Source organism: Aythya marila (genome assembly GCF_965140915.1).
Source record: "Aythya marila genome assembly, chromosome: 21".
Classification (NCBI taxonomy): domain Eukaryota; kingdom Metazoa; phylum Chordata; class Aves; order Anseriformes; family Anatidae; genus Aythya; species Aythya marila.
Window position 1 is genome coordinate 4928808 of NC_139062.1, and position 142458 is coordinate 5071265.

At 43.5% G+C, this 142458-nt stretch overlaps 5 protein-coding genes across 9 annotated transcripts; 2 read left to right on the plus strand and 3 right to left on the minus strand.

Annotated features, from left to right (window-relative positions):
- Positions 1–634: 634 nt before the first annotated feature.
- On the minus strand, positions 635–7127 carry SRM (spermidine synthase). The gene is made up of 8 exons (XM_082776763.1): positions 6821–7127; positions 6505–6625; positions 6145–6237; positions 4797–4950; positions 3884–3967; positions 3375–3520; positions 2338–2460; positions 635–1787 (listed from the first exon to the last, which is right to left on the minus strand). Exons 1-8 carry the CDS (start codon positions 6964–6966, stop codon positions 1770–1772), a joined length of 885 nt encoding a protein of 294 aa, XP_082632889.1. The 5' UTR covers positions 6967–7127; the 3' UTR covers positions 635–1769.
- Positions 7128–9177: 2050 nt separating this feature from the next.
- EXOSC10 (exosome component 10) lies at positions 9178–24055 on the minus strand (the record flags this gene model as incomplete). Of its 2 annotated transcripts, none has more annotated exons than XM_082776994.1 (25): positions 9178–9373; positions 9958–10034; positions 11303–11364; positions 11843–12011; positions 12598–12671; positions 12864–12951; positions 13428–13502; positions 14253–14348; positions 14680–14762; positions 14976–15054; positions 15622–15672; positions 16340–16451; positions 17210–17260; positions 17558–17706; positions 18233–18389; positions 19083–19273; positions 19581–19724; positions 20143–20253; positions 20392–20467; positions 20759–20870; positions 21659–21824; positions 22228–22332; positions 22642–22765; positions 23286–23422; positions 23891–24055. In XM_082776994.1, the coding sequence occupies 25 exons, from the start codon at positions 24053–24055 to the stop codon at positions 9343–9345; spliced, it is 2685 nt and encodes an 894-aa protein (XP_082633120.1). In that variant the 3' UTR covers positions 9178–9342. The 2 variants fall into 2 exon arrangements, with proteins under 2 accessions (XP_082633120.1, XP_082633119.1); XM_082776993.1 differs by having other exon boundaries at positions 14680–14801.
- Positions 24056–24474: 419 nt separating this feature from the next.
- Positions 24475–89483, minus strand: MTOR (mechanistic target of rapamycin kinase). 2 transcript variants are annotated; one of them, XM_082777159.1, is made up of 59 exons: positions 89455–89483; positions 88324–88486; positions 87849–87957; positions 86311–86543; positions 85738–85938; positions 84839–84973; positions 84081–84356; positions 83667–83775; positions 82622–82808; positions 82308–82436; positions 81259–81503; positions 80887–81102; positions 80402–80607; positions 79743–79865; positions 79250–79339; positions 79065–79157; positions 78603–78737; positions 78130–78259; positions 77667–77917; positions 76768–76809; positions 75671–75757; positions 74916–75083; positions 74546–74658; positions 73974–74136; positions 73623–73715; positions 72787–72933; positions 71827–71969; positions 70604–70766; positions 70316–70461; positions 54086–54161; positions 51862–52001; positions 49100–49200; positions 47798–47913; positions 46358–46435; positions 45871–45978; positions 44365–44490; positions 43585–43716; positions 40429–40544; positions 39005–39122; positions 38042–38248; positions 37341–37441; positions 36978–37074; positions 36245–36343; positions 35531–35653; positions 34748–34930; positions 33964–34098; positions 33490–33664; positions 33087–33222; positions 32348–32495; positions 31532–31654; positions 30996–31078; positions 29387–29459; positions 28809–28883; positions 28167–28302; positions 27796–27861; positions 27023–27103; positions 26640–26720; positions 26022–26127; positions 24475–25444 (listed from the first exon to the last, which is right to left on the minus strand). In XM_082777159.1, exons 2-59 carry the CDS (start codon positions 88441–88443, stop codon positions 25429–25431), a joined length of 7608 nt encoding a protein of 2535 aa, XP_082633285.1. In that variant the 5' UTR covers positions 88444–88486; positions 89455–89483; the 3' UTR covers positions 24475–25428. The 2 variants fall into 2 exon arrangements, with proteins under 2 accessions (XP_082633285.1, XP_082633286.1); XM_082777160.1 differs by lacking the exon at positions 76768–76809.
- Positions 62923–69872, plus strand: ANGPTL7 (angiopoietin like 7). Of its 2 annotated transcripts, none has more exons than XM_082776726.1 (5): positions 62923–63697; positions 65416–65519; positions 65859–66053; positions 66901–67099; positions 68337–69872. In XM_082776726.1, exons 1-5 carry the CDS (start codon positions 63319–63321, stop codon positions 68504–68506), a joined length of 1047 nt encoding a protein of 348 aa, XP_082632852.1. In that variant the 5' UTR covers positions 62923–63318; the 3' UTR covers positions 68507–69872. The 2 variants fall into 2 exon arrangements, with proteins under 2 accessions (XP_082632852.1, XP_082632853.1); XM_082776727.1 differs by having other exon boundaries at positions 65419–65519.
- A 363-nt stretch (positions 89484–89846) lies between the features above and the next one.
- UBIAD1 (UbiA prenyltransferase domain containing 1) lies at positions 89847–92840 on the plus strand. Of its 2 annotated transcripts, none has more exons than XM_082776939.1 (3): positions 89847–89953; positions 90216–90767; positions 92018–92840. In XM_082776939.1, exons 1-3 carry the CDS (start codon positions 89893–89895, stop codon positions 92503–92505), a joined length of 1101 nt encoding a protein of 366 aa, XP_082633065.1. In that variant the 5' UTR covers positions 89847–89892; the 3' UTR covers positions 92506–92840. The 2 variants fall into 2 exon arrangements, with proteins under 2 accessions (XP_082633065.1, XP_082633064.1); XM_082776938.1 differs by having other exon boundaries at positions 89856–90103.
- Positions 92841–142458: the final 49618 nt, after the last annotated feature.

Genomic DNA, 142458 nt, shown 5'->3' on the forward strand with positions numbered 1-142458 from the left:
CTGAGACCACAGAAACCCCTTGCTGGAGGCAGTCAGTGGCTGCACCTCCTATGCTGCACAATTATGGCAAAGCTCAGCCTGAACCATTGCAAATCTCTGCTCCTAGTTTTCTCTCGGGCCCAAATCTCCCTCAGTAGGAGCGTAGGGTTTGTTTTTGGCTTCTCCTGATGCCACCTAGCGACTGTTCCCAGCCTGTTCAGCACCTTGAGTTCATTGCATAGTTCAGGCCCTTGGAGCCACTAAGCTAACGCAATTTTTGGAGGAAAAGCTGGTGCAGCTGAGTGGGACCAGCGACTGACAGGAGCTAAGTGATGCTTACAGGGAGATGGGCAGCTACAGAACAGCTTGGAAAGGTGTTTGAGAGGCAACATTTGGACTAGAGAACAATTTGGATAGAAGGTACTGACTTCTGCTGTGCAGAGGGTGACAGAAGCCAGAGCTATTGGGCAGTGAGGTCACAACACAAAACAAGCAATGGCATCATTTTTAATGGAGGTTATTTTTGATGGTATTTGTCATCCCTGGAGACAAGAGAGACACCAACTACTGAGTGCCCCGGATGTCTTCTGACAAGCAGAGCAAACTTGCAGGATCTGTTAGCATCCCCAAAGAAGCACACCGACCCACACTGATGTCACCTTAACCAGAGCCGAGTGTTTAATTGATTGCAAGGGAGTGACAATCGCCCCGTGGTTGTGCTGGGAAGATCCCCACTGCACAGCGGTGGAACCGAGTCTTTAGAACAAAAGTACAGAGGAGGCAGATCCATCTCACAACAGAGTACAATGAAAAACAGCTTACACGTCTGGGGGCAGCATTAGGAATAACGATGCCTCCTAAGGACCAGCTAATACCCAGGCCTGAGGCATCTCAGCACGACTGAGAGAAGAGATTTGTCAGCGCAACCGACTCCCCAGCATCAGTACTTCACAGCAGGCAATGGATCTAAGGTTTGTTTTTTATATATATATATTTATATTTATTTATATAAAGCGCCTATCACGTATTGATAAACACTCTTTGGAACCACTCTGACGGCAGGGGTAAGAACAGGAGTTGGCCTGTTAGTACCTCAGCACTTCTGTTTCCAACCAATTTAGAAAAAAAAAAAAAAAGCCACAAGACTTTGCTGCCAGCCCGGCCGGCTGGCTGGTGTTTAATACTGCTACTCCATCAGGGTTGGAGGGAGACCTACTGTGAATGGCAACAGTTTGCACCGTGACCCCTCCGGCCGTGCTGCAGCACAGCGCAGGCGTCACAGGAGGGCAGGGGGACGTGAAGGCTCAGACCCGTTACCAGTCAAAACGTCTCATCAGCAGGGAGCTCCTGGTAGCAGGGAGCAAGCTAACTTTGCGCACAAAGACCTCGCTCTCTGTGCTTAAGGCCGAGTCGGCGAACCTCCTGGACTTGTTCCAAGCTTCAGAAGATCACCAGACAGAAATACATGTCAGTTATAAATATATCGTGTCAGTTTGGGGAGAGGTGGGGGCAAATTTAGAACGGGTAAAGGGGAGAGAGAAGGGAAGAAGACATGTTACATTTCCAGTACTGCAAACAACAGTTTTGACCTCACGCAATGTCAGCGGACCTTTCCAATAGTCTTATCTAGCTGATGTCCCATCTTTAACGCATCAAAGGGAATGTTGGCTGGCAAGGGGTTAAACAATCCCACACAGTGGAGAGCGAATCTGCAGCCTGCTGGGAAGGTCCCCACCACATCACTGACGATCTCAGGGTCCAACTTGAAGGGAGGAAGCAGCTTCTCAGTCTCACACATCACTCAGGGCCTGGCGACAGCCAAAAACAAAGAGTGTCAGGAGGGACCCGGGGCAGCTCTCACGGTCCTCGACAGAAACATGGCTTTAAAACACACCCACGGCACGCACCCTCATCCCTGGCATTCTCTGCTAGAACCTGCAGTCGTGGTCAGTTAAGAAATCAATGATGCAGAAATAGGCAGCCTGAACTACACCAAACCATCCTTTTTATACTCTCTGGGTTGCACTAGAAACCACAACCAGGTTTTATTTAAGACTTTTGGAGCTTTCCAGTGGGAAACACCAGTTCTGCAGGCTTTTGGACTTGTTTGTGCTAGGAGCAGGAGGGATCTGCCACGAAGACATGGGACACCAACCCCAAGAACAGTTCCAAACTGAACTGCAGCCTTACTAGGCTGACTCATTCGCTGCCATGTCATACAAAATGCCACCCTGCTCCAACTTGCCCACAGAAGCCTTTAGGGCAGCAGGAAATCCTCAGTCCTGTGTACTCCCAACCCTGCCAAAAAAAAGTCACACCTCATCCTTGCTGGAGGAGTAGTAGCACAGCCTCGCTTACCTTCCGTGCAAACTCCGGCAGGATGAAAGCTGCCCGATGAATATCAGAGTTGTAGTATTTCAGATTCCTCTCCTCTACTTGTTGCCTTGACAGCTGCTGCACAGGCTCCCGGAAATTTGTGTTCTGCAATAAAGAAGCCGGGTGGCCCTGTAGTGTTTGGGTAACAAGCAAAGCGCTGCACGATGGACAACCCAGCTCATGGCAGAGAACCAAAAGGACTAGCAGGAGAACAGATGAATTTCTGTTTCAGCATGAGGCCAAAGTTTCTGTGCAGCTCCAGCAAAAGGGCTGGAGTTTACTCCGTGCCTCATGTGACTAGCCCTTGTTCAGCTGTATACAGATGTCTGCATATGAGGTCAGACTGTGCCAGATGAAGCTGTCAGATTGTGCCTGAGCATCCAAGAAGCAAGGCTTTTGCTCGTCAGAGCAGAAGCCACATCTGTGTTAAGTCAAGCACAGCGCATGCTGCCAGTGGCCCAGATAAACCAAATACAGCAGCAGAAGTGCTGCTGGCTCCCCACAGCAACGTGACAGTTGTGTTAGAAGCTAGCTGCAAGGCAGCGGATTGGGAAGAGAGCAGACCTCAGTGGTCAGAAGGTGGAGAGTCACCAGCTCACATGCTGATGCTGACTCTCACTTGGAGGCCTCTGTAACTGCAGAGAAGCACACTGCAAGCTGATTCTTATCAGGCAGGTGCCTGCTTTAAAACAGCCAGCATCAATAGGCCAAAGCCTGAACAGGGTCTGGAAACTGATACTGGCCTCCACCCTTACAAGTTAGTTGTACTGGACATAAAACTATGTTTTTTTTCTAAAGCGACTGGTTACATTACTGGTGAACTCTGCATTTTGTTGAGCACTGAGCAAGCTGCATTGTAGCTCTAGTGCCCTGAGCTGGGGACAAGCAGAAGCCTAGAGGCCCTTGAGCTGGTATCGCTCAGGGCCACAGCACAGGCCCCATAGGGACCAGCCCCTGGGGCAGGCTCTGTGGGTACCTCCAGGGAGCAGAAAGGGGCACTTCACGTGCCTGAAACTCACCGGGTTCTTGCTGCAGAGCATGAAGCCAATCTGCCCGCTGGGATACGTGGGGATGGTGCAATAGGCGTACTCCACAACAGGGAACAGAGACTTGCAGAACTGACGCATCTCCTTAATGAGATCCAGGTGCAGCCACTGGCACTCACCTACGGGGAGAGAGCAAGACAGGGCGTAAGGTGAGGGCTGCCCCTCTTCACTGCACAAGCCCGTGCCAAGTCAACAGCAGCTCCAAGCCCAAACCTGCTTTACTCCACGCAGCTCATGTGGTTTCAAAGGCAAGATAAGACCACTGCGCCAGTTTTACACTAAGCACAGTCCAGCAGTTAATGAGTTGACGTATATGGATCAAAACCACGACCATACCTGGGAGCTAAAATGGATTTAATTCCCTGCGTCACGGCTGAAATGAATTTTACTCCCTGCGTCATGTCCCTCCAGGAAGAGTCCCCTTTGAGCCTCACACTTTGCATGATCTAACACCAGCCTCTGCCCAGGGACAGCACCCTCACCTTGGCAGCAGAGAATGCCATCTTCTCGCAGCGCCGTCTTCATCAGCTGGTAGTAGGATTCTTTGAATAAACTTTCTGCAGGACCTGTGAGAAAGGTGAGTAAAGAGGTATGTCCAGAGAGGGGTGAAGAAGGCAGGCTTCTGAGAGTTTTCTCAATGCCCAGGCTATACAAGGTCTGCACCAGAAAAGGGACACCTCAAATATGACTTTTCAGTTAACACAAGTGCTGGAGGTGATCTGAAAGCAAAGAGTTTTGATCATGGGGTTCAGCCCACACCTAGCACAGCAGAACCATCACGATTTTAGCTTTGCTCAGTAGCAACCCCAGGACCTTTACCAGAGTCCTCGCAGCTGCCTCTTGCTTCAGTGAGCGTTGTTCAAATTGAACTGCTGCTGCAGTCAGTCCCTTAGAGGTGCCTCTCTCTGTGTTGAGAGAAGCAACAGCAGCAAAAATGAAAGGAACTCAGGCACCCTAACTACGGCTGGTCCCTTCTCCCTCAGTTCTCACCTTCAAAAATGCAGCAACCTCACCACAGCCATCTCTGGACTAGGCAGATCCACCAAGAGCTTGCAAGCCAGTGCTTCACTAGAGGGCACACGTACAAAACTTTGTGCCAACACAGCGCTGTATTCCCTGTGGGATCACTGGACTCAAGGATCACCTTGTTGCCAAAAGCAGTAGCTGCTAGAATTGAATTTTGAAGGGAGAAATATGACACTGGGCTTGAAGCCTTATTAATACCATTTTCTGGTCGTCACCCTTCCCTTTCTCTACCAAAAGAATCAAATCAGCGATGGCCTTTCCACTTGAATGGAGCCTGGGGGCAGGCCAGCATTACTTCCAGGAGGTAGCCAAAAGAGAAAAGCAGAAGCAGGGTGGAAAGCAGTCCCCTTGTATGGCCACAGCTCTTACCCATGGGGTCAGACGAGTCCGTGATTATCACATCAAAGGCTTCTTGATTTTGTTTCATGAACTCAAAACCATCTCCCACGTGCAAGGTCAGCTTAGCGCTGGAGTACCCCACTGCCATCCCCGGGAGGTATTTCTTAGATACCTGGATCACATCCTGCAACACAGAGAGCATGAGCGGGTCAGTGGGGACTACAAGGAGCTGCTTCTTGGGCTACTGTGCAGCTGCAACCGAAAGAGCAGTGCTATGAGTCATTTCCTTCCATGCCTTCAGCACAAATCTAACTCACTAGCTACATCATCAAGAGCTGTCAGCATCTTCAGCCAACACACTACACTCAGCCCTTTCCTACGGCCTCAGGGTTCAGTGACACTGTTTGTCTGCCCGTGCCAAACTCAACAAGAGGAACTCGCAGCTTCAAAAGCTCCCCGAGGAACTACGAGAATCTGATTACAGATCTGACTGCTCTGTGCTCGCTCTCCCCGGGGACATCACTGGCAGAGGTGATCTCAGCTGAAGACTTTTTTTTAAGTAAGACCACGGCAGCAGGTTTCTGGATGTGACGTGAGAAACATCCCCACCTCTGCTTTATAGTCATCATCCATGACCTCGTGAAATACGATTCTCTCTTTGAAACCCCTACGAGCCACGTGTGAGACAGCAATGGCCCAAGGCCCAGCAACTGCACCGAACGCTACCAGCTTCTCACAGCTGGCTGAAACAAAAAATATGCCTATATGTTGGGCTGTGCTTGTTGAAAACCAAGCCTGTATGCCTATGTAGTTTGAGAGACAGTGCACAGAGGCTCATATAGCAGCATTTCCCACTCCTAACGCAGCCTCGCTTCATGGAGACAGCGAAACTTTCTAATAAAGGAAAACATCAGAACGAACTGACTGAGGACAAGCAGCCCATCTGCCACGGAAACAAATACCCCCCGCTTATTTCCTGCTTGCAGTGGAAGGAGCCTGCCGAACAAAGAGACTATTCCTCCGGCAGGAGAAGCACCGTTCTGCGGCAGGGGAAGGGGAAAAGCAGCACCTCCACCACGCCAGAGCTCCCCTTCTACACAGCACGAGTCCCCGGATCCCGCTGGCCTGGAAGGGCCTCTACCGTACGTGTGAGAGAGAGAGCACATGAGAGGCAGCCAGCTGCCACGTAGATGACTCGCAAGGCAAAGAGGTGGCGCTGTCAGTGTGGTGCCAGCAGAATCGTTAGCAAGCAGGCTCGTTACTGACAAGGGACAGCAGGTGAAGCAGCAGCAGCTCCGCGGATGCTGAGGAGGACGGGCTGCTTTCTGCTCGGCAGCCTGCGCGAAGCCCCGGGGCGGCTCCGTGCAGCCCAACGCACCTCATCGATCTCGCACTGCACCACGGACTCCACCGTCGGGTGCTTCACCACCTCACGCAGCACGCCCCCGTCGCCGCCACCGATGATGAGCACCTGGGACAAGGAGAGGGGAGAAACCGGGGCGTCAGCGAGCGGAGATGGGGAGCAGCTCTCGCAGCGTGGCCCGGGGCAGGGAGCCCAGCGCCACTCGGGCTCGTCCCACCCTGGTGCTGAGGCGTGCGGCAGCGGGGGGCCACGCAGGCTGTGCCACGGTCGTGCTCCACGCTGAAATTTCGGCAGTGGGGAGGACGGGGGCCGGTCTGCGGGCACAGCTCGCTCACAGACCCCAGGAGGAGCAGAAGGGGCACGGGGAGGACTCACCTTGCGGGGGTCGGGGTGGCTGCAGAGGGGCAGGTTGGCGATCATTTCCTGGTAGGAGAACTCGTCCCGCTCCGTGCACTGGATCACCCCGTCCAGGACCAGGACGTTGCCGTAGGTGGTGCTGGGCAGAGCGGGGCAGCGCGCTCGGAACCGGGGCCGCGCCTCGGGCCCGGAGCCGCGCTGCCCCCCCTCCCAATTCCCCCCCCCAGCCCCCAACCCCCGGCCCCGCCAGGCCCCGCCGCATGGCGCCGGCCTCCCCCTCCCCTCCCCTCCCCTCCCCTCCCCTCCCACCTTCTCCCCTCTCCCCCCCCGCTACCTGCGGAACACGAGGATCTCCTGGTAGCGGGAGCGCTGGTGGTGCAGCAGCTCCTCCACCTGCAGCGACATGGCCTGCCCCGGCCACAGCCGGCACGTCTCGCGGAACCAGCCCTCGCGGATCAGCGCCGCCGCTCCCTGCTCCATCCCGCCGGGAACCGACCCCGAGCCCGGCCCCGAGCCCGGCTCCGGCTCCAGCCCCGGCTCCGGCCCCGCCGCCCCCCCCCCGCCGGGCACCTGCGCTGCCGCCGCCGCCGCCTCCTGAGCGCGGGGCGCGGAGCGGGGCGCAGCGGAGGGGCCCCCACGCGCCGCCCCGGCCCCGGCCGCCAGCGCGCGCCGCCGCCGCCTCCCCATTGGCGAGCCGCGAGCCGGCGGCCGCCCATTGGCTCGGGGAGGCCGTGACGTCAGCAGTCGGAGCAGTGGGCGCAGCGCCAGCAGCGCCGGCAGCGCCAGCACCGCCGCCAGCGGTAGCAGGAGGGGAAGGAGCTGGGGGGGGGGGGGGGGAGGCCGGCGCCCCGCGGCCACGTGGGGCTGCGGCAGCAAGCCCGAGGAGCCGGCGGGGGAGCTGCAGGCCGGGGGAGGCCGAGCTCTAGGGAGGGGGGAGAGGCAAATGCACGAGCAGTTTTTGGGGAAAAGGGGCGCCCTCCTGGTGCTCGCGGGCAGGCAGAGTTACAGAACAGCGAGTGGGATCGGGGAGAAATTCACCATGGGTATACTGAAAAGTCAACCAGGTTTTTCTAATAATCCTGAGCGACAGTAGGCTGATAAAATGAGAGGATAGGACCCCGTGTGACTCCACACGCTCCATAGCTGTACCCAAGTCACTGCCGTTGAAAGCATTTTAATGTTTTTAATGCTTCTATGGCAGCACCCCACTACCCACAGTTTCAGCCATATTCTATTTTCCATTTAAGATCATCCTTGAAACGTTACCTGGCACAGAACTGCGAATAGAAAACTTCAAGAAACCAAGTACTTTTAATATCTCTGCAGCCAATGGGGCTTTCAGGAAGTTTTACTCATTCTTCAATTACCAAAGTATCAGAAGGCATAAAGCTGACAAGGGGAACTGTCAAATCCCTGCAAATGCACTTAAATAAATTGCTATTCAACTGCCTCTTTTCAGAGACATTCTCCAGTATTCAGCCATTCAGCCAGATTTTATGAGCAGAAAGGGACTTTGTCTCGACATTACCATGCTGCTCAGCTGGCACTCTTCACCCTAAGATACGCAAGGAGAATAAACCTCCTCTGTTCCTTCCACCCCCTACTCACCAGAGATATTGGAAATGATTGAAAATAAACAAACAAAAAACCAAACCTCCTGACACGTCTTTTAAAATGCAGCCCTCAGGTTAGGAATGCAGAAGCAAGTTTTTACCACTACCCACTCAGTCCTTGCACCTAGCCTAACATAACAGAGAAATAATGGTAACTGCCAAAACACGTGAGCATGCAATGGAAAATCTTCAGGCAGAAATGGAAATCATGGAGCAGAGATAAGGCCTTTGGGAAGGGCAGCAAGCTCCATTCATCACAGCAGTGAACAGCAATCCAGGATGCAGCTCTGCCACTGATCTAATACAACTTCAAGCGAAGTTGTATCAGCCCTAACCTTTGGTTCATCCAACTCCAAAATGGCAACATTGTTTACCTTGTCTACCTCTTTCACAGGAGCATCACTGGCTTTCAGTTGTCTTCAATTGTTTAGAGTGAACTCTGCCATCCTTGAATCACTTTATAGTCTGAGACTCTTTCTACAAAGACATTAGGGTAACTCGCTCTGGGTATTTAAAACTATGAGAACATTACTACAGCCGCAGTGAGATTCAGTTGCAGTACAGAACCCTACTGGCTTTCCCCAAGCCAGTATTGTACAGTGTCATTACTTTTTCTACCTAAAGGCATTGCTTTCTGTCTACACCATTATGGTGAAAAAGTAACTACCATGTCTGATCCAAAAAGCAGCTGAGCACTTTCCCTCTTCTTAAAATCTTTGCTTAAAAATACAAATACTGACAGGAAAATATACTCTTTTTGATATTACCTTGTCTTGTAAAAGATGAGCTATGCTGTTCAATTTGTAAGCAGAGTCTAACATAAAAGAGCCTGGCTTTATTTCTTCCTCTGGACTGCTGGGGTTTGAGTCACATCTACTGAATCTCTCCATTATTTTTGTGCTGGCTTTAGAGATGCCAAGGGATTCCTCCATACTCCACTGACACGCTGGTTCTGAACTTCAAACAATTGACAAGTTTAGCCTAACTGTATTTGAGGACACAGGATAAACTTTCAAAATTAGAAACAACGCAACATTGTGAGTATAATTAGAAAAAACAATGTGAAGATAATAAAAGCCAAACCAGTTGAGATGTTTATCCTTTAGGAAAAAAAGGATTTTAATGGGCTAAAAAGATTTCTGTACAAAAACTGCTCAGTGACCAATATTTGCCTTTCCATGGTGACAGTACTTATGACTATTGTTTTGTTCAGCAGCAACTCCCACAGGTCTCGTAACAAGGACTATCTCTTCGGCCAGTGGTGTCTGGAACCCCTACAAAAGAGAGTTACAGAAGACTTAACTCTTGCTTTACATTCACTCAAGATTAAAAAATCTACAATAACTTTCAATGATTCTTTTGAGAAAGGGTCATGGTGCAGAATCTTTCTGCTTCTAAGGCTGCCCTTACATAGCATTGCTCTTTTTTGGCTAAATAATTCACAAGAATCAAGCCCGGGAAGCTAGACAGTAAGTATATTCAGAACGAGAACATTCATATTTGGCAGTACTGTTATTTGTCTTCCCAAGCTAGACACATGTTCTCCCCACCTCTGCCTATCTTTGTGGCCAAAGAAAGCGACTCCCACATCTATTAACACAAACTTTTAGATCAGTATTTCAAACCTTCCACCCAGAATTGTCCTTTATTTGCATTAATCCTGACTAAGCCTTTTCTTTTTTCCTTTAAACTGACGTCAAGCTGCGAAAATAACATAAGTAAGTGTTATGCAACCGCTTCCCATAAAATGTGCTTAAGCTCCCACAGCAGCAAAGGACAATAGCTACGTTTTGCCCATGGCTCTGGAGCACAGGAGTAAAAATGCTCCACGCGTGATGAGAGGAGGCTGATGACACACCTGTCAGCCTTCCCTGCCAGGTAGGACATGCTTCGGTTTCCAGCTGACTGTTGGAGTTTGTTAGCTCCAGCAAATTTCTGTGTGGAAAAAAAACAAACAACACAGTGAGGTAGCTGCCAAATACAGTATAATCAACGTGATACGTGTCCTGTTAGGTCCCTCCTACTTCAAGGAACACTGCTTGTTTACACTCTGAGCTTTGTTTTAGGACTTCATGCACTTGCACTGAATGCACCTGAATAAATGCTGTTTTGCTGGTTTAACCATGACACGTGAGCCACAGTATCCGTTTACCCATCTATACAGAGCAATCCATACAGGTCTAAAACCTCCCAAATTCACTGTTCAGTTGGTCCTCCCCATCCCCCTTCTCTGAAACAAGTTTAAACTGACACAGCAAAGAGACTGCAGGAAACTGTATTTTACACACTATCAGGCATAAACCTGTTTTGCTTCTAAAAAATGTTTTTAATGAATGTCTAAGAGCCTTCCTGGTACTATTTGCCTTTCGATTAAATACACAAGGCAGAAGGTACAGGAAAGAGGCTGAAATGCAAGAAATGAGCTTCAGAACGTAACGAACACCTGAGCACCCAATGAGTTGACAGATGGGCACCTATTGCTTCATGCTTGAATGCCCACTGACATCACGCATCAGCACCCAAATGCTCCATATGTGAGTGCTACACAGGATATAGTAACCCAGGTCTGCCAGAGTGACCTGTGGAGGGAGGAGGGGACAAGAACTGCCCTGGGCTGGTCACAGACAAGTAGATTTGTTTCCCTAAGTTCGTAGTTGTCTGTTCTTCTCTTCAATCTCCCAATCAGAAGGTTGTGTTGTTAATTACCAATTAATTAATTTACAAAAAAAAAAAAAAAAAACCAAAAAAACTAAAGCAACAACAACAACAACCACCACCAAACAAAAAACAAACAAACAAACAAACAAAAAACACTTGGTGGAGAATGTAGGCAACACCTGGACCTGCCAAGGCCTGGGGTGACTGGAGTGACTTTGAGATTTTGGAGAGTGCCTTCAATTTGGTATTGTGAATTTGTGGAGGAGTGCTGTGGTCTAAGCAGTGTGCCTGTCATGCTGGGGGTACAGCTGTGAACAATGTATAAAAGGGAGAAATAATGGAAGAGGGGCCCTAAGAAAGCTCTTCCTGAATGGGAACAGGCTATAACACAAGAATTTGTAATTGGAAGCTGCACCTCAGTACAAAGTGCTGTTAGAGAGCATTCTGCAGATCCTGAGAAAGTCCGCTACCTTTCCCAATGACTCCCCACCTGGGTACACAATATCATCAACATTTCCGTTCCTTCTTTCATGACATGTCTGTACCTTGCCTGTGTAAGCTTGTTTAGCAGGATCAAACTGTGCCGACTGCTTCGATTTGCTGCTTCCTATGGGAAAGAGGAGAGGAAGTATCACTAAACATTTCCAGAAAGAACAGTACAATCCACAGTCTTTCTCTGACAAGGAGATCTCACTGCAGTCTCCCATGCTAAAATCCAGAACAGATTCTGAAGGGTGTAAGAAGCCTCTGAATGAACGCTTATTACAAAGGAGTCAAATCTCCTTTGCCTCCTAATTCCTTGGGTCCAATTAAACCAATGACTTTTCTCTACAGAGCAGAGAAGCAAGCAGTGAATCCACAATCCCCTCAGCCAACTGTTTCAGGATTTTTGTTTCCAAACCAGAAAAAGAATGCTAAACTGTTGTTTCCCCAGGTAAATTTCTTTCAGTATTTCCCCACTGTAAGGTAAGTGAATTGGAAGTTTGTACTGCCTTGGCATCTGTGTTCACATACAGCCTTCTCAGGGCTCAGCTTGCAACATTTTCCACAGCCTGCAGCACTCTAGCAAGAGATCCAGATCTTACCCGCAAACACTTTGAAGTTGGACTTGCTGTAATCAAAGGGGGTAAACTGCTTCGGTGCTTCCAGCTCCTCTGGTTGCTGGGAGGCTTTTGGCCTTTTCTTCTCTTGTTTTGGCAATTCTGTTCCCGTTTCACTGATGACCCTCTCCCTCTTCTTATTAGCCTGTTCCTGCTGTGAAAGCAACCCATGGAATAAAAACAAGGACAAGTTCAGGAGAATGAAACATCTCTGTGAAGGCATGAACACCAGCATGCAAATGAACTGTCAGTGGACCCGGGCTCCAGTGACAACTGGGGACTGTCTATGGCAGTAAAAGTGCAGGAAGAAAGCAGTGTTCTTCTCTGGGCCTGAACTGTTCCCCCACTGTCCTCAGAGCAGGGGCTTTTCAGGCAAAAAGCCAAGTTGTCATTTCACAGGATACTAGAGGCTGAGATCTGGTGTCAATGCACAGGCGGATCTTGAGGAACCTGGGCAAGGAAGGAGCAGTGAGGTGCAGCAGTGGAACGCATTCCCTTCTGAAGACACAGAGGGATGCAAAGATTTGCACAGCACAGCTGCTAGGGGCCTGCTGCTATACATAGGGCAGAACCACAGACAGCCTGCCAATCAAGGCAGTCATTCGGGTCACCTGAAATCAGCTGCTTTCAACTCAGGGAATATTTCAGAGTAACAGGGAGCTTGGGGTTTCATTCTGAACTACGTTAAGAAGATAAAAAAAAAAAGGCAAAGGCTGTAAGTATGGAATTCAGTGACATACCATAGCTTGCTGACGAACAGACACAATGTTTTCTGTAGCCTCTTTATATGCCTTCTGTGCCTGGTCACGATCAGCTAGGGAAACAGACAAGCATTACTGTAAAAAGCAGGAGTAAATTAGGCACGAGATTAGAGAAATCTCTGTCAAGCAATCTCATCCATTTGAAAATCCATCTCCTAAGGTATTCTTATGACTGAGAAACAACCTAAATGTATCAGGAAAAAGCATGCTAGCCAAAACATTGAGGAGCAAAAGAATGGCTTTACCTGACTGCTGGGCTGCTTTCTTCTTTATTTCTTCCTTGGGCTCCTTCTGTACTTGTGTCTGACTCATCAACTTCCATCGATTGCTGATCTATGATGAAAAAAATTACCTGGGATCATTTTCTTTGAAGTTTTATGGCAAAAGGGAGTTTATAAACCTGCTACCACATGCTGGTCTTCATTAAGAAGTACAAAAGATCAAATTGGATTGTAAAAGAGATTAAGATCTGCTGCACCATGTAAAGTAAAACCATGTGCTTTAAAGGTTCTTGAGCTACAAACAAGCCCAATGAGAACAAAGGCAGATACAGACTTCAGTAGTAGTTTGTAGCTTTGACAGACAGGGACTGCAGAGTGGAAGGTCTCCAATTCTAGGTTCTTTGAAGAATACAAATGCTATAGAAACAATGAACCACTGATTCAGAAACACGGGAAGTTTCTCAAAACTTATATTCTTTTTTCTAAGAAGAACCCAAGAAAAAAAATTGCTAATGTTCCCAAAGTAAAATAGTCTACTTATTTGTTTCTTTTGTAGTACTTGGCAGGAAATTTTAAAATTAGGCTTACTTCATAAATTTTTGATGACGGATCAAACTTTGCAGACTGTGAGACATAGGCAGGATTCTGTTCTGAAGGTAAGTACTGTAGAAAGGAAAAAAACATTTTTCTTTAAATACAGCATGTGACATTAGTGCTCATAGGCTCATTGCTACAATGCTACTTAAATATCACAGAATCACAGAATTTTCTAGGTTGGAAGAGACCTCAAGGTCATCAAGTCCAACCTCTGACCTAACGCTAACAGTCCCCACTAAACCATTTCCCTAAGCTCTACAAACCATTTGAAACATTTTCTTTCTGTAGTTACCACAGCTATAGCTGAAGAAACATTAAAGGAAAAATAACCAATCAACATAAAAAACCCCACACCATGAACCCAAAAAAATCAAACCAACCAACCCCAAACACACATCAGAAAACAGTTGTTTTGATACTACTTCCTAGTAATCTGCCACTCCCAATCTCTAGCAAAGTATTCTATTGTTCTTGTTTCATTTATTAGAGGAGTAAAATCAGCTCACTAACTTCAGGCACAGAGATGAAAATGTGATGCAAATTAAAGAAACCTCAACCTCGATTAAAAAAAATGAGAGGTCTGTTTACGACTTAGGAAGACATATCTAAGAGGCAATTCAACATGTTTTGAAAACAAAACCACATGTGTATGCTTCCAAAGGGCAATCTCTCAATTCCAGTAAGAAAGCAGCAACTGATGCTATATCAAGATCTTTCATGTAACCTGGAAAAACAGCTCAGAGCATCCTCCACACAGGGTGGTTTATCAGTACCATTATAAATACATACTGGGTTTTACCCAATTTTGAATTTTACCATTCTAAATGGATTTTCAAAGGACTCCATTATACGTTGAGCTTTCTTCTGTGCAGTTGTTAAAACTTTCTCATTTCCATCATCTTCATCACATTCCTACAAAAAAAAAAAAAAAAGGAGAGAGAGAGAAGAAACATTAACATTAATAATTTTTAGCTTTGGCTACTGCCATTACAGGCATGTTATTTCTCACTTTATCTGAAACTCCAGTGATGGCAGTAATCCTCTGCAGAGGTTTAATTAATTTGCTGACCTCCTTACCTAATTATCTTGGTTATGCCATATGCTTGACAGGAAGGCAGTACCTGCCAGTGCCTATGCATATCTTACCTTACTATTTCTTGCAACACTACTACACAGTTTTACCAGATTATTAAGAATGTTTTCCTATACTTAAAACACTGACAGTATCACAGACATTGCTTACACTGAATATGCTGACAGTGGCAGTAGCAACGAGGCATGTTGACTCTGGCTGGCCACCCTGAATATTCATTGTTCTCTCACTGTCTGAAAAGAGAGAATCGTGTTCCAAGACTGGTGCAGACTCTACATTGAAAAAAAACCAAAAAACAAAAAACATTTTTTTATTAGATACTTGTATATTATACTGCTCTTTGTGTAACAACATTCACTGAAAGTATCCTCAGTGCTGCTTTTTTCCCCATATCAAAGCCATATCATGTCATTATTATCACAGTTTTTAGGTTAAGTCCTAATTACCCAATGCAGAGTTGCTCTGAAAATCATCCATAGGAATACGGGAACTGTCATGTGGTCCAAATAAGGTATTCTCCAGCTTCTGCAGAAAGATTCACATTGCAAACACCATTAGTACACTATTCTATGAATCTATGTGTTTTCAGATACTGAAGAGATACTTAAAATTCAAAGAAAAGGGAGAAATTCAGAGACTGAGTATTTTTAGTATAACTCACCTGCCAGAGCACATTACAAATGGCATCAAAAGCATATCTGTGGAAATACCCACAGGCTAGCGGAGATGCTTTACTTCATAAGCAGGAGGAGAATAAATGAGGCAGCCTTAGAAACTCATCTGAGACTTCCCTTCTTAAAGATCTATCAATATAGGCTGACACACATGCAACTGCCCAGCATCTAGAGTGTTTGCTGATGAAGCCTTAAGTGCTGTTGTTGTGGTGGTTTGTAAAATACCAATTTACAGTTGGTAATGTTACGAGTCTAGCACAGAAAAATAAACATTAAGCTAAAGTAGAGAGACCTGTTAAAACAGATTAGAACAAAGAATTTACCAGAAGTTAAAATTTTGCTATGTTTTTTTTTTTTTTTTTTTTAATTCGAGTTTAATGCTTGAGACATCAGGTAACAAATATTATGCAAACATTACCTCCGGGTTGGACAGAGGTGCCCTCTTCTTGACTGTCAAAGCAATCTCCGACTAGAACGGGAGAGAAACATCATCAGTTAACTGCACCTGATCTATTTCTTCTAGGTTAGCCTCCTCACAATATATCTATTACAAGCTAAAATTAATTTATTTCTTCTTTTCCTGCATATGGATATATTTAAATGCCTCACACAGAAAGCACATGTTCATGCTCACAAATGGTTCTGTTTTATCAAAGGAAGAAGACCGTACTGATATCTATATGCTGATGACGGGGTTTATTTAATGAATTCAAGTGTTCTTTTTTTTGTTGTTGTTGTTGTTGTTTTGTTTTTTGCTTTGCCACAGTGGAAAAAGATTTATGAACCCATTTACATGGCCTACTAATTCTACAAGGTCCATTTCTTCCTCACACAAGTAAATGTGCAGTGTAAGGATATGGCACTGTACAGGCAACTGCATGCTGTTCAAGTAGTGCCTGTTCTTGTCCCGCTCTAGCTTTCCAAGGAACTACATAATGTCTAAGCCAGTACACATCAGACAATAGATGGGCAAGAAAAAACTGCCATATATCTTCCTGCTCCACTACAGAACACTACACTCAATGTTCAAGCAAACTTCAGCAGACAACTCAGCACCACAGGTCACCATTTAGCTGTAGTACCTGGGTTATGGAAAGGAAGTGATGACTCTCTTGTGTGATACAAGCTACTCCTACCTTGAGAAGCGGCATCTCTCGGGCCTGCTGAATGAGAAGATGCAATTCATTAATCTGCTGGCGAACTAGTGGTGGGACTGGATTACAGCAAGCAATGATGCCCTGGGGTTCTCTAAAGAGAGATGAGAAAAATTCAGTGTGCTGTATTTATGGCTGATGTTAAGCATTTGCATTCAAAGGATGCACAACCAGATATAACCACAGGCCTGACTGCGACAGGACAAGACAAGTTAGATTAATCTGTCAGAATTCATTCTCCAAGATGATTTTTTTTTTTCTACTCAGTTTGTGCAGGTAAGAAGAAACTGTTAATGCAGATCTCCACTCACTCATCTTTTTTGTGGTCTGTCTGCCCTCATCTGCATTTTGTTCCTTGTTCAGCGTTCCTCTACGGAAGCTGGCAGTGGACTTGCATTTAAGGATGCATTTTTATCATTCTCAAGCATGGAACATTAGATGATGAGTGCCAAGTGTTTGAGGAAAACGTTGCATAAAAATAGGCATTGAAAGGGATCTGCCTCCACTCAGCTCCCTTTAAGAACTGACAAAAACAGATGTTATAGGGGAACTCTTACTTGCTCTGTAATACTGTAGGAATCTCAGGGCGGGGTGGGGAAATGTGTGACATAAAGCAATGCAAAGGAATGTGATTTTATTCCACTAATAAAACACAGAGATGTATATCCCAGAACTCTAGAGGCTTCTGAAGAAGTACTGCAATTTATTTGTCTTGCAAACTGAAGAGCTACAGAGAAAAGCAGTATTGTCAGCTGGAAGAAAGGGACCAACTGCAGAAGTAATTACACACTAGGAAAAACCTTGCTGGGTATTAAAATCAAGTGAGACTCTTCAAGGATGAGCAAAACTTACTTGGGCAGTTCCTCTGCTATCTTCAATAACATATGATTTGGTAACACGTATCTACAACACAAAGAGGCAGTGTGAATGTAAGTGAAGAATTACCTTCAAAATACACAAGCCTACCTCATTTCACAACATCTGAAGAGATGAAATCATTTAAGAAGATATTAAGCAGGGCTGATCTAGATACCCAGAAGAATTTAGTGCTATCATAACAGGACTTGTGTACCAAATGTAAAAAGTTGCCTGATTCAGTACACTAATTTCCATTACGTAAGAGAATTGTCCCCTCTTGGGGGCAGTTGCACAATTCAATAGACTCATTTAAGCCAGTATTTGTAATAAATAACTTCCTACCCTGTACTCTCATCCTCCTGACGTGCCGTCTTGTCTCTCCATGCAAACAGCAACCTAAATGCTGCTAGCTGCTGTGTGTTGAGATGCTTTTTCTGCCTCCTGTAGAGTTCAAGATAGGATTCATCTGAAAAGAGGGGCTTGATGTATTTCTGGATGGGAAAAAAAAGAAACGCTCATGATCTGTTACCAAACCAGTGCTTTCTAGTTGCCTTGCTTCATCAGGACAAAATCTCATGCAGATGTAAGGGAACGGAGTAAACTCAAGTATAACATATCCCGGAGTCGGTAGTTTCCACACATGCAATGTAATTGCCTCATAATGCAACTCCACCAAGGCTTTGAAGTTTTAGGAATGTCCAGCAGAGCTGGAAATGTAACATCTCCCTAGGGAAAGGTACACCTGAAAGCATCAGGAGGCCAAGGTGTGCCAGCATTCAAAAAACAGCAAGAGGGAATCTGAACCCAAGGATTTTGGCTAGCAAAACAAGTGACAGCATATAACAGTGTGAATTTATACAGCTGATTTCAGACATGCAGATATGGGGTGGGGGGGAGGCCAGGCACACGACACAACTGAAAATGAGTCTATGCAACAGATGCCGAAACAGGCGAAGGACTTGATGCCCTAGTAAGCCCGTATTCTGATCCAGGTAATCCAACAAGCTGAAGCTTTACCTTCAGGCAGATGTCTCTGCTGCGTTGCCACACAATCTGGAGCTGAGTGGGCTGCTCGTTCCCTCTCTCCCACAGTGCCTCCCTCACTTTATCGTAAATGTAGAGTAAGTAGTGAGTGTCATCACGGGCATACTGAATCATTTCTTCTGGCAAAGGGCTAGAAAAAGAGCCAAAATTACACCAATGTATTTCAGTTGCCCCAAACAATCAGCTTCTTCCCTTTGCAGAGCCCATTAGGGCAAACTGCATCTGAAGCATGCTAAGAACTAATATGGAAATTCTTCTGTTTCCTTCCTGAAGGATTTGCTGGGCAACAGCAGCAACATGCTGTGCACTCTCCTACTCAGATGACATCTTGTTCAGATGCTGGATACTGTGTAGCTAAGTCAGATGTCAGAACTACCTGCTGCAGTATTTGTCACAACTTCTCTCTTTCTGCAGAGCCTACATAAACTAAATCTGGGACCTGTGTCCCACAGTCAGGCTCACTGCTCTAACTGAATGCTGCACCATCTACTATGGGTGACCGATCATTTTTGGGGGACTCTTGAGAAGCCAAATACTGACCTTCTCCATAACACTGCAGTGATTCAGTGCTGTTCCTAAGAAGCTTGATTCCAGAAGCTTTTTATCAACCAATACTCCCTCACCTACCCCAAATAATTAAATTTCTAAAGAAACATAGGAAAATGTAATGCTCAAAAGAACTTCAAGCACTGCCGGGTATGTGCTGTGCTTGTTGACTTTGAGATTAACCTCCAGCTGTGGGCTTGCGACTAGAAATACACTTCTGCCCCAAAATACAAACAAGGATAAGTAGCTCCAGCACATCTAAGGGCTCAGTTCTTACCGTATCCTCCAGTCAGCCAACTGGTACTGCTTGTCAGCATCCACATTGCAATACAGCTTCAGCAAGTGGTCCAAGGAGTGCTTGCCAAGATTGAGAAGACGAGCAGCTTGGTGAGTATCAAACATGTTCACCAAGTACAGGCCAAAGTCTTTTTGCAGCCATTCCACATCTGAATCAGCACCATGAAGGACCTTGAAGACCAACAGAAATTGGGAATGATATGAAAAACATTTCTTCCCTATGCTGTCAGTGCTGTGGTTTCATATTCATGTGCCTTGGACCAGATTTCTTTTTTCTCTGACCTTCAGCATTAAGTGCAGGACAACTAAATGAGTGCACTCAGTAAGTAATTTCCCTCTTGCATCAAGGAAACAGGCACATGAACAAATTATAATGAAAGCCAAGAGACCAAGACAGAGCATACACTGTGCTTTCAATGATAAAGTTCAAAAAATCAAAAAAAAAACATGAGGAATTCTGGTGAATTTGGCAGCTGACCTTCACAATTGCAGGGTCTGTGAAAGTCTCATTGAGAATGTTCATGTCACTGCGCAACTCCAGTGTGTCAATAATGAAGTCTTCTGTTCGGGTGGAAATCTGCATCAGGCACGTCAAGCCCAGGAAGCTCCTGTAGGAATGGTGCTGAAAAATATGAAGAGAGCTATTACTTCTACCACAGAAGTAATACTACAAAAAAATACAGCACCCCAAATGAAGGAAGAAACATTAACAGAGGAATTCTCAAAGCAAAAGACAATCAGATGAACAAGTTTTCTCTTTGCAGGCTCTAGCATGACAAAAAGCAGCATGGGCAGAATTTAAAAAGGATTAAATCCAGTACGAAATGTGCAACCATTACTGCCATTAAAATATTGCCACTGTTTGATTCAGCCTCCTAGACAATATCTGATAGATTAGGGCCACGAAGCAAATACATGTAAAAGTATGCTAACAGCAGGATAGAGAGAAGACTAAAAACCAGTAAGAATGTAATCATCTCTTAGGCTCTAACAGCATACATGTAACTTTTAAACAAACAAAAAAAACCCAAGTTTCTTACCTCTAAGTCCAGGGCAAATTCTTTACAGTTCATAAGCTTTTCATTTAGTTCTACCAGCTCATCCAGTGTGGTGATAAAATGACAGGGTGTTTCCTTGATGGGCCTGTACATCTGGCAGAGCAAATTATTAAGAATGCTATGTTCTCTGTCAATTCCCACCCCTGACCTCCACCATCAATTCTGAAATTTGTCAAGCACGGCCAGCTGCAAACTTACTGCATCTGCTAGTAAATTAACGTGGGCACCAACCTGGGGCTCTGGTTTCTTGAGAACTCCATCTGGTGGAGAAAAATGCTCCAGTTCGTACTGGTAAGGGTGAGCAAACCTGTGGAAATTAGGAAAACAGGCACGGACTAAACTTCAGTCATCTTTCTGAAGCCAGTGCACAGAGACTTTGAGAGCTCTGGTAGTTTCCACATCAAGTAGAAATTTTGTCTCTTGTTAAGGACAGGTTTAAAATAACTGCAGTTGACTAAAGCAAATCACACGCAATGCAGCGTACAGACACAGACACATGCAGAGCTGTCACACATAAATATCATCAGCACAAGGGGACCATAGAAGTGCATGTTCATCAATGCACTCCAAGCACCTTGCTGTCTGTTTAATTTCTTACATGTCTTGCTCAGTTTGCTGCGTCCTCTGCTGGTGTATGAAGTCTGCCAAAGCAGCTGGTACATCCAAGTCTTCAGGGCGCTCCTTTCGTTCCCGTCCACTTTTTGTGAGGGCTGAACAACCGATATGGAACAACTGGACCGGGTCCCACACACAACATTCTCTGCCTACTACTACTCTCTTCCCTCCACCCATCATAGGATCCCATTAAAATCAGGAGCTATCAAAAACTTCGTAATTTAGACCTGCAGCTTTTGCTGCCAACAGAATTTCTGTCTGCACCTGCAATGATAATTTAGTTACTAGGTTTTATCAGGCTGTCATTAAGTGAGATGCAAGGTGGTTCTGCTGAGAGCTTGGAAGGAGATTGAAAAATCTTCAGAAAAATCTTTCAATCGCTCCCATGCACTAAAGCACAACCCACATCAGTGCAGACCACGGATGAGTCACTGTCAGCAGAGTGACAAGTTGTCGAGACAGGATATTTCACTGGCAGCTTTGATAAAGCAGCCAAACCGAATCTAGGTCTAACCCTACACCTGCTGCTCTTAAGTAATTAGAGAGAGTTATCTGTAAAGCCAGCCAGACATAATAGACTAGTCAACACAACTCCTGGTGCCAGAGGAACTCTCACCATGGACATTCAATGGTGGCAAAAAGAAGCAGCAGAATACCTGTTTAGAACAGGTTAAATACTTTATACCAACAAAAATGTGTTATATGTTGACCGACCCTTACACTGCATGTATGTAAACAACAGAGCCACGAAGCTTACTTCATCTAAATGGTCAACATCTGCTGTTACTCATTTTTACAGTCAACGATTCCTCTCCTGTATTATGAATACAGATTTGTGTCAAATGTTCCCAACAGATTACCAAACAAAAGGGAAGCATCTTACCTTCAGGCAAAGGTTTTAAAGCATTTGGCTTGATAAAAAGTTTAGGTACAAAGGGAGTGTTGGAATTGTCAATCTTTTCCCGAAACTTAAGCTGTGGTCGAGAAATGTTCTTGGCATGAAGCAATCGGAAGGTTTCAGACTTGGTCCTTTTGTGGGATTCTCCTGCCTATTAAAAAGAAAGCAAACCACAAGTAAAATTAACATGACTTAATAAACGTCTAGAATCAATTTTATTCAGATTGACCTAATTTTCAGAGGAATAAAATTACACCCCAAACTCAAAAGCGGGCCACTCTTCTGCAGTAAGAGTTCTGAACAGAATGACAGTTCTCTGAATCAGGTCTCTGAATTCCTTGAGTAAAGGTAAAGCTGTTGCGTGCATTAAGCTAAGTTGGCAACTGAAAGCACAGAGATTCTACAATCAAGTTTTACACAAAGAAAAGGAGTAAGAATGCATGAAAAAAAATCTGAGGAAACATTTAACTACTACACTCCACTAGAAAACCTGTAGCACCAATGCTAGGACAAAAAGCTATGACAGCACAGCAAACTGAGTGCGGAGGCCTCACCTTGCGGTTCCAGCTGGAAACAATAGTCTGTGGAAGCTGCAACCCAGCAGGGAGGACTGGCTGCTGGTTTTTGTTCACTCCTGCTGCTTCATCCAGTAAAATACCCTAAATTCCAGAAAAAGAAAATTTACAGACCCATTCTCAGCTTATGAGGTTATTATGTCAGGCTGTATTTAGTCTCCTCACAGGTCACAGATTATCTTCACTACCTCTGGGCCATGACTTGTCTGCTTTAGCTGCTGTGAACACTGGTCTAGTACACAGAAAAGCTTTTTAAATAAAATGAAAAAAATCATCAGATTACGGAAACACTAAACCTAATTGTAGAAGTGCTACCTCTGAAATTTATGTCATGAAAAAACCTGCGACAGCTGAATAGCTTACACAAACAGTATAGAGGAATAATTTGCTCACCACTCTTTCAAGAATGACGTCATTGGAGTCAACCAGCATATCAAATTTATCTTCCAGCTCTGTTACTTTGCTGTGATCTTTCATGTGGCTGCGGCAGCCATGGTATTGCATCACCCTGCTCATACTTGCAAGAGAACAGCACAGGTATTAGCAATTTAAATGAACACTAAACCATCCAATTCGTTTCAACTTTCTACACCTTAAAAGTTTGAAAACTGAACAAATGCAGTACCTGTATATGATGTTGAGTGAGCAGTGGATACAAAAAACACCCGTACAATACTGTTATAATAAATTTATTTGGAATCGTACGACTTTCTGAACAGATTGCCTAGTACATTTTATCAGCCTCTGCTCACTCCATTAGGTTCTTTACCTAAACCATTATGAAAAGTATTCTGTAAACTTGTTACTTAAACTGTGAACTGATAGAAGAGTAGCTAAAATTTGGTGACATAAAAGGAGGACGGTTGGACTAGATGTTCTTGTAGGTCCTTTCCAACCTTGTGTTTCTATGACTCTTATGATTCTATGAAAATCTCCCTTTATCTCCAACTAGCCTGGAGTTTCCAAATGGAGATGCTATGTGCTGTTCTGGATCGGAGGCTACTGTCAGTGGCACTGAGACTCAAACACAGCCTTACCAGTGGAGGAGGCGATGGCCCTGTGTTTCGCAGTAGGCACGGAAGCCAGGGAAGCTTCGGTAGAAGTCATATTCGTCACCAGGCCGGGGGAGCCCATTGGAGGCCTTTGTTGCTGCCACCACTGTGCCCAGCGCGTACTGTGCAGAAACACCGTTACCAGAGAACACCGTTATCAGCACCTCCCCAGATTATTCCCTTTACTGGGGGCTACCTGACAGAAACGCACCACACCGAGCCCGCCCGAGGCACGACTGCCCCTCAGACCTGTTACCCTCGGGGTTTTTCACGCCACTAAGTTCACGGCATCTTGCTAGAATTCCTTTAAAGTGACAAAATCTAACGGCAACGGGCTCCCAAGGCTCATTTTGGTACTTAAGGCCGGGCATAACGCTCGTTGGAGCCGCCGGCACGCAGACGGCTGCTGCGGTACGTTAACGGCACCGACCGCGGGCAGCCCCGCAGCCCCTGAGGGCAGGACTACACCCCCCAGCATGCCCCGCGGCCCCCTCACTCGCAAACCGCCCGGCAGCCACGGCCCGCGCCGCGCAAGGCACGCCGGGACTTGTAGTCCACCGCACCCGCCCCGCTTCCCCCCCGCCCCACACCTTAACGAAGGCGTCGGCGTCGTCGAAGCCGGGCAGCGGCGCCTCCCCGCGCTTCGCCTCCGGCTCCGGCTCCCCGGCCCGCTCCGCCGGGCCGCCGCTCCCCTCCCGGGCCGCCGCGCTCCCGGCCGCCGCCCCGCCGCTCCCCCCGCTAACGGCGGCCGCCATCTTGCCCCCGCAGACACGCGACGCTCGGGAGCTCTCGCGAGAACGCCGGCGGGCGGGGAGGAGGCGGGAGTAGGGGGGTGCGCATGCGCAGTGGGGAGGCGGCGCCTAGGCTCCGCTGTGGCGCCCCCTGGCGGGAAGAAGAGGAGGGGGCGGGCACTGAGGGGCCCTCAGCGCCCCTCAGGGGGAAGGGGGCGACCGCCGGAGGCTTTCCAGTCCCGTTTCTTCCCACAGCTGACGGCCACCACTCTTTAATTTTGCCTCCAGCTGCCGGAAAAAGTGAAATTTATCCAAACCCCTGACCTGCTGCAGAAACTGTCGTTCCAGGAAGCATTTTCGTTCAGGAAAATCTTCCTCTGCTTTCCCGTCTTTGCCTAAAAGTTTCTTACGAATAAACAAGAAGAGTCAAATGTTTCTAGGTTTTGGTGTAATTTATTGGCACAAAAATATTCAAATACAACATGGCATCTAAACATGGCTACTCTGTTGTATTTTGTGCATTGTTTTTAATATGTTTTATTCATAAATCATAACTTTCTCTTCACCCTCACATTTAATAACCATTTTCTGTTTCAAGTTATGACCAGCTCTCCCCCCTTCTGCCTCCTATGCCGATTATTAATTTGCCCTAGTTATTTCCTGATACTGATTTTTAATCCGGACACTGTGCGAAGCTCCCAAGTGGTATTTCATTTATACCCTGCACCCAGTTTGCCACTGAGCAGTCTGCACAGAGGCACCCGATTTTGCTCAGCTCAAGGTCTTAAATTCTTATGTCTGCACCAAAATCCAGTTCTAGTCTGAGACAGGACTCCTGCACTAATGTAATAAGCAGATAAACAGTTTCCAATTTGGGGATAAGAATCGAGTTTGAAAACAAGGTAACAGGATGAAACAAATTCTGCTTCTCTTCCCTCTCCACTTATCCAGCACAGCCCCAGAACAAAATGAAACCTCCTGCAAAACTGCACTGAGCTCACTGCAGTCACATCAATACGACTGATAAGGGCAGTAATTAATCTCCAACTGACTTAGTTACATTGCAAAGTGAGTCAAAACCCGTATATAGTTATATTCAATGGATCACCAGTTCCCCAAAGACCAAGTGGAGCCATAGACATCTGTGGTACAATCAGTCTTCACTGTCCTGGAAACCCAAATCAAGTGTTGTGTTTCAGACAGCTTGTGTTTTTCCAACAGCAGCTATAAATTGGCTTAGACCAACTTTTAATATACAATAACTCTTTACATTTACATTTCAAAATATTTGACAAAGGCTGTATATCAGTCCAACGTTCAGTTTGTGTCTGTAGAAGAGCAAATTGGAGTGCAAAAGCCTCCAGAATAAAAGGCTGTGGATACTTTGGAATCTTCTGTTACCAGAAAGGACACCTAAAGAAAACAAAGATATTGTAGTAATGCTGAGTTGCACACAGTTTCACAACACTGAGAAGGACTGAGATTGCCAAGGTACCTTTTTAAAGACATATTATAGGAAAAGTTGACAAGCAATCCCCACGCTTCTTTCTAAACTAATGCTTAAAAAAAAAACCTAAAAAGGTCTGTTTCCTTAAGCACAGTCCAATATTAACTCTCTCTCAAATGATTTAGTTAAGTATCTGTCATTTTACGCTTTCTTCAGAACATGTGGTTCTTTGCTGTAATCAGCATCAGTGACCAACACAAGCCTTATTTCAAACACTTAAAATACTCAGGCTGATTGCAGTTAAATGTCCTAAAATCCCCATCACTACTCATAAAAAAAAAAAAAAAAATTACTTTCTTATGGTGGACTGTCTATGGGATATCTGTCATAAGCTTGCAAATTTTGCTAGAGCAGATGCAACATGTCAGAAGGCTCCAACACATCACTAAGTACACAAGAAGTGGTATTTTTGTTGGCTGTTCTCTACTCTTGTTATTCATTCCAGAGAAGGTTTTTACAAGGTTAGCTAAATGACAAACTCACCATCCAATGTAGCACTGGCACAGATTCTCATGAGAAGTAGCTTGCTTAATGAGTAATTCTACTTGTGTGGGTACATCAAGGGTTTCATCATGAGAGAAGTCTCGACCTGTGAAATTAAGGTATGAAAAAACATAAATGGAAGTCACAGGTCCTAAATATAAACGGCTTCTGGGTGTCAAGTTAAGGACTGATGGGACTATTACTTCCCTTCCCTTAGTGTATTTAAAATACAAATATTTCCAAAGATGGAGAACATCTAAAGGCAGAGTCCTGTTTTTGACATTGTGGTTTCTTCCTTCCATCTTATTCAGATAACAGATTAAAAAGTGTTTTCTAACAACAGGTGACTTTCCTGTAGCTGGAATCCTAGTCCCCAATCACTTCAAGTGCATTAATTGGCAGGTGGAGAGTATTTTCACATAAAACTTTGAAAGCCTAAAATTTTTACAACTGAATGCTGCCAACTATAAAGCAGGACAGTAGACTTCCATCAACAATCTATGTTTAAAATATGAATACTAAATATGACTATAACACAAAATATGAACACTAAAAGTAGCACAGATCCATCTCATCAGATTTTACGTGCATCTCACATAAACATAAAAACATGCTCACCAGTGAGTTTATCTCGAACCCTGTTGATAATTTGAATTGCTTTCTTATTTAGAGCTTCTGGCTTCACTAGACCGTCTCCTACTACAAGACAGAAGTTTAAAAAAAAAAAAAAAAAAAGAATTAGGACAATCTAAACAATAAAAACATTCTTCTACTGTTACATCTGCCATTCCCAAATACCATTCTGAGAGCTAACAAACCCAAATACCAGTACATTTTCTGTCACCTTTTTTGGAATTGAGAACACAGGTAATTACATTCCTCACCTATGCTGACAAGAAACTGTGTGTGTCCTGTCTCTGGTGACCATATCAGGATCAAGGTGAAATTTCAATATTTAAGAACAATTTCTGCATCAGTGTGAAAACATCAAAGAAACTTACTGAAGGAATGGATGGATTCAGGCACTGTGGTCCCAGTTTTCTTATGGGCTGTCTCACCCAGTTCCACACTGTCCAACATTTCTTTTGATAAATACATGAAAACAAAAACACAAACTTAAAACTGAAAGGCAGGTAAAATAACATATTTTTGGATACATTAATAAAATGGTTTTATCAGCTCCTTTGAATAGTATACTTGATTGTGACAAACTACATTACACATATCTATTGCTAACAGAAATGTATCACAGGAGCAAACATTGTTTTTCCCCTGCTAGTATACTGAAAGACCTGATCCAACCTTTAGGAACATTGCACGAAAGTGTACTTGAAAGATACTTTGAAGTGATACACAATTAACCTGAAACTACGTTAAAAATGTTTATCCATACAACACTCCATATGAAATGTTGCCACTATTTAGTCCAAAAGCAAACTGGTAAGATTCAATGTAATGAATCTTCAACACTCAGATGACTACTTGCCAAGTTTTGTACACTAAAATTGATTAGATAAGTAAATAACTATCAGATGTCAATTATTTCTTGGATTACATCAGTTTATATGTTCCAGAAGGGTGTTAATTTAACTGTAAAAGGGGATCTCCTCTTTGAGTCAAAGTACTGAACTTGCCACTTCCAGTCCAAAAGCTAATGACAATAAGCTCTTTGTCTACTTTTGAGAAGAAAGAAGACTTCAAATATCTTCCCAGCCTTGTACACTGTCAAAAAGTGCTCCAAACATTTATGATATATAACATCGTTTTTACTCACCTACTGACTGACTAGCTGAGTAGGAGTCTGTTCTTGTTCGTGAGCGCTTATTGCCCTTTGTATTTGCTGCAAAAAAAAAAAAAAAAAAAAAAGAGTTGAAAAGTATCAACTGGAATTTGAGTGTTTTGCAGCAAATTTGTGTGTTGCTAAGTTCTGCATCTGTTTAATGGCAGAAGGGTTTTAACCACAATGCTAAGTTTACACTACAATCCCTAAAAGCATATGCAGTAAATAGCACTTGCAAACCAACAATTTAATCAGACTGTCCTCGAACTGACACTGGGTTTTAGGCCTCTGGATTTCTTGTATGAATAAAACTTGAATCAGAGTGATGAGTCTCCTGCTGTCAGTGGTTTATCAGAATAACTTACTGTCCATCAGCCTCCAGTTCAATAACGGATCATACACAAAGGCTTCAAGCACAGCCATGACACTGTCCTTATGTTCACGCAGGACTTCCATCACTGTGTGACAGGTGATTCTGTAATTGCCATCAAGGCCTGTCACCTTCAGAAAAGAAAGAAGTGAATCAACCACGCTGCTTTGTTTGCTATACCACTCCAACCCTATTCTTCAGGGAGCAGGGAACAACTTTTGCTTTGAATTGAAATTCTCTGCTGCCATTCCCTGTTCATTAGGAGAACATGATACATGTTCATTATACTCTGTGCTCCCTTCTGCCATCAAGATGATCGCTGTAAAGTACCATGCTATTGGCTGCATTTGGTTGACACAAATAGCTATTTGAAATAAGGAAACTGAGGAAGGCCTGAGAAACTGAAGTGGTTTTTTTTTTCCCCATCAATGAAAAAGCTGCTTTCCACAGTAACGTATTGTAAAGTCCACAAGAGATATTTTAACTTACAGACAATGCAGCTGAAATATTAACATCTCTCCTTTGTGCAGGATTGCAGAGGTTCAACCCATAACAGTAAATACAGAAGAAAAAAAATATAAATCAGTGCCATTTTCCCTAGGAATAATTCCCTTCATATTAAAGAGGGGATGTATACCTCCATAGCATTTGTCAGCATTCTTGTTAACCTAAAGGGAATCTTCTCAGGGAACTTCTCTCTTGTCATTGCAACCTAAACACGCGATAGAGAATTAATAAATTAGCAGCGAACATATTTAAGAATTAATAAAAGCTTTTTTTCTTGCTTTAACCCTAAAGGTTGTATTACAAACAGAAAATAAGTCCCAGCGTTGTTCTGAGTTTGAACGCATTCTTTAGAGAAGCTGGATAATGAACTAGGTAACATGGAAAGCTTAAACATGTGCCCCTGTTGCTACTGTTAAGCAACAGACTGCCTTGCATCAGCTTAAATTGCTCCAAAAAATTTTATGGAAAATGATGCTAGCACTTCCTTACTTGTTCTGGAGTGGTTAGCTAATCACCAAGACATGCCTCTCAGACAGAGCATCCACTATTTTTATTTTGCCAGTAGGTAAAGTGAAGCCCATAAAAGAGCCAAACAGCTTGCCCAGGACCACTCTCCAAGGCCAGTTTGTCCTGGGTAACAGATTTATTTCTGTTCCGCCAGAAAATGTGAAATACTACTAAAATTTATGTTGAAATACAAAGGTTTACCTCAAAACAGTCCCCGAAGTCGATATGCAGGATCTTTCCACTCAGCCTATCTAACATCAGATTGGAAGGGTGTCTTTGATAAAGGAGTAGGAGAAAAAGCAGAATGACAGATCATTAAGAAAAAAAAACAGAGTAAATCACAGCTCCAGTCTGAAATGATATTTATCTTCATGAATGAGAACAGCCAGTGACAGCTTTCTTGTCTGAGATCTTCAATCTCAGGGTGAACAGAAGAGCTTCCTGACAGTGCGTCTATCACATTATTTTTGTAATTACTTCTCAGGAGTTAGAGACTGTCTCACCATAGAAGATAAACAACCCACTGGACCAGAGCCATCAGTACAACTCTTGGATATGAACATCTATTTTTCAGTTAGGATAAGTTCTACTTGTTTTATGCTTTTTCATTGTTTTTCAGTATAGAAATATGTAATGAATTATGCTAGAGGTGAAGTAATGCAAACTGGATACCACTAGAAGAGAAGAGAATCAGTCTTGACTAAGAGAAACAAAGATGCTGTTATTCATGTCGACTTATGCCAATTTTGTTTTAATCCAATTTTCAAAGGTTTAAAATTTCATCATCTAAGTCCTTAAGTTCAAAATTTCATCATAAGTGTTTAAGTTCAGGAATAAAACTTATTCATGAAAACATTTGAGGATTTAGCTGTTTTTGCACTACAGACCTTAATTCTAAACTCCATTGCCCTAAAAAATATTTTGGAAATTATGAGTCCCCCTTTTGACAGTAAATCACATGTTAAATCCAATATTTGTTCATTTTATTTTTTCCATTTGACAAATTGTTTAAGGTACGTACTTCCATCCAGTAAACATCTGCACTGCAGATCAGAAAAAAAAACATCATCTTAAATAATACTCAAAGCCAACATCAACTCTCATTTGTTTTCAGTCTAGAGCAGCCTTTGAGGAGTATTTATTGGGGAATTAATGTGTCTATGACAGCTGCTGTGAGCACACACAGCACTGGAGGTTCCTGCTTCACAGAATATATACCCATCAAGCAAAACAGGCTGCAAAATAAGTAGTGTATTGAACCCATTTGGAGGGGACCTCTGCCACTAAATACTTCTTGAATTTCTTTTTGCTACTTCAGAGAATAAGAACAGATGCTTGATCATAGCACGTCTTTCCTCCTCAGAAATCTGAGAGTATATATGCAGTCATAACAGCTATCACAAAAAAAAGCAATGTCATATGCATGAAGCACAGATAAGCACAAAGATTGGTGGCAAGAGTCAACACTACTTCCATTTTATAGGAAGGATGGAGAAAGATTTCCCATTCTATAACTGACAGATAAGGCCAAAACTAGAACTTGTGGCTCCTGACATAGTCCTGCACGTATTCTTCTCGGAACAGGAAAAAAACAAAACTCTTATCTGTACTCAAGACACAAAAACCCTACTGCACATTCTGTAGTGTTGGAAATAATGTCAGCACAATTAAGTCTTGAAAGATGGTGTCATTACAACTCAGCAATATCCACACTGAAAGATGTTATCATAAGAACAGATCCAAGGAACAAATTGAGAAGCCTACGCAGCCTTTGCTTTTATTTAAAAGAAGCCTTTGCAATTATACTCACCTGTCCCCGAGGCCCAAAATGTACCCAACCATTGACATCACAGCTAGTGAACGAGTGTAGTTTGTTCTTCTGTCAAACCACACCTACAAGTGGAGACAAAATAGAAAAAGCCAGTCATGCACGTTGTGTTTCAGCTTGTATTTTAAACTCATACATTAACCACTGCATTTTGCACAAAGCTAAACTGTGATATATTTAGGTTTCAATACACTTTGTAACTTGATGGGGTTCAAACGTACTGTGGCCTTGAATTAGATGTCTAAGCCATTACGATAATATATCCCAAGGCTCCTGCTTATTTCTCCCCATACACAGCATATGAAACTTCATTCTCCAGTCTTGTGCTTTCGACCGCACTCTGGCAGTCATTGTGATCTGAGCCCTATAAGGCTTCTTGTCAGGGGACACACATTCTGCAGTGATTCATCTGTAGTTTGTGATGTGTAAATACACCCACCTCTCCCACATTCTGCAGAGAAGGTAATTTCTTATAATGCTGATTGCCAAACACAAGCCAATACATGTGCTGAACTAACCTCTGAGCTTGGACTTTTCAACCACAGCAGTTTGGCTAGGTCGTCTCCAGCTGTGTTATTGACAGCATGTTCAAAGACTTCTACTTTCTGCATCAACGTCAGGTGGTCATAATCTGGAGCCATCTGTAATTAAGAAGTGACATTCAGTAACTGAAAAAAATTTTTATAATACACGAATAATTTCAAGATAAACTCGATAAAAACTTGATAAAAAGTTATTTGTAGACTGACCAGTATGTTTTCAAAAAACATAGTATGACTACCCAACAGTGAAGAATTCATTTGAAATGGGACAATGAGCGATTTAGCATCCACAAAATAGTCCATAACCATACTTAATTAAAATACCAGTGAGGTAAATGTTTTGAAAAACATTTTCCAAATGTGTCTTCTGGGCTGGCACACACTTTCCTTTTTGGCAAGCAATTTCAACCTTTCTAGTAATGTTCTGTTTCTCCAGTCTGTCTAATTTTGGCCCTGTTCCTTAGTCACAATGTTTGCAAATGCCAGCACCACGGCACCTCCTATAAAGGCATATCATATTCATGCAAAACTCCAAACACATTTTAGTCACCAGATGGTAACAACTTGTGGTCACTGCTAAAACAGGAAAGGAGAAACGGTTGCATTTATGGCCAATGTCACTTTTTGTGTAGCATTTTAGAACTCTTACCTGATATTCTTGCATTTATTACTGGTACCAACAACAAATCAGAATACAGGTAAAACATGAAAAACATGTGCACCATTATTATGCACTTAGACACCGGGGTCCTAAAAGGATGTACCAAAAAATCTGCTAGCTTCGCCCCTTACCCTCAGCATGATGCGATGTTCAATGTTGAGCAGGATCTTTTTCTTCTCTCTGTAGTCTCGGATGAGGGCATGCAGCGTGTCACAGTGGGGAACCCAACCTATCAAGCCTGAATTTGTTGACAGTGGAATAACAGCATATCTCTGGATGCTATAGGAAAAAATGGAGAATCAGAGCTCAAACTGTTGTACGTTACCAGTTGCTACATTTCTACATGATGTTATTTTTTTCCAAACAGACCTGGAACATCCATTTGGAAGGCTTATATGATTTTCTCTGAAAGACTGCTTTCAGAAGGTACATATTATGTCACCCACAATGACCTATAATTTGCACATGAGGTTTGATATGTTTATGGTCGAAAGACAGTGTACAGAACTGCAACCAGTGACTATTCACCAAGCTATTTAGTGACTATAATAAAAAAAATCCTTGTCAAAAAGACTGCTCTCAGGATCCCTAAGGCAGACCTCAAGCTATCTTGAAATAGGGGTTCTCTTAAAGACAACAACAATTCACAAGATGCAACTTGAATTAAAGAAAACAAACTCCCTCAAGATACATTTCTTCCAAATTTGACTTCTACAAATGTGCACTCTCTTGTGTGCTCAAATCACCTTAGTTACAAGGTTTTCCATTTCATCACAAACCATCTGGTTGTGCCAAAGGTTCCTTGGGAACTGTACGTTTGCTGGATGTCACTTGTGCATAAGCACGTTCAGTGATCATCCTAACACATACCTGAGGTTTTTACGAAGAGAAGTTGGGTCATTTGCTAGCAGAGTGTTGACCAACCCGAAAAGCTGCATCACTCTTTCATCTTGGCGAAGGTCTTCATGACCTTTCAGAAGGAATACAAACTCATGCCCATTGCTTCCTGCAGAAGAATTAATAGGCAAAAGTTTATTGTTGCTGAACAAACATAGAAGAGTAAACAGAAGTGCACCCAACAACTGAGAAATTTGGCAGTCAGACTGACCAGACTACTAAGAAACGCATCAATGGAAAAGTTGGAGAAGTTTTACTTGATATATATATATATATATGCATATATACACACACATATACATACACACACAGTACAACCTAGAAGCAACAACTGTTCAAATACCAGAATAATAAGGAAAAAACTGCTACCTCTTACCCATTAACGTTAGTTTCCTGGGCCGCTGCTTGGAAGTGATGACCTGCAGTGAGGGTGCAATGGACTGGATGCGGATGATGGGCTGGTTGGGGTCATATGTTCCTGGCACTGCCAATTCCAGATCCCGGCACATTAAGAGTTTTGGAGACACATACTGTAGTTCCAAAGAAGTGAGCTACCAAAAACAAATGAAATATAATCCCCCTAAGCATTTCAGTTAAAACTCATTTAAACATCTGAAGAGTTCATGCTGGCAAAGGGCCTAGAACAGTTCAGAGTCAGCTGTCAATACTTCTGTTGCTTGCAGGAAGTGCTCTGTAAGCTGCAAGTTTGTTGCTTATGCAGCTTCTGGGCAAAACACATGCAGTTGTTCCCAGAATACTCAATGTTTTGAATAACCAGGAAACACGAAACAGATCTGTATTGACAACTTGCACTGTGAGACCCACAACTGAACTAAACCTCTCCGCTCACCTGAGGCAGCTGCTTTGAGATACGCCTGAACACATGGTAATAGAGATCCCAAGCCTGGGTTAGGTCCTTGACATTTCCTGATTTCATGTACTTCCTGCACCATTCCTGAGCTTCCATTAGATCTCTGCCATAGGCCTAGAGAGGAGGTGGAAAACAAGAAAAACATTTCTACAGACTACAGTGGAACAGGTGGAGACCAGTTAATACCAACACAGAGCATCACAGTCTTTTTTCAAACTGCATTACAAATACTTGACCCCGCATCTTTATAGCATGTTGGAATTAAAGATCCCGAGATTCCCAGATCTAAGACAGGTGATGAGTTTACGAGGCAAAGTTACTTACAAATGCACTTCACAATAGGAGGCAACTGAATAGAATCACCCTTTAACAGCAGACTCACAAGCTCAAATGAATTCCTTTTGCCTAGTTGAGAGAGGTCAAGTCTACCATCCATGTTAGAGGTTATCACAAAGCAAAGCAGACTGCAGTTAAAAGAGTCAACTGCAAAGCAGTTATATTTTCCAAACCTCAGACACCCAGCTGACCTAAGACTCCAAATATATTTGACTACATATCTGCGTTGCTATTCCCATGTAATACAATAGTCACCCAAAATCATACAGATCCAGAAACAAGCAAAAGTAATGAAATCTGCAGCTAACATAATCAGGCTCAACAGCCTTCCTCTTTCTATTAGATTGCAGTGGTTCTTGGAATTCTTCTGGGGCAGATGGTTGTCCCACCTAATTCTGAGGGCAAACAGAAGTTTATTTGCTGATACCTGATTGAAGGATGTCTCTTTTAAAGTCTGAGGCCCACGCTCCATCATTGCATGAAGTGGTTCCAGCACCTCAAACATTCCCTTGACATTCCTTTCTCCAAAGTATAGGCGAGATGCTTCTTCCAACCCTTCATGCCACATCTCATGCCATAGGATAGCTACTCGGATTAGCTCTTCACTCACCTGTTTTGAGACAGAAGAAAAGATTAAATAGTCAAAAAAATCACTATGAATGCATGCTAACTTAATGAAAAACTACTTTATTTTCTAGTGATTATGAAATAATCGTTGTTGTCAGCTAGAGGGAGCTACAAATACTCCCACAATTCTGCTGTTCCTCTCTGTCCAAGAAGTTGATCAGGCTTTTCTCACTGTATTTGTTGCCTTTGAAATTTTGTATATATTTGTATAACACGGCCTGGAAGCATTACTTTTCACTTATTCATATAAAGTTTTAGCAATTGAATTAAATCACTCTTTCCATGCTATGCTTGTTTTGTTTCCACTTTTCATTAACTAAAAATATCTTTCTGTGAAACAATGATTCTTCATCTATTCCATCTCTATTTGTCAGGAGACAGAAGATCTCAGTGTCTGAATGTTAAGGTTCTTTTTATATTAAATTATTCTCGTTAATTTATACTAATACTATAAGTACTTCCAAATTAAGAAAAAAAAAACAACAAAACAAAGCCTCTACTTGAACAAAATGAACACTGAACAATCATTTCTGGGTTGTTGTATCTGAAACACAATACATCTCACTGTACACTAAGCACTCACCATCATCGCCTGCTGTACCAGAGTGTTACTGTGCTCACACATGTTTTTCAAGATCTTATTTGCAGCATTGTGGCGAGCGGTGGTTGTGGATTTAGAGGCCACAGTCAAAGGATAGATCAAAGCCTACAAGAGATACAAACCAATAGCATTTTAGAACCATACAGAAGAGATTCATAAATGGAAAGATTAGCAAAACATTAATAGCAGTCTTAGGGGCAGACAAGAGAAAGTAATCTTGCTTCTTGAGAGAGATGGTAGGAACTTGCTATTTGACATCTTCCAACCTGAAAAGCTCAGAAGACTAATTTTCTGAATAGCAGAATGACTTTAAGAGCCTGTATTAAACAGGAAGAACAAAAGACTGCCTTTAGCATTTTGTGATTTTCCACACCGTGGGAAGAATTCAGATAAATCATCTCTGGAGCAGCCTCTTAATAGTCACTTAATTAGATTAGATTTAAGAAGGTGATCTGCGCTATCCAATTTTCTATTAGAAGGAGAGAAGATGCCCTGCTGCATGGCACATCTACCTATTATTTCCATTTTTATTTGAAGAGGGATGAGGTGAAATAGTCCCTCAGAACTGCAACAGCCCCAATTCTCACCTGCTGTGACTTCCACTGCAGGTATCTAGACTCAATGAAATAGAACATACAGAAAAAGCCTTCATTGGCTACAAGTCTAATGAAATTCATCCTCTAAGCCAAAGCTTACCTGAGGATGGTACCGCCCAATATCTGTGAGGAGCTGGTGAATGAGACGTCCTACTAGTGGTCGAGGTGTGTCAATTCTTGCAATGAGCTGAGGGATAACCTAGTGGTAAAAATAAGCAAAAACAAACATCCCTGTCAAATCCTGTGTTCAGTTCACAGGCTGTTCTGCCGTCTGTCAGAGACCTCACAGTCTTTAAAGGAGACAGAGGCCCATCATTCATTTTTGAGATAGAGAATAACACAGCAAAATTCCAACCAGCATCCGAAATGCAGAACGGCTCAGTGAGATGACAAGGATCATGCAAAACTATTATAGGACCTTGATACAGAAGTAAGATGTGTCTTGGAAGGGCAATGTTCAAATAAGAAATTAAGTTGTTTTTACAAGACTCATTCTAGAAATCCATCCTGAAATAGACTCACTGTCTGGATTACAGAGCAGCAGTGTTGTTTTATACTTGATCACCACTGAACGCATATCATTTTTAATTTTAGAATCTTCACTCCCATTCATATGCACTAGTCTACATATAAATACAAAAATGAGTGCAAGAATGTTTCTCCCATGTCTATTCAAGATGTTTGTTAAATCATTTACAAATTGTACTGCAAATACACAGCTCTCAGGACTCACCTACAGAATTGTTTAGCAAAGAATCACGATGCCTAACATGTAACAGATCCCCAAGCTCCTGCTAAAACTATGATTTGCCTTAGTGCTTTGTGTTTCTTACCTGCAGCCACGTATCTATTTGTATTGCCTTGACTCCTTCAACCAAAGCCTCATTCACATCAGGCCAGTGGCCATAATCAAACCACAGAGTAAGGACCCTGAAAAGAAGAAACACATTCATTAGGAATGAAACAACAAAAATAACCAAACATTCCAGTCAAATAACTTCAGACCCATTTCCAAGAAACTCCTCTTCCAGGAACCAAGCACTGGCAGGAGGACAAAGGCTCATCTACCTAACGTATATTTGCTTGGATTAAGCGTTCACTTAGTTTAGCCACAACAAAAACAGCAGAAACAGGTTTTACCTATTCCTAAACCATGTGCCTTTATCAGCTAGATTTCACTCACTTTTATTACATACCTGAGAGTGTCTTGTAGGTTGTTTCCTCGAGACAGAGATATGGATCGGAAGAAACCCTGGACAGCTGGGACTGTGTACATCAAGAGGGTCTTAGATAAATCCTTTTGGAATGAAAATTGCTGCATTAGTTCTACACAGGAATACCAATCCACAGGAATCCTAAAAGTGGAAACAAATCTAATCCACGTTATAGTTGACTTCTGCTTATACCCCTCACAGGCCATGTTGCTCCTGAAGTTTATTTTTGCTTGACAAAGTATATTTACGTTGATCTGCATTTATGTAGATCTTGCAGCATGGGAGGGAACATACTGTGAAATGTTTTTATACTTCAGTTTGTTGGCAAAACTATGACCAGCAAAGAAGTCTAAAAGCTACAACTCTGCTATAACTTGTAAGTAAAAGTCTGTCACAAAGGGCTCAGACAGTAGAACTTGTTAACGCACATTGCATCGCCTAGGATAGCCTTCCATGCCTTTGCTCTTTGTTCACATAAAATTTATAGTCATTTGTACTTTTAGTCCTCTTCCCCTATGACTGAGTTAACCTGAGCTTCCTCACTTTTGCTGTAGCTATGAGCATATATACACAGACAATGTCCTCAAACCAGACCTACACAGTAGCTTGCTCCCCACCATAAACCTTTCTCATTTCTGAGCAATAAGTACCAATCTCTTAAGTTAAGCAGGGAAGATGAATACCTCAGTGACTTTCTTCTGCACTGGAGATGGGATGGGACTGTTCTCTGTGCTCTCTGCATCACTCTCACTGTTGCTGCCCTCGGTGTTGGCGCTGGTGATGCTGGCTCCACTGGCATGACGTAGTTTCTTTTTCTCATCTCTGGCCTGGTTCTGATGTTTATAGTGAAGCACTGCTTCAAAGTTCATCACTGCCCAGGCATGCCAGGCCTGCCAAGAGGAGAGAAGAACTTCAACAAAAATCATAAGGATGATGAAACCCTTTCTACAACCTGTACTTTCTAATTATTAGAGATAATAATCCAACCTTTCTGAGTCCACAGACGAGCAGTAAGTAATGCCCTGCAGACAACACGGTGTTCTGCTTTCTCTAATCACTTGTAGTTTTAATTGCCTTATTATCCTAACATCACGGTGAGTTCTTGGCTAAGAGCTTCATGTTGGACATTACAGCATCAAAGGAGCAGAAATTAAATCAGATTACATTCCCATGCTCCTTAATTTTTCAAAGCTTAAAACAAGTAATAATATGCTAGGACTAGGGGAGGTGTAATGGGAGGAGATGCAGGAGATGGCTGCCCCAAAGATCTGGCATCAAATGTTAATTCACAACCTTGAAGTCAAAGGCTCTTTGGAGAATTAGTGACAAGGGTCCTTTCCTAGTTCAAGTACACTGAGTGATATATACAAGATTAATGTTTTTCATTTAGATTATCCTTTCTCCTACATGGTTAACTGACAGGAGAGAAAGTCCCAAAAGGAGGGGTAGAAACTGAACTGTGGCCTAGTTGTATCAGCCAGATAAAATTCAAAAAAAGGATCTCATAATTGCTTTCTTGTTTTTCATATCCTACCCAGAGTAACAAGGCAGATGGTTACAGGCTATCTTCCTTTCTTATGTTATTGGATGTGATCAGATTCACTGATCTCCCTGCAATTGTGCCTGGAACCTTTTTCCTTACTGACCTTGTACCAGTTGCGATCATGCTCTGTTGCAGCACTGTAGTATTGTAAGACTTTGGGGATGGTACTCTCATTAATGCCTTGCAGGTTCAGCTGCCACTCACCCAGTTTCAGGAAACACCTGGTTAAGCAAAAGGATTATTGACTCAGACAGAACCTAGAATGAAAACAAAGTCCGCTGGTTTAAGAGGCAGACTTCTTATCCAAAGTTGGAAAGGTATTCGTTTGGTAAACCCACTCAGTGGGCCTCTTCTACACACAGTGAGCATATGCATGAACACGTAAGGTTCAAAAACACCTACATCCTGCTTGTAAGCGTGCAGCTAAGTAGGTATTGGTTTCACTTTTAGGAAGCAAGGAAAGGATCAAACTTGGGTCCCCAGTTATAAAATTCATTTCAGAACTAACTAGCAAAAGCATCAAAAGACTTCATTAGTGATGATAAAAGGCACACAGCATATGTGCTGACTAGCTATACTTATCACCATATGAACTAGAATTCTAGAGAGAACACCCACCACCCAGCGAGTGGAAACAGACTGAATGCTCTTCCCCCAAGCCAGAACCCCGTTAAGTCATCCCCTCCTGGAGGAAAGAAAAACAACATATTTTCACTGCAGCAGGGTGTGGCTGTGAAGGTCTGTGCAAGGTTTACTACTTTGCTCCTTCAGACTAAATATCACAGTTACATGGCTGTCCTTTCTAAATTTTGAGTTTTCCAGCAAGCCTTGTGCAAGAAAAATAACTCATTACTAACGTGTCTTCCAGGATAGTTAGTCTGAAAAAGCTAAGATGATGCTATTATCAGGTTTCCATTCTCATAAAATTAAATGAAGTGCATGCGTCCCTTAAAAATAATAATAAAAAAAATACAATCTGTTCAGTAGTGAATGCTATGCAATTTCTTCTTTAAATTGAAAAGAACTGATCTGTTAACCTGAGGCTCATGGAGGAAAACAGAGTTTATGAGATGTATTTTTAATACAACAATATTTTAAGAGACAATCACATGCTGAGCACCGAATGCCCAAAGCACTGCTGTTGTACTAAGGGCACACACTGCCAAGCAGAGATCTGCCAGGCATGTGGGAAGCATTTCTTTCCTACTGACTGGATCTCCTGAAAAAAGAAAGAGGAGAGCTATGCCTTCTGTCAGTGAGCCACAGTGCTGGAAAAACACAAACAGCTGCCAGGGACAAATACAAGCTCGTTTATACTGATGTATCATCATAACACTTACAGAAATTATGAGGTAAATAATGATGTGTACCAAAGGGGTTTCTACTATCTAAATGATAAATCCCCCATTCCTCTTAATTAAAGAGCGGGCCCTGTCTGAAACATATCATCTGCATGGACCCTACAACCTCAGGAAGAACATCAGTGTCACCATACAGCTAAAGGGTCTCCAGGGACCAGGTGCTGACCGTGCCATGAGCTTGTGGAGTTCCTGCTTGTGCTGCTGGTCCTCAGTCGCAATAGCATGCTGTGCCTGCTGCTGCATTGTCTGTACGAAGAGCTGCATGTGCTGGAACGCATCAATCTGTAATCGGAGGATGGTTGTGGTAAGGACCATTGGGGTTAAAGAAAAATTCGCAAGAGAAAGACAAGGAGGAAATAAGACTTCACTGAATGCAAAAAATACAGCTTTGTTTTCTTTCAAAGCCTTTTATCCATTTATATAACTCTAGAATCAATTTGTACCAGGTCTGTTGTGCCTAATAAATGAGTTCCTGGGAAGCCTATCTGTAATATGCTATGGCTTGGAGAAGACAATTTGAGAAACACTGCCTAAAGGGAAATTTGCAGCTTCCTGATCTTCCCTCCTAAACCCCGAGCTTTGGCTAGATTTACAGGACACGCCACAGCACCTAAGCTATGAGTTATTTCAACAAATGAAAAATCTAGATTCCTTCTGAAGTTGTCTAGGAAGTACAAATGTATGTTGCTCCCTTGCCAGCAGACTACATTGGGCAGTAGTGCTAAAGCAACTTCCACTATTAAATTCTAGGGGGACATGCTTTGAAATTCCTTGGGAAGAATTATGGGGTAAAGAAACTGACGATTTAAGAAAAAAAAGTGTGTATGCTTCACTGGAAGCAATCAGAGTAAAGCTCTTGCAATCTGCAAGGTCATTTCAGGTCAGAAACTACAGAATGTGCTGTGAAGAGTCCAATTTACTTCTGTTCCACCTACAGGAATGAGATACTTCAGAGTGAGACAAGAATCACCTGAGCTGAAATGCCTTATCTGTCCAGTTCAAATGTCAGCATGCACAAATCAGTTGTCATGAAAAAGGGATTTGCCCAAGGCAAAATTAAAGTATCACATTATTAAGGGTGGGAGCATTCCACAACTAATAACCTAGATACTTAATTAGAAATGGGAGGGAAGAATAACCTTAAATATGGTAATGCTGTTGTGCCAGACATTCATCAAAAAAAAAGACAAAAAGACATTGCCAAATATTTGCGTGTCCCCTCTCGTACCTGGACACACCCAATGGTCTGCTTGTGGAGTCAAAACACAGGGTAAAATTATTCAGTTTCCATTAATATTGAAAATTAATCACCAGAAACTGACACGCAGAGCACTTCAGACTGAAAGCAGTATGTTTTCGCTAACAATTGAATTCCTAAACCTGCATGCAGCTTTGCTATACTGTATGTCTGCAGAGAGAAGGTGCTAGCAAAAGTCCTTTTTAGAACAAAATGCAGTGGGGTTTACTTCTCCACCTTTTTATCTGTTGTTTAAGAAAAGATTACTGTGCAGCTTTCCAGGTGCTATATAGCAGGTTTCCATCCAGATCCCAGCTTGTCTCCTGCTGGATCTGCCAAATGCCAAAGTGATGGTAAGGAAAATATTTTAGGTCAACCAATCAAACTTAAACTCCTCAGCTAGAGGAAATGGTCATTTCATACCGTGCCAGCCAACCTCACTGGGTTGTTGCTTAGGATACCAAAACAAGTGAACACACTCTCCTAAACCTCTGGCCTATGCACATCACTACATCTGACCATGTATTGTTTAGTTACCTCAAAATAGTGCAGAAGCATACACCCAGCCACGTAATGCTCCTGGTACCAGCACAGAATTCCTGAGACACTTTCAGTGTTTGGTACATACAGATGCTGGAGTCTGACTGCAGACTTCACTGTACCCTAACTTAGCTCCTTCTGCCACAGAGCCACACCTTCAGCTATGAATTACAAAACTAAGCATATACTTTCCAAGTGCCACAGAAGTCTGAATCATTGAGTCAGCCCTTCCAGCAGACGCGTGCTCTCAGAAAGTACTGGGACATATATGCAGGTCTAAGATTAGTGCTATTTTGGGGAAAGTACTTCTCCCTCAGCACTGTAAACTCCCACTTATAATGTATTAAAGTCCCTATTTACACAGCTTATGTGCTGCAGGAAAATAGGAAATCATTCAACAAGCAAGAGGCTGTGATTGCAGCCACGTTTGTTTCTCCTTCTTGTATTTCCTGCTTTTCTATTTTTTCCCATCTTCATGGGCTCCACAAAATCTTATACCAGTTTATTTTAAATATATTCTCTTCCCTCCCCTAATCTTTGTGCATTTTTTTTCCTATTTCTTTATCACAGATCAAAAAGAAAAGCCCACTTTTAGTCAGAGAGGCAGGCAGAGATGACCCATATACTCCTGAATGAAGAAAGCAAGAGACCATTACACTGTTTTACAAAGCCAACAGAACAGGGCCTCATCAGCATCTCCTTCTGTTTTTTAAATTCAAATAAAGAATAGTTAGGTCATGGCAATCGTCCCATAGAAGTGGCTCTGCTCCAGTGCTGGCAATCCCAAAGGCAGAAAAAGTTTTTTTTTTAAAAAAAAGATGTGGCAGAACATGAGAATAAATGGAAGCTTTAATGTATCTTTAAAAAAAAAGATAAGTTACCCAGACTGAAGCTTATTGGATTTGAGTATGTAAATTCTCTCTGTGTTGCAATGTCAAAAACATTCACCCTAGGCTCTTCAGAGCCAAACTGTTCCCCTGACAAAACCTTATGTACTTTTCAGCTGTCTTTCAGTTAGAAGTTTTCAATCATGTCCTTAATAAAAGTCAGTTCTACTCAACAGCTAGAGTACAAATTGTTCGTGAAATTCTTCTAACACTGGAAATAAAAAACCTCCTTCCCCGTTTCAGTGTGTAACCCTGACCATATGTACAGCGTGGAGACCTGGCAATCAGAACAGTGGACTAAAAGTCAAGTACTGAGCCTACACAATAAAACCCTGGTGAGGACAGAAGAGCTACTACTGACCATTAATCTTAGCTGTATGCCATTAGTAGCTGATACTGGTTTAGCAAAGATAATCTTCCCATGGAGGAAATAAGTTGGGCCAGGCCTTCTCTGTCACTACGCAGATTTGAAATAAAATTTCAAAAGCTTGTCTACTGAATAACATTAAGGAAAGGGAGCAGTTACTCTTTTTTAGGTGAAGAAAATAACACCTTCAGCCTTGCCTTTGTTCTGTGTTGATTATGAAGATCTAACGTGTATGGGCACTGCACAAAACCTAAGCAATTAAATGTAGAGGGTACTATGTTCTTTTTGTACCTTACGGGCACTCTTCCACATGTGCTTCATGTATGCATAAGTCACTTGGGGATGCACTGTTGGCAGTGGGTGATCCAGCTGTCGAGATGGATCTACACCCAAGAGCAAGACGAGTGTCTTATGGGCCAAAGCCTAGAGAAAGTTACAAAGAGGAAAAAACAGGTTAGAACATGCTCATTCTTACTTCCATCTCACATTCACCCCAGACCTGCCTGCCACTAAGAGAAAAAAGAAAAAAAGTCAAACCCTCAGTATAAAATACAGACAAAGCAGGCTTTTTACCACTTCCTGGACTCATAAGAATGCCACATTATAAATCGTATACCTTTGCTGGACCGCAGCATTAGATTATCATTTCAGAAGCCAGTAGTGTGCGAAGTCTGTTTCAAATATTTTTGGTACTAAATAGTACAGTTACAATACAATTTCAACAGTCACATTTCATGATATTATCATTATTTTCTAGATTTGACAAAGAGTGCTTTATTGGAGAGCGCTATTGCTAATAATTACCAGTGCTGCATAACAACTTTCAGTAATAGCAGGTAACAAAAAACTGGCTCAAAAGTGCTCTCAGGTATAATACTAGTCTCACAAGAACAACCCTGGCTACAAGCATTAACTCCGTGCTAGTTACAATTTTAGCATTTCAACGTTTTCTGACCAGTCTGTTCCACAGGAGAGCTCATCCCATTTAGGCAATGAAAGAAGCTGGGAGGTTGAAGTGGCATGACACAGTCAGCTGTCTAAAAACCTGTTGTAGAGGTTGATAATGCTCACCAGTCTCCCACTCTTGCCACACAAGCTGGCATACTTGAGCCAAGTTCTCATGTCCTCGTGAGGGTTAACAACAAGTGACCGGACCATTAATATTCTCTGCCAGTCCTCCACAATCCGTTGACAGCCCTGGGAGAAAAAGGAAGAAAACTCATTAGTGTTGTATCTGCAATCTGCTCCACAGAGAATTAAGCCTAATTCAGAATCTGAAGGGATGTTTCCAAAGATGGAGAGACTCTGGTACCCATAAATCACAGCAGGCCGACATAAAGAACTATCTGGCTTTTTCCTTAGTACTGCAGTGTTGAAGCTGGTTAAGTCTCTGACCTGCTCTGAAGTTGGTGCTGATCCACAGACGACTTAGATTTAATTTTGAGGCAAATAAGAGAATTCCCAACTGCAGCAAGCACCTTAGGATCAAAGCATCTGTTTCTTTTCCTTTTGGATTTTTCCCCAAAACTGAGGGCTGGGAAGTTGGACAAAGCTTGTTCCCTGACACCCAAATAAACAACTCATACAATAGGCATTTGAAAATTATTAAAAAGAAGCTAGAAAACGCACAAGAACTGTACGTACTGCTTTCAGGACCATAAACAGCTGTATTCAGACATTACACTTCCTGTCACAGTTTCTCCACCCCAGCGGAATGCTCCCAAGCTTTTCCAGACAGGAGTGCAGATGGGAGACTAAAACCTTTGTCACAGTTTCCCAAACAGCTAAAAAACATGCAGCAGCAACAGGCTTTCATAATGAGGCACATATAGCAGTGGCAGCAGAGAACTCTGCATGAGGAAGAATTCTTTTCTCCACGCATTCTACCAAAATTTGGTGTATTTAGAGCATTTTACCCCAACTATGCTTTTTTTTTTTTTTTTTTTTAAATAATAATAAAAAAAATGCAGTGCAAAATATCTGGCTGTTTTTAGTTGTTCAGAGGTGCTCTGGAATTTTGTTGCAAGAAGGCAGTAACAAAGGCACAAACTTTCTTCAAACACAGGAAAATTAGCATTGGTAAACTTGATTTAAAAGAAGACAATGCTAATAAATTAGAAATATTCTCATAAGAGGCCAAAAAGGAACAGTACAATCTTTACCACACATGTGAATTCTTTGACCAGTTTACCAGCATTGTGAGAGAATTCCCTTTTCCTTAAAATGCAGATAAGTCAGGTAAAAAGCTCTAGTTTTATCAAAACCAGTATTTTGGAGTGAGATCCGACATTGAGATAAGCAGCTTTAGAGAAGCTAGTAACCTGTCTATTCTGTACACATCCATCTCCAGGCTGAAATCACCCTTTTAAGGTGTCACATCAGCGGACACCTCAGGCAGCCTAACCTAAAAGTCAACAGGGACAGACATAGAGGAGATGAAAAGCACGTAGTCATGTAAGCACATATGCTGTTGGGATAGAAAGAGAAAGAGGTGCTGAGCCATCGAACTGACTTTAAAGGAAACTGTTCCTGCTTGACATATCAGCTTCTCCATCCTTGATCTTTACACAGACGTACCTGCAGCCTTTCCCACCATATCTGGCGGATGATCTCACGGCGTTCTGGTACAAGTTTATACTGGATAACCTCTTCCAGCTCTGACAGCATCTGGCAGGATACCATAGCCTGAGGGAAACAATCACATTCCATCCCAATCACTATAGACGAATCTATAATTAACGAACAGTATTTTGGCATCAAAATCTTAAGTACATAAGCTCCCAACAGGTAAAGGACAGGCTGCTATATACTGACATGCAGATGATCCACTGATTCAAAATTTGTAAATGTCAATTATTTCTTTTGAGGGGTGGAGCTCATTTCACTATTTAATTTGTCTGTAAGTTGTTCTTGTGAAACTGTACTAATTATATGACAAAAGCCATTTAACTTGTGGGCCTACAAAGGTCTTATATTTGATACAAACACTACTCAGAAATTTTACCTAATTTCTCGAAATATTATGAAGCAGTAATGATGGAAATGAAGGCTAATAGATGCTTACCCCATAGGCTCGACTGTAGCTCTCTCCTGCCATGGCAGTCAGCTCAGCATCTAGTAGATCTCTGGCCTTGTCAATGCACTGAAATGAAAAAAGATTTTTGAGGGAAGGTGGGGGTGTTTTATCTAGAGCCAACTGTTCAAACTGCTATTCATCTGTTCCATCCATGAACAGAGCTGGCATTGTTCCTAATCTCTAACAAGAATCAGCAAAGGATATTACCAGTAGAAAGAATTGATAGGAAAGCTGTGTCCAAGGGTGGGTAATATAGGAGAAGGGGCCTTCATGTATCACTTGAACAGTCTGTGAAATTTGTCCTTCTACCAAATCAAAGTTTGCAGTACTTCTAATCCTACTGCCACTGTAGAGATCACCATCAATAACATGTATGGAGGAAAAGAATTCTACATTTTAGGGCAAGAGAGTCAGTTACAAAAAGACACGAGAAACGTCTCTTTCTTAAAATATCATGACAGAAAATGGTTTTCACTGTTTTACATAAGCCAACAGGTTTTTATGAATTTTACAGGACCTGCAAATTCCATTTCTCTCCCTGCCACTAAGCCATGCTCTTCAAGCATGAAATAAGTCCTCCTCTGGTTCCAGTCATTACATAATCTTTTATCTATAGTTTCTTCTGTTCAAAGTGTTAAAAGGTTAATCACATACTCTACCCCTTTGAATACCTGGCTAATTTTACTGTGCACATCACTCCAAATCTACGTATGGGTTTTGACAGAGCAGACTGAACTACTTACTCCTTTATCTAAGTTGGCAAGTCTGCACAGAATTCTGAGAAATGCTACTTGAGCTCCCTTGGAAAGTAAACAACATGCTTCACATCTACAGAGGGGAAAAAGTCCCTCTGCAAATCTCCTCTATAGCAAGTATGCATAACAATTACAGCTCTGTTTAACGGACTCATTCCTTGTCTTGATTCCTCATCTTGATTTAAGATTTATCACTGCTACCAGAAAAATCAGAGCAGAAGTTCAGGTACATGATGTATATGAGCACTTCACTAAAAAAACTGCAACAGACACAAGTGCACAGAATACTCGTAGAGAATCTTATGCATGTCTTACTTCAGTAATGCCTTCTATAAAGCAGGATCTCGCAGAATGGAATCACTGCTAAGATAATCCTTTTTCACTGTCTGGCTAAAAAACAGACAAAAGTAAATAAGCCTGAGAATGACTAAGACTCTGTGCTCTACAGCTCTGGACCTCTTCTATTTCCACAGATATTCACCACTGTGTTTCTAGAAATACAAAACTAGTTCCATTGCCAAGGTCTAATACATCAGTAGAAGAAAAGATTATTGGGCAATTCATATGTTACAGCCAACTGCTTTAGAACAGCATGTCTTTTCACGCAGCCACATAATCTAAATGTAGTTCATCCTAAACTAGGTTTTGGGAAGCCTACAAGGAAGATAGTTACCTGCTGAGCCAGTGAGAAAAGGTCCTGATGAAGAGCCAGCACAGCCCTGTAGAAGGCACCATCGTGGGTGTCCCTTGGGATCATGCAGGTATATTCTTCCATGCTATCCCACTGACCTGCAGAGACACAGATATCCTCAGCAACACAGCAGCTCTCTCTGTGAGATAAGAGCAGAATTATGCTACAGTGCTTAGACATCAGCGACTAGGCTTGAATTCAGTATGGTAGTTAAGTACTTCTATTGGTTCCCTCTACATACAGTACTTGGACAGGAGATTGATACCTGTTTGAATCAATTCTCTTTAATCTTTACAATTAATCAATTTCTACTTCAAGACAGATGTCAGAAGGCTCTCAGTTAACATTGCATGATTAGGTATCCTAATCACAGGGGTTTTAACATTCTCTGAGTCCCTTTGCCACTGCCAAACATTGGCCTAGAGGAACCATCCACCACTTCCAGCAAACCACTTTTGATCTGCGTAGTCAAGGTGATTGTTTAATGGGCTCTGCATTAATGTAATGCAAGCCTGTTTATGGGACACTTATCACTATGTCTTGGTATGCAGCTTGTCCAAAGTTTTGAACAAAGCATGTTTTGATTTCTCTCTCTCTGTATACATACACATGTACACAGTTATATACAAGCACAACCAGATAATTTTTCTTCTAGGCAGGTTGTTATTCTCATCAAGAAGTTTCTTGCATTCATTGTGATTAAAAAGTTGAAATGCTGACATTTCCAGAACATCTGAATGGGTTAGTGTCCTACAAAGCAGAAGACTAACTTTTCTCAGCAATGGATGGCAGACAGCAAGAGGTTTACAAGCTTATCTAGTAAATACCTAGCTATCAGCATCACTGATATGTGGACCAGTTATAGATATATTGCACTTATGATTGTCCACTCAGTCAACACAACACATCAAAATGCTCAATAGCCAGTTCTAATTTGTAAATAAGGGTCTGCCAGAAATCATAGAATTCTATTAGCCTCACTTCAGGCCTGAGCTACGTTCAGTATAAAACTAAGCAAAAAGGACCAGTTAAGCAACTGATTATCTACTCAGACCCATGAGGCAGTCTCTGTTACGTGACACTGTACAGGAAGACCTTATGTATGTGCAGGTTTTCCAAAGGGCTTCAGTGTTGAATGACACCTGCTTCATATCCTGATGTAAATAATTGTGTTGATTCATCTGTTTCTTATAATTTGTAGTTCCAATTGTTAAAACTATTTGTGCTTCTACACTGTTGGCTGTCATACACTATCACACACACACAGCTGGAAGGATACATCACCTAGACCCCAAGCAGCAGCAGCAGCCATCCTCGCCATCTTAGCTTGAGTTTCATCATTAACCTGTGTCCACTTTTCACAGCATTGCTGGTGGAGCTGGCCCCTAAGAAGAATCCACAATTTCTAATCAGTGAAAAGCCTCTTCTAAGAATTATGTCTTGTTAAACAATCAGTTTCCACATACTGGAAGACAACCAGCCCCAATTCTTTTTATGCAGAGTGGAGAACAGGATTTGCCTTTTCTCTTGGCCAACTGAGACACACTAGTCTGATAATAAACACCCTACCATCCAGAAATAATTTAAGAACTCACTAGGCTTAGAAAACAAATCCAGACAATAGTTTGCATTTGCTCCTCAGCAGTTAGTAATGCCTATTTTATGAACTGATCTGTCAAATCCAGCCCATAAATCCAGTGGAAAAAATATTCCAAGAGGGAAAAAAAACAAAAAACAACACAAAAGTCACCAAACAAGGGATTTTTTTTTTTTTTTCAAGAATCATTACAAGGAATATATGATCTGAGTAGCTTGTGAATGGCTCACAATATCAAACACTTTAGATAAACTCACTGAGTTTGAAAACTGAAATTAAAGAATCAGTGTTGCTGCAACATAGTATAAGGACTTGTCATGGCAACATCTCAGAGGGGACTCTGAATCTTTCATCTCCAGCAGAGAGGAAAGATCAGGATTTTTTTATATTGTGTCTTTTAAACCAACTGTGAATGCTCTGTTAATCAAACCAATTACTGTGGGTGATGCAGTTCCAGAATTTCTCAGGCTGGATACTCTTTGTAGCAGTGAAATAGCTGCCAACTTGCCTTCTTTATGGTCATCCTCTCCCCTCCCCAAAAGGGAGATCAGTTAGTCAAACAGACCCAATGGGCTGCCACAGGCAAGATAGTCATCCTGACAGCTTAACAGCCCAGGAGAAAAACAAACAAACAAACAAAAAAAACCACGCCAAACCTAGCAAAAGCAGTAAATTAAGATGCTAATAAAGTCATGTGGATCTTGCAGACATAACTACATGAGAAGACAAATGGTTAAGAAAATTTTGTCTTTATTTTCAAAACGTCACTGCACAGAGTACTGAAATAATGGTGCTCTGCAGTATCTATTAAATCTCGTACTATGCCAAGCAGACTCTAACAGAACAAAGTAATCATGTTGAACACTTCTGAAGAGTATCAGAAACCAAACCACAGAATCCTCAGTCTTGGGATGATGTCTCTGTAGTCAGTTGTAAGGTAGCAGACAGCACTTTGCAATGGCACTTCTGCATTGTGAAGGAAAACATACACAAAAATACTATCTGCATACAGATGCAACACAGATCCATAATGACAAACTCACAGATCTTTGTAAGATTGTCTCCAAGAACATGTTTAAGTTAATGTCTAGTTTCCACAGAAGAACAGAAGTACTTTGTAATATATTTGTGACTAACTTGTGAGGAAGGAGAAGGCTCAGAAAGGGTACATCACGCAAATATTTGTTCTGCAGGAGGAAAGAATCCCTGCTAGAAACTGCCTACTTCCTAGAAAAAGGTGACTGTAAAACTGCCCAGTAAAATACTTTTTTTCCTACTGAAAAAAACACACACCCAATATGCCTCACCGTCATCTAGAAACAAAAACAGTAGAAAAATGGTGTCAGAATTAGGTTTCTCAAACAGCTCCATTTCTCTAACAGTGAAGTGACTTTAGTGAAGAGGAATCTCCTTACTGTGTGCCATCCCACGGGTTCACGTCAGGACCCATCAGCAGAGAGCTCTAGTGACACGAAGAGTTCAGTACAAAAGGCGGCTCCTGAACCAAATCAGTTATGCCCCTGGGTAGAACAGCACACTGCAGTGCACAGGATGTGTCTTTTCCAATTAGCTTCTTTGAATTGAGGGTAGCGGGGAGAAAAACAGAAGCCCCTACTTAACTAGTAGGCTGTAAGTCACTACCAGCTCATCTTCTCATGAAAACTTACTCTAATCAGTTACATGTTGACAACACACATTTACACAGGGTTTGAAAACCCAAATATCCACACAGAGGGAATGCTTAATTGGCACTAAAAGAGAAGAGCAATAATAAAAAAAAAATGCAGTCGTCTGCAAAAGAGGTGGTAAGAGGGTTTTAAAGTGGGAGCAGTTGTTCAGCATAATCTTACCCCCAATGATTACTGGGAAGCAGAACTTCAATAGCAGTTGTGCAGAAGACTGTGTTCTGGATAGGCATAAGGTCTGACCACAAGTAAATGCAGAAATCTCTTCTATTTTAATAATAGAGTTTACAAAGTAGGGCCACGACAAGCTCCTTTTATGGTTGTTTTTGACAAATGCTGCCCAGTTAACATTTCCTGAGAGGTCTTTTCTATTTAATAACTTCTTTCTCTTAAAAATTGAGTTGATCTGCTGATCAGGCTGCACATTCCCTTTAAGAGAGACCTTAGCTTATCAGACAGTCCATCCCCAAACACTAAGAGATAGTACTTCCATTTCTGACTACCAGGAAAAGGGCAAGAAATTGCTGGAAATGCTCGAACTATTAGGTAAGCAGTATTAAGAAGGAATTCAGGCCAAAAAAATCACCCAAGTGATGGTAACCACAGAAGAGTTAGGCAAGATTTTTAAGAAGTACAGTAACTTGAATTTCTGAAACTAGAAGGAAATATAAAACAGCAAGAGGAGAGGCTGCAGATGATCTTAATAAAGGATAGACTACCCAGTATAACTATCCTCTTCTCAATCTCCAGGCATTCCCCCTTACCATTCTCCAAGTGCTTCCAAGCAACGCATCCGTCCTAGCATCAGCTCAGGATCATCTTTGTTTGTGTCCATCTTCTTGTCGTAGGCCACCAGAGCATCTTCCCATTCATGAAGCTTTTCATACCAGGTGGCTTGAATTTCCTGGGGGACAGAGAAGAAAAAAAAATCAGAATAAATAGCAGCATTTGCATTCACCATTCTGTATTAACTACTGCTACTTTTCCCGGAAAATCCTGTCTCTGTGGTGATCATTTAGCCCTTCGTTCATTCTAAATATCCCCATGGACTTCTCTGATACAGAGAAAACACAGATTCCAAGTATCGCCCAGCCTGCACAGAAAGGTTTACCAGAGAGATGAATCCAACATCATCCACCACTTTTCCCTGACACTGAAATACTAGCTTAGTAGCTGGGCTGTGCCAGAGGCTTTTCTTTTTGGAGCACGGGACTAAGGGGGAAAAAGCGGGAAATAGGAAAAATGGTAAATTTATAAAATATTCCATTTGCTATTGTTGCACATGCTTGTATTCAAGTAAGAAGAACAGTCCTGTGTTGAGGAACGGAGTGATGAACTGGGGAAAAGAAAACACACAAACCACACAGTGCATCTGGCTACTGCTAGTCCATTTTCCAAGACTGCAGGCAGGCAGGCAGGATGTTGGGGTCTAACGATAACCCTTACAAGTGAAGGCTATAGTTAATAACATAGACTTAAAAAAAACAAGTGGTAATCCTTATCAGCTGCACAAACCTTTCTCTTGTTTCTAGATTTTGTTTCTAATTTTCAAGAAATAAAACAACTTGATTTTTTGATATTTTTTCCATCCTGATCTCTGCCAATATTTTTTCTGCTCAGCCCTTGGCAGCTCATGTCTTAACACATGCTGCAGTGTGGATTCTTTTCCCAGCCCTGCGGGCAAAATCAATATAAACCACACTCTGCATGCCAGGTCTTCTACTTGGGATGTTTATATACCAGCCCTTTAACTTCTCAGCTCAGTCATAATATTTTAAGTTCCTGAAAGTAGAGCTTGCAGACCCTCTTAATTTCTTTTCATTGCTTATTCTGAGAAACTCTGCATTTTGAACTACATTACTGCTAAAAGTGAGGTCAGAATTAGGTAACAATCTCCTCTGCTCAATCCGCCCCAGGAATCACAAGAAGCTGTAAAGATGGTCTGAAGTCCATTCTTCTACCAGAACGCATCTCTTTTTCCAGTCTAGGTTGAAACTTCACATTACCCTAACACCAGAGGACTTCAGTCTGACTGAGTTCCACCATTCTGTGCTTATACCTGTTCTCACTTGCTAGTGGTTCCTAATGAAAAAAGCTAGTCTGCCATGCTCCCAGTGCTGCCTTCTCTTCCCAAATGCCTTAAGAAACTGCAAGAATTATTAGTGCAAAATAATGTTTTTAACAGAGTAGAATTGTCAGGAGAATATGGATACTTGAAACCCTGAATGCAAATGAAATTATTATTAATGAGAAAAGAAAGGAAAAAAGGTAAGTCACAAAGAGAAAGACACAGATGCAGAAGGGTGTTGTTTTCTTTCTGTGAACAGTCAAAGCTGTAAGGGACTAGCCAACATACTACTCTGAAAAATACCATCTGTGAACTCTCTGATAGGTTCACATACCTCCTAGATGAGGGAGAAAAGAGGCATAATTTAAAGTTAAATTCCTACCTGGAAGGTGTTGATGCAGTTTCTCAAAATCTCTCAAGCATTTAAAGCTTAGAACAGGAACTTACTCCTTTCTTTCCCAAGGCGTAGGAAAAACAGACTTCACATAAAATGACTTATTTGGTCAAGTTGCTGGTTTCCCACACCTGCATTGTCAGCTATAGCTGTGAAATTCTTCCCCAGATCAGGTTCTTGCACAAGCAATAAGCTATTATTAAACTAATTTTAAGCACAGCATTTGATGATCTGGGTCTTATTTTCCTCCAGCTGCACATCTGCTGAACTGCAGGGCCTAGCTCTGGGTGCGGACTTCCCCAGCTACCTTCCCTTTATACAGTGCTTGCTAAGTGCACCGCGCACCTCCCGATAGGCAGCAAGGGACCTACACTCTGAATGATGCAATATTACAAGATGGGCTATAACCTCAACGTGATTAATTTAAAAACAAAAACCACAGAATGTGTCCGGCCCCCTCTCCCCCTCAAAAAAGCCCCAAAGAAAACATTAGGTATGATGAACAGAATTATCCAGCAGGACTCACCAGCTCCCCAAAGTGCTTCATGGCGTATTCCAGTACCCCAGCAGCTGCTTCTGGCTGTTGCAGTTTATTGTTAATGCTGCAGAGGTGGAAAGAGAAAGATCATTTAACACAGCTGGCAGCGCTCAGGCGCTGGTATGAGCTTCTCCTTGATAATACTCTGTGTCAGTTAAAAATACCGATGAAACGCTACTTTATCTTTCAAACTTTTAAGTAAATAAATCATTTACCACGTTAGAGACACCCTGACTATTTGCAAAACAATAGGTGCACATATATTCCTTACATATATTTTCAGGACTCGTTACACAAAACAGTGACTGTGTATGATTATCAATTCTAAATAGTCTGCACGGGAAGGAGAACAATTCCCATTAGTTTGTGAGGCAAAATTTATCAGAGAAGTGTAAGACAAGAAGTCATGCAGGAGAACATCAGGCTGAACGTGAGACTTCTGGGATTTCTGACATGAACAATAATTCAGAGTACATGCCTATCACCAGAAAACATACCTGAATGGAAATCTTTCTTAGCTTTTCTTTACCATTACAACTAGCTTCTTGGGTGCACTGTCAAGAAAGTCTATACCAAACACACTACATGCTGGAAATAAAACTGGATCACAGAGCATTTCCTGACTACTGATTCAAAAGATTTCCATTTGGATTCTCTGCAAAAAAAAGAACTTTGATACGAAGTCATTCCTCTAGTACTCATAATTCCTTTTGGAAGTATATGTGTAGGATGATGATCCACTTCACAAAGAGGCAAGCATATGGCCCAGAAACTCATAGTTGTGCACAACTGATTTCACAGAAGGGCATATATCTGTTGGTACTCAATGTGCAGATGTTGCCAAATCAGTGTGCATGCAAGCATACCTACAAAGAAAGACTTCCATCTTTAAAGAATCACCAGCCACTATGATGGAAAGGATTCTTCTGCCCTTTTCCTTGTTTTAATTCCCTGGCTATCACTTTTCCTCTTTCCACCACTAAACTTAAGGATTCAAACAGGGTTTAACACAGTGAGCAGAAAGGGACTTGAGCAAATCTTCTGCACCTGCTTCTCATATTCTATTTCTTCATTTTAATTTCCTCAGAATCTCATGTTCTTAAGCTGGAACTTCCTCCTGAGACTTTTTCTTAATCTTATCCACCTCTGTGCCTACAAGACCTTCCTGCAATCAAACACCAGCTGCATTTACTAAAGACCTTACAGCACAGATCCCTCCCCTTCTCTTAAACTGACCACCAACTTCTTTACAAATCAGTCAAGATTTTAATGCTCCAGGAAAAAAGCTACATCACTAGAGCAGCTGAAAAATGTCCCCAAGAAAATGAAAAGATTCAATCCAACGTTCTTTCACGTAATACCTCTGCACTGGTGCACACCCATACTGGTATTCTTCTTTTTCTAATTTTCAAGATCATGCCAGAAACAGCAACCATCACGCCAGCTCTCACCAACGATCATACCGTCCTATGGAGTTACACACATTGCCCTTCTGTCCCTACAGTCAGAAGCGGCTCTGTCTCCACATCAGTGCTTGGTTATTAGTGCTTTAGTTCGATGCCTCTTTAAAGAAGAAAATAACTTTTTAATCGAGCTCCTGCTATTTTATAAAGCTTATTTATGAACAGTCTCTGGCTCATTGCTCTCCTCTTTCCCTTTTGGCATCGGAGAACAAGTGCAAACTGTTCAAAGTGATGTCCCAACAGCTGAGCATGATACAAAATACATTATAGTCCAACATTAAAAGAAAGTTTTCAAGTGCTACTTTTCTGCTGTCCCTGCAGTCTCCTTTCCCAACAACCAAAGGGCCGGACTTGTTGACACGCTATGGGTATCTGGAAAGGTCAAGTAAAATTTCCTTTTTCAAATCAGGCTTAGTCAGGATAAGACCATAACCCAGTCTCATTTCTAGAAGATAGGCACCCAAAAATGGGAAGCACTTGGAGTACATCCCTGCCTTTTTTAAAGCACAACAGTCAAAGAACATGCTACTCCTTGCTTCCCAGGGGAAAGCTAGACAGCAGAGCCTCGTAAAAGTGATAAATGGCTGTCACATTTCATATCCTGATAATTTAGAGAGCCATTGGCAGGAATATCACTTCCAGTATGTCAGACAGTTAATTACTTCCAACTTATCTTTCCTGTCAACGCATCCTGACAAATTGGCCGTTATCTTTTATTCTACAACAATTAGTACCGCACTTTTGCTAATGCTCCCTGGTGCACTCAATTACTCTTTTTTTTGTTTTGTACTTGGCTGTCCAAAGTAGAATGAAATGTTTCATACTCAAAGCTTTGTCTTGTTAAGTTTAAGGAAAGGGATGGGAAAGAAGAGAAGAGGAAGGAGAAAGATTTGGCTTTAAAAGAATACACAGCAGGAGATATAACACTGCGTTGTGATTATTAACCATAAATTACTCTTGTAATAAATGATCTAACCCACGCGGTGAGTAAAGATAAGTAATTTTATAGACCAGTATAAACCACTGCCTGGGAAAGCTGTCAGATATTTAGTGTACTGTTATAGCACATTAAGAGAGTGCTTACACAAAATAGAGGGAATAGAAAACATGGACTGCTTTGGCAAAAACAGACCTGCACACAGAATGTCAACTGTCACGGAGAACACAAAAATCCCTCCAAAGCAAGATTCATGCAAATTGGCTTCCATCGACATGGCTGAATATTCATAGACTTTCTTCACAGCAATAAAACCTTGGTAAGCACAGTATCTTTTTGCTTTTCAGTCTTATACACAAAAGAATATGCAATGGTTTGTGGATTAATTAAGTTCTGACCTTGTGGTTTTGTGGCTTTTCTGTTTGCTTTAACAGAGCTTGGATTTCTGCTTTTTCTCATCTGCGGGATGCAGTGTGCTCTGATCATTGGACACATATTGACAGGTCCCCAAAATCACTGCTGCAGCAGCTGGTAAATGTGTTTTTTAACAGACCCACAACTCTCTGCATACAATTACTGATAGTGGGCCAGCGGACTGTACTTCTCTTGGAAAAGCATTTCCACGTGGAGCTCTGCTAATGCATTCAAAATATGTTCAGAAATCATGCCATTCTGTGCTTCCCTCCCTCCCTTTCTTCTCCCCACTGTTACAGCATTGCCCCTCTCCCTGCAGATACAATGAGGCTTGTGCTCAGGCAAAATCACCCTAAATTCTACAACATTTTAAAACCATTACAAAGTTGTTTTCTAGATATTGTGCTAGGGACTGGACACTACAGAAAAGCATCCCTGCACATAAAAAAAAGCCCCAAAGGACTAATACTCCAGCCAGGCAGAGTTTCCAGGGGAGTTTAGCCACAGTGCTGCTGCTGGAAGGCAGGGGGATATAGTTCTTCTTGTACCTGGAAAAAGTTCCTACAGTCTTTTTGGATTAAAGGACAAGGTGGAAGCATTGTAGAAACAATGGTGCTGGCTAATCCAGCAGAGAGTAACTGAAGTGTTTGTTTACTGGGTGGTGTCCTTGCAGTTGTTCCTAATTCTGGATAATACAAAGTTTAATACTCAGGCGAAGATCAGTTCTTCAATAAGGGAAGAACAAATTAATCAGTTCATTTTTGTTTAGAAGCTAGAAGAAAAAAAAACAAAAAAACAACTACCGACACCACACACTACCCACCAACATGATAGCTCAGCAGCAGGACGTAAAAGAAGATGACAATTCCCTTTCTTAGAAGTCTTTAGGTACAGGCCTGATAGGTCATATGTTACATATGTCAACTTTCAGGAAAGGCTTAAGCTCCTCCGGCTTCTTCCCTTCAGCCAGTTCACAGCCCACCTCACTACCCAATCGTCCAGACCACACTTCTTCAGTTTAGCTGCGAGGATGCTGTGGGAGATCGTGTCAAAGGCTTTACTGATATAAAAATCTTGGGACAAAAGTCTTGAGCTACTTTAATAGCAGTGAAAGGTTATATGACCCTATTGTTTGACTATTAAGACATCAAATAAAAACATAAGTTTTCAGCATTCACTTCTAAGCTAGAATCACAAAAATAAGAACGTTATTTAAGAGAAACACACTCCTATTGCTTGTATATTTTAAAGGCTGTTTAAACAGAAACCAGACATGAACTGGGAACAAAAAACAATTTTACCAGCTTCAGCAGGAAAAACACTCAAATGATGGATTTTCTCCTTGACGAAATGCAGGCATGATGTCTAATGTTTACTAGAAATATTCTCTTTTGTACAATCCTGAGTGCTTTCCAGTCATCCATTATCTCTGAGGGTCTCTAACAGCATTCTGTCACTCAAAATATATTGAATCTTCAAGAGACTGAACACTTACACATCTTCCCTAAACGTTTTTTTTTTTTTTTTTTTATATTAAAATCTCTTCAAGAGGTCCCAAGCCTATCTGTCAGACAACACACACATCTTCTATTTCAAAAAAGCATCCCAAAACTTATTAGAAGAACTTGATTTTTGCAATAAAGCAGTTTGTATGCAATGTCTGGACAAGTAGCCAAACTTCTTTTTCAGTCTCCCCAACTCCGTTTAAAATTAAACCTCTATCTCTCAGATTTTACCCCCCTAAATTAAGCCTGTTTTTCCTTTTGAAACGTTGAGGGCTTGCTTCCGGGATTAGAAGTGGAAGGCATTGATACAGTGCAGATACTTTGGGGAACAGATAATCCTCTGGCACAAGAAATTGGCTTTATAGGCTCTTTTCCCCAATTCTACAGTTTATTTGTGTTCAGGCATCCCTGAATTCTTGATTCAACAAACTTCAGAAAACAACCAAATGCTCTGTGTCATGTCCTGTACCCCCCACCAATCCAAAAAACAACATTGCCATCATGCCACTAAAAATTATTCCAATGCCAGGAATGAATAGATTTGAGAAAACACTGCCAGCAATGAGCTGCTCAGTTGTAGTGACTTGCAGACCAGGCTAGCCCCCCACCTCACCTTTTCAACAAGAGTGCACCACGTGCTCAGAGGCATTACAATTGGCCACGTTCTCAATCTTGATACAAATACTTGCAAAGCAAAGAAGGGCATTCACCAGCTTTGAAAGGAAAAGCAGTGATAATTGTTACAAGACAATTCTTACCAGCCCTGCTACAAAGGCTGCAAGAAGTTTTGTATCGCCTGCTCTTTGTTAACCAGAGTCAGTGAAGAGAGGGAAGGCAAAAAATAGCCAAGGAAGATATTTAGCTAAAAGAGGTGAAATGGAAACAGAGTTTTTGTGTGTTGGTTATGCAAGAAAGGATCTATTAGATCAACATGAAATAACACAAGTCATTGTAGGAAGTACATAGCTCGTTTCTTATCAAGTCCTTTCTTGTTTTACTGGTTCCAAAGTAACTTCAGGTGTTTATAACTAGCTGCAGTAGACTACAATTTTATTTGACTTTACTAGGGATTTAGTCATTAATGCAAAGCTTTAGCAAAGTGAAAGTATCTCTAAAGAGAGAGGTAAACAGTTTCACGCTTCCTGGCTGTCTGGAAGGGAAAAGCAGAGTTTCGGAGAGCTTGGCAAAGCATGGACTTCTGAGGTCTGCCAGCAGAGAGCTGCTGAGGGTCTTTGCCATCTCAGCAAGCACCAGGAATGCTAGATTCGAAGCGTTTGCCGGATACATATTAAGGGTTTTGCAATGACTAGCTACCAAATAAATACCCATGGGGCACAGCTTTTCTTCTTCTTTCTCTTGGCTTCACATACACCTGCCAGAACAACTTCCCAGAGAAGGCAGTCATTTACACCCACCTCTAATTTAATCTGGCCCTCCGGGGCCAGATATCTAGTTCTAATTAAGTAATACTAAACACTTCTCTAATTAGGTAACGTCAACCAACATCATAGGCATAGGATACACGCTAACTGTGATGATGTTTAGATTTAATTCTCCCAACCACTTCAAACCAACACCCTTAATGAAGTTAAAAAGGACCTGCCTAATACTCTTGACCTTGAGAGCTCATCTTTTTAGCTATCATGTAGCAGAGTATCGCTACCTACAAAATATAATGGAAGAAAAATAAGGCAATGAATTTCTGACTAGACTTCTCTACTAGATTTCTCTATTAGTGCCAGGGGAAAGACAAAAGTAGGACGAAGACCTACTCAGCAACCAGGGAACTAGTTTCTCCCTAGATATGCCCACAGCTATGCCACTTTCCAAAATACAACTTGAATTCAGGATTCATTTATTTATTTTTTAATACACCAGTACACACCAGTGGAATCAACTCCTATAGATCGTCAACTTCTACAGCTGATCTTATATGGCAATGACTTGCATGAATAGGTACTGCTGCCTAATAGACTGCTACTCTGTTCTCCACACAACAGGGAGAGATTCAAATACTCAAAGAAGTCAAATTCCATTAAGGCTAAAGTCTCTGCCAAGAGAGATGTCTGTCCAAGTCTCTCCTAATGCTTCCTCGAAAGTAATGACAGATGTGAAGATTTATGCTCTTTTCCAGTCCTGCATAATGTTCTCTGTAAGGTGTAACAGCACACAAAATGATAGAGCAAATAAGTATATCTTTTTTAAAACAGGCAAATCAAAGTATGCAGGAGAAAGATATCTTGCAGTAGGATACACTATTCAGGGGCTAAATCTGCATTAAAACCCTGTCTGACTCATTTTCAATTAAATAGTTTAGAGTGGGGATTCAGAAGCCTTTCTGCACCACTTTGTAACATCTGGATGCAACAAGGAGCTTGCCCGAATGCTTGGTACTTCCAAAACTCAAATCAAGAGGGAATGCAAGGACAGGGGCTACCCTTTTCTAGATTTGCCCCTCATGATGTGAGCATGCGTGTGGGGAAATTCGGACTGCACAAAACAAAGAAGAGTTTTGGTAAGCTAGAGAAGCAGCAGAGAGGATCGGAGTACTATGTAATATGATGGGGATGTTAGCAGGGTGACTATTTGGGGTGGGGTAGCCAAAGTCTGGCTTGTCCTGCTCTTTGTTCCAGCTTCCACAAAAACATGTTTCTCATCACAGGCAGCCTGAGAAGAATTTGCCCCTGGGAATGACAGAAGCTCCAGCTGGAAGAGGGCTCAGACAGGATTAGAGGCAGAACAAAAAGGTCATGCTTTCGTCCGTGCACAGTGGCACTTTCTGGTCTGAAGGAGTAAAGCAATTTTGCTATGGAAGGCTTCTGGAATGCCCACGACAAGAATGTGACTAAAGCCAACTGTTTGCTCTAAGTAGATGTGTTCTCAATACTTTAATGAAATTCTACTTACATATATCTCTGATGATACCTCAGGTCACCGACAGCACACGGTAGCCCCACCAGCTGATACTACAGACTACAAGGGTTTCTGCCTGAAGTACAGCACACAGGCAGTCACCCACAACAAACCTCAAGACACCCATGCTGCCTTAGAGATCTCTAATTCTGATCCCCTCCAGAAGATCCTCTCTTCTTCCTCTTAGAAAGGAGTCAATGTTACACAACAGTTGTATTTGTGTTCCACCCCTCCAGTACTTTGATGCTTTTATCCTCCCAAATCTTTGCACCCAGGGGAAGGGGGAACAGGCTCATTTCTGTTCCACAGAAAAGCCATTTGCCAGCTGTGGTGCAACTCAGAGGCGAAACAAAAAAAAAAAAATCTAGCAACAAGTATAACAAAGCTACAAAGGAAGAGGAACTGCATCAACTGGATGATGCTTCCCATTTCTCTAAAAACGAGAATGGGAGATCAGCAATGCTTAATTAAGCAATCTTAATTAAGCAGAAATCCTGCAGCCGCTTTGGACAAGCAAAAAAAATCTAGATGGCAAAATACATCTGCTGTGTTTATTCTCTTTTTCTTTGTAAAAGGAGCAAGATTAGCTTTACTTTGTTTTCGTGGACACCAAGAAGCTTTCACAGCATTTACCCCTTCACTGCATCTTATCTGCCAGTTGTCACAATCATAAGCTTTGCGAGGAGATACAAGAACCCACATGCACTGCAATTGCAGAACAGCCCAGCTGCAGACAAACAACACATCCACAAGGATCTAAAACAAAAGCTGTAGACCTTTTGCAAAAGGCTGCACCCATTGAAGAAGTTCTTCTACTTCAGACAGCTATACTCAACTTTTTAACTGTTCGAGGATATAAAAGCAGAGATGGGAACTCTCTGTATCTCTGTCAGCTGATGTTTGACCTATACTCTGAATGTCTAAAGATTCAGTAATTCTTTAGACTTTACGTAGCCGTGGGCATTTTAATTACCCACAGATGATCTTCCTCTCTTAAAATTGTGTTAATAAACTAACCTCCATTACACAGGAGTTAGACTGATGGGTTCCTGTAAAAAAAAAAAAAAGAAAAAAGAAAAAAAAAAACACATCTCCTGTCAATTTGAATCACTGTCTTTCACATTAATGTCCTCTTGCTTGTCCACTATGGGTAAACCGAAGCATGGGTTTTGATTTACCTATTTTGCAGACTTCTGTGCACTCCACCCTTAGATATCCCCTCTCTGGTAAGACCAGCACTGAATTCTACAACACAAGTACTTCAGAGACAGTGTCCAGAGAGAGGAGGATTAGATGCTAAACCGGTGAATTTGTTAAAATATTCCCCAAATTAAGAAATATTGCAGGAATATTGCATAGAGTTATTACCCCACGCACAATTTCTGGGCAATATGTTAGTAGGACTTGTTGCAGCTAGGGGTACCTGCTAGGGAGCTGCCTTCCTTGAACTTTTTAAAACTCACGTTGTTTGGACAGACTTTTCATGTCCTGGACCTCTAAGGCTCTTATGTTAGTGTAGTGCCAGAGTTAGTCACCAAGAGGGCTACAATCCAATAGGCAATAATTACTGGAAACTTTCCTCATTTCCTGTCCCTCTTCCACACCCCTTTGGGACAGAGCTGAGTGAAGTCTTGCCGGCTCTCCCCAACCTTTCTGGGCTGAAACCTGTTCCAATTTCACTCTGTAAACACCTGATATGAACAGATGAACTGGGAGGGGCCAGAAAGTTCCACATAGCTCCAGGGGGGTGGAAGTAAACAGAAAAATACTATTTAAGATGCTCTGAGACAAACTTCTGAAGTGCACAGACTCTGACAGGAGGGGTCTGAAAAAAGGCTGCTTCTTCAGGCTCCACCTTCAGAGACTCACTTCATTGGAAGAAAGCTAGGTACCAGCCTGCTGTGGCACTTGCTGAAACTTTCATACCTACCCCAGCTGCATTCAGACGACTCGCAGTCAGCTGGAAGTTTTCTGTTACTGTAAGCAAAAATGCCAGGAAGATCGACTGCTCAGCTGGCGTGGCTCTGCATTATCACCGTGTCTGTGGCGACCTATCCAGCACTGCTGCAAAAGCCTCCCAAAAGGAGGACGATCAATGGGAATGCACAGTCCAAGATGACAGGCTGCTGTGATGAGATTAAAGAGCTCAAGTTGCAAGTAGCCAACCTGAGCAGAATGCTGCAGGAGCTGAGCAAGAAGCAGGAAGGTGACTGGGTGAATGTGGTCATGCAAGTGATGGAGCTGGAAGGAAGCACCAAGCAGATGGAGTCCCGCCTCGTTGATGCTGAGAGCAAATACTCTGAAATGAACAACCAGATAGATATCATGCAACTCCAGGCAGCTCAGACGGTCACACAAACTTCAGCTGGTAAGGAGGGAGACTCCAAGCTCCCAAGATGCAACTCTTAATGCAAAAAATTAAATAATAATTAGTTCTTAATGCTAGCATGTCCCACTAATGTGATTATCAAGTATGCGTTCTGAATATTTCTGCTTAAAGTACTTCCATAGGCAGGTAATCCTGAGGAAAAGCAATTCAACTTCATGTCAGATGTCCAAAGATCCAGCTATATTTTATTACCTGTATGTCTGTTATCAGGGAGTGGAAAAACTGAGCATAGTGTGCTAACACAGTGATGAACTTGGTCTAATACCTCATTTTCTGAGCACTGAAGTACCACTCCAAGAAAGGGAGCTGCCTTTGTCAGGGAATGGCTCTGGCAGTAATATCCTTTCAGCTCACAGTGCTGATAAGGGGACCAGAAGAGGGTAAAACGATTAGAAATGATCTCTAAGTATCATTGTAGATTTGTAATTGTGTCTTTATGATTATCTCTGAGCCAGAGTAAAAGAGTGATCCATTATTTGAATAATTCTCAAAAATCCGATGGTAGAGATGATGCAAGCTGGGTACAAGCCTAGCCAAAACACATTTAAATTGTTCAAAAATTCTCTCTTCCCTGGGGGAAGATTTTATTGCACACAGTGATTGCACAGGCCTGTAATAAATGTGGAATGCAGGTGCATTCTGTAGCTCACATACCTGTAAAGAAATTTCTAGGTTTTATTGGCTTTTCTTTTAAAAGGAAATTAATTTCAACAAGCTTAAAACTTCCTTAAAAAGATTGCTGTTGTCTGGGATGACTGGATTTGCAAAAAAAAAAAAATAAAAAAATATTAATTTGGATTATTTTTTTTTAATGCAAAGAAAAAAAATTCTAAACCTATTCACTATATTCTGCTTGCAAGAAGTTCCATTTGGTTAGTTTTGACACACCACTCGATGTTTACAGTAGGTCTTAAAGATTTTACCATGAATGAATCTCATTGGAGCTGTAGTAAAGGTATGGAAAAAATAACAGAAGAAATTGGCCCAGAAGGTATTTAAACAGACATGTCTCACTCCACCAAGTAAGAGATGTTTAGTCTGTACTAAATTGAAAACTGTCAGAACGGATAAAGCCCTGCTTCACCTAGTTTATCTTCCTCAGAATACCTGTGCACATCACCAGCTTCAAGTCAGCTCCTGCACAGGAAGGAAAGGAGGCTTGCAGAGACTGACTGCAACGTAAAAGCCACTGCCTCAGTCACAGGCTCTGGTACAAAAACTGCTAAGTTAATATGCCTCACCCACAAACTCAGCTAACCTGTCCAAGCACACAATCAAAACAGGCACCTGGCAGCAGGCCTATCCATTCTACCGGATAAGTCTTTATTTTTTGGGGTTGGTTGGGCAGGGGGAGGACTGACAGACAACAGGACAGCAAATAAATACCTTCTTACCTTCCAAGACACATGCACATGCAATGTGAAAAGAAAACTAAGATCTCTCTTTGGATAGGAGAGGTAAAATAAAAAATAGTACACACACACCAAAAAAACACATCACTTGAGGTCCCAGTGCTCTTGCCTCTTGTTCTAATGGTTGCATCGATCAAAAGTAAACCATTTCAGGAAGACAGACTTGCAGGAAGTCTTTTTCTCTTAATTACTCCTTGTACTAAAACTAAGCATTACAGAAACCATACATATAGGAGGGGGGTTATTCTTGCTGTTCAGATTCTTACTTTCTGGTTCCGATTCAAGTAGATGCTGTCTATGACTGCTCGTCACTTTATCAGAGGAACTACCGAATCTCTGGGGTTTACAAGCTACCTCCTGATGAATTTCTGGGGAGTCCAGAGCTGGAGGTAAGGAGGTCAAGTCCACAGTGTATATTGCACGTCTTTTGAAATATAATCAAAAAAAAAATACTTATCTACTACAGAAAGGAAGAGAGCATGAGTTATGATGCCCTGCACTTTGAACCATCATTTTTATGTAGGCAAATTTGGAAGGGATGTAGTTTTGAGTAGGAAAAATGGAAAAAGTTCAGATAGCAGAATTTTTTCTTCTTGTTAAAAAGCTTTTAAACAAAACAGGAAGTTCTTCAACCTGTGAAATCTAGAACAGCACTGTTTCTTGTCTTGTTTCAGAAGAAATTAAGCTTCCTAAGCCTACTGGTAAGCACTACATTTTCCCTGTTCTAGGTGTTTTGTGACATGGAGACAGATGGAGGTGGCTGGACTATCATCCAAAGACGTAAAGTCGGTTTGACATCTTTCAATAGGGACTGGAAACAATACAAGGAAGGATTTGGCAATATTCGGGGAGATTTTTGGCTAGGAAATGAAAACATCTACCGACTTTCAAGACGGCCCACTGTTCTGCGAGTGGAGTTGGAGGTAATTAATTTGCTCTCGGTCTCAGCAGCCCAATTGTTTCTTTTCTTTCTTTATGAAGTGATTCTTCTGTAGCAAATACCATCTCCTATCTCTATAGAAGGTCCAAGGAATTTACATGCTTTAATTATAGGAGAAGGAGGTAGGAGGGACCTAGAGACAGATTCAAGGACAAGGCAAAATTATGTTCTCCAGCAAGCAAAGTCATTAGTACAGCCTTCAGTCTCCATACAGACTTCAGGAATGTATGAGCTCTAGAGAATCCTGCAGAATCTACTGCAGACAGAAATCTACCTGCTGACCACCTCAGATTTAAAGATTCACTTAGGTATTTGATAAAGATTTAAAGGCTGAGTCTTCTCCTTTTGCAGCACTTCTTTTCAGTCTGTGTACAAGATGGATTGCATTGTATTACCCCCCAAAATTTCTACAGTCTAATAATGGCTTGGTTTTGACTTAGACTAGCTTATGGCTGGCACAGTATCTTTGAGGGATGGGCCATGTACAAGGGAAAAGATGAGCTGAAAATCTAGAAGTTGCTCTTTCATAGAGAACAAAGTGACTTGAGGCAGCACACTATCAAACAAGGGTGTTAAATGTACGAGGTGCACACTAGGTTTCCATACATCTTATTTATTATCAGTGCAGAGAAGACTTGGAAATATGAGGCTTGTCTCAGGGAAGTTTCTTTGTCTTAGCAGAGAAGTTTCAGCAGTGCGTTCCTGAGACAGAAAAGGTGCATAAAAAACCTAGGACTGAGAAACGACATGCAATGTGTGCTGTATATCACTAGACTGTGGAATATTTTCAAACCTATTCTAAGGCTTATTTCCTCACTGTTCTGTGACAGGACTGGGAAGGTAACATACGCTATGCGCAGTACAAGCAATTCACCCTGAGCAATGAATTAAACAGCTACCGTCTGTTTGTGGGGAACTACACCGGCAACACAGGGCGTGACTCCCTCAGGTACCACAACAACACAGCCTTCAGCACAAAGGACAAGGATAACGACAAGTGCGTGGATGACTGTGCCCAGTTCCGTAAAGGTAAAGCACCCAAATGCCTTCCTGGCCTCAGCGAGCTCTCTGGGTAATTTGCTGAGCGCACAAAACTCTTGCAAAATAACTAGCACCTAGATGGCAAAATCAAGGGAAAGGTATTCCAGAACTGGTCACATGCTTGTCAGTTACATGTGAGATCTGGCTGTTAAATCTCATTTAGGAAATTAGGAGGAATTTAGGAGGAAATTCTTCACTCAGGGGGTGGTGAGGCACTGGACCAGGTTGCCCAGAGAAGCTGTGGATGCCCCATCCCTGAAGGTGTTCAAAACCACATTAGATGAGGCCCTGGGCAGCCTGATCTAGTGGGTGGCATCCCTGCCCATGGTATGGGGGTTGGAACTAGGTGATCTTTAAGGTCCTTTCCAACCTAAGCTATTCTATGATTCTGTGATATGATCCTATGATTTAAGCACAGCCAGCCTGTATGTTATAAACATCAGTGCTCTTTGAATGATTTAGTGCCCGCTCTCACATCCACATACTGTTAGCCAGCCTATTACTGCCTTATTTGCCGGACTATCTCAGATGTTGGTGCAATTTAATGATGTAGGAAATTGTTTCAGTATATCTAAAAGGGTTTTTGTTTTTAAATATTTTAATGAAGTTTCAAGTATTAGGGACTTGTAAATACTCTCCTGGGGAGCTATGCCCATCTCAAGGTTCAACCTGAATTCTAATCTCTATTCCTACTCTATTAAAAACCTCTCAGGAAGTTACACTCTTCATTCGATCTGTTATCTTCATCTTTGTGACAGACCTCATATAACTTTCTCCGTTGCATCTTACACTTTAAAATTTTCTGTTCCACCCCTGCCTGACACACAAATAAAACTGTTGATATCTATCCCAAAATAAAGCAGCTTAGTGGCAGTCCAGAAATCTTCTAGTGGCCTTAACGTGACCATACTAAGAAGCCAAATTTATTTCCTATGCTAACTCTCAGAGTCAGAGACAGAAACATGGCAAGGAAATATTTTAAGAGGAACGATCAACTAAATGAAAAGCTAATGAACTAATTTAACTGTTTGACTGTAAAGCCTCTATGTACTCAGTATTTATGTTAAGTTTTCCATTTACCTGTATTAGGGCCACAGACTGAGAATTAAATATGCATTCTGGACACTTTCCTTAGCAAACAGCAATAATTCATGTTATTAATAGAAAACATACCTGTTCTAAATAAATGGCTCACCCGGAATCTGTTAATTTGTTTTCTGAAAAGGTGGATATTGGTACAACTGCTGCACGGATTCCAATCTGAATGGGGTTTACTACCGCAAAGGAGAACACACCAAAAACATGGACGGTATCACCTGGTACGGGTGGCATGGATCAACCTATTCCCTAAAAAGGGTTGAGATGAAGATCCGACCAGAAGATTTCAAGCCATAGAAGAAAGCAATATTTGATCATACAAGCTAAGTGATGCCACTACCAAGAAGGTGGGCAGCTGTCAACACAAAACCCACCATATAATTGTCCACTTCATCTGCGCAACAACTACAAACTATGTACACACACAGTCACTGAGGAACACTAAACACCAGACAGTCACTAGTGTTATCAGGGCTCAAACTTATCTCATCCTCTTAAGACCCTCCAAAGGGATAAATACTGTGTTATAATAGTTTAGGACAAAATGTAAAATACCTCCCGCACTTACAGCACCTTCAGAAAACTTACTGGTGTTCTCACTAGCACTGCAGCTAGTGGATTGCATTAACCAGCTACACAAGGACTGCAAAAAGAAAGCCTCCTTGTTCCCATTCCATCAGTGTCTAGAATAAACATTGCTGAGTAACTCCTTTCAAGAGGGACTGAAATCACAAAAATGGCAGTGGTTTCTAGAAAAAGGAATCACCAATAAGAATTGTCCTCGATGCACCTTTCTTTAGCATATGGTAAATGGCTTACATTCCCACAGAGGAAAAAAATTAAGCTAAAAAACTTTGGATAAACTAATATTGCACAGGTTCTCTCCTGATGTGTTACTGCCATCTCCAGCTGCTGTCTCAAATAAGTCCTCACAGAGGGCTGCATTCAGCAGGTAGAACTGCGGAGGAAGGACTTTTCTCTACAATACTTATTCCTGTTCAGAGACCGCCTAAAGCCTGACAACTGAAATGCTGCTTCCTGGGCTGCCATCAAATTACGTTCATGTTAGAACATAGGTGTGCTATATGTCAGTTAGGAAAAGGAGAACAGTAAGCTAGCCAAGAAAATCCCAAACCCAACCAACAAACTCAACTCAAACTTAACACTTAAAACCAATGTTTCCAAAAAGCAAAACACTACTACACACCAGAAGTTATTAAATCATATGCTAATATACCAGCCTGAGAAATAATAAAATCTGTTCTGTATATTACCCAATTAAAAGTTAAGAGATTTCACGTTGTAAATCAGTATGTTGTTTCTCCCTTATGTAACACAGTGCTGCAAATAACATTTAAAAAACAAAGACTCCTCCCATAGCTATACTGTTGATTGAATACGTTGGAAAAGATAGTTATGGTTAATATTTTTATTAACCTTACAGAGGACTTGAGTCTAATTTAAATTGTTCAGTCTTGTGTGAAATGGGAGATAGTGTCTCGGGAACTGCTTTATGTACGTTTGACTATTAATACTGTAAATTTCAACTGCATGGAACTATAGTTGGAACTACTTTAACCGTGGTCTATAAAGTGGATTTTAAAAACTTCTAAACGCTTTAATTTCTAATAAAAAATTGTCTTTCATTTTTAACTCTTACTTACTTCAAGTCTTTGCTCCTTAATTTGCCTTTTGATACAGAGGTAACAGCTGCACAAATGACTGATACCAGTAAAGGGAACACACTGAATTCTGTATTTTTCCTCAGAAATGTAACGGGGGACTAAGGATGAAAGAATATAGAAGGGGAGAAAACAAAACAAAAAACAAGAAAGCACAGCTCCAAAAAATTAGAACCTGAAGGGTGAGGGGTGGAAATCAGAAAACTCCCCCATCCTTTCCACTTCCTGTGGCTTCTATTGGAATTTCAATCACATAGTAAAAGGGCAGAACTTAGCAGCTAGGAGCATGCAAGCAAAGTTGGTAAGCCTACAACAGAGTCTTGTGGCAGAAAATGAAATCCTAAGAATTATCTAGATTCATCCTGATGGTATCCTAAACTGGGTACTGATATGAAAACAGAAACCTCATCAGTTGTGGTCCTACCTGATAAGAGACTCTAGAATGGCTGGGGTGGGACCCTTTTGAAATTCCAGCTCCTTGTAGTGAAGGGCCTTGGCATATGCTCGACATTTTGCTGCTCTTTCACCCAGGAGGACAATGCCATTATCATCTCTCAGAGGCAATGGACCCTGGGTAAAATCACAAATATCAAAAGCAAACTGAGTACGAGAGAGAGGGAAGTATACATGAATTCTTCACACCCTTTCCATATACTAGATAGCAGCCAGCTAGCCAGAATTAGAAAAAAGAGTTGCCTGACAGCATCTCTACCTTGTCGCTGTGCTCCATGAATTCTGCCAAGTTCAGCAACGTCTGAGTAACCTCTGCGATGTCCTGAGAAGTCAGGGCCAGTTCAATGCTTCGGATCAACTCATCCTGCTGGTCTTCATTCAATTCAGACCAGCATGAAACAAAAGCAGCATTGAAAAGATCTCTGAAAAGAAAAACAAAAAGAGCAAGAGGTAGGGATGAGAAAGTATATTTGACAGGGGACTTGCCCATTTACTCAGAGAAAACTACCTACGAAATACATACATCTCTCTACCTGCGATACACAGTGGTTAGCTTTTACAAAAGCTAACTTCTGCACCAAATACTGCATTTTAAGAATACATAATAGGATGAGACACTACCATAGTACAATGTTGTACTATAATATGCTAGCAAATGTTTTACATTAGGACAGACTCTCCAGAGCAGCACTGAACAGGATGATTGGTCATTTCTCTGGACACACACACAGACACACACTTTCAGTGCTCACTAGAGGACTGCAATAGCTGGAGACTGTATTTGTGGCAAAGCTTGAGAAGAGACAAGGCAGGGTGATGAAAAAAACCAGAAAGTTAGAGCCCTTGTCACTGCTAACACTCTGAAAAAATACTGTGAAATGGGTTTGAGATGCATTTGTAAATATGCATTGAGGACACTAGCATTACTTCTGCCTCCCTAGGAAGTGCTGACCTTTCATCACGTTGTCTCCTCTTCTATTTTGTAAGTGATAAAGCTTACATTAAGACAAAATTAAACCAGGGATGAACAGCAGTAGTCAGATTCTTATGCACTTAGATGACAAGGCTATGCCATCATGCAGAGATACACAAGCAACTCCTTACAGCAACATTAAGTTTCGCCAGATACTGGTTGCAAAAGAAATAAAGCCCAGCAGCTTATTCCCTTCAGAAGAATTTTTATCCACCCACAGCAGATCCTTGAAGCTATTTCATACTCTGCTGTTTTTCCAACTTCGCTTTTATGTGCCTTATGTTATTTCTCAACTAATATGAAGAATTCCACTGAAAGATTTTGTGCATATCATGGAGCTGCCAATTGTGAAGGCTGGAAATAAAATCAAGTTGCCAACTATTTGATTTGTCCCAAAGCAGGATCTATCCCTATTATGGAACCTAACAGCTTTTAAGTAACTTTCTCCTTACGATCTCTGGCTTCCATCTGTAATTTCAAGTGATCTGAAAAACACGTAAATACTCTACCGAGCCATGGGATTATACGCCTGAGCCAGGGCCCAGCATGAGCGCAAGGACGGTGAGGAGGAATCTTTGAGCAGCTCCAAACTCAGTCTTCTTAACCACTCTAACCAGTCATCTTTGGAGACTCTTCTTGCTGCTCCCCAGGCCTGAAGTATAAAGCAAGACAATTTAACTTCAAATGAAGCACAATCCAAAAGCAGAAGAAATCCATCACCAGGCAGAATTACTTCTTCATAGCTCCAAATCACATTTCTGAAATTCCCTTTTCAATTCCCTGAAATCCATTTACCTTGTCCAAATCATTTGCAGTTGTTCAGTCTAATTTCTAAGAAATCTTCCCTAAATGTATTCCTGTCATGACAAATATTTAACATGAATAATTCTTTCCCTACAAAAATACATCAAGAGATGAAACCACTGTTGAAAGATCAGCTTAAAAATACTTAATGCATTTCGAATTACATTTCTAAATCCAGCATTTTCAAACTAATTCATCCTGCTATTGCACTGAGTGCTGCATACATTTACTGTTGAAAGTAGCTTAGCTAATATTTAGCTATATTAAGATCTACGCTGGCTTGAAGAGAATATAAGAGAAGATATGAGAAGTGGTTTAATAAAAAGAGGCAGGGGCTCTGAAATAATGTGTCTAGAAGCTATAGATGATTCTTTGTAATCAAGGAAGTCTTGTTCATACTTCCCATATAGAGAAAGTGTCAGGATTACTTCATGGTTGTTAATAGCCTGGCAATTCAACTGCTCCTATCTTTTACGTTGCTTAGAACCTTCTGATTTTAAAGAGAGTCTCAGACACTACTTTGACCTTAGTTCTTGTCCAGAACTAGCAACAGAAAAGAGATGTAAACAAACGTTGTTTAGATGCACTGGACAAACTCCTCAGTTGAGACACAATAGGTCCTCCCTTCAGTGGCAAACTCCTGCTGTGCAGAGCTGAACTTCTACCTTCTGCAAGTTGATGGTGCTAACGTGTAATTTCTTCATTGGACCTGTTTCCACTGGACCACTGGCCAAGGTTTCTCCCTGGTTGCTTCTTAACATCCGGTGCTGATAAATCAGTGGATCCTCCTCTTCATCAGCTAGAGTATAACCCTACAATAAAATGGTTTACAACCAAAATCACACCCACACACATAAAAGCAATTTTCTACAAGCCAAATGGATGATAAAGTCAGTGCACTATCTAATCTTACAGCTCAAGTTGTGATGCAAACAACTGTGATTCATAATGATTATCACAGCTTATAAACCAGTGAACTCAAATGATAATCCCTTTCCATTTAAGATAACTTAATAAGTATTAGCTCCTAGTATTAAAGGACAGAAAATAAGCACTCTTTCCTATTTATCTTGCTCCTAGGTCTGGGACAGCAGCATGCTGCTTGTCCTATACTACTCAAATTACAAAGCAACTACTGGGTTTTTGAAACATGAGCCCTATTACAGAAAAGGGGACATTGTTACCTTAGTATTAAATCCTGGCACTTGTGGAAACAGTTCAGGAAATCCACATTTAAAAACAACCAAGAGAAAAAGTAATGACACTGGTTGCAAACACAAGTTCATACCTAGAACTTGTAGTGATTTTTCTATAGGAAGTAATCGATACCAGCTGACATCAATTTTCCCATTGTAATCTCAAGTATGGCTCTGTAAGGATATTTTAACACATACAGCAACAACTATTGTTCATCTTATGAGTAACTTGAAGCGAAGCCTCTCTTCACTACAGCTACATCAGTTTCAACATGAAAACATTCCCGAAGTATCCTTATGCTCACCTTTACAATCCTGCAGATAAGAACGTCATAGCGTTGATGGTTGATTCTGTGTCGCACCAGAACTTTGTTCACCATCGGGATAAAAATCTGGTACTGTACAGGGGAATGCATCAAAATCTGGGTTACTCAGTCTCACCAAGAACAGTAAAAGTCTACCTTTCACTGATCTTATAAGAAACCAATTCTGAAGGTCTGATTCAGTAACTCCTGATTCCAGAACCAACTAAGAGCAGGAAAGCGTGTTTTCTTTAAAAATCCAGAATGAGTGTACTACAAACAATCAACTTTAAGTTCTTGATCTTTGAGACAATTCCTGCCTCTATAAACTTGCAAGCCTTAGAAGAATATTACCTTCTTTCCCAACTGAAATACCAAAGAGGAGAGTGTGTCCATTGCAGTTGTTCGTAGCTCTGGGCTCTGATCTAGTGTTCGCACAATGGGATGAATAATCCGTGAAGCATAATCAGTAAAATCCAGGGACTCTGTCAAGCGGTCCACTGTTTCTAGAGCAGCTCTAAGGTCAGAGCAGAAAGAAGGGAAGACTTCTAATCTCTCACAGTACAAGAGAAACAGAATGTTAAAATATTAGTGATTCATGCTCAGACTTCCTAGCCATCAACAGTAATAGCAAAAACATGTCACCAAAATCATTAATGCAGCTATCACTTGCAGGACAGCTTGCAAGTTGCAGAGACTAAAATTCTGGCAGGTGAGAAACAGAAAAATACTGTCTATACCCAAGTAAAGTAATAACAGTGCTGTGATGTCCAACTGAGAATAACCTTCCGTAATGAGTTAACACAGAGAAAACCTGTGGAAGAAACTAGGCAGTAATTCATTTACACATGGCCAGGACAACTACTGAGGAACCTGAATATCACAGGTAAAAAAAAAAAAAAGTCTGCAGAGCCACTAACACTTACTTGCGAGCCACTACTGGGACGTCTGGGGCATCAAATAGCTTTACAATGGGAGGTAGTAACAAATGAAGGTAGTCATCCAGGTTAGCTCCAAAGAGCTGGATTGCATTCAGTAGCTGGAGGGAAAAATGACCCAATGTGACCCAGAGTCAGGAAAGATGCATTCTAAGTAAATCAGTATCCAGTGAAAAGTTGCTTTGACCCTGCACTTTAAACACATTATCGTCTGTGTCATTTCACCCTAAGCTGAACTGCATCTCTAACCTGCTTGCAACACACCAGCTGTAGAAGCCTTTCTGGAATAAGGCACATAGCCTGCACCTGCCTTAGCAATACCCCAAATCAACCCAGCTGGCTGCAGCTTCCCACTTACCTTGACAGAGACAATACGACTCTGACTATTGTCATGCATGAAGACCCGTAACATGTGAGGAATGAGCTGAGGCAGATAGAGTTTGAACTCGCCTCCTAGAGCCACCACAATTTGCTCGATAAGTAGGATAATTGTGCTCTGTATGGAGTTGTTCATGACCCAGAAGTCCTACAGAAGAAAAAGAAAGAAAGAAAGAAACAAAGTGGTTCTCTTTCAGCTGAGCTGTACCAGTTGCAAGAAAAGCAGCTTGTGGAAGACAGTATCTAGTTAAATTCAGGCTTGCAGGGAGGAACTATACTTCTCTTGTAGTTATATAAGTGGGTGGTTCTCGTTTGTTTTAAAAACATTTGGTGCCTCTCCAGTATGTTTAGAGCTGTTAAAAACAACCTCTAGGCAATAGATTTTTCCTGACCTCTAAGTGTTTGCAAACAGTACATGAAAATGAAATGAAATGCCATCTATTTATGAACTCCAAACACCTCTTGTTAAAACTATGTATTATAAAGTATTAAATACAAAAAACCCAAGAACTCTAAAGAATTCAGGCACTTGCAAATACCAGGAGCTGCTCTTATTGCCGTTACTCAAAATAATATACATTATTTTTCCAAATAGATGTTATTTCAAAATGCAATTATTGCTTCAAATAAACAGAATTTGTGCTTAACTTATGAAGGAATTGATGCATTTGACAATGACAGAAGCTCTATCCGCATTTTCTGATAGTGAAACATTGGCTTAAAAATTGTACTCACTCTCATGAGGGTGACAATTTCATCCATATAGGGCCGAATATGACTTCTCACAAAGGACACTAACATCCCTAGCTGCTGGAACAGGAACTGGAAGGAAAAAATGGGCAGTAATCAATGTAGCTATTTAAACATCAGAGAAACTCTGGGTGAACTGTGTTTCACAAGCAAATTGCAAGCTCAGTTAATGAACAAACAGCATGCAAAGCTTCTATATGCTCCAAATCTGGGGCTAAATTCTTAGCAGCTTCATCTCAGGGGTAATTTTATTATTATTTATTTTAAACTTGTATTAAAAAATGATGGGCTCAAAGCCTTATACAGTCAAGCACACAAACATTTAGGTAAGCAAATTTAGAATGTGTCAGAATAGACTTGCAAGCACAAACTCCAAGACTTCTGCTACTACAGAGCTTTGTAATTCATCTTTGAAGAATGCTTCCAAAAATTTAGCCCATAGCCTTTTCCCCCTGCCTGTAAGCAAAATTGGAACAAATTTTAAGATACTCCTTCTGCACTCTTCCTCATCCCCACCAAGATGTATTGGTGCAAAGTTACTGGGAAAGAGAGTTTGGTCCTTGACATATTGCCAGATATATCACAATTTTTTCTGAAGGATGATTGATACCATTAGAGAATTTTGACTGAGACAATTTTATCCATATATACTATGACAGCTTTGCAATTCCTTTTCCCCTAACACAGTCTTTCATTCACTCATGGCAATGAATTTATTTTGGAAATTTATATGAAATAATGTGGGTAAAATCTCCTTGTCCATAAAATACACGTATATAGTCTTTTTCCTAGGAAAATAGGAATACGTAAATTATTATAATATTAAATTTCATTTATTCATGCAGTATTTGAAGACTACAGTGACAAGATACAGTGAAAGTGGAGCTCAGAGAAAGATTACAGGGTTTTGTGAAAACTGAGTAAGAAATAAGATCAGCTTCTTTAGTGAGAGCAGTACACCTATATTTACCAAAAATGAACTCTGAGCTCCTGTACTGTGCCTTTTGTTGGTGTTGAGAGAGGGTGCTTAAATACAGGACAAGGACCTGCCTCCTTTAGGCTTTAGTGTCACGTGTACCCACCTCAGCTCTTCTCCCCAGTACACTTTCACCATCTTCTTTTACCTGAAAATTTTTAAACAGAGTGTGCACAACTGCATAGCTTTCAAGCAAATCAGATTAGTCAGGTCTAGGAGTTTCAACCCCAGGCACGAGAGGTTTTTCTTCCAATTTGAGTAGTAGTTCAGTCTGGGAGAAAACAGTGGCTCTATAGCAGGGTTGGGATTCTGCAAGGGAACACCCATCCCATGTACACAACACAGTAGCAATAACCAGTACAAACTGCCCTTTCCACCCCAGAGATTGTTTTCAGCAGCCTGAGAAAAAGGCTCAGCAAACAGCAGCCATCTCTGGTTAGATGCAGATTAGGCCCATTCTCATCTTCACACAATTCTCATTTCCTTCTAAAACTGTAACTTAAGTGGGAAGGAAGAGAAAATGCTGCTGTGGAATCAACGCCCACACTGCTCTGAATGTTAGCAGACTGTAGCAAATTCAATTTTCTTCCTCACAGATGAGTCAAAGTACATGGTGGCATCAGAAACTTAAAGAATCTACCTCTGCTATATAATAACTATTTGCAACAGTACATTAATGCAGAGATCGCTGAAAGCTTTGGGAGCTGCATTAGCTGTTTTCCTGAAAAAGACTAGCTTAATGAAAAAAACAGGATCAGGTTTTGTTCATCTAAGGTTTATGCTCAGAAGCAACTATTTTAATAAGCAGCAGAAAAATTGTTTCCACTGGATATTCTACCAAACGCTCGTAGGAAAGAAAAAGCAGAGCTGTACCTCACTTCTGCAGCATGCTTGACAGCAACACATAGCACAGCAATGCCCAAAGCCAGTTGCATTTGCTTTTAAATGTATTCTTGTTTTAGGGCAGGGGAACAGGAGGGAAGGAGCGATCCCCAGTACACTCACCTCTCGGATGGCACCATCACAAACCCTTATTACATTAAGGAACGTTGGCATGACCTGGGGCAGGAACTGCACACACTTCAGCCCAAGGGATTTGAAAATAAAGGTGATGGCCTGAACTACCATAGTGTGGTGCTGGGACAAGGACTGATCTCGGAAAATTCTCATCAGTGCCACCATGGAGACAGCTGGATAGAATTCATCCAGAGGGAGGTTTCCCATGTTCACCAGCATCTCACTGGTACTGTAGTCCGCTAGGAGAAAGAAGTTAGTGTCACAAGCTACGTATTAAATTCTCTCCAATACCATTTCAGGAACATCCAAGTACAAAGTGAAATATAGCTAATCTGCTCAGAAGAAAAAGACAAACAGGTAATACATAAATTAAAAATAAAGACCTGTTTGTAGATCACAAAGGTATTCATTTGAAAGAGAAGTGAAAATAGATGCTTCTCCAGATGCTTACAAGAATCCTGGCTGGATTTGGACTCTGAGAGGCTGACAGCTGAAGCATCACGTGACTGATCAATCATGCCAATGTTCACTTTGTGTTTGTAGGGGTCCAAAGCACCCAGCAGCCCTAACACACGAATAGCCTGACAAAAGAGAAATGGAAAGAAAATTAATCAGAAATGCATCACTAATGCAAAAGTCAACACAGGAATCCAGGTATTTGGAAAGGTGCTGAGGATTAAAGAGAAAAGACCTGGATATAAAAGGATTGCCTGGAGAAAGCACCTGTCCTTTCCATTCAACTGCTGGAGGCCATTTCACTGACACACATTTTTACCCTTTCAGTTTTGCTTATTTTACTTTTATCAGCCACAACAATAATCTTTCACCTTTTTTTCTTTAAATATAGATATTCAGAGGGATTTATTTGAAAGCTCTCTTGAAAGAGCTGCTAGAAACAGTCGTGAGACAGCTTTGTGTTCATACCTCTCTACGGGTGCCCTGGTTCTGCTCAGTCTTCAGGAAGTTCAGAAGCACCTCCAGTAAAGTTGGGTACTTCCTGTATGGTTCCACCACATAACCAGTGCTAGCCACAAGCTGTCCCAGTGTCCAAAGAGCCACCTGGAATGATCAAACGCAGAGACGAATAAATTCACTACTCAAAACTAGTATGTCATGCTGCAATCCAGTCTGTAGTTTGAAAGCCTCTATAGCAAGTGTTTTTAATAAGTCATAGTAAGGAAAGTGATAATCAACAATTTATTAGACCAGGTGATTGATTTAATTGCCCTTACTCAGAGTTACAATTCAAATAGGCACCAAGAGCGAGTTTGAGTGTTCCAAAAATACCGCTTCGCCTTTTTTTTCTTCTTTTCCTTCAAAAAGTTAATTTTGCAGCACTTCTCAGAAGAAGCACTGCAGTCCCTTATCAAATTGTCAAAAACTTACCTGTCTTTTAGCCAGCAAGGAGGAGTCCTGTAGCATATCCATAATTATAATGAAGAGTTCATCTACCCACTTCCTCATCTCCAGCCCGCTGACCTATTGAAAATGACAAAAAAATTATTCATCTAGCACTGCCAGAAGCTTGACAACTGGCAAGCATGGTCAAGAGGTACCTGCAGTATCCCTACCTGTGCAAGTTCCCCAATGGTAGCTAGGACGTTGTTAATCACCCCTGGATTTGGATCTGGATCAGGATCTTTCAGTTTCACTATCAGTGCCTGGTAGGTGACAGAGGAACAGATTATAATATGTTGAGAAGACTTCTTGCTGTACATACAGTACCCAAAATGTTCTTTCCTTTTGTTTATGCCCAAAATCCCTCAGGGGCTGACCTTGCATCATGGCGATTACTTCAACAGTAAATGAAAACTTGGTTTTACATATGCTATGCAAATCCAGAATCAAGTTAGGCTGCACTGTCTATATGTTAGGCTACACATGCATTACTGTAGGCGACATCCACACCAATCTGATTTTCTATTGCTACAATGAAGCAGAACAGCAGCTTCTGACAAAGGCTGTGGGTCATGCATTCACTGGCTATATCATCTCACTCCAAAGCCATGAGAAAATGTGTGTCTGTGAGAGAGGGAGACAGAGAAGGATAGAGCCTCACTCTACCTTAAGGATAGGCTCCATATATGGACGAATGAGGCGTGGAGCGTTAGAAACCAGGTGACCCAGCATCCTGGCACTCTGCTCTTTAATCCTACCAACACCACTGTGTTCCAGCTCTGTTAGAATCTGTAAAAAAAAAAAAGACAACAGAAGCATAAGAAAGGGAAGATAAAAGGTAGGTAAAAACTCTTTGGATTTCCTTTTCTCCTGTCCAATGACAACAGAAGGAAAAAGCAATCTCAGCACTTGTAAATGGTGTTCTACATTTACACTCTGTCCAGTCAGTTATGTCTAAATGGAGCTAAAGTTAATCAACATTAACTGGAATTTATGGCTTCAGTACTGATCTACCTGGATGAAACAATACCATCCATTCACCTAAAAGCAGCACAGAACATTCTTCCTCAATACAGACTGAAAGCACTCCAGAAAGACTAATGTGGGTGAAACAGTGACTACTATCCTCTCCTCCTTAATACATCCCTAGAGCTTCAGTACATCTATCAAGAAGAAAGACTTACTGAAACCTGCTAAGCTGGGTGATGAATATATCCACCCACTCCCCCCGCATTCACTACAGTTGGGTAGCCCAGTTCTTTAACACCATTTTAATCTCAATTACCAAATACTCCATTCTCACTGCAGCCATCCCTCTCCATTACCTGGATTAACATCTTGCGCAGGAAAGGCATGACAAAAGCAGGGTTCATGCTGCTCAGGCGACCCACAGTACAGATGGCCAGCTCTCGGATTTCAAATACTTGATCATTCAGGGCCACAAAAAGAGCTTGCAAATTTTCCGCCTGGGCAAGGTGAGCATCAAATCGCTCATCCAGAGAAGCCAACACACAGAAGCGTATATCAGGGTCTGCAAGAACATATTTGTTTTTCTTTAAATGCCATAAACTGTTCTTATTATTGCCCTTATTCACAACTGGCCTCAAACACTCTTCACAGCTTCAGAAATACGACAAGAGCTTCTCCAGCATAAGATACTACCTCAGTGTTTTACCCATGAGAAACACGCTAGTTTCTTAAGTTAATGTCAAATATGGTCAAGCCATACCACCACCATTATATCTTCACCTGCTCATGTGCAAAATGAATTTACAGTAGGAGAATCCATTTCACTGAACCCCAAACTAACCTGGGTCTGTTATTCCAACCACAAGCAGTTTGCTGAGAACATCAGCCACAACCTGCACTGCTGTCTGACTGACCACATGGGCATGGCCACTGATCAAGTGGATGGAAGGCGTGAGCAAGCGAGAGCAAGTGCGGGCTGCTTCCATCCGGATCTCCTTGTGCTCGCTGTTCAGGAAGTGGTCTGCACAGTGCCGCACAAACTGAGTCAGCGAATGACCTAGAAAGAAGATGGGAATTTAATACAGGTTTACCCCTTGAATACTGGCCTTATTGGGAATAGGATTTTGAAGAGAATATTCTGAGTTATCCTGCTATTTGTGCTCCAGTGCAGTAATGTTTATTTCCCATACCCCCTGCTCCTCTGCTTTCTTACCTTCAAACTCAAAGCTGCCCAGTGTACGCAGGGCAAGGGTGATACTACCCACATCACTGGCTTCTGGGATATTGGTGAGGCTGGGGGAGGCCAGCTGGTGAGCCAGGCCCTTTGGCATGCCTGGATGTCGCAGAGGCTTGTGCATTAGAACAAGGGAGAGCATTTTCAGCAGCCCATCCTGGATATCCTTCTTTAGCTGGGGGATCTGACGACTCAAGTCATACAGCACGGCTGTTAGAGCAGGGCTGAAGGTAAGATGCAGACAAAGTCGTTAGAACAGAAACAGTAAGAGGTGCATATTTCACCTTTTTCTTTATGCCTTCTCTATCAGAAGATACTTGTGGGCATTCGCACATCGCAGCAACACCTACCAGCAGAGCACAGGGGTCCTTGTATGAACTCAGGCATATGAACAGAGTTCTTGTATGAACTTGGTGAGCAAACCACTTGGACCGCAGCATATGTTACTACAAATTTAAGTGATTCCTTGTACTTGTGCTCTTTAGACACAAAACCAACTAAATTCAATTCCAGGTGGTAACATTAAGCATCCACGTAGCACGGAGTTACTTAGATTTCTCCATACCCTCCCATATTGACATATTCACGACCTAGGAGATTTCCAATAGGAACTATGAGGCTGAACTCTGAAGGTGACAGAAGCTAGGTACAAATATTCAGCATTCTCCTTCCCCGTCAATACGATACAGCAGGGATCTGCAGGCCTTCAGAGGTTTTCTAAATTTTTGCGGGTTGTTGCCAAATGTGTTTGAACATAGGAAGTAACAGAGATTGCTTTTGAATTCATTAGTTTTTTTTTGTTTTTTTTTTTTTTAAGACTACTTTATGCAGACACCAATGCTTTTAAGAAATTCAAAGGACATATGATGCTTAAAACATATTATTCTTCTGAAAGAGCAATCAATACAGACTACTTAAAAGCAATAAACTTCATTCTCAATCTGAACACTTTTAAGATCTCCTTCTGCATAGCCAACAATGCCATCCAGTGGCTGACAGAAAGACATGCACTTGTGCCTTGTATTTACCTCAGGCCCACAGCCAGCATAGGTTCCAGAAGCTCTTTGATGTCCTGCTGGATACTTGGTCCCATGGCTCGTGCCAGCATACTAATACAGGTGAAGACTGTAGCATCAACCTGAACAGACTTCTGCCTCCTGAAAAGGGACCACACAGAAGTTAAGAGAAGTTGCTATTTTTTATACACTTTCTCATCCTACTTGCGTTGTCCATCTTAACAAAAATACCTTTGATTTTAACATGGCAATCTCACTCCACATGATAAAAATTATACAAAACTGGTGTTTCAGTTTCTTCTCAAACCTAACCTTCAAATACTTACTTGTGGGCAAAGTCCTTTGGTGGAAGAGCTGCCTTTATGATTTCAAGGACTTTTGGCAGGTAAGCTTGAAACTCAGATCGCACAGCTACAGAAAGTAAACCCAAGGCCTGGAAGGCTGCTGTACGCTCCTTCTCCTTCTTCACACAGCTGAGAACATGGTTCATAGTGTCAGGAAGATACTGATCAGCTGCCACCAAGAGAGAGCAAAACAGATATTGGAGGTCCCTTAGGTTTATGTAGTTGCATCAAATTCGCAATTAAGCCTTTACAAGTATAAAACCAGGGGAGAGCCACTGCAATGTAAAATTTGCTGACACCAGCAGTGGCAAACACACTGCTATATGATAGCATTTCTAAAGTCCAGAAGGCTTTTTTTTTTTTGTTTTAAATAAATTTCAACAAAATGAAAGAGTTACAAGAGAACATTGCAGCAGGTGACCCATGACACCTCCTACAGATTCTATACAGGAACAAGAAGCAAGCATCTTGTTATTCTAAATTTCCAATCAATCATTATAACAAAGACAACAGAAACTTTCTCCAACCTACTTGGATCAGTTTAATGACATGCCTCCAACTCAGATGTTCTTCTAAACTTGCTTGATAAATCAACTGAACTGCAGTAAAGCAGCAGCTATTTCCCATTTTACCTTGAGATTTCCTGGCAGATGTAACAGAAAGAGGAAAACAACTCTGCTGATAATATTAGGGCTATACGGATTGCAATCAAGAGAGCAGAATGCAACCATAAGTTTGAACTGAGAAAAGACAAAAATGAGGTTCTACTTCTTAGGGTACTGATTACAGAATTCAGAAAATAACTTTCAATCCATTCACTAAATCAGAGGAACATTTTGGCCTTAAAAAAACAAACAAAACAACACCTGCCCTTCCACCACTTGCATGGAGGAATTTATCTGCTCATCTTCCAAGCACAATGTTTCTACTGCTGCATCGCCTGCACAAACTCATCTGGACAAAAGAGAGCTGGCTAACTTCCAGTCCAATTTCAGCAACCCTAACATCCAGCCATCTGTCTCCTCACCTGTGAATGCCGAAGGACGGAAAGCTGCCAACCGTGGTAGCAGATTGAGAACTGTCATCTGGATCAAAGAATTTTTGCTGGTTCTGCACTTGAGAACCCACTGGCACACCTGAAAGGACACAGATTGAGCTCTGAAGGATGGCTGTTGGTAGTAATGCATGACCATTTATTACCTGGGTGCCCGAAGGCATTCCACTGACATTTGGCTTCAGAACCTATCAGGAAGACAGATAATCAAGACTGCTTCCAAAGAAATTAAACCATTGCTCTAACAGACAGTGACGCAACCAGAATATCAGGTTTGATACCTCAGTTCAGTATTAGGCAGCATTGACCTCTGTATCCTTATTAGGCAGGCAATTATATGACAAGAACCAGTGTTGTGAATTTTGGTAGACAAGAATGAACACTTACCTGATCAAACTTCTCTTCCATTAGATCCCTGCAGCATCGACTTTCTACCAAGGTAGACTTTGCTGGCACAGGTGAGGTTGCGAAGCCCATGATTCCTTGGTGGGCACTGTACCCCAGCAGACCAGCCAAAGCGTTTGACTGAGAGGGCTGAAGAGACTGGAAGCTAGTGAAGGGAGTGATGTGGCGAGGTTTGGTACTAAAGCCCATCAGGTCTTTGCAGTACTTGTCATGCACAAGCTGCTGCTGAGTGATCTCCTCCATCTCCTCTCTAAGGCGCTAGACAAAGTAGAAAAGCATGTTTGGTAGCCGGTTAAAAGATGCCCAATCTAGTGCTACCTACGTTTCCTGAGCAGCATCCTTTACCACTGAATGGTAGTTGGAAAATGAAGCAGCATCCTTTACCACTGAATGGCTGGAAAACAGCAACTAAGCAAAATTCAGCAAAAATATTTCGGTATCTGATATGAAACAAGAGAAACTGCATTCTGTATAATTCTTTTACATTTTAATTAATTCAATTAATAACACTTTCCATCAGAGCTTGACACCTATGCAGCCAAAACATGCTGCTGTTATTTCCCCAACACCCCTCAATTTAAAATAATCAATACTCTGAGTCCACGTTCAGATAACTTTTCAGCCCAACAACCCCATTTCAAACACAGAGGATTATTTCCACAGATTACTGAGCTGCTATTATTGTTAATCAATAAATTGGCAGCCAAAAGCCGTAACCCTCCTCTTGTTCATTTGCTCACCTCTCCCTCCATACTGCTGATTCTCACTAGCTCATTGAGGATCAATAAGGCACCATGGATTCGGTCATCACGGTTCATTCCTTTCTCCTTGGCCAAAGTCTCATCAAAACCCTTCTCAGCCTCTTCGTATGTATGCTTGGGGAAAGAAAAAAAAAAAAAAGAAAAAGCTCAATGACCATAACCGAAGCAAAGCCTGTGAAAATGGAGTAATATTGCCAGTCAAGAGTTACTGACATCCTGTAATTTTCCAATAGCCACAAACCTCAACTGAACAAGAGGAGAATATAATACCACAAAATTAAGAATCACATGGAAGTTGTGGACTCTGCAACAGAGTATGTTTAACAGCATTAATCAAACAGCCAGCCAAGCCATGGTACAAATTTCATCAATATCTGTGTTGCTTACTTGACCATGAGGAATCAAAGTTCACAACATCTGCCTGCACTTTTCAAACCTTAATTGATATTATGAAGCTTGAATCCATGTGGCAATGGCAGCAAAGCTGAAGATCAGGCAGGAGAATCTTTGCCTAATACAGTCAGTTTTACTAGCGTAGAAAAAACTTATCTGCTAGTAAGAGAAGATGACAATACATGGAAGACTGTGCGCCTGTAAAACTAGGTCAGACTCGAGAGCATAAGATGAGCTGCAGATAAAGCAATGGGCTCTTGATAAAATTAATTTTCCTGCTTGCTTTTAGAGTGGGCTAAGGGAACTACTCCTTTTGTAATCCATTATGTTTCCAACCTTTTCCAGGGGAGGCAGTTTTCTGCTGATAAAGCAGATGTTTTGACACAAGTGAAGCAGGTTCTTAGCTTAACTTTCATAGAAACTGGCACTTGATCATTTCCATTGCATTATGAAGAAGCTGTTTCACAATAAAGTTATTTTCTTACTCTGTACCACTGAGGCTTCTGCATCTCTTTTGGTTCCCGTTGAGTGGTGAGAATAAGGCAGGCTCTTAAGGCAGAAACAGCTCCCTCTCGAATGGCCTGTTTGGGATCCCACACAGCCACAAAAATATTGTCAAAGAATGGCTGCACTTGCTGGAAGAAGAAGGTAGGCACGCTGATTGCCAGCTCACGCAGGACAAGAACCTGGAGGTGGGGAGAGAAACAGTAACAATCTGTGAGGATGAACATCCACGGACAAAACTCATTTTCTAGAACGTAGCAACGTTTATTTCAACTGTTAATGTCTGTGAGCCTGAGCTGTATCCAGCTCTGTACTTTTACAGTTCATAGGGCAATGGTGTCTCATGTAGTCAATGGGCATTTCTAAGGTAGCAGCGATGAAGAAGCACTGTATCTGCTACGAGAACGTCACAGATCCTTTGACCTGGACTGGCAGCCACTCTGTTTCCCAATCAGAGCTTTTCCCCAGCTTTCCAAGCTCACTTCCTACCACTGTTAAGCAAGCTTAACCATCCCGTTCCACAACAGGTGACGACAACAAAAAGGATGACTTACAGCTGCATGTCTTCGACCTTCATTCCTGTCAGCCCCCAGCCACTCCAGAGCTCGCTTCACCTCAAACTCCACGTACTCGGCTGTGAAGGTGTCACCAGCCATCGCGAGCCGCCCGATAGCCTTGGAGGCCATCTCCATTACAACAGGGTCATTGGATGGTAAAAGGTTCCTCAGGTAGTTTGCAAACCTGCCAATACGGGTGGCGTTACCTCCTTCAACACCGATAAGGCTTGCTGTAGAGAAAGGGACAAGTGCTGTAGGTTGTCCACAAGAATCAGTGGAGCAGACAGTAGGTAATCCCTGATTGAGAGTTAGTATTCTCTATCCATTCCTTAAAGATTCCCGTTAACTCTTCCTAAACTGCAAATCCACAGGAAAAAAAAAATAAATCAAGTAATAAGAGAAGGTCACCGTTCTTTCGAGACTGAACTTGTTAAGCGGACAGGAAAATGCTTCAAGTAGCTTCATAGATTTTCCCCATTTTCAGTTTAAGAAAAAAAAAAGTCCACCCTGGGACCACAGACCCATTCCCAAATGAAAGGCATCCATCCACATGCAACTACCATGGCTGGTCCACCTCAGTAGAGAAGTCAAAGACTGAATGGACCGAGGAAATTGCTCTCCTCCATCAACCCTGGAGGTGGTCTCTCCAGGCCAGGGTGGAGGCACGCTGGCAGGGGGCAGTGCGGCAGAAGCTTGCACTGCCAGTGCCTGGGTTGTACCTGCTCTGTAGATAAAGAGGCCATCAGTGTCCAGGGTTGTCAAGCCGGCACCTTTCAACAGCACTAAATTCACAGAAACAATTTTAAAGTGATACTGTCAGCTTAAAAGCAGATGTCAACAAAGATTTCTCTACCTAAGGGGCTTCCGCTGTCTTCAAACATGTTGGGATTGGATGATTATGTCTGTGAACCTAACCCATAGGCAACTCCTATTTGGTTGTTAAAGTAACTGCCACAAAACAAGCTACTTGCTCAGAAAACAGGTATTTATCCAAGCTAATTTCCATAAGAGTCAAAACACAGGCAGCTCTGCCACATCACAGCAAAAGCACAACCAGAGCAATTGACAGAGCAGCTGATCAGAGTCAAAGCAAAGCCTTGTGAGCCCCTCCCAGGGATGGGAGCTGCTGTTGTTGAAGCAGGTAAATTTAAACAACAAGAATCCATCTACTCAGGCATGAAAGAGTTCAGAAAGTCAGCCCACTGTGATGCATATAAAATTAAGTGCACAAACTGTTCTCAGTTGAGCTCGAGAACAGAATTTTCACGTGATCAGCACTCGCATTTGATGCTTGACTCCCAGAAGAGCTCGGTGCCCATTAAGCACCAGGTTTTCATCCACTCTCAGCACTCAGCAGCTCCCATGCTGACACTTACAGACAGATTTCAGAGCCCAGCAACAAGCACGCACCCAGCTTACTGAGCAGTCAGACGTAACACCCTGCTTACGAAAGTTCATTGCTTTGGAAAATCTGTCCCAAGAGAGGAGGCACATGAAGAGAAAACTCACCAAAGGCATACAGTACTTTTACTTACCAATAGCCAAAATGCCGCCCTTCCTTTCATTTGCATCAGAGCTAGAGACCAGCTCAAATATGTGATGGTTCAGCTGATCATAAAACCTGGTAGACTCCTCCTGGCTCATCTGTAGAAGAAAAAATCCACATCAGCTCAAAGCATTCTGTCCCTCCTTGCCAGCCCCAAAACCTCCATAAAGACAATGCTTCCTAGGTTACTTAAATGGTTGATTTAATTTCCTTGTATACATCACAAACACAAATGAGTTTCTCTTCTTTGTGCCCTAGAGCCACTGAGTTTATTTATTCTGGTGCTTGACCACCCAGTCCGTGTCACCAGCTCTTCTAAATGCGGGGGCACAGGAGAGCTCTGTGCTACTCCCCACCTCCTTTTTAAGGCCAGTTTCCGTATTCCAAAATGTCCATTCCCAAAGCACCCAGCCAGTGCCCTATACTCATCTGACAGATGATGAGAAATTATTTGCAGCACTCACTTCGCGGAGCTCCATGGTGACATAATGCTGCAGGTCCTTGGCAGCTTTCGCCCTCGTCTCTTCACTGCGACTCTTCAAGCCATTGGCAAATTGTTGGAGAATGGATACAGTGCCCGACATGATGGTGTTACGCTGGGGCTCGGGGCATCAAGTCCTGTAAATTCTTCACAGACACATTTTGTGTTACTGCTTTTAGTTACCGAAATCTCTGGACTTCTTAACTCCAAAATATATAACCCATTGCATGAAGGATGCTGTTCCAGAAAAGCATGAAATAGTACAAGTAACGACTAGCTTCCTGAGGCACTACAGCCCTGTGATAAGACCTTATCATTGCATAAGGCTGTGACACTCCACCCCAGCCCTTTTGCTTCTTAGTTCCTTAAACACCACAAGATGCTGCAGTGGGTAAGGTGCCCGACCCACAGCGCTCTAACTCCAAGCCAAGGGTCACGCAACAGCTGAACACAAACCAGGGCAAAATTAAGTTTTGCATAGTAAGTAGGCACAACCACTCCCACGAGGATGCCGTTACCCTACCTGACTCCTGCACCACCATTTCCACCCAAGCTCCTCCACAACAACCCCGCTGCTCTGCCCGCACAGGGAGGCCCCAGCCACGGCCTGACAAGCGCTGCATTCCCCAGGAGATATTTAGAGAGGGGCAGCCTACTTATAGCAACACCAGTCACTGCGCCGGGATGCTCGCTGTCGCACCGCTCACCCCAACTTCCTCACGAGTGCTTCTTCAGGCAAAAAAACATTTGAAAGCTTTGAGCCCCCCGGTTTGCAGCTTACACAAACGCCAGCTTGACAGCAGGGCCCCAAAACCTCACCCCCTTCCCCAGATCCCCCCGGGGCGGCCATAAAACCCCTCAGGGCGATGCGGCCTCGGGGCTGGGAGCTCGGAGAGGCTCCTGAGGGGAGGCAGCGAGCGGCCGCCGCCCCCCCCGGGGGGCTCCGTCCCTCACTGAGGGCCGAGCCGGAGGGGGTCGGCAGCGGGAACGGGGAGGCTGAGGGGGAGGCTGGGGGGCCGCTGGGCGCTGACAGGGCGCGGGGAGCCGGCGCGGCGGGCGCTGAGGGGACGGGGAAGGGGAAGCGCCTGAGGGGAGGCTCCGCAGCCGCACTCACCGCCTCCGCCCCGGCCGCCGCCACCGCCGCCGCTCCGGGCCCCTGCGTCCTCCCCTCCCCCGCAGCCGTCGGCCCGCCGGGTCGCTGCCGGCCAATGGGCTCGCGGGAAGGGTTTGATAGGCACCGCCTCTGTCCAATAGAAGCGGAGAAAAGGGAAGAGACGCCCGCCCCTCAGCCCCGCCGCTCCGCCCGAGGAACCGCAAGGAGAGCCCGTCAGCTCCCGGCCAATCGCGAGACCGGCTGGCTGTAACTGGCGGCGCGTGCGGCCAATAGAAAGGCCGGCCGCGAGGGGCTGGTGAGGCGGAGGCCCGCCCTCCCCGCGCGCCGGCTGGCGGGTGCCCTCCGCTGCCGCCCCTGCGCTTTGTGCGCACGCGCCGAGCCTGAGGCGCGCTGCGGGGCCGCGCCCGCTGTGCGCCGCTCAAATGCGTCCGGGCGCCCATGACGGGCCCAAGGGCAGCCGGGGCGGCGCCCGGCGGAGAGGCCTTCGCCTACCGTAACGGCACGTGGGGCGCGGCGGGGACGGGCTCCTCGTCAGCGGAGCCTTGGGGGCGTTTCACGGGCCCAGCGCGGGGACGGGAGCCTGAGGCGGAACCCCCCGCGCGGGGCCGTGGCGGTGACGGGGCAGCGGCGGCCGTTGGGGCGCGAGCGGGTCAGGGCTCCCCGACCCCCCTCAGGCGCCTCCCGACCCCCTCAGAGCCCCACAGCGCCGTCCCCTTTCCCCTCCTGTTCTCCTCCCCTCACAGCCCTTCTCCTCCTTCCAGGTGCCGCAGCTGTGAGGCGAGGCGTCGAGGAGAGCATGGGGCCGGTGCAGCCGGAGGTCAGCATCAGCGCCGAGAGCCCCCGGGGCGGTGAGAGGAACGAGGCCAACGCCGTGCTGGCGGGGGCAGAGCGCGGCCCTCCCGGTACCTGGAGGCAGAAGTGCAAGGCCTACGTGCTGGCACTGAGGCCCTGGAGCTTCAGTGCTTCCCTCACGCCTGTGGCCCTCGGTAGCGCACTGGCGTACCGGGCTGAGGGAGCGCTGGATCCGCGGCTGCTCCTGGGAAGTGCCGTGACTGTCCTGGCCGTGCACGGAGCTGGCAACTTGGTGAACACCTACTATGACTTCTCCAAAGGCATCGATCACAAGAAGAGCGATGACAGGACTTTGGTGGACCAGATTTTGGAGCCGCAGGATGTAGTCCGGTTCGGGGTCTTTCTTTACACCGTGGGCTGTATCTGTGCTGCGGGGCTCTATGCTGTCTCAACGCTGAAGCTGGAGCACCTGGCCCTGATTTACTTTGGAGGACTTTCCAGTTCCTTCCTTTACACTGGAGGTAAGTGCTGAATCCTGTTTGTGTTGAGCCTGAATGTGAATGTGTTGTGGTTTATCCTGGATGGCAGCTAAACACCACACAGCCGTTTGCTCACCCTCCCTCTCTGGGATGGGGGAGAGGAATGGGAAAGTGAAGCCTGTGAGGTGAGGTAAAGACAGTTTATTAAGACAAGAAAATAATAATAACAATAATAATAACAATAATGATGATAATAGTACTACTACTAATAATGTGTACAAAGCAAGTGATGCACAATGCAATTGCTCACCACCTGCTGACCGATGCCCAGCCTAACCCTGAGCAGCCTAGCCCCCCCAACCCCAGCTAGCCATCCCTATATGTTGTTTAGCACAACATCAGATGGGATGGAATACCCCCTTTGGCTAGTTTGGGTCAGCTGCTCTGGGTCTGTCCCCTCCCAGCTCTTGCTGCACCCCCAGCCTGCCCATTGGCAGGACAGAATAAGAAGATGAAACGTCCTTGGCTTGGTGTAAGCACTGCTCTGCAACAATTAAAACATCGGGGTGTTATCAGCACTCTTCTCATCCTAAGCCAAAACATAGCATTCTACCAGCTACTAGGAGGAAAACTAACTCTGTCCTAACTGAAACCAGGACAGAATGAGCTGACCTGTCAGAGGGCTTCTGGAAGACCCAAATGGTCTAGTTAACTGCCATTAAAAGTATTTGATTTTATTTCTTAGATCACTGGTCCATTAACTGCTGTTCTTTCCCACTGACTGCTGTGGGAATGGACGCACCAAGTTCTTCAGTTGGACTGTAGCAATGAGGCATTATTATTTACGTATGGCTTTAGGTGTTCTTCAGAACTGTCACTGAAACTTCTTGTGATGCATTTTTCTCATTCCTGAGCTGTATAGCTCACTGCAGATGTTCTTTTCCACTGGTGGAATATTTTGATTTGGAATGTTGATATTCTTTAGATGGAGTTTCATTGAGAATGTAGAACAGCATGTGTTTCTTTTGAGTAAGAAGACCCTGTTCTTAGTGTTTTCCTGGGTTGGGTAGGTACAAACATGAGAGTCTGGGGAAATTAACAAGTTACATTTCCTTTATTCTTCTTGGCTTTAAAAAAAAAAAAAAAAAAAGGAAAGATGCTCCTCAGCCATAGCTACATATGTGCTGGTTGATTTGCAGTATTTCTGTGGGAAGGGCTGATCTGTTGTAATCCATTCTCTTCTGCCACTTGAGTTGTTTGATGCTTCATTTTATGCTTGTGTTTTGCCACAGGAATTGGATTTAAATATGTTGCACTTGGAGACGTGGTGATCCTGATCACCTTTGGGCCCCTGGCTGTCATGTTTGCCCATGCTGTGCAGGTTGGTTATCTGTCTGTCTCGCCACTGCTCTACGCTGTCCCACTAGCGCTCAGCACTGAGGCCATCCTGCACAGCAACAACACCCGAGATATGGAATCTGACCGGCAGGCGGGTATTGTCACCTTGGCTATCCTCATCGGCCCTACGTTCTCCTATATTCTCTACACCATGCTGCTCTTCTTACCCTACCTGATTTTCTGTGTGTTGGCCACACGCTACACCATCAGCATGGCCTTGCCACTACTCACCATCCCGATGGCATTCTCACTGGAGAGGCAATTTCGGAGTCGAAGCTTCAACAAAATTCCTCAGCGGACAGCCAAGCTCAATCTCCTTTTGGGGCTTTTCTATGTTTTTGGTATCACACTAGCACCGCCTGGTGCCCTGCCCAAACTGTAACAGAGCTGTGGAGTCAGGCCTCACAATGCAGTATTAATGCCAATTAACAGGGGATGATGCGGGTAGCTGACCTCTTACGGACAGTGGGAAGAACAGACTGTTTTGAGCTGTTGATTGTACGTGACTTCCATCACTTCTGGTCTTGGTTAGCTTGTACAGAAGACTTTAGAGAAGCCCCCTGTCAGTTCCTTGGAAAGGGGGAACTGCACGGCTCTGCTTAAGGAGTAGCAATGTGACCTGAGGACAAAAAAGAGTTTGAAGAAGGCCACCCTTCTGCCACTGGATGTTGAGTGTTTTGGTTTTTTTTCCTGTTAATGAAGTAAGATTGAGTCTCATGTAAACTGTCCTTTCCTTTCGCAAGTGTGGTGATTGCCGTTATCACTCCGTACCATGGTCAAGGAGTCCAGTGGCTCCTGCGTGGTAAACAGAAAACACTGCCAAATGTTTGTTTAGCATCATAACGATGTAGGTGCTATTACTTCACTCCCGTGTGAGCGTAATTCATCTTCATCAGTTGTATGTTTTAATTTTTGCTGTTTTTCTTTTCCTAGCCAAATTTTGAGGTTTTTCTTTCCAAGCCCCTTGAAAAGTACTAGATACTGATTCATTCACTGTTGTCTCTGCTTGGTTCTTATAGCCTAGAAAATTCAAAATTACTCATTTCTGTGGTGTGTTGGTGCTAAAATGGAGCACAACTAGTCCACTGCACAAGCTTTAAGCCAAAACCAGTGAATTTATATTCTGCCATAAAAGCTAAACCTGTAAATGCAAACCATGCAACTGAATAGCCCTCAGTGTGCAGAAAAACAGTTTCCAGTTCTGTATTTGCTTAGAATTAACTGAAAGGACAACCTTCTGTTCAAGGGGAGCTGAGGGACAGGGTGCCAAAATTCTGATTGGACAGGGATTAATGGAGTGGGAGAACAGATTAAAAAAATGTATCTTTTTGATGGCCATTCTCTCCTTAGTCAGAGACCTGTAGTATTATAATCAAATGTCCTAATGCAAGACCTAGAAGAAGCCCCTGTGGTAGCAAAGGAGAAAGATACAGGGTTTGTGAAACTTACTTCATTGGCTCTGCATACAAATTAGAACTGGGAACAGGAAGAAGTCATCTTCGGTAGCAGACTTTTTCTAAGGGAGTCCAGTTTTTGCATGACTGAATCACATTTAAATATTAAGATCTTTGAAGTGAGGTTTCCCACCTCTTTTCCTCCACCTGCACCTCACAGTGTTTTATTTTCTTCTGCAGCTGTCACCCATTGATACTTATTTGGCCATTTGGAGAACTGATTATTTCAATAAATATGGAGCAGTACAAAAAAACAAACCATGCCAAACACAACTGGGAAAAATCCAGTGGTTATCAGTGCAAAGATAAATTTGTTCCATTCTGTGTTACTTAGTGGCAACTGAATTCTGTGTTGAAGGAGAAGTCTTTATTTCCTGTATGTAGGGTTTTTGGTGAGATGTGTATTTACAGGAGTTGTGAAGAGCTTCCCAGGAGCTGATACTGGTGTTGCACTAGCGCTGTTAGTGCCTGGAGCACAGCTTTGCTTTTGAACCAAGTAGGGGCGTGCTAACCACCCTATCAAGGGCTGTTAAACATGAGCAATAAACTTAGCATCCTCCATCTGTCCTAGGTAAGTTACACATCTGAGAGTACTGAGTATTGTGGGAGGGCAGTGTGCTGCTAGTGGTGAAGCTGAGTTAATGATGCCAAGTTACATAGTATTGATGGTTAAATGACTTTTTATGGCTTTGTGCTATCCAGCTGTTGATCTCCTCCTTTATAGCTGAGCTGTAGACAATGAGGAGCATTCCTTGCCCACAAGTTTTTACAAGCTACCGGTTTGTTTTTTAATAAAATTGGGCAAGTGATCTTTCTAATCTGACTAGGCCCAAGATGAGAAAAGATGGGCTTCAGCAACTGTCTGCTGCTTCCTACAGCAAAACACTTATTCAGATTAGAAACATGAGAAAAAGCAAAATTTCAGCTCAGGTAGATGTAAGCAGATATCCAGAAGCTTTCGGAAACTTCTTTGAATACAGACATACACAACACTGTATCTACTCTTGTTTTTTTTTTTTTTTCTTTTGTACCTACATAATAAAGAAGAGCCTGGCTCTGAGACCCACTTCACATTTTGCAAAGTAAAAGCATTTCTAGAGATGTGGACTGAGCCTGTGAATCTGTTAATCTTAAACTCATAGATAGATGGGTTTATTAAATTAATCTCAGCATGGCTTTGTTGTTACCCTTTGTAGCAGCTGTGTGCTTTATTTTATGATAGTTTGTTTTTATATAGCTATCAGTTTAACAGAAAAGTTATTTTTTTCCTATGCAAGTAGAGTATTTGAGCTAAATTTGTTAAATTAACTAAGACATGGGTCATATGTCCAATAACTGTGATTGAACTGGTGGAGAGAAAGATCTAGAAAATGATTGTTGCTGGAGTAATGTGTGCAATTGTAGTTGTGTCTAGGCTGTGCAGGGTGTCTGCTGCTGGAGGACCAGTGCTTCTTGTTACAGAGATGAAGGAAGAGCTCACTATTGTGTGCGTGTTTATAGAACACTTTTCAGGGAGGGGAGTTTCAGAGCAATTTAGTAGTAAGAAGGAGACTAAAATCAGTCTAAAATGCTTTTGCTTCCTAGCATGTGCTGGTTGCCTACAATTCCCTGTCTGTGAAGGTGTCATTCCAGGTTCTTGGGGATACTGATAATGCATCACACTTTCTTCACCATGCCTTTGAGGAAGTCATTTCACTTTGTGTACCAGAAAACAACTAATTTTTGCCTACCTCACAGGGATGCTGAGCCGACATCACTGTCATAGCTTTGAAAGCAAAAAGTGCTTTATCTCTGCTTTCCAAAAGTATTATATGCTAGTATTAGGAAGAGGTTTGGGTATGAACTAACCTAACAGGTGACTTAACTGATGTAAGTAGACCAAAATAATCTCCACACAGACATTGAGTAGTAAGAGAGGCTCCTTTACTGGTTTCTTTTGTGATCAGGATGCTGGCTCTCTTTCCAAATCTTTCTCCTCCCTGTCCCATGCTACCTTCCTTGAATATAAACCTTTTAAACTTCTTACAGGTCTCTCTTGATGAGCTGTGTTGTGATGTGATGCGTCTACACTGGTAGATGAGCAGATCTGGGGCCCACCTGTAAATGTGTCCTAAAGCACCTTCTGGCCTTTCTTCTTATCCAATAGAACGTCTGAATGTTACTGTTAACTATGCTGTGTTAAATTATGTTATATTATTCTGGTTTTGCACATATATTAGTGAATTCTCCTGGAACGAGGAGGGTCTTTGTCTGCAGTGGTTGTAGTTTAAGTACATGAAAGCTCATACCCTTTTTGTGTGGAAGAATCCTTTTATGAATCACAGTCCTGTCCTTTCATATCATCGGGTACAAAGTTCAGTAGCAGTGATCACTGTACATTAATGGCAGACATCAGAGTAGTGGAAATGTTTTCATCAACGAGCAGAATTTCATTTGATGCAGTTCTCTGTACCACATACTGTTCAGCATTTGTAAGGCGGTTTCAGCTGAACTTTTAATCTTTTTAATAAAGATGGACTTTTTCATCCTCACCTGTGTGAGCTGCCATTCTTCCAGTGCCATGGTCTCTGCTCTTGGCTCGCGGTGGTTTTATTTGCTCTCTAGGACTGTGGCTGCATAATGCCTCCCCTTGTGTGTCACAAAGCCTAAAGCACGGTTTGAAATTTTACTGCCTTGGTTACTGGTGCAATTGGCTATACAAATTCATGCCCAATTAGCTTAAGGAGGCTGTTATTTGTCTTACGTGCTTTCTGGCTTTCTTCATATGTGGTTAAAGTAGTTTGACCAGTATAGAGAGACCTGAGGGTGTAACTGAAACCACTTATATTCTCTTAAAGTCCATTTTCAGGTCAGTGAAGGGCTATGCCCAAGGACTATATTGACTGCGGCAGCGTTTCCTCTTCACCACATTCTGGGGCTTGATGTTCAGTCCTGTTTGGGAGGAAATGTTATTCCCTTGGAGTCATTACAAGGTGGAAACCTTTTCTTTGTGCTGTGTATCTTCATTTAACAGGCTGCTGGCTTGATAGCCCCTCCTTCACCGTGCTGTTTGTTTCACTTGCTATCCTTGAAATAGCACTGATGGACTCGGCACTAAAGACCTGTCAGGCTAACCCTCACAGGAGGAGGCTTGGCATTTTTTTTAATGAGACCCTTTATTTTTAAGGCAGGTGAGACATGCTACGTTCTGCTGATACCTGAAGAATTCTCAGAACTGCAGCAATTCCCTCCTTTCTCCCACCCTATTTTGATTCAAACTTGCCTTTAAACTTGGAACAAAGTCTGTGCTGCACAGAGCTGTGGCCTGAGCCAGCTTCTTAGGAAGCAGATACAATTTACCCTCATTTAGATTTGCACCCTAGTATGTACTGCATATGTGCTTATTCCACTGATTTCATCAGATCTAGAAAAATATTTTAAGTTAAAGTTGATTTCAGCAATTTCATTAAACTTGATTTTTGAGAGACTGTATATAGGAGTATCAGTAAATTCATTTTTATGATAAAGTCTCTCAACAGCTCCCCTTTTTTCCCCTCAGATTATAGATGTTACACTTCTGAACAAAATGTCCTTTGTACAGTAAATGTTCTGTGTGTAAGGCTAACAACAAATGGAAAATGATAAAGAATTATATACATGCTTGGAGGGAGAGGAATACACAACATCACAAACTGTTCTGGTTCCACCACAGCCTTGGGAGGCAGACAGCAAATTTGGCTGCTGCTGTTGAAGTTGTGTGTGTACAGATCTTTTGTGGAGGTGGGGCAGGGACACTGTGAGAGGTGCAGGAGCTGCAGTGATGAGCTGAGCTCAGGGTAGATTTAAAGCTTTAATCCCAAAGTTTTTCCATCTCAGAATTGGAACACTGTCTTCTTTTTAATGCTGAAACAAATGTGTTAGTCAGAAGAGACAGTGAGGCATGGGGAATATTTCTCAGCCTTTCTGAGGTGCAGAGTGTGCTCAAGGTGATAGCATCTGAAGATAATTTCAGAGAATAAAGTGCAGAACAGCATGGCATCCACACACACATAGGGTGAACCCAGGAATCTTTTCAAAGCAATATGATAAAGCTATTCTGAATGTCGAAACCAGTCTGCTGAGCGTCCTTTAGCAGGTTAGCCTGTTGGGTGATAGATTAGCTGCTGCTGGACTTGTTCTGCACTTGCTTGTAACACACACTGTTTTGTTCTGGTAGCAAGCAGAAAGGACCAGAAAGTGGCTTTGTCTTTATTCTCTGGTCTGTGGTGTAAGTGTGCAGTCTCTTTGTGGTGCTGTCGCAGATCTGGCCCAAGGTGGTGTTTGTTTGTTCTTTTCCCCTCTGCTAAGAGCTGTTCTGACAGTCTGTGCTTTTCTTCTAGTGCATTTGCAAACAAATCCCCGACGAACTAGTAGATGGTCAGCTTAAACTCCCTTTAAAGAAACTGGACCTCTAGCAGGAAATGTTTAGATACTGGAAATTCATGCAAAATTGAGCAGCTTTTTGTGCAGGGCTGCCCAGGAGGAGGCTGTGATTCCGGCTGTCCGCAGGTGGCAGCAGCGCTCTGCCCGTACCGCTGCGGCATCCTGCGGTGCCTGGGCCCGGGGCTGAGCTGCTCTGCCAGGGGGGCTGCTGCTCTACAAAATTGATCTAGAATCGAGGTCCACTTTTACCGAGTTGCAAAATGTTTCCCGCAGCAGCCCGTACTGTTATTGGAAAAGAAGCATGGTGATTTTAAGGATTGCACAGGCTCAGGTCAGCACTCCTCTTTATTTGGGAGGATTTATTTGCAGCCATGGCAGCTAGGAGTTGCTTATTTTCCCACTTTCAGATAGTGGATCAAAAATCTGCAGGACTATAGAGAAGGGAGACTTTCCAAATACATACTTAAAACTACCTCATTTTTTTGTCTCCACAGGAATTCAGTTTAGCTCTATTTGTAAAAAAATTTTAGTGTTGGTCTGGTGTTAGTGTTGGTACCTCAGTGGGTCTCCTCTGGTCTCCTCTCCATTTTGAAGGTAAATGGCTGCAGATGAATTTCTAATGTGCAGATTATGGCTTGACAGATGCTTCTGACCCAGGCAGGTAACGGCAGAAACAGGCATTTGAAGAAAGCCAGTCAGCTCTATCTTACACTTTTAAACCCTTTGCTGATGGCTTAACGAGCTTATTGTGGTCAGATGCTGAGAGCATCTTTCAAAAGAGTGGGGCCAAGCTGTGCATCACGGTTAATACAAAAATAACCATCAGTGTGGGGGAAAAGTGCAGCGTCTGCACACTTCGTGGGCACTGAGATGCACTTCTGTTCAGGCAATTACTTTTAACGCTCACATCTTGAATCGTTGTTGGAAAATCTTAATAATTCTATAGTGCTATTAAAGGCTTGGGTTATATTCTCCCCATTTCTTAGGTGAGTAGACTGAGTCTGCTGCTTAATCAAGGCCATGCACTTGGAGAAGAGTACATAACAGTTCTCCTTTCTAGTCTGTTACCTTAATAACTTGGCCCTTCCCCTCACATATTGGCTTGTCTTGTAGGTCTGTGGTACATTATTTTGTATTTAAATCACCTTTGGTTGCCTTATATTTAGAATTTTGCTCCTGCTGAATTACATATTTAAGGAATGAAATGCTGCTCTGGCTTTTTTAAGCTATTTTTCTAAGTATCTAGCCAAGTTAAAATCTATAGCTCCCAGAACTGCTAAAAAATTCATAAGGTTTAATAAAACTCAGCATGGCTGTCTTATTGCAGCTGTATGTTTAAAGGAAACATAGGCCCACACTGCGCGGAGTAATGCCCATGCTTTACTGCCTGAAATAAGTTTTTTGCACTTCTGTATAACTCAGAGTACAACCCAAAATGAACATGTTTATCAATTTTTCTTTTACACCTTCTTCTGGTAACACTTAATACTGTCAGTGCTCACCCTATCCATGCAGTTGTCTCATAGATCCCGGGGAAGTCCACCGTTGAATCCAGATGTTTTAGTGGCCACGTGGATTTGTCTGAAGGAAATATTTGAAGGACATAGTATTCCTTTGGGGTCAACCAAGAGGGTGCTCTCTCACTGAAAGCAGAGAATGGGCTTCTGGAATCTTTTGGATGGTGGGTGTGACTTGCTTCAGAGTTTGAGTCTGTTTGGTCTGCAGGCACAGCGTGGGTGACCGAGTGCATCTATCCTTTTGGAAGGAATCTTGCCCCAGACTTCATGCTTGCGCTGTCTTGGAAGAGAAGTTTGTGCACTGCAGTTCACAGCCTCGGCACGTGAAAACCCAAATGTTTTTAATTTTTAAAATCAGAACAAGTTCAAATAAAACCATAACACCTGCCTGTCCTCTGTTGACTTCTTGTAAGGCTGCCAAAGCCAGAGAGGTTTGATGAATTAAAAATCTATGGCATCATTATGCTGCTTTCTCATGAAAACAACAAGGAGGAGAAGCTGCTCATTAATCAGATGGCTCTGTCAATAATGAATCAAGGTGAACGTGCTGGCCGAGTGATGTGTCACATAGGCAGTTTGTCAGGGAGCGAGGAAAGCAGTGAAGACCTCACAAAAACACTGGCATGCTGCTCCAAGAGCTTGAAAGCGATGAGAACTCAGCAGTGGAAGAAGAGGTTAGAATCTGCTTCATGCGATCTTACTCTTTGTTGTTGCCTTTCAGGAGTCTTGTCCTAGACCAGACTAGCACTTGGCAGCTCTGCTCTTCTGGCAGTAATATTAGGTGCTCCTTTAGGTGGGAGATCCTGGTATCTGCTCTTCTTTTATTATTATGTTTTGGCAAAACGCGTGCAGTATTTACCCAAGGGAAGGCCAGAAGGTTGATCATCTCCTCTTAGAGCAGATCCTGGATTTTACAGAGGGGGATTTGTGCAACAGGCAAAATGATCCTGAAGTCCACTGCACTTGGGCTTACTGCGTAGGTGCTTCTCAACCCAGCAGTAATCCAGCTGCATGCTGACCTGGGAATCTCCCTGCTTCTGTTGAGTTCTCCTAGCCCCAGTTTCCTTTATCTGTTCCTGTTGGGAAATCATGAGGTGGACTCAGTCAAAAGCAATGGTACTGAATGTTTCAAAAGAAAATGACACCAATGTGAAAGAACCACATTTGTTTGTCCATCCTATCCTGAAAGCTGTGGAGCCATAGGCCCATTTTAATAAAACTTGGCAGAGGTTTCAGAAGTACTAAATTCTGTCAAGCTTTGAGAAAATACACAGCTGTGCTGAGTAGGGTGACCCTAAAAGTGCCTTCATACACTGAAAAGCTGAGGTAGACCCAGCCCCTAGCAGACATCTCGGAGTTTATACACAGCTTTGAGACACAAATCCACAGAACACTTCAGTGGTTCTACTGCCCACATAGGTAGCTGGTTTAACAGAGTCCAAATCTGACTAGTGCAGAAACGATATTTTCATGAGGCTGAAAAAAAAAAATCAATGAAAGCAGTTTATTTGACTTAAAATCTTCCCCTGCAGGATCTGATTTTGCTATGTTTTGCAAGTTTGTAAGAACAAGGAAAGCAATGAGTTTTTTATATTAGCCTAAGAGAATCAGGTATTCAAAGCTATGGAGAAGTCGATTTTTGTCTTACTGCAGGTCCTGGCTAGGCTAAAGCTTTTGCACGTCGTGGAAAATAGAAGAGAGAGATGGTGATTATTCCTATTAATCCCTATTGGACAGGTCACCTGCTTCGTGCAGAGATGTGGAAATTTGCAAATAAGGGACTGGTAAAGGAAGTTAATGGCTGTAACTGGTGCAACGTGCATGTCCAGCACTGGGAGTGATGGAGGTCAAGCACTGGTCCGTGGGTGAAGCAGGCACAAAGCCTGTGTGTTCAGCTACCTGGGCTGACAAGTCGAAGATGTTTGCAGAACCAGAGTTCAGTCCTCCTGTCACGGGTGGAACGTGCAGCCTTCTGGTGCTCCCCCTGTTTGAGGGAACCTAGTGCTGGGTCAGTAGCCAGTTCCTTCACTGGGAAACGCTGCCTAGCCCAGCAGTGTTAACAAGGAAGGCTAGAGTCTCCTTTCTTCCTCTTCTTTTAGGGGAGGATGGGAAGTTCTTCCAGGCAGTGCTTCAATCAGTGCAGGAAGCAGTGCTTTGTCACTGATTTAGCACAAAGAATGGAGAAGATACATGTTTTAAGCTGTCCCAGCAAGCCAAAAAAGGCAGCCCCTCCCTGAATCGACTGATTTACTGGTAGTAAAGGGATAAACAGAATGCCTGTTCCTTATCGTGGGCAAATTCAGCCCATTTGCATCCTGCACAGTCTCTGTTTGCAAATAAGGCTGTGAAGCATCACTGCGCTGGGGGAAAAAGCAGTTTCTGAAACTTTGACCCAATGAAAAGATGGTTTAATAAACCATCTTCCCAGTCCTGTTAGCCATTGTCCCAGGGGCTGATGAAATGATTTCGGATAGATTATTAATTACCCTCTGTGTGGCATAAGGCTGCTGTATGGCACAGCTGAGTCGTATTTTATCCTGTGGGGAATAGCTCCACTGCGGTGTAAACCTTAGCTCCAGTCAATATAAATAAAAGAGAGGATGGGAATAACATGCTAAAGATTCATTTGCTTTTTTATGTTCTGGAGTGCAATAAAGCTTTGAGAGTATATTTGGTGCTGTGCCATGCCGTTCTTCATCTGGTCTTCCTTCTTTAAATTAATTCTTAAGTAAAAGTTAATTAGCCACCCAGAAACACAAAGCTTCCTCCGCAGTGATGTGCTGTAAGCTTTCTATAAAGTTTCTTGCTGCATTATTCCCCCGTAGTGTCCCTGATTTCTCAGACCTTTGCAGTTGAGGGTTCCAGGCAAAGGTGGAACAACATTTGCACATGGACAGTGGGAGGAGAATTAAGGGGAAAGATCAAGAAGGGACTCGAGAGGACAGATATATTTATGATACTCAGAAGCTGAAATCCTCTCTTACTTCTTTGTGCCAGAAAATTTATTATATTCTTTTCTTTCCCTTTTTTTAACTGGCTCACAAAGCAGGAATCACATGCTGTTCTGTAAGCAGTAAGGGGTCAGCGTTCACACAGAACTTCCCTGCCTCTGTTCTTTCAGCAGTGATAGCCTGAATTCTAAAATCTGTATCCCTAATAATTTTCAAGGTCACTGGATCCCAGGATTTTAACTTGTTCAAATTCAAGAGAAAGGATGAGCAGGGGAAGCTGAACGTACACTATCCCAGGCTTTGTAGCTCTTTTGTCAATATCCTTGCATAAAAAGTGCACAAATCCTGCTGATCTCTCTCTTATATGCAGGGAATTTTAGTATTTTATGCAGTGCTGTTTCATCCAGAGATATTCACCATTTTTACAAAGACAATGATGTGACTCTTATGACTGAGGAGCCTGGGATGGTGACTTGCTCCAGTGTGTAAATTTTGCATGTGCCTTCTGTGATTAGAAATTCTTTGTATTTGTCTACTGGCATTCTCCTTGTCTTGTTCAGAAAGATGTCCTAGGAAACCATAAAAAAGAAATTGGTCTGTACCCAGTTTATTTGTGTTTAGGACTCTAGTTTTGAACAATGCTCGTGGCCAGAAACAGCCAAGTCCTAAATTCCTTTCTCCCTTTCTGCAGCTTCTGATATGTGGATACATGCATGAGATGCACCTGGAGACTGAAGAGGGCTGGAGGCAGTGGCATCAAGGTGTTTGTGCTTTCTGTGAGTCAGGAAGGAATGAATGCATAAATGTGTATGAAAGTGATGCAGATTCCCATTGAGAGTTAATTCATCTCTAGATGGTGAAGAAAAGCATCTAATTTTGAAGCTCTGTCTGTCTCCTGAGGATTGAGACGTAACAAAACCAATATCAATCTCTCCAGCAAGCTAACCCACAGGAGAAGCAAGCTGATTGTTTTGTAGAGATCTGTATGCTTCTGTGTGTGGGAGGGAGTGTTGTTTCATTCCAGCTCGTGTAAAAAGCATCTTATGAAGAAAAAGTTAAAAGGAAGAAATGTTTTCAGCATTTACTTCAGTGAGGCTTTGTACTTTCTAGGGAAAACTGAATTTGATGTACATCCTTCTTCTTACAATCAAAACCTGAGCATCCTACACATCACTCTCCTGCTAACTGTTTGTGGGGGGAAGTTGAAATTCTTTTGAGGCCCTGTGTGGGGGGAAACTGACTCCAGTGACAGGAGGGCTATTCACAACACTAATGCTTGCATTTGTAAAATGCTGATGGTCAGACAGTCTGTGGCTTGTTCGTGTCCTTGCTGTGAAACAAGTCCAAAGAGACCACGGTGTTCCAGCAGGCACTACTTCAGCTTTACCGGGGTGACACTCGGGCAGGAAAGGACATTTGAGTGCTGGGAGCTCTGCACATGATACTGTCTGTAAAAGGTGCAGACAGCTGCATTATTCTGTGTCCTTTGGGTAATAAATCAGCCTGGAGACCTTGATCACTTCAGGGACCAGCTAGAGGAGGAGTCATTTACAACAACAAAGCTGATGTGGGTGGACATAGAAGTAAAGGCATAAAGATGAAGGCAGTGCCTTGAGGAGCTCTAATGGCCTTATAATGCGTTTTCAGAGCCCGTTCCTGGCTGCAGTTCTACAGGTGGCAGCTGAATCAGAGATGGAAATGAAATAGTTTCATTATCAAGTCCTTATACTTCAATTTGCTATAAATTGTTCCAGTCACTGCTAAGTGAGTGACAGTGAAGAGAGTCCCATGGCTTGGTGCCTAGCTCATGAATATCATTTCAATCACTGCTCACTGTAGACATCCTGGATGGGCAGAATAGCAGGTATATGTGGTTGTGAGGCGGGAGGGAAATGAGCTGGAAGAGCTGTATAGGCAAGCAAGACTGGAAATGGAATAAGGCTCTGCCAGATCTTTGCATAGTCCTAGATCTGCAAGGTCCTTGCTGGGATGTGTCAAGAGTCCTGCTGGTCATGAAGGAGCCAGCTAGCAAGCAAGCCATTGTACTCAGCCCTGCCCCCAATGCCCCATTAGCTCACTGCATCACCTAATGTTGGTCTCCGTGCTTTGTCCTGGAGCAGGGCTCAGGCTGATGCTGCAGCTTATCTTATTGTCTCACCAACTGGGATTCTGTGCTCGCTAAAGTTCAAGGTTGGGCTATAAAAATCTGTTCCAGTCTGAAGTCTGCCATAAAACTGGTTGCTCACGAATGGATGTATTTACCAGGCTGCAGGGGGAAATGAGCTCAGCCATTGATAAAGGAGAAAGTATGGGTTCCTGACAGATTTTTTCTTTGTCTTATTTTCAGCATAACCTTAAAAAGTGTCTGTATTTTTCTCATGCAGGCTGTTAGCACACTTGTTAGAAATTCTTTTTACCTACTGCAGTGCAATCCTTTGTGGTCCGCAGTGAACTGGCAAAAAAAAAAGCAGAATGTCATCCATGAGACAGCACTGGTGTGTGAGAGGATTCAGACAGATCCCTGGCTGCTCAAAAGGTGCAGTTAAAAACTTGCAAAATCGTCTGTGTGCAATAAGTCTTACCCATATGAACAAGCCAGTGGGTTTGTCTGATTTATCCCCAGGAGCCATGAGGGTTGGATGTTCTTTTCACAATGTTCCTTGTGCTGCCACAGCCAATTTAGAGACCTGAAAGGTGACAGCATTTTGTCTGATTGTCCATGATTTTTATTCCTCTTTCAGCACCAGTCTTTGTCTAGTGTCTCATTTAGAAATGAGCAGTTCCTTGAGGATGCTTTCTCTTCCAGAGACACATTCCTTCTCCTTGTTAATTGGTAGAGTCCCTGCACCAAACATTTGGTGGTTGCTGATAGCAGCAGTGCTACCAAGGAGACATCAGATAGAGTACGGACTGTGAAGTTCATGGGCCTCTGTGAACTGACCTTCACAAACCATTGTTGATTTGGGCTTCTTTTTTAAAAAAAGAATATATATATATATGTTTATTTTTATTTAAAACTAGATGTAAGCCCAGCAATGTTTTCTGTTTATTTCCTCCTGAGATGGGAACAGCGTGTTCGACTTGTCCTTTGTGCTTTGATCCCATTTATGAAGATGTTTTACAAGAGCTTGGTTCCCCTGTATTTCCAAGCTCCTCTGTGCCATAGACAAACACTTCACGGTCCTTGAGAGATAATTTTGTGATGTAACACAGTTTCTCTGTAAAGAACAGAGCACCTCCACATCCCCATGCTTTTCTGCTAAATGCTATTGCCTGTCAGCACCATAACCTCAAAAATCCCTGACAACACAGCAGAAATACTACCTAGACAAGTTATCTTCTGAGCTCCTCATTGTGGACTGCCGGATCTGGGCTGGAGATGTATTTTTCTGGCTCTGTTTAGGCAGGAGCAGGCTCTCATGCAAGCTAGCTCCCTTTGGAGAATGGACTTTGTCATTCCTTGTGTTTGCAGGTGTTGTGGGCTGTTGTTCCACAGCAGGAGAGGCGTATGCCACTGGCTGTTCCAGTGAGAAACCCAAGACAGAAGCCAATCTGTCAGCACCTGACTTGCCTGTATCTGCAGCAACCTCACTTTTCCCCTCCTGTGATGATTTCCAGATTGTTGCCTTCCTCTTGCAGGCAGTGTTGGAGCCTGCGCTGGGTCATGTCGTATCAGACTAATTGGGCACCTTCTGTCCCAGCAGAGTAAACTGAGATCATAACCTTAAAGGGATTAGGAATCCAATTATCTGGAGAAACAGCCACCAGATTGAAATATCCCTTCTAACCTCTTAGTGCTTAATATTCCAGACCTGTTCCATCTCCCTGCGCTGGAAGTTTCAAAAGTCACCTAATAAAAAAGATTTGAATTTGCCTTAAATAGCTTCCATAAAGATTATTATTATCTACTGATAATTCCATCTCTGAGCCTGTCTTGAATACTTTCTGGATCTGGATGAGCCAAAGAGAGCTAGGTGATGGCTCTAAAAGACTGCACTTACTTATTTACAGGCCCTGTAGCGCAAGGGCAAGGCAGATGGCTTGTGCAATTAAGCTGTGCTTTTCAAATACCTGGGAGGAGACTTTACTCGTCCTGCCCCACCATTTCCAGTTTGATTTATGGAACTCACCACTGCGTGACAGAACTGAGAGCTATCCACGAGAACAACACCGAAGACAGGGTTGCAGATGCAGATAAAAGACAGATGCTTCGTTATATTGACAGTGTTGGGAATTTAAACCTTTGCAAGGTTTAAAATGATCATTGGGTCAAGGAGAGGTTTACCTACACTATTTAGCAAAGCAAAAGCATTCAGTACTCAGCCAATCTGCGACAGCCAGAGTGAATGGCTCTTTCTGCAATGGATGAGAGAGGGAGGTGATTTGGGTCTGTGAGCCACCTTCTGCCTGTGTGTGCCAGAAGAACAGATGATGTCGGAAAGGGGGATTCGGAACCGTGTATTGTCTGCAGCAATCCACTTGTTTCTGTTTCCAGAGAGTGCGTGGCTCTCTGGGTTCCCCATTTCTTGGGTGAGCTACAGATGAACAGGTAAATTTACACAGTTTGTAATCCCACGAGCCGTATGATATGGAACAAGTAAGAGAATATGTGAGAGATGGAAGATGCAGGCTAGTGAATGGGAGTGCAAGATGTGATCCAGAAGAATGTCAGTTTTACACTGAGGCCCAGTGAGGCTTGTGTGAGCTGAAAGCACATCTGCTTCCTAACAGCACTGCCATTTGCCAGGCTACTGTTTAAGGATCTGTAGATTTCTGCAGAAAAATCTGTGTGTGCCAGACTTCCACTCCCGGTCCAGGAGATGGTAGTGAAGGGAGTCAGGAAAGCTCGAGAGTGCACAACTGCAGCATGCTGTGGGAATGTTTCCTTCTGCTTTGGTCTGACAGTGGGACGGATATGGTGAGAGCCCCACAAACAGGTGAAGCACTGTGAGACACTGAGATTATTCCTTTCTGTACCACCACTTGTTCTTGTACTCCATTTGCAGCCTCACAGAACCTGTTATAGATCTGAAATGATTTTTTTGTTGATAATATTTACTGCTTTTCATTTTGGCCTTAGACATTTTTCCAAATTTTTCACTTTCTTTTCTTTACCTGTTGAGTGAGACGACGTGTCTTCCCCACTGCTGCAGGACTGCCAGGCAGCACCCGTTCTACAGTCACTGGAGACAAGCAGCAAAGCTGGAAGAATTCCGGGGCAGGAATGAGGAGAATGTGGATTAAATCATGGAGGGTCCTTGCAGGCACTACTGCTTGCACTATTTTCAAACGGAGCACCTCTGGGAAACAAGCACCCTATGGACTGTCGTTTTCTGTAAGTCTTTAGGGATCAACGTGGAGGTGTGCTCCATCATTTGGAAAATGTTAGAGCAACAGGCAGTGTACAACAGGCTGTTCCTTAACCTGCCCACTGCCTGTTCTCTGTAGGATACTGGTCTGTAGTGGGAATTTTCCCACCAAAGGAGTTAGGAACACATATAATTTGTTCTCGTCTGGGTTTGGGGCACAGAGGTTGCTACACCCATTGTTTTTTATTAGTTGAATCTGTGTTGAAGTCTACAAATAAATGCTGGGACCCAGGTGGAACAGATGAGATGTGACTAAGTTCCTGGATGATCGATAATGAGCAGGGACTGGAAAATCAATTGTGTTAATTCCTGGCTTGTCACTGGGATGGAGAATTAATGAGAAAATCCGTCTAACTTAATGGTATTTACACATTATGCAGAATGTGATAAAATTGTCCTCAGGTGCTGCTTGGCATCACAATTATGGGATTACTGTAGATCCAGAGGCAGGAAGAGAAATCCACACGCACAAAAACTCCCTTCGCAAACAACAAACAAGCGATGACTGACTAGCTAGGAGGGCTGGAGAAAAAAAAACAGGCAGGCATCATCCTCTTCTTCTTGTATTGTACACTTCGGGATTGATTGCAGGGGCTGTGACGTTGGTGGGTGATGATTCACATCAGATGTGGTGCTGTGCTGCTGGTAAACACCATGCTCTGGGGGAATCCTTCCCTCCAGCATCTTAAAGCTCTTTGTAGACAGCAGGGAGGCTGCTCACCTGGAAGTGCAATTGGTTCTGTTAGAGTTTGTCCCAGACAAGCAGCAGTAGGATGGCACTGAGGGGGAAGCAGCAGTGCTGTGTTCCCTGTGCTGACCTGCCAAAGTCTGGTAGGAAAGCAGGAGATGGTTGGCCGACTCCTGCCGAAATGCGTGAAGCTGTCAGTAGCTCCTGTGCAGCAGAGCACACGTACCTGTTTGAATGAGTGGCGAACACTGGGCTTGATCACGAGTGACAGAAAAGCAAATCCATCTCCCCAGCTGCCTCCTGCCCGCCAGGAGTTAATCCAGCCGAGACAGCACCGGTATAATGGATGGTGTCTTACTGTGTAAGTCATCCATAAACCTCGTGTGCTCAGAACACCTGCATCCCTCATGCTTTTCTTGTCAGCCCCCAGCTCCTTGCTGTTGTGCTTCCCATGCCCTCCATCCTCCAGTCTGTGCTGAAGTGTGCTGAGTGCTTAAAATCCCAGCTGCTCCCAGGGCTGCTGAAAGGGGAATAAAGGGAGATGCTAGATCGAGAGTGCCTCGAAATGTGTTTGGTGCCTTCTTTCTGAAGATTTGGTGCAGGCTCTTTTCTCTCCATCTCGGTGTGTCAAGGTCTTAGTTGTGCTGGAAGATTTTAGAAGAGAATGATAAAAGGTTCTCGCCTCTGGCAGGCAGACTGCTACAGGGACATGAGTCAGACAAATAGACCAGACCTCAAAAATCTCCAGAGCTGAGCTCTGCTCTATCATGAGCTACATTTTATAGCCTAGAGGTCCCAATTTGCAAATCTTTATTTTATTTTATTTTATTTTATTTTATTTTATTTTATTTTATTTTATTTTATTTATTAAAATAAATTTATTTATTTATTTTTTCCCTGTGCTTGAAACTTCAGAGCACTTCTACAGGGCACATGAAGTCTTGGTTATCTCCTCCGTGTTGTGTGGCCCTGAGGTTTTCTACAAGGGTCCTTCCCTAACTTTCATTGCCTTTCTCTGCATCAGCCAGATGCTATTGCTAGCAAGAGATGTAAGGAGCCTCTTTGCGCTGCAGTCTGCTTAGCAAGAAAGGGACACAGATTTTTCACAGTTTCCAGGCTGCTTTAGCAAAGCTTCCCAGGTTGTCCTCTCTGTTTGCAGACTTTGAAAGTGCTGCTGTGTTGGATGCAGCAGGAGACTTGTCTGACAGCGGTTGTTTCTGATATCCCATGGCAGGGGACTCTGGTATGCTGATGGGCAATGAGCAGACACAGGCTTTCCAAAGCTTTACTGTGCTTAATTTGCTGTGAAAGAAAAAAAAGAAAAATCCAGAATGAAACAACGTGGGATATACTTTTTGGAGATGCAAAGGGGTGATCTTTGCCAAGATTCAAATTTATACCAGTTATTTTTGCAGATGCTCAGTAAAATCCTAGACTTGGGCAGAGACAACCTGTGCTATGATGGTATTTGCATGCTGGAAAGGAAATACCAGAGTGCCATGAAGAGAAGCAGCTGAGATCCCCTTCGCTTGAACTCTGTCTCATGCGTGGGCGCATTTCTCTCTCTCTGTGTTGCCTAACTGGGAGGAATCGATAACACTGTAAAAACAGGATTTCTAGGGTGTGACTGTGTTTCGTCTGGCAAGAGCTGTAAATGTCAGTTCTTCCAGCTCTGAGAGCGTTCAGGAGAATCTCTGTGCAATGCCAACGCCAGTGCACTTGCAATACACGGGTTGTTTCGTTCGATGCTCCCCAGCGGAGGGTAACGGCTGTCCTTGGACTCTCAGCCATGCGGTGCTGCATCTCCCCGGGGCATTTGGAAGCACTGCACTGAAGCAGCCTGCTCAAATCCACCCATGAATTTTTGGTGTACCACGTGTAAAGCCAGGAGATGAAACTATTTGCTTCTCCTTTACTTTTCCTGTTTCATAATTCATTTCATGGTGAAGGGAGAATGGGTTTAGGGGTAAGGAGGACAATAGGGTCATTCTTTGCGAGGTGTGCTGAGAAGTCTCTAAGCCCAAAGGAGTTCCCCCTGTACTGTTCCTGTTCCTTGGAACTCCTCACAAAAGAAGCAGCTTTGGACGTGTGTCCAAGGTGATAGGGGCTTAAGGAAGGCGTATTGTTTCCCATTCTGAATGCAGTCAAATTCAGCCCTGACAAAGCCAAATGAGGTGGTTGCTGTGGCTGCCAACTGTAATTAAGAACAGAATGCTCTCCGAGTAAAAAGGAAGCGAAATCCCAAGAGTTGTCAGTTCTCTTCATTTCTGACAAGTCTGTGGAAAGCCGGCTCCTTAATCCCCAGGAGTTTGGAGTCCCTCTGCCCTCCTGAGCTCCTGCAATGCTGCGTCACACCAACATCAGGCAGGAAGGGCACCGAGCACGTTGTGCTCTGCCTGCATGCCCTGACACACAGGTGCTGTCTCACGGGGCATAAAGGCACCTTTAGCTGGCTCCAGGCTGGATCACTTGGGTCAAGAGGAGATGATCCATAATGATGTACGACACTTGGCTGAGGATGTGTATATTGCTACCAGCAAAATCTCCTCTGATACATTGTGGGAAGGGGTTCTCAGGACTCGGAGCCTCCAACGGTAATATTTAGTGCAGGTCTGTGCCCACTGCAGTGATCTGTCCTGGGAAGAGAGGCAAAATGCTACCAAGATAGTTAAAGGCTTGCTTCCTACTGAAGTTTATGCTTAGGAGGTAAATTATAGAAGGAACTAGTGGTTAAGGCATTAGTCCACAACTTGCATGGTAAATTCTCTGCTTAGTGGCAGCTTTTGTGTCTGAGGGAGGATCAGTTCCTTCCATTCCCTGGTCTTGGTGCCGTGAAAAGGACATAATAGTTGTGCTCATCGTGCCAGAGAGTGTGATGATAGGTCTGTAACGAGGTGAGGTATGCAGTTACTGCTGTGCTGAAAGCTCTATCAGTAATTAAGATGGAATTTCAGTTGTTTTTCTCCCTAGGTGATTTCCCCAGGCCTGGTTTTGGGATAGGGCTTGCTGATAAGAAGCAGAACCAGGGCTTCCTTCCTTTTATTCTGCTCTTGTCTACAGGGCAATTTCACCTCCTTCGGTTGCGGGCTTAATCACTGGCAACTCTGCAGCGCATGATAAGACTGCGAGGAAAGCAAGATTAAAAAGCAAAAGGATTAAAATCTAAAGGACTCATCCGCTATGTGCTCTGGAGAATCTGCTCAGACTGAAGCCTCTTGGAGATGCTGTGTGGATCTCTATATTAGTGCTGACAGGAGGAACGTCGCCGTGTCTCTATTAGCAGGCTGAGCAGCCATGTTCCTGACCTTGAACAGCGCTTGGGCATCAGCCTCTTCAGACCCTTGCTTGGAGGGAAAATGCCTTGAAGATAAGGCATGAAGAGCTGGAAGCTTGAGCTGAAAAATCTAGATTGTAGGTAACAGACTGTGTTTGATGGGGTTAACTTCGTTTTATTTCCTGGGGCAACGATAACTAGAGCTACCTCGATTTGGTGTTTGGTTTCTTTTGAGAAAATCCTAGGCATTGCGGGCTGCTCACGAGCATGTCTTGTGGCTAAACACAGACAACTACATCCTTGTTATGCCAGTTTATCTTTGGGAAGTGAGTAGGAGTTACACCAAGTGCTATCTCTCAGCTCTGAGAGTCTGTGGTCTGCTAAGGAAGCAGTTTGTGGCTAATCCACAAGCATTCAGAGATTTCCTTGAAATTACTGGTATGAGTTGCTCAGGAGCTGAGAACGAGAGGTGGCAGGGAGAAAGGAGGGCATGGGAGTAGGTCTGGGGCGAGAATCCTCTCTTGGGGAGCAGTCAACAAAATAAAAATCTCAGCATGGCTCTTGCTGCATGAGACTCATGCTTGGATGGGCCCTTAAAGGCATTTGTAGACTTTTATTTGGCAGAGTGGGATGTGTATCAGTCCATTCTTTGAGATGATAATAGTCCTGAATTGACTTGCAGGGAAAGCTACCTTTAAAGCTTAATTCTTTAAAGGCTGGAGCATTTGTAGAGATTCATTATCTGGTTTCAGAGGTTCCCCTCATCTAACTCCACTCCTGTCTTAATAAGGGATTAATGTGTTGTCTGCCTGGCTTTTAAGTTGTGTTGGAGAGTGGAAAATGATGGATTTGACCAAGTAACAAAACTTGACGTTCATCTTAGTGAAGCAGATATTAAAATTCTTCAACGAAAAAGAATCTCTGTATGCTTCAAAAGCCTGAAATGGCTGAGAGGCTGATGAGATGTAACAATAGGAATAAGGGAAAGGTTTATTAGCAATATTCCAGGAACTCAGAGTAGCTGAATAACTCATAAATCTTTCATGAATCTTACAAAAATGAGGGATGAAATCCTAAACGCTGTAGATATATATGTATACAGATAGATACAGATACATTTATTTTGACTAAGAATGTCTTGGTAAATTATTATCACTTTAAATTAAGGAACAATCTGGATACAATTTATATTATTTTTTTGCCATCTGAGAATCTATTGAACATTTTGTCTCAGAGTATTGTGATCTCCCTCGACAGAAGAAATGGGAAGTAGAACATTTTAAATATTAAACAAAAGATTTGACTGTGAAATTGTTACTCTAAAGCGGGAGTGGGATAAAGCAGGTAAACGAGATTGCACTCCAATTTATTGTGGAACCTCTGCGATTTCAGCTGGCAATAAATAATCTGATTTGTGCTCCTGATTCCCCGCTGATGGCCCAGTAAAACGTCTCCAGGAAACGAAATTTGCCATTCTGCCAAAGAGGGGGAGAGCAGGGGAGAGCAGCTAGAGGATGCATAACCTGCGTTTCTCTTTGGATCTGCATTTTTCTATCACGGTTCTCATTGTATTGGGGTTTGAGGCAGATCTCAGTGCAGCCTATGCTCAGAACTCAGCACTGCAATGACCTGGGACCTTAGGCAGCCACACCATGCCCAGGAAGGCTGAGCACAGACCAAAGAGAAGAGAAGCAACCGAGCACTACGGGATAGCTTAATGCAAACAGCAGGCTGAGGGTTTAGTGGAGAAGGGATGTTGAGGAAAGGATGTAATTTGGAGATTTGCAGGCTTACAAGAAAGTTCTCTGTCTTATTCCAAGTAGCTGTATTTCTTCCCCTGCTGGGAATCTAATCCTCTTTGATCTTCAGAGCTTTGCCTGTGATTCCAAAAGTGTGTCAGCCTCAGTGCCAGCTCATTAGCTGTGCGTGGGGGCAAGAGGTCAAAAATCATGAAATATGATATGGCAGCAAGTGCCTTCTGAGCAGGGAATGAGAGAGAAATATGCTAGAGACTTCCTTGGCTTTGTTTCCAGAGGTGCTGTGCCTGGAATTGGAAAGATCTGAGGGTCCATACAGAGGATCCTCATTCTCTTTCCTAGCCTCCATCCTGTTTTGGAGTCTGTTCCCTCCATAAATAGTTCCTCAAGGCCCATCCATCTTCATTGTCACTGAAATACAATGAAGTTTAATGGTCAGTATGGGTATTTGAAAGCCCAAGGAACAGGATTATATCCCCATTTATTTTGTAGCCCCCCTTTTCCTCTGTGCTTGAAGTCTCAGGTTCCCCAGATGCTCTATGAAGTACTCCGAGCAGACTGCGTTGTGAGAGCACGGGAGGCTAACGGAGCACTTGGTATCCTTCTGCTGAGAAACTTTTTCAGCTGATCTGGTTGGAAGAATGAAGATACTTTGCAGCATCCCTGATCGAAGCTTTGGGAAGCTCACAGCTGAGGAAACTTCTCTTTGGGTGAGATGACCATGGCTTGCTCTGCTTCTGTGCAGGCACACAGCTCGATGCTGCACTGACCCTGCAGAGAAGTGGGATGGCACCCACAGCAGCCTGAGAGCTGCCACGAGATCCTGGGCTCACTAGAACTGCCCCCTGACCCATGGTGCTGTGCTGTGCACATCCGTGTTACATGCAGATACAAAGGCAGCCAGATATGCAGGGAAAAACTCTGCTTTATTCCTCTCTGACATCATTTAATTGGCCTCTGTTGCTCAATTTAACAAGTGCTGATGGAATGCCTTGTGCTGGCGGCTTGGGAAACCAAAGTGCGCTGCTGCTGCAGAACATGGCTAAGGGTAGCACTGTTCCCCCTGGCTGCACAGTCCACGTGGTTCAGCCAAGTACCAAGCATCCTTCTGTAACGCTGGGAGGCCAGCCCGTTCCCCGTGAGAAGGCACCGCTAAAACGTGGTTAGCTCCTGACAGTCCTACGGCTGCAGGAGGAGCTGGAGAGGGAGAGCTGTCCCACTGAGGGCAAGAACCAGGAGTTGTCGTGCTGAATATAAAGGCAATCCTTCGGGAATCTGCTGAGCCATGGTGTACCCTGGATTTTCCTCTAGCTTTCTACCTAGCCCCCAAACAGCCAGTGAAAATACATTCCTGTGATGTTGTAGCCTATGCCACACAGCCATGTGAGATGCTGACAAGCTGTAGTTACTGATGTCTTCTCGGACAGAAAGGCTTCTTGCCCAGTGCTGTTCAATCCCACACCCCTCGTGTCCAGCACAAAATACCTTTGAAGCTTGGCTGGAGACAAGGCTTCAGTTACATCACTAGATGGAGCTCAAAATATAGGAAATACTTGGCTTCGGAGCCCCAAATGTATTATTAAGAAGCAGTTTTTAGAAGCTGGTGTGGGAGGGGTGGCAAGGTAAGGAGGAAAGATTTGATGTGAAGTGAAGAGAATGGAGTGGAGCATGTGTTAAAGAAGGGGGGTGCTAGAGAACGGGCTGCTATGTGCATGGAGCTGAGGGCTGGTGCTTTTAACAACATTTAAGCTGCAATCCAACGAGGCACATAGTTCTGTGAGGGTCTGCCACATGCCAAATTTATGGATAATTTGGGCACTTGTCCTAAGAACATGTTGTGGAATTATGACTGATAAGGACAACTACTGCAGGACAATGGCTTCTCGCCCAGCAGAGGTATACGTGGATGAAAGGGCAAATACTCATCTGTTTGCACCAGTTTATTTCTGCCTTTCACACACCCCAGGCAAGTTGTCTCACTGGTGTCACAGGGAGGAACATCCTTTCTGTATGAGGTGTTGAGGTTGATTCCTTTGTGTTCCCTTTCCATAATGTTCATACCATGCAGTCCTACCAGGGAGGAAGGAAATTTTAAATTCAGTTTCTGTCAGCATCAACATCAGAATCAATCAGGGAACTCATTGTTTGTCGAATCAGACAAATGAAGCAGAAATAATTCGAAATGACAATTGTAACTAAGCAACCTAGCTTGACTAGTGAGTGGGATAGAAAATGAAATTAGTGAAACATTTTGATAACTGATTTCAGGTAACAAATCTGTTAGATTAAAAAAAAAAATCTCCCTCTCTCAAGAGATATTTTGCAAAATAAGGAAGAAAAACTGGTTGAAAAAGTTTTTTGTTGTGATTTACCTGGTAAGTAAGCTCTTTGGGGCAGGGATCATCAGGGGTGTTTTTTTTGAGGTCGTATTGCACCTAGCACATGGGGTACCCCCTGACACTTGCAGCCTGTGCATGTAACTAAATTAAAACAAAGGCAGGTGGGCTACAATCAGATTTTCCAAACTTCATAAATAGATTGTAAAGGCTCAACAGATGTCCAATATCTGAGTATTATGTATTCTGGGTTAGTATAGCACACTTGCATCACGATAAATGTTTATCGGTCAGTCATTTGTTAATGGATAGATATTTAATATTTGGTAGCCACATTATTAATGCAGTTCCAGTATACATGGTGATTAAATGTTGATGAGAGTAGCACTGGGGTAAATGTGCCAAAGCTCAGCATCCTTGCAGACTTATCCTGCAACCCATCCCATTCCTGGTGCCACAGGACTGGAACTGTCATCACACTTAACAGTTGTTGGCCTTTCTAGGTACAAATCAAGAGGGAAGCCTCGTGGGCCAAAATCATTTCTGCCATCGTTGACCTGGCTCAAGCAGAACCACACCAAGGATAGATTTGTTCTCTTCTGCTATTTCTCAGCACCTCTGGGGCTTGAATGCCAGCAAGGGAGTGATGGTATCTCTTGCCGACCTCGTATCTCTTTGATGTTGGAGTCCTTCTTAAGCCTTGGGCATTAACATCCTCCTCTGCAGGCAGCCAGTGGCAGCAGCAGCGTGTAGTGGCTGTGGTATCATTCTTTAGTTTCTTAATAGCACGGTATAATGACTAGCTCTGTTACCATATCACTGACACAGAGCATTACTAATTATGATGATTAATGGGTTTAATTCACTTAGAAAGAATAATGTGCAATAATTCCATTGTCAAAGCTGAAAATCTGGAGTTCCAGCTTCGGATCCTGTCAGCACTGTTGTTACAAACCCTTTTGTGTCAGAGAAAAGTCACCGAGAGATGTTATTTCCCACATGTTTTAGAACACAGGCTGCATTGGGAATTCTCCTATCGACTAATAAGGCTGCTTTGCCACCAAAAGACTGCTAGGAGAAATTCTGCCTTATTTTTTCTTTTGCATGCTTACATTTTTCTTTAATGATGCTTCTGTAAACTACAAGAACTATTTATCGAGGTTAAAGGGGTCTGCTGTTTTCTTGCAGTGGTGGAAGAGAGAGAGCTCTTGCTGGCAAAGAATGTGAATGGCATTATTCCTTCTGGGGCTGCTGGGCAGGCTCTATTGAGCTGTTTTCTAGCTCCCAAGCTGGCTGGTACTGCCTGTCTCCTAGACCTGAAGGAGCAGTATTGGAAGAAATTGCTTACCTCAGGGTAGTTTCACACTATTTCTGTCAACGCGCAGTTTGAAAAATTCATTATTTGTAGTGTCAAGGCCCCCAAGGAAGATCAGGGCCCTGGCTGAGCGGTGCAGAAGCGGTGCAGTCCCTGTACACCCCGTTCCTCTCCAGCCTGCCTGGCTGCTTCTCTGCTTTCTTCCAACTTCAGCTCTGGCTGCCTGTGACTTTCCTGTACCAGAGGGTTCAGTTTCTTAGATCAGCAAGATCACTTCTGAGCCTTGTAAGCACGGCAGAAGAGGTCAGATACAATGCACTATTGTCTGTGACTCAGGAATCTTTGTGGCTTTAATTGTTGATTTAATTATCTCTTCCTGTGAGCAAGATAAATTCCCCAGGGGTAAAATAATAGAGAAAAAAAAACAACACATTTCCTCTCTCAGCTGTCTTTGTGAGATCTAGCTGCTCTGTGCTCACAGCAGCTATAAATAAACCACACTTAAGCCCTGGTGACTGTTTGGATTCTGGTGAGTCACCCGATTGATACAGCTCTAATCTGTGTCTCTGCCTCTCCCCGTTGCGTAGCTAGTATCCCATTTGGTTGTGATCTGTGCTCATGTCAGTACTTCGTGTGAGGCTCTGTGCCTGGCAAAGGACTAGCCCACATGCCCAGAGCACCGCCTGCTAATCCTTAATGGGGCAGAAGCATTAACAAATTAATTGCGTTGTGATCGAGGGGAAACTGAGGCAGGGAAAGGTCACCTAAGGCCTCCCAATTGATTTCTGACCGACAGGAATAGCAGGATGAAAATTGTCCCCTTAGCTCTCGAATGCTGCTTTCTGACTTAAACCTGCTCTAATCTGTGCTGCATGTGGCATAGCTGGTCGACCTTCCTGCCCAAAATCTCCCGTTAAGCTGCTGTCCGGGGCACCTGCCCTTTAATATCGATGCGCATTAAGGTCACAGTTGCTTGCTTATGATCCTGGATAGGAAGGTGGTATTTCTCAGGTACACCAGAGGAAGGAAATCGGAGTGATTTACAGTATTTGGCAAGGACTTGTCATAAATCTGTGATTTTTTCCAGGCTCTCATTGAAGCCCATACTTAGATTTTTCTGGCTTCAGCAGGAGTTGTATGAAGCTATTACGCTGCCAGCCACTGGTGTGATGAGGTGCTGAGTGCATTTAAATAGGACACATCGCTCTCTGCTTCTTGCCCCTGTCAGTGGATAAGTATCAGAGGCTCACTGAGGTGGAGGCGGCATGTCAGTAATGAGCAAAAAGGGGCCTGATATATTCTGCAAGGCACCTGGAGAGTCAGTTCTTTTGGAGAAAAGCCCTGGTAGAAAGAAAGGATATTGCTGCAGTTATGAATATCCTAAGAACCATGACCTGGGCAGCCTGCCTTGTCCTCGCTGAGCTGTTCAGAGCCTGTGTGGTGTGCTGCTGGGGTACCCCTGCAAGAGCGCTGCCGCTGCAAAGCCTTTGCTCTGTGCCCTCTTCTGCACCAGCCTGCGCTGCGTGCTGCTGGGCTTACATACCTAATGAGCTGTCAGTGTGCCAGTAAGCTTATTTAATTCTCCAGCTGCATCTTCAGCTGCTTGCTGTAGCCATAAAAAGGGAATTTGAAACCACCCACAGGCCACTGCGACAGGGAACTGTGCTGAGGTCTGACTCTCACCTCCTGCACTCTCCCTCCTTTCCTCTGTTTTCTGTCCCTGCTCGTGAGTGGGCTCTTCACTGCTAGCTCAGGCAGGGTGCAAGATCCTCACCGAACCTCCTGCTTAGCCCACAGTTTTAGGTTGTTTATCCCATCACTGCCCCTTCTTTCCCTTGTAACGCCAAGTCAGATGAATCTGACAGCCAGCAAAGCCTGCCACTGCTGTCCGCTGCTTGCTTTCCAAGCGTTTTTCCATCACAGTGCTCAGCTGCAGCCTCTACTCCTTGTAAAGTGGGGCTGAGTGAGCTGGCAGGGTGTTGGATTAGACATTAAGAGAACAGGTATCTGTGCACTTCAGGAGCTGACCGGTGAGACAGAGGACAACTCCCGTGTCTCTCCTTCTCAACTGAAAAATAGGACGTGCCTATTTTTGTCTGGTTTTCTATAAAATCTCAGAGGTGTTGATATAGAATAAAAGCAGTGCACAGAGGCCCTAATTTAATTTGGGACCTTTAGGAATGCTGCAATAGACAAGGGCTATTTTGTAGCAGAATAGAAGGTGATGTTGATGTATATATGATTCTTTGCTGGCCCAGCTTTTATTCAAACAGCCCTTGAATCCGTCTCCCCTCAAATGAAGTGGAATCTTCAGTTTCCATTTCCTCTTGCTCCACTGAAACAGTTCATAGATAATGTTCTTGTTTGTAGTCCTGCCAGGAGTTTTTTAATTACCTGTATGGTTTTATTACATAATGGGGAAGTGTGCTCTGTTAGGCTATTGGCATCTTTGGAGGAAGCAAACAAACCCGATGACATCCATCAAGTTGACTAATTACAGAGAGTATGTTCACTTTTTTCAGTTTTCCTGGTCAATACTGGCAATAGCTCTGCTGCCTGGGCTCTGAGCCTGGCTGCTCACTCAGCCAGTGCTGCCTTAGCACTTGGCCAGATGGGAGGTCAGGGGGCTTGATGGTCCTGAAAGAACTGGAAAGGGAAAGGCAAATGCTCTAGCATCATCCCCAAGAGCCTAGGACACACACAATGCCCACATTCTGCCCTGATCTCTTTCTGCAGTATTTCAGAGTCAGCTCCATCTAGATGTTTGTACCTTAGGTGTTTTTGACAGAGAGTTAGGAAATGCCTGTGGCTGCTTGCACTGAGGCAGGCTGGGTATCTATTCTGTGGAGCCTTCTGAATTAAACATCCATTCCATGTGTGTTCCCAGTTGTAGGATGCCGGGTATACCGACCCAGCGCCTCCGTTTCAGGCCTTTGTTTAGAAGAAAAACTGTAGAAAATGAGAGCTCAAGTGTATTCCCCTGCATGTCCTCATCCTTATGTGCTCAATTACACCTGTCCAAACAAGGTGTGAAACGCTACCTCGCAGAAGGAAATCACTTTGTGCCATAGCTAGCAGTATGGTGAAAGGCAAAGTGGGATCAATCTAACTCAAGGCATGGAAGCAATGACGCTCTCTCTGCCTTTCAATTATCGCAGTGTATTGCTGAGGAATCGGGACAGCCAGCCATCTTTCACAGTGAAGTACTTCAGTGACAGACCAAATGCACTCAGTACTGGAAGAAATATGATGTTATCATGGTGGAAGCGGCATTTTGTGGGTAAGCCTTCCTTTTACTGCTTGCTTATACAAATCATAGAATCATAGAATGGTTTGGGTTGGAAAGGACCTTAAAGATCCAACCCCCCTGCCATGGGCAGAGACACCTTCCACTAGACCAGGCTGCTCAAAGCACTTGAACACTTCCAGGGATGAGGCATCCACAGCTTCTCTGGGCAAATGCTGCAGACCAGGTCACTGCTGGCCTGTGGAGACCAGAAAGGCAGAAGACTCTGTTGAGCAGAAGAAAATAGAAGTTTAAGAAGAGTAAAAGTTTAGGAAGACCCTCCTCTCTATAGCATGATGAGTCCAAATGCCCTGATACAGGGATGTGTGAGTGAAGATCGCTGTGAATGCGGTAGCCATAGGAGAGTGGTGGAAAAGCCACACATTCCCCCACCCAGTGCCTGTAATCTTTCCTCCCCACAATGAGGACCTTTGGCAAGTGAAACAGGGCCTGATGTGCTGACATGCTGTTGATCTGAAAACGGCTGTGTCTTGGAAAGTCAGAGCAAAGGATCATAATTGAATCCAGCAGGCGCAGGAACCCAGCTTGGGGGCTGATTGGTATTCAGCTCTGGTGCAAAGTGCTTAAGAAAAAACTTATTAATTTCCCCTTCCACAAAGAGCGGGAGTGCGACAGTAATCACAGTATCAAGTCATAATAATAAAAAAAATTCCATTGAAAATAGCAGTTAAGACTCCAGAGAGTTCAGCAGGGGAAGATTGTATTAAGATAAAGTAGATTATAACACTGGCGGACATTAAAGGTTGTCATTGTATGGTAAATCACATCAGGAAGTCACAAAAGCTGCTCTTTACACAGTCAGGGACAGAACACTCTGATATAGCACCTGATTTATCCCCTGCCCCTGTTATACCATCCCTGGCAAACAGGTAGGTAGAAGGAGGAGAGGAGGAAGGGGAGAGACTTGCCAGCCAGAGTGGATTTCTGAGTTGTGGTTTTGGGGAAGGTGGGTGGGACCGGGGTGGGGCCAGACACATTGGTCCCTTCCCCTTCTGCGGGGTGCTGGGGCTCTGCATACTTGCTGCAATGCAGAGGTATGTACTGAAGCACTCCCACTGCCCCTTCTCTCCTGTGGAGTAGCAGCAGTGAGCTGAGTAGGATACACGCGGCTCGAGCACTGTGCGTCCCACAGGGGCCATCCTGTGCTCCCCTTGGTGATGGAGGCTGCCAGCTGGGCATCCCTGCTCCTCGCACTGCCTTGTTGCCATCACAGTAGCAGCAGCCCAGCAGCAGTCCCCAGTCCCCAGTAGGTGCATAGCCAGGCTGGAATATAGCCCCATCCCAGTCCCACTTCCCCAAAGTGTCCCAAGCACACCTAAATATATTTCAGCTGTCTGAATCCTTTAGAAACCCTCCCTGCTCTCTCCTTTCTCTGCCCAAACTACATTGCCACAATCTCTTTGATCCTTGCTTAACAATTACAACCCAGGAACAGTGCAAAAACAAATGTAAACCTTCTGGGTGTTACTAGGTGGGATTTTGTACATTACACGTCTTGAGCAAAGCCCTTTCACTGCTGGGAGTGTGTTTGCTGGTAAGTAGGTAAGACAAGGGCTCCCGGCTCCCTCCTCCCCGGTCAGTGCTGTGTGTGCATCTTCTCAGGAGTCTGACCCAATTCTGTCTCAGATATGGATTAAACAAATACCTAACACCAGCCCCCTTCCCATTTTGCAGCTGAGTGTTTTCAAACTCCTGCCTACCATAGTCCCGTGTCCTTGAGAGGTCTGCAGCTGAAAGGCACTTTATATTCTGCCCTGGAGCTGGTGGTAATGTTTTACCAGGTAGTCATACCAGCAAGAGGTGTGAAAAAACCTGAATGGACAGAGCTCTGCAAAGGTCATTTCCCTGCATTGGTTTTCTTCTGTACAGACACTACTGACACCTGCAAAAGATTCTTCGTAAGTGCAGTTCGTGTTGCTTTTGCAGGTGATTTAACTGGAGCAGTACTAAATTCCTTCCAGTTGTCAGAGCAAGTGCTGTGCCCTCCAGCAGCCTGGGCAGAAGTTGGAGCCCTGTCCTCTTGGCACAACCAAAGGTGACCTGCTCTGTCACCATCAAAGGTCAAAGGTGGCCTAGAGACCCAAGGTGTTGCCCTATTAAATTCAATGTCTGACAGCAAGGACCCAGCATGACAGACTTGGCTTTTTTTTTTTTTTTTTTTTTTTTTTTCTGGTGCCATTTCCCCAGAACAACATTTTTTTCATCTTTTTTATTTATTTTTTTTTGTTGTTCAGATCAAGCAAATACTGTCTTGAAAGTTCTTATAAACATCATTTGGCTTGGAAACCTGTATGAAAGGAGCATCTCTCCACCTCCTGTGAACATGTAGGTCTTGCTAAACTTACACAAAGGTCTCCTGCACAAATGTGCTTCCACACCTTAAATATATGCTTTTTTTTTTTTTTTTTTTTTTTTTTTTTTTCCCTGTCTTTGGCACCCTGATCTCTCTAGTTCCAGGTAAAGAGTCAGTATGCTGGTTTCATTAGTGCTCCTGGGTTTTATGATCCTGGGAAGCAAGGAGAAGTATAATATATATTAAATGTAATAGGCTTTTGTTGAGATGAATGTTAGCTTGCTAAGAGTAACTTAGTAAGTTGTTCCACCTGCTAATATGCACATTTAGGAACAATTTTAGAGTGTGAAAATATTTAAAAGGAATGCTAATTTCAAGCTGAGAGAAGGATGTTTGTGTGGAGAACAAGAAAGCCAGGACTGGGCAGGCAAGAACCAAACTGCGTTAATTTTCATTTTTCTGGTTCAGCGGCATTGCTGTGTGTTAATGTATTTCAGATCTTTGCTTGTCATGCTGTTTTATGAGCTCTCACGAGGTGGAGGGAGAAGAGAAATAAGTAGCCACATTTCCAGAGGAAGTCAAGGGGGAAACGTAAATAACAAAATGAAAGCTGTGGCAACAGCCAAAGAGCTGGAATGAGAATGGCATAGCAGGCTGCATACTGTAAATAATCACTATGATTAAACTGGATGATTTCACCAAACTTGCTAATGCCTAGTTTTCAAAAGAGCAGCCTGGATTCACCCAGGTGCTGAGCATTTTTGAAAATATGGAGCCCATTTTGTCACTGAGTCTGTGCCCACTCTGCCAAAATCATATTACCACTCCTGAATATAAGGGAAAAATTGAAACTCTGAATTTGTCCCTGATACTTCTTTCCCCAAATGTTGAAGCAGATGCATTTTGCTGATACAGAGTTTTTGAAAAGTAATCTCAGCTTGCATGCAAAAGCACTTGGAGGAGTCAACATGAACATTTATACACCTCCATGATCTTCAATTGAAACTGTTCTGTCTGACTTAGCTGACCAACCGCAATGGAACAGCTGCTCCAGCCAGTGACTTTTTATCAGAATTTTATGTCCAGAGCAGATAAACTCAGTGAGCAGCTCTGAATAATGACTACACTTCCAGCAAGTCTGTTTTCTGTCATTGCAGAGTCATGACTTGCACATATTCATCCTTACACAACTCTGTGAGATGTGACAGTGCCAAGGAGTTGCATCTGGTATATACAAAAGAAGTTAAAGAGGTGACTTGATTGCAGCCTTTAAGTACAAGGAGAGAGATTTCTGATAATAGAAGGCTCATTAATCTAACAGACAGTGGCCATGGTGAGATCCAGTGGCTGAAGTTAAATAGCTAGAAGGGTATCTAGTCTTACTCAGACTGGAAATAAAATTTCAACAATGTAATAATGAAGTATTGGAACGGCTTACCTAGGATTGTAGTGGAGGATCTGTTACTGGAAGTGCTTGAATTGGTGCTGGGTGTCTTTCTAAAAGCATACAATGGCTTAGGTGGCTAGGCTCAGAGGAGTGAGGCGGTCTGTTTCCTCGCTGTTCTGTTCGCTGGCTGGTGCAGGGTCTTGGCTCTCCTCATGTGGAAACCACCTCTAAGTTTGTAGCGAGACTTTTCAACGCAACCGACAGAGTGCTATAAACCTGATTCTGGCTGTTCATTACAACTCCGCTTCTCAATGAGTGTTGGTATTTGAAGCAACAGAGAAGCCTAGAGCCAAGATCCTGGGGCAAGGAAAACTGGGACCTGGAACAGAGTGGCCAGAAGCTGGAGGTACCCTGATAAAACTGAGCTCTGCCCACTTTCTTGCCATTAGGAAGACAAAGAAACTGTCACATCTAGGTCATTGCTACCTGCTTCATGTAAGCTGTTTTCCAAGCACTTTTCTGAGCTTTCTGTTTTGCTCCCTCAGGGGGATTCCTACAGCATTTCCCCAGGGAACCTCCCTCTGGATATTGTGCCCGATATGTATTCCTCACATGCTGGAAAATGTAACATACCCAACCTGAAAGTGCACATACAAATAGACTCGTGAGGCTCAATGTTTGAGGCCTCAGTTCCATCATATCCTGTTGTCAGAAGCTTAATGAGCTGTGTTATTAAACGGCTCCACACTGTTCCCTTGTGCTGCTGACAAACATGGCCAGTGGGCAAAGAGCAGCTGAACTGCCCGGTTGTATTGATTTCTCCAGTGCTCACAAGTTCTGGATGGCATTGCTGATGGGGTTAGCACATTGGTGACTGCACAGAGCCTCTTCCCACGTAGGGAAGGGAAATGTGACCCCCAGCAGTTGTTACATCCTACAAATTGAGGAAAAGAAGGCGCTCGGCACATTTGTCTCAGGAGAGAATGCACCTTGTGTGTTTTGAACCCAGACTCGGGGCATTGTGCAGGTGGGGAGTTTCTCTCAAAAAACTTCCCCTGCTCTTGTTTTGCCAGATTTGAGGCTGAGTTATCACTGTGATTTCTGCTGTGACAGGACATGCAATCCCAAAGGGCATGTTCCTGCTGTATTACATGCTGAGACACGCTGTCAGTTCCTCGGAGAGCTTGCAGTTGAGGTAGGCAAGTTAGGCAGTGGGAAGTGGAGAATCAGAGGCATACAGTTGTCCATTTTATCTCGCCTTGGTTGGCTGGAGGGTGCTTATTCCATCTCTGTTACACATTATATTCAGTCCCAGTTCATTACTTGCTCATGTCTGTATCTCTGGGCCTGCTGCGAGGGAGTGCCTGGGATCCCAAGGCTGCGTGGATGTAACACCCAAGCAAGTACCTGCCTATTGCAGCCCTCCTGCCCTTGTCCCAAGAAATGCACGTGTCGAGTCCTGCTCAGAGGACAGAAGGTCAGCACTCAGAAACAAGAAAGTTTTGCTTTCCTGGGAGAAAGAGAAAGTTTGCCTCACTGCCGAGCAGCAAGTTCTGAAAACTCCCATTCCTGCTGGCTCAGAGGGAAGGAGGCAGTGTCCAACTATTTATCCCTCCTAAGGGCAGTATTGATTTAGGAGGAAGGAACAGGGAAATAGCAGTGGTATGAGGCACCTGCAATGCAATTTGGGTGATATAAAACTAACAACGGGCACATCCTGAGTGACAGAATGAGGCTGGGCTGTGTCTGGAGTGTGGTAGGCTGCTGCCTGAGGTTCATGTGCCTCCCTTGCCTCGTAGTGGGGTGTGCTGCAGGGAGCTGGAGCACCAGCAAGGGGGTGACAGGGCTGTGAAGGAAATAAATGTACCTGCACAGAGTGCTGCCCCCGGGAATGGCTCGCTATTAATAACAGTAATAACATATGCCAGGATGGGGAAGAAGCATCTTTAGTAAAGTGCTGATCACTGCCACTATCTGGGGCAGAAACAAATTGAAAAAAAAAAAAAAACACTTTCATTATTTTAAAATGCACAGTAATGCCACTTTTGTATTTTTTATTATTTCCCCATGTTTGAATTTTGTCTGTAGGGGGGCTTTCTGTTTTAAGTAGTCCATGCTGCAGATTGGCAGGTAAATTGTGGGGTGACATTAAGCACTCAGCAGCCCCAGCCAGCCGTAACTACAGTAGTCAGAACAGAAAGGCTCCAGAAGCAAGATGCTCTGGAGTCTTATCCACTGAGACATGTCACAGTCAGCTTGTCCTCCCTGTGCCCCACATCCACTGCAAATGGAACAATTTGGAATGCAGCCCAAATCCCACTGGAGCAATTGGGATGCAGATGGCAAGGAAAGCTGAAGGTGATTTCCGCCTCTTCTGCCATACTAAATAGTAAAGGTGCAAAGAGAACTTGCTGTACACAAAAGGAGAAAGGGTAGGGGAAGAGAGAGATACAGAATTCAGACAGCTCCTAGACCTGCTGAAAGGGAGCTGCTTTCAAGTTCAGGGGATGTCCTTCCATGGGATTAAAGCCAGTGTGGATGCCATGCACAGGATGAAAGCCTGTGCAGCACCCAGGCAATGACAGAGATCACCCAAGCAGAAATCAGAGGATGTTCTGAAGGAGTTAACCTGGGCAATATCTAAGTACAGAAGTTCCAATAGCTTCCCTTTTATTAAGGAAAGTATTTCTGTTGTTCTCATAAACTATACTTGGCAAAGCCTCCTTAGTACGGAATCATTTATTTTTCCACTGAGAAAGATGGCTGTGAGTGTAGGGTCATTACGGAGAGAGTTGCAGTGTGCTTGTTTGCATTGATTGAATGAGAGTGTTTCATGCTGTTCGCTTATTCAGTGAGTTTCTTTAAGGGTGAGTAATCCCCAGTCCCTGGGGGGGTTCCCTCCAGGCAGACACTGCAGGATCCAGGCTGGCTTCCAGGGCCCCAGCCCCAGCACACGCTGGACAGGGGAGGTTGGTCAGAGCTGCAGGGATGCTCCTCAAACTCTGCTAGTGCCATAGCTTGCAGGAGTCAGTGCCTGCCAGGGAAATCATGGTAGGGGTGGCTTTATGCCAGTCGTTTCTGTGAGTGGGGTGCTTCTGGGCAGCCTGGGCATATAAACCTGAGGCCCCAGACAGAGCAGGCAGGAAGAGCAGCTGCTCTGTCAGCACAGCGAGCCACATAGCTTGCCTAATAATCCTAAGCGTGGCACAGCGTCCTTTGCTGTGGCACTTTGGCTCTGCCATGTGTGCATAGTGCCCCTAATAGCACGGTACGTGTGTCAGGTGTCAGAGAAAATGTACGGCAAGTTCTTGGGGTTCAGCTCTCTGCTCGTTCCCCAGACAGCAGCAGAAATGGCTGTGCTGTTCCTGCTGTGCTTTCTCCTACTCTGCTGGGCACCCCCACCGAACTGAAAGGCTCTCACCTGGGTTATCCATGAGGCTGCATGGAAGTAGCAGCAAAAGACAAACAAGAGAGAGTTTTGCCTTTCTCCCGAGGCTGAGAAACAAGGTTCAGTGTGTGCTTTTCTCTCTTTCATTTTTCTACTCTTTCTTTTAATGAGATGCACAAAGAAAGGAGGAAAAGCAAATTTAATTATAAAGCTGTGTCTTCCTCCCTTCTCTGCCTTTCCGGCCTGGGAAGTGCAATCATCTCCTCTTTGATGCAAGAATGAATTCAGCAGCATGCATTGTTAAATTATTATTTATTTAAAAAGAAAGGAAATTACTTTCGGTTCAGTGCCAGTTTCTAGTCCAGTGAGGAGAACAGCAAAGGAAGGAAATAAAGCAGCAGCACTTCTGGGGGCAGCAGTGTGTACATGTATACGCACACAGCTCATAGAGGAGTCAGGGCAACTGCACTGGAGGAGTGCCTGTTACATGGACGTGTATCCCCTCTGGCTAGCATGCAGATGCTATGAAAGCAGAGAAAGCAGCGTGTTGTTTAACCCTCTCGAATCCCCATTACACGCTCAGTTGTACCGTTATGGCACCTAGAAAGTAATCCACTGTATTGAATGGTAAGGCTCCAGTTTGCAGCTGAGGAGAGAGAGGCAGAGACCAGCACAGCAATATATTCAGAGCCAGGCTGTGGCTCAGGGAAGGAGCCAGGCTCTTCCAGTAGCCACAGCCCATCACAGCAGCAGGCTGTGCATGCTTTCCATATTTAAAAATAAGCTGAGCACTGGGTGTGCTCTCAGGGACAGGAGCAACCTCCTTTGTACATGTATATTTTTGCACCTTGTGTAGCACAGAGGAATCCTGGCTCGCTGGCTGCTGCTCTTGCTGCTTCTGCAGTGTGGATAGCAGGAAATTCAGCAGAGCAGGACCGTTCTCATTTGTCAGAACATCCCGTTTCACTGCAAGCATGGGTCTGAGGGAAGGGTAAGTGCCACTGCCGTGTTTCTCTTGACCCATCATTTCCTTTCTCTGGTTATGAGCCAGCCATCCCCCTGTCCTTGCCGTGCGCTGTTATGAGGGAGGATGAGGCCATACAGGCTTCACTGCCTCCGTCTTATTCTGTTTCTCTGAGCTGTGAGCAGCCTGGGACTTTGTGCAAGGCCTTAATGAGGCCCAAGCAAAGGTTGACTTAAAAAATAAAAAAATCCTTTATGATCTGTGCTACAGATGGAGCAACAAATGGATAATAAAAGGGCTGGAGACTGGAGGCAAATCCTCCCCTTAGATTAAGGGGAATTAAGTCCTTTGGGGGATGTGTAATGTATGAGGCTTCATTATTCTTCTTGGGGGAAGCAGCTTATGATCCCTTGGTCAGAGAGATAAAAGGATCATAAACTCAAATGGCTCCACATAGCCCGTGTGACTCAGACGGCACCGGAGAATCTGCTGGAGGTAAGCTAGATACAGCTCAGCCTGTCTTGTGCTGTAAAAGCAGCTCCTGTGACACTGGAAATCATACCCCCAAACTTTAATGTCTCCTCAGGGCGTGTGGGTACCCGCTGTCTGTGGGGATGGTTGAACAGCCTTGGGGCCCCCCACATAAGAAGGACATGGACCTGTTGGAGTGAGCCCAGAGGAGGCCATGAAGATGATCAGAGGCTGGAGCAACTCTGCTGTCAAGGCAGGCTGAGAGTTGGGGTTGTTCAGCCTGGAGCAGAGGCTTATAGCAGCCTTCCAGTAACTAAAGGGGGCCTACAAGAGAGATGGAGAGGGACTTTTTACAAGGGCATGTAGTGATAGGACAAGCAGTAATATATTTTAACTGAAAGAGGGTAGATTTAGATTAGTTGCAAGGAAGAAATTCTTCGCTCCGAGGGTGCTGAGGCCCTGGCCCAGGCTGCCCAGAGAAGCTGTGCATTCCCCAGCCCTGGAGGTGTTCAAGGCCAGGCTGGATGGGGCTTTGGGCAACCTGGATTGGTGCGAGGTGTCCCTGCCTATGGCAGGGGGCTTGGACTAGATGATCTTTAAGGTCCCTTCCAATCTAAACCATTCTAGGATTCCAAGTACTGGAAATAAACCCGGGTCAGAAGTCTCCAATGCTTCCTTCACAGTCCCAGGTACTTCCTCTTCTCCAGTCCAAGCATCCTGCCCTCAGCCTCCTGGGCAATCTTTGTCACTGCTCCACTTCATGCCCACCTCTGCTTTCCTCCCCTGACCTTTCCTCCCCCAGACCCATGCCCCCATCTCTCTTATACCTACTCCTGTCCGAGCTTAATCCACATTGTGATGCCCAAATGCATTTGTTGCCCCTACTCCCAGCTCCTGAATCCTTTTGATCATTCGATTTATTATTTTTTTGGCAGATTTTCAACTGATTTATAGCGTTCTGAGAGGTCCCAACACATCTTCTATCTTTCCTCAGCTTTGGGAACACTTGCTTAACCTGTAATCAGCATGACTCAAAACATCAGTGTCTGTCTCTGGAGCAAAAAGAAATAATGCGCTTTGTTCTGCTGCTTCCTATTCAAAGGTAAATTGCTTTGCTTTTCTCCAAGAGCAGATGCTGTCTTCTTTTCTTTACCTCTCTCCCTAATGTCTAACTGATTTGGGAGAAATCACATTCCCTGGTTTCCTTTACAGAGTTTGGGGCTGGAGAGAAGCTTTTTTACTGGAGAACTTGACATATCTCTTACTGGTGAGTTGTAGATCAAGAAAGACAATGTACCCTCTTGCACTGCTCATGGCACCACACAGGGGAGCGTGCATCTCTGTGCGTCTCTGAGTTTGCTTTCTGTATTCCTACCATGCTGATAGATGGCACGCAGTTACACCCCTGTGTGTGCTCCTGTCCTTTGTATGTGCCGAGCTGTTGTACACGCATTTTTCTGGACTTGGGGGAATCTGGGGGCCTTGTCTAAGTATCCTGTATGTTACTGGGACTTCATACGTGCAGATGTCCTTGTGGGTCTCGGGTCACACGTGTGGCTGCATTTCAGGGCAGCAGGTTGGCTCTTGCTGAGGAGTCATGTTTAGGCTACAGTACAAACCCCACTGCCATAGAGGTTGGACTTGATGATCCTGAGGTCTCTTCCAACCTAGACAATTCTGTGATACCGTGAAATGCTGCAGCTTGCTTTCGATTTCTTCAAGTACAGGGCATCATCAGTGGCATCTCCCCAGTAATAAAATGCCTTTGCCATCAAAACCATCCTGTTGTCATATCTGGAAATGATTAATAACTACCACGAAGCTCTGTAACTAGCAAATGGGAAAGCAATCTCTGATTGCTGCTCATATGGCTGGCACCAGAGCACCCTGCCCAGCTGTGTGAAACGTTGTCATTTGTGGCTCTAAAGCAGGTCCACCAGAGTCACTACAAACACCAAAATATTTTCTGTGTCTATAATCTTGTTTTTCTTCTGTAGCTCTGAAGTTCTGAGAAAAGCCAGGTGGATTTTCCACTCTTGGCTCACTCTGTCTCCTTTTTCCTTTGTTTCTCTTTCTGCCTCTGCAAAGATGTCACCATGATGAAGCTCTTGATAGATTCCTGGGTGACTCCCACCCGGTGGTGATGGATTGCTGCTCTGTGCTGCACGCTCCAGCTGTCTCTGCAGTTCAGTCTGCTGGATTGACAGGGCCCATAAATCACTCTGGAAGGCAAAGTGTTCTGAGAGCTCTGTCCCCATCTGTGATGTGCTGATGGGACATAGCCTCACATACCCCACATGCATGTGGGCCTGGCAGAATGGAGTGGCTCTGGATCTTAGAGCTGGCTGCTAGGTGCTCGTGTGCCCCTTTTTGGGTTCGAGGAGGCTGGGTGAGAAGGGCTGGGAACATGTTGTCTCTTCTATTACTGTTTGCTTTCTCTGCAATGCAGTTTTTCACAGAACTGGAAAAGGAAGGAGCTATCACATGGAGGAACATGTAGGGGAGAACTGGGACAGTGGATGATAGGGGGCGAGGGGCATGTGCCATGCGGGCAGCTGCAGAGCCTCCTCACCAGTAGGACCAGAAGTTATGGAGAAAAAGCAGGGGAAGGGAAGTGTCTGGATAGTGCTGCTATCTTTTGGTTGGTCCCCACTTGCCTTTTTGGGGGTGGAGTAGAAGGAGCTGAAGGTCACAGTGAATAAAGAGCCTCGGGAGAAGAAGAAGGGAATCTCAGACATCCAGGAATTTGCCAAAGTTGTCCATGAGAGCCCGTGCAGCAGTAGTGCTCCATCCCCTTGCTGCACGTGCCTCCTGTCCACCACGGGTGTAGCACAGGCAGCATCGAGCATATCTGCAGGCACCCAAACCTCGGCTGTGCAGATCCTACAATTACATCAAGGAAAATCCCCAGTTTATTCACCCCTGGGTCTCATCAGGACAACAACTGCCTCACAAATCTTTGTAACCACCATACTAGCTGTAGCTTTGTGAATCTCCAGAGTGGTCCCAAAAATTGGGGGCTACCGTTTTCCACAGGGTGGCAGCAACATGCTTCCATTTTGCTTGCTGAGCAGTCCCACTTGGGTGCTTCTCTATCAAGGTTCTGGCTAAGATTAAACCTGAAAAGAGAGATGTTTCTAGGAAGGAGAGGGGGAAATTTGCATTTGCTCCTTGCAGACAGCAAACATCCACAGATGAAGCATCCTGACAACGTTAAGGGACAGCAGGCAGAGCTGGATGCAGGATGTGCCTGCTTCTTTCCAATGCAGCATGAACCTGCCTTCCAGATTAACCCCACTGCTTCCTTCCCCCTGTCTCAGGAATTCCTCAGGGTGGACGAGAGAGAGATTTTGTTTCCCAGAGGTTGAAACTGTGAAATGACAGATGAAATTTTTATTATGATGATTTTTAGTTTTGTGTCTGGGTTTGCAACGATGGTGAAAATTCTCAACAAAAATACCTCATGAATATTCAATTACAGTGCCAGCAACACTTTGCAGTCATGGATTATTTATACATGAAATAACCAAAGCTTCATAAATAATAAAATAGCAGCAATCTCCGCTGTGTTTTATGTTCCCCATAGCCAGCACGGGGGCGGGGAGGATGTGTCTTTGTAGCACATTTACATGCTGTATCAGCCCCTTGCAGGCTGGGAGTAGCAAGGAGGACAGAAATAGCAGAACAAAGTGTGAAGGTAAAGGCACCAGAGGTGTGGATGTGCACAGCACAATATGTGCACGAGGAAATGTTTCATTTGCTGTGCTGGTGGGTGCATCTGGCGGCAGAGCACAGCATGAGGCTGTGTGGGAGAGGGGCTGCAGCAAGGGGAGAAAACTTAGAGCCAGGGTGTGTTGTCTGGGGGCAAGAGCACTGGGCGCTTGGCTGCCTTTGGCTTGCTGTAGCATGACAACAGTTATCTATATGCCCATAAATGTAAGGGATGTCCCTTAAAGGACTGCAGTAATATCAGGGCATCTCGTTTAAGAAAGCAAGCCCTTGCTTCTCAGATTTTGCCCTAAAAAATCTGTGCTTGGTGGCTTCAGATCATTCAAAAAGCCCCATGCAGAGCTAATGGTCCCCTCCTGGGAGAGGCTCAGGTCGGCCTAAGTGGGCATGGGTAAAGGAACAGAGCCCCTGTAGCTACAGCAGCACCCTCTTCAAGTCCTCTCTCGCCTTTAAGCATGCTTTAATGCCCAGCACAAATCTCTCTCCCTCCCATTTTCCAGCTGAAAGGCTGGCACATGCTATACAACTTGTTATACAAGCGACCCAGGGGAAAGAAGCATGATTCTGGGCAATGTCGAACGGAGCTCTTCTCCAGCCCAACCCCACTGTTCAATCAATAATAAAACAGGGTAAGACTTATTAGTTGCTTTCCTTAACACCAGACAGCGGTGTGAGCACCTGATCTTTACAGACTCCACCGCTTTCAGGAGAAAGGCTCTTCTGCCCAGGTGGCTTTGCTGGGTATTCAGCAACGAATTAATCCTATGGAGATGAACAGAGGGAACAAAGCCCTCCATTGCCCAGAGTTTTCCCTCCTTTCCTGAAGGTTTATGCTGATGTTCCTCTCTTTACCACTCCCGCTGGGAAGCACTAAATGCCAAATCACTAAAAATGTCGCTGGTTGCTCTGAGGGATGATTCATCACTCCGGTTTGGTGGCAGCATATTTATCCCCCCATGAGCCCACCCGGCAAGAGAAAAGAGATAAATTGCTGTCATCTCTTTTTATGGAACATATAATCAGGTGGTAACATGGAGAGTCGCCTCAGCTCAAAGTCATCCAGGATGAATTATTCATTCATTTAAAATGTGTTAAAACGAAAGGGAAATCTTCTTCCTGATGCAGTATCTCTTCCTGGCGTTGCTGCTGTTGGGCGTTGCTTGAGGAGTCCTGTTCTGATGCGTATCACGAAGCATGGGTGGTTCTGCACTGCTCCCAGGGAAGAAGACAAATGTCCCTGCTCATGGCTCAGGAACAGGATCTCAGGCTCACAGAATCACACAATGAGCGGCTCAAATGTTTCTCAGCATCCTCCTGAGAGCTTGTCAGCAGGGCTTGGGGAACACCTAGGCCTTTTGGGGCTGGATCTTTGCACATGGGAGAATTTAAACTCCTGTCTGGGTCCTGACTGCAGCCTTCTCGTTTTTATCCCCTAAGAAGATTTGTCCCATGAAACTTGTCCCTGTCACAAAGAAAACCTTCCTGTAGTAAGCTCAAGGAGGCCATGGTTCTCAAAGTAAAAAGGCTGAGGTAATTTCTTCTGAAAAACTTTCAGAAGTAGCCATCTGACTATGACTGTGCCTCCGTCCTGCAGCAGCAGGAAGTCTGTGTTTTTAGAGATTGCCTTCTGGCTGCTTGCTAGTCCGTCTATGAGGACCAGTGATTGTTTAAATGGGATACCTTGAGTTCTGATGCCCTTGGTTTGGATTCCTCAGCTGGAACAGGCCTTCTAATGAGCTTTACTCTTTCACTTGAGACTGTTTTTAGCATTATGTTAAAAAATGTGTGTTTTTTACTCACTGGAAAATGACATTTAATGAAAACTTTCCCAAAAAAGTATTGTTAATTGACAAATACAGACTTTTCATGATTCAGAGTATGACTATTATCTGTCTGACTATATGAAATAATTACCAGCTTTTTATATTTAACAAGACAGACCTTTTTTTCAGGTTAAAACTTGTTTTTGTTTGTCTTTGTACTGAAAAATATTGTGATGATTCTGTGAAAAGTTTTGAAAGAACTGAATATCAGCTCTTCCATTTCCCATCTCAGCTAAAAAGGAAGAAGAAAAATGCTCTTGATACAGAGAAAAGTTTTCTGTACCCACTTTCTCCATGTAATCAATTTGATACTGTTCCTTTTCTAGAGGAACCATATTGGGAAACAGAAGTTGCTGAGAAGGAGAAAGATTTGGTACCCAACTCACTGGAAAAGGATGTGCAAGAGAACCTCTGGATATTCCAGTAAGTTTCGGGTAGGAGATGCTACACATAGCACACGTTTCTGGGACTGCATGGTAATTTTTGTGCTGTGCCATGGGGAAAATATCAGTTGATTCCTTCCTGCAACCTAGTATGTCTGTGCAAAAGCATTAGAAAGCCCTTGTAACACCTAGTTCTACCACTGCTTTCCTGCCCTTCAAATCTGTCCTCTTGAGGATCCTCTTACCACGTTAATTAAAGCTCACACAAACACCACGACAGAAGAGACTGTCAGAGTTCAGAACTGTGAGTGTGTGTCCATGCAATAACAAGACTGGCAGGATGTCTGAAGGGTCCTTGGCACAGTCAGCTGGAACATTTAGGTGTGAGCAGTAAACTATCTAAACTTGGAACCGTCAAGTATACTTGGAAACATCTCCCATCTTTCTTGATGCAGTCTTTGGTCATTGTCAGAAAACCATAATTGCTTGATTTATTGTTGATTTGTTTTATGTCACCTGTCGGAACAGTTGCAAATTGTGTTTTTTTTAGTGCAGAGAGAACATGTTTAAATAATGAGTATTTTTTTGCATGATCTCAGTGTGCATGAGGTAAAGAAACCCTTCACAAGGAGGGAATGATATGTTCTATCCCTGGTTTGTGAGCGGGGAAATTAAGACATGAAAAACTATACAAGGTATATGTAAGAAATCTATGTACGGTCCCCTGACATCAGAACTGCTGAAGTCATCCTTCCTTCTCCACATGCTGGAAATTAAGGAACCAGTTATTGATGAAAACTCTTTGTTTTAACGATCACTTCCTCCCTATACCTTTTTTTTTTTTTTTTTCTTTTCTTGGGGGGACGGGGGGGAGGGAAGGATGCAGTGGACAGCGGGTTATTCTTTTTCATTTGATTTTTACTCATTTATGCTCACTTTAAATCCAATAATGACAACCACAAAAAAATTAAATTACTTCCTGCTGAGATTAAGGCCACGTGTCTTATCTCTCCTCTGTCCTAGAGATCTAGGGCAGTTCCCCTTTGCCGTACAGGTAAATCAATTTACAAGGCATTTGTAAGATAATGGTGAATGAAGCATGAGCTTGTTATGTCCATGGAGAAATTAGTACTTGAACACTACTGAAAGAAGTAAGGACATAAAAATGAGCAAAAAGAAATGAGAAAGGTTATAAACACATTAAGCTGGGCTTCCCTGCTTCAGTGTTTGGACCTGTCTCAGCTATAAATTGTATTGATTATGAAACTTATTGGAGCTACCTGCTGCTATCAATTACTTTCCACTTACTGCTTTCTTTACCTGCTGGGCAGCCAGCAGCCTGACAGAACCGAAGCCCCAAGCCATCGTAACCTGGAGCTCATGAGAACTGTAAAACAGAAGAAACAGTTTTCCACTATTGCACAGGAAAGGGAAACAACCTGCATTTGGTTTGTGGTGTCAGGAATTGGGATGGGAGAAGCCTATGAGCCTATGGGATATGAGAAGTCCTTCAAAATACTGTAGACTTCTGTGGCAGCCAGTTCTCAGCATTTTGTCCCTCGAAGGAGCTGCCAGTCCTGTACAGTGCAGTGTGCCTGGGGCTGGATACTGCCTTCAGACCAAGGTGTTGTAAGGTGATGAAATAACTATGCGATAGGAATGAGGTGGAAAATTCCTAAGACAGCATAATTTTCCTGCTTTTCCATACAATGCTGCAGTGACTCCAGTAACTCAGGGGAAATTAGATCTAACACTATGCATTTTAAGGAGCCATTGTCGTAGAAAAAGGGGGAAAACAACAGAGCCACAAGATCATGAATGCCAGGCACCCTTCTACTGTTTTGGAGTCTCTTTGTAATTCCCTTTTATCCTTGGCGATGATTCTTCTCCAGCCTACAACTCTTGACCCTTCAGAATCTCTGATGATGTAGGAAAGGGTTGTTATTTTTACTGATTCTTTATAGAGGTCTATAAAAAAATTATAAACAATAAAGCAAAGTCTAGATCCTCTTTTCAGAATTCAGACCTCCAGAATTAGAGCAGCCCACAGGATTTTGTTGGCCAGAATCCAATAAAATGAACGGAAATGAACATCCAAGTTGTTGAAAAAGCTTTGAAAATCTCAGCCTAAGTCCTTTAAAATCCATTTCCTTTCTCACTGCTGTGACTTCAGGTCAGCTTGGGCTCTTGACTTCACTAACTGCTTTAAAACTACCTTGAATTTCTCAGCTCTTTTATCCTGCGGGATTTTTCTTTCTCTGGTTTTCTTTCTTTTTCTTCTTCTGACCCTTCATAAATCTTTTTTTTTTCTTTCTTTCTTTTTTCTTTTTTCTTTTTTTTTCTTTTTTCTTTTTTTTTTTTTTCTTTCTTTCTTCTTTCTTCTTTTTTCTTTTTTTCTTTCTTCTTTTTTCTTTTTTTCTTTTTTCTTTTTTCTTTCTTTTTTTTTTTTTTTTCCCTTCTTACACAAAAACAGCCAGACAGAGATGCAGGGCAGGGGCAATGTGAGGGTGTGCCCCATTAAGAAATACGCCCCTGGCGTGCCCTGCAACCAGATCACCTCAGGCTGTTGTCAGTTCTTGCGTGCTAAGCAAAACGAGGCTGAATGACAGCTGCTGAAAGAGCCCTGAAATCTGCAGGACAGTGTGGGGAACCTGACAGCTCTGTCTGCATGAGGCCCTGAAGTGTAATGCTGTTTGCTTTGGTCCCAGTGTTGCACAGTGATGGTTTATCAACTGAGGAAGCAGTGAACTTGCTGAAACGTTGCCCATTTCAGTGGTGTTTACTGTGAACGTTGCATTATTTCATCTTTTTTTTAAAACCCTGCAGATCTCAGAGGAACAAGATGCCACAGATGGTTTGTTTTGTTCAGAAGTCAATTCCTGTCTTTCACAGGGGCAGGGAAAAGCTTGGACATTTGACCCCGGTGCCACCTACGGTCAGAAGCTTTAAAGTGAGAGCCCTTATTGATGAAAGTGTCCTGTTTGATAAACCAATGTGGTGGGTTATAAAGTGACTTGGCTTTTGAAATCAAGAGCCTTCAGGAAGTTCTAAAACATGCTGGCTGTCAGCAGCCCTCCTAGCCATACGTATCTAGTGCTCTTGGTTGCCCAGCCACTGATACCTTAAAGATGCAGGAAGATCTGAGCACTTTTCAGAAATGAATCCCTTGAAGGCATTATGTCCGTAGGATCCTGAGTTGTTAGTCCTGTTTGAAAACTCTGGCTTTGTGCTGACTGTACAGGTGCTAGTGAGATTTTGGGAGATGCTGGTGGTTAGCACAAACTGAGCTGGAAAATGTGGCATTATCCTTTGTGCCTTGACTGAAGCAGTGCCCCAGCAGGGTACATCTGCAGTGCACTGCTAGCAGGGCTGTGCAATTGCATTCTTGAGCTAGACGATGGAGAATTCAGGATATTTTTGCTTTTAGGGCATTGCTTTTAATTTCCTGGGTCATGACCAAGTTTTAGTATGGTGCAAAGGAACCTGCAGCCCATCTGAAGTCTTCCCCTATACTTTTAGCCAGATATGACGGCCTTTACTTTTTTCCTGGTCTTCTGTATCATGGACAGAGCTCTTATGTTGCTTCCTACCCAAGAGACAGCTGCATTTTATTTATGTGAACAAAAAGAGTCTTTTTAATGTAAAAAGCTGAACATGACTATATATTGCAAAGATATTTAGCATGCCAAAAAAAGGGCAATCTTGTTCTAGGGTGGCAAGAATTTATGTTTCACTTGTTAGAGTGCAGTATGAACTCGTTATTTTGATAGTGTACATTTAAGTTATCTTTCTATTTAAATTTGTAACAAATTCACGCCCAGATTGGGACATCTTGCAGTAACTGCTCAGCTTTACATCTTCGCATCTTGATAAGTCTTTGTGACAAAGGAGACTGAACTCAGATCTGCATGGTCCGAAATTAATCACTCTTCTTACTTGATCTAGAGGAATTTGCTGAGGTCCTTAATGAGCAAGACACAGGAAAGGGCTGCGACACAGGTTAGCATCTCCAAGTCTATGCACCAGAGAGCAATGAAATCCTCGTGGAAGAATACACTGGCACATGCACTTGTCTTCTGCCAGTTCATTTGCCTATGCTGTATATCTCTCAACTGCCACATTAAAATTGTAATGCCTGTAACAGGTCCTGAAATTACAGTCATGAGCCACATTCCTTTGACCTTCTCTGTATTCTGCTCAGATTCGCTGCTTCTGCCAATTTAGCCAGCCAGAGAGTAAATAAATGCTTCCCACCTGGCAGGTGCAGAAAGGTTAGATTTGCATAAAGTGGCCAGTGTAAATTTCTCCTGTTTGTTGTCACCTCTTCTCTCCAACTGGGAATTCCAAGGCAGAGATAAATGTCAGCTGGAAATAGCACTTCTGTGTCAGCACTTAATCTCTTCCTGCTATTTCCCTGTGTCCTGGTTTCAGTTAGCACAGAATTAATTTTCTTCCTAGTAGCTGGTGGAATGCTGTGTTTTGGCTTAGAATGAGAAGAGTGCTGATAACAGCCCGATGCTTTAATTGTTGCAGAGCAGTGCTTATACTAAGCCAAGGACATCTCAGCCTTTGCTCTGTCCTGCCAACGGGCAGGCTGGGGGGTGCAGTAAGAGCTGGGAGGGGACAGACCCAGGACAGGTGACCCAAACTAGCCAAAGGGGTATTCCATACCATCTGACGTCATGCTAAACAATATATAGGGGTGGCTAGCCGGGGGGAGGGGGCCGGACTGCTCGGGGTTAGGCTGGGCATCGGTCAGCGGGTGGTGAGCAATTGCATTGTGCATCACTTGTTTGTACATACTATTATTACTTTCGTATTATCACCATTGTATCATCATTATTATTATTATTATTATTATTTTCCTGTCTTATTAAACTGTCTTTATCTCAACTCACGGGCTTCACTTTCCATTTCTCTCCCCCGTCCCAGAGAGGGAGGGGGGAGGGTGAGCGAACGGCTGCGTGGTGTTTAGCTGCCAGCCGGGTTAAACCACGACAGTCTTTTTTGGCGCCCAACGTGGGGCACGAAAGGTTGAGATAACGGCAGATCTGACCAGAGTGTGTTAAACTAAAATTGGTATAAGTATTAGACCTGCTTAATAGTCACTTGTCATAATGCTGATTGCTTTAATCTCAACTGTGCTGCGCCTGTTTTCCAAATTGAGTATTATAGCACGTTATTTTCCGTATGTGCTCTCTGTCATGTTGTTTATCCTCTCCGGGCCCTGGTTTCAGACCATTATGGTACTGTGTGTTGTATCAGTGGCTTATGAGATGATGAAATATCTGGCCATGACTCTAACCTGGTATTTGTACTCAGTAACATCTTCGATTCTATACTTTGGAAACTGTATTTTGGAAACTATTAGCAATTGTATCTGTTGCCTTTTTTCATTAGGGAGTCAATCTGTGGAGGGGAAAGGGGAAGATAATTTTTCTTACTTGATCACTCTCCCTTTCTCCTTCACCACCCCTGTACCCTCCTTGATCACTCTCCCTTCCTCCTTCACCACCCTCTTATCCTCCGAGTTTATTACAATAGCTCTCCAAGATATTGAATATCCTTGGGATACTCAGACCAGCATAGTCCTGTTGTTCTGCCTCCTGAATGCGCTTCAGATTCTGCTTAAAGTTAAACAACTACTTAGGAAGCTCATCCGGAGATCTGCCCGGAGGCAGTATAGTTGTGGGTGGCAGGGAGTATGGGAGGATATGGGCAGGCATCTAGACCAGTTGGCACCCCCAGTGTTTTGGAAATTCACCCCTGAACAAGTGCAAAATCCTCAAAAACTGGCAGAATGCTTGAATAAAAGGTGTCGCGATTCGGGAAGTTCCAAAGTAACACAAATCATTGTAACATGCTGGGGCCTGGCTTACGCCTATCGAGCTGCCATGGATACTGCTATCAACTTAGTGACAGACCCTGCGGCCACTCCAAGTCCCGTGACAGATCCAACGGCCACTGTGACCCCTACGGTGGACTCTGCAGCCGCTCCAGTCCCAGCTTCTGCAGATGCTCCAGTCCCAGCTTCTGCAGATGCTCCAGTCCCAGCTCCTGCAGCCACTCCAGTCCCAGCTCCTGCAACTGCTCCAGTCCCAGCTCCTGAAGCCGCTCCAGCTCCAGCTCCTGCAGCTGCTCCAGTCCCAGTTCCTGCAGTCGCTCCAGTTCCAGCTCCGGCCGCTACTCCAGTCCCAGTTCCTGCAACTGCTCCAGCTCCTGTAGCCGCTCCAGCTCCTGTGGCCGTGTCAGAGAAACGAGCTGTAGCAGTGCAAGTTGACCCTGCAGAGGGCATTCCAACCCCTGTGGCAGACCCTGTAACAAAGTCAGAGAAACGAGCAGTAGCAGTGCAAGCTGCCCCTGTAGAGAAGGTGAAAATATGGTATAGAAATTCAAGTCGTTTAGAACGCAGAGAGTCTTCTGCCAATCCAGGTAAGGCTTCTGCCAAAACTAAGTATAGAGATGACGAAGATGATGACGACGCTGGGCCGTCAAGGATTCAGGAGGAGGAAGATGAGGATGCCGAAAGAGCAACAGTAACTACCCGAAGCCTAAACGAGCGCGAGCTACGAGATGTGCGAAAAGATTTTGGTCGCTGTATAGGTGAGCAGCTTGTCACCTGGCTGCTCCGGTGCTGGGACTCTGGAGCCAATTGTGTGGAATTAGACGGCAGGGAAGCCAAGCGGCTGGGATCCCTTGCTCGAGACGCCGGCATTGACAAAGCAATTGCAGATGGAGCACGACCCACCAGCCTCTGGAGGCGTCTCCTCTCAGCTGTGAGGGAAAGGTATCCCTTCAAGGAAGATATTTTATGTCTACCAGGCAAGTGGACCACTATGGAGAAGGGAATCCAGTACCTGAGGGAATTAGCCATACGGGAAGTGATTTATGAGGATCCAGACCTCAAACAAACATCCACAGATCCAGATGAAGTCAAGTGTACACGACCCATGTGGCGGAAGTTTGTACGGAGTGCACCATCATCATATGCCAGCTCATTGGCAATAATGGCCTGGAAAGAGGATGAGGAACCCACAGTGGGTGAAGCGGCTAAACAACTCCGGCAGTACGAAGAAAGTCTCTCCTCTTCCTTACAGGCCTGCGTCTCAGCTGTGGAGAAACTTTCTGAAAAGGTTCACCAACTTGAAGAGAATCTATTGTCCTCCCCACCTGAACCAACCAGTGCCCACCGACCAAAGGAGAACACTTGGGAGAAACTTTCTGAAAAGGTTCACCAACTTGAAGAGAGATTATTCTCCTTCGCACCTGTACAAAGCAGTGTCTCAGCTGTCAGGGGTAGGCGTTCACCCACACAAGGAAGACGATATGGTGGGTACTCACCCCGTGCCACCCTGTGGTTTTACTTACGAGACCATGGAGAGGACATGAGAAAGTGGGATGGAAAATCTACCGCGACCCTAGAGGCACGGGTACGTGAGTTGCAAAAGAAAACAATCAGGAAAAAGGGATTCTCCGAAAAGTTTGCTGCTCCAACTTCCAGCAGACAGTCCTTCAAACACAGAAACGA

Excerpts from the sequence above, each read along its gene's own strand:
- SRM (XM_082776763.1), bottom strand. The coding sequence starts at position 6,966 with ATGGAGCAGGGAGCGGCGGCGCTGATCCGCGAGGGCTGGTTCCGCGAG. Across the intron at positions 3,968-4,796 it reads GGACTCGTCTGACCCCATGG|GTCCTGCAGAAAGTTTATTC; the intron begins GTAAGAGCTGTG and ends CCTTTCTCACAG. Across the intron at positions 2,461-3,374 it reads TGCTCTGCAGCAAGAACCCG|AACACAAATTTCCGGGAGCC; the intron begins GTGAGTTTCAGG and ends TCTTTATTGCAG.
- ANGPTL7 (XM_082776726.1), top strand. The coding sequence starts at position 63,319 with ATGCCAGGAAGATCGACTGCTCAGCTGGCGTGGCTCTGCATTATCACC. Across the intron at positions 65,520-65,858 it reads TGGGGAGTCCAGAGCTGGAG|GTGTTTTGTGACATGGAGAC; the intron begins GTAAGGAGGTCA and ends TCCCTGTTCTAG. Across the intron at positions 67,100-68,336 it reads CTGTGCCCAGTTCCGTAAAG|GTGGATATTGGTACAACTGC; the intron begins GTAAAGCACCCA and ends TTTTCTGAAAAG.
- MTOR (XM_082777159.1), bottom strand. The coding sequence starts at position 88,443 with ATGTCGGGCACTGTATCCATTCTCCAACAATTTGCCAATGGCTTGAAG. Across the intron at positions 81,103-81,258 it reads GGGCAGCTTTGAGTTTGAAG|GTCATTCGCTGACTCAGTTT; the intron begins GTAAGAAAGCAG and ends TCTTCTTTCTAG. Across the intron at positions 33,665-33,963 it reads TCTCAAAGCAGCTGCCTCAG|CTCACTTCTTTGGAACTACA; the intron begins GTGAGCGGAGAG and ends TGTTTTTGGTAG.
- UBIAD1 (XM_082776938.1), top strand. The coding sequence starts at position 89,893 with ATGACGGGCCCAAGGGCAGCCGGGGCGGCGCCCGGCGGAGAGGCCTTC. Across the intron at positions 90,104-90,215 it reads GGCCGTTGGGGCGCGAGCGG|GTGCCGCAGCTGTGAGGCGA; the intron begins GTCAGGGCTCCC and ends TCCTCCTTCCAG. Across the intron at positions 90,768-92,017 it reads TTCCTTCCTTTACACTGGAG|GAATTGGATTTAAATATGTT; the intron begins GTAAGTGCTGAA and ends GTTTTGCCACAG.